This window comes from Cygnus olor, chromosome 32, assembly GCF_009769625.2.
Source record: "Cygnus olor isolate bCygOlo1 chromosome 32, bCygOlo1.pri.v2, whole genome shotgun sequence".
Classification (NCBI taxonomy): domain Eukaryota; kingdom Metazoa; phylum Chordata; class Aves; order Anseriformes; family Anatidae; genus Cygnus; species Cygnus olor.
The window spans coordinates 227877-370407 of NC_054089.1; the positions used below are offsets into that span (position 1 = coordinate 227877).

Consider the following 142531-nt stretch of genomic DNA (forward strand, 5'->3'; position numbering starts at 1 on the left):
GTGCTTAGGGACACATGTGCAAGGCGCAGATGTGCCTGGAGCACATGCGTGTGTGCCTCTGCAATTCCTGGTGCTCGGGGATTTCCAGGCAAGCCCATGTTCATTCCATGCGGAAGCTCTGTGAGCTGTTTTAATCCCCAGCGAGGCGCTTTACCCTCCTGTCATGGTCTCAAAAGCCAGCAAAACACATGGAAGACGGAGTAAAAAAATACAGAAGTGAGTGATTGCAGGGAGTGCGTGCCAGCTGCCTGGCGGCCAGCCTTGAAACCACAACAAATCGCCCCCAAATTCCTGCAACCCGCCCCCGCTGCAGCCCCGGCAGCAGCTCCCGGGGCAGCTGGGTGCTTAGTTTGTCGGCTGTGACTCACCGTCGGAAAAGCTGGTTTCAGATGTCACCAGGACAGAATTAACAGGAAAAAATATACATTGAAGAAAATTTATTTTCCCATTCTTCCCCCTCCTCCCCTCCTTTTTCTGAAGGTTGTGCCAAGCAAGATGTGTGCGCCGAGCTGAGGAGCCATGATCCCTGCAGGCTGAGAAGTGCCAGTGCACGTTATCAGGGGGGAATTCAGAACCGAAAAAAAAGCCATTGTTCTGCCTCAGTCTGGACAAGAGATTTTATTTCAGGAAATGGAAATTGTGACGGCTGAAAACTTGAGATGCTGGAGCCCTCACCACCTTCTTCCTTCTGCCTTGGTTATTATCACCCCCAAAAGCACGAAGGGCGGCTCTCAGAGAAATGCGTTGCTTTATTTTTCTGCAGTATTTCTTAATTTCTCAGCTTTGGAGGATGGAGATATTCTGTAAAACTTCAGAGTGAAATCTGAAAATGATTTGTTTCTCGGGTTTCTTGCCCAGTTTGGCAGCAGGCTTGGTGAAAAGGGTGTGAAATCGGAGGAAACACAAAATTAAAACCAAACCTGTATGCTTTGTGCAGAAACTGTTGGGTTTCCAGCGTGGGAACGAAATTCCAGGACATGGAGCTTTGTCACTATTTTGGCAAGTAGGAGAAAGCCTGCGGGTGCCTCTCCTTGGAGATGTCCTTGGGAAAGCAGCTGGCTGTGTACTTTGGTGGAGACCCCCGCGTCTCCTCCACCAGCATCTTCAGGACGGCTTTGCTGTGGTTGGACATGGTGGCTGAGATGCTGTAGGTCCCATCGGACACAACGATGGAGGAGGTTTTTTTGTCCAGCACCTCTTTCCGGTAGGTTTGGGACTGGGGTCGGTCCCCGCGCATGGACCAGTAGAGGCTCTCCAGGCTCCCGGAGATGGTTGACCCGGGGAAGATCTCCACTGCGTACTGGTGGGCAAACATCGTGTTGTTCCTGGGGTTGTAGAACATCACCGCGAAGGAGAAGGGCTCCGAGACATACAAGAGGGCTCCGGATACGCCCCAGGCGCTCAGGTTGCGTTTCACAAAGACGCACGTCTCCCTGGACTGGGGGCTGATGGATGGTGACGGGGGCGTGAAGATTTCACCGCTTTGGCAGAAATAGCTGTGGGGAGACCAGAAAGAGAGCCATAACATCAGGCTGGAAGGTTTCCACGTCACTCTCCATTTACCTGAAAGGAGGCTACAGCGGGGTGGGATCAGTCCCTTCTCCCAGGCACCAAGTGATAAAAGAGGAAATGGCCTCAAATTAAACCAGGGGAGGTTTAGGTTGGATATTAGGAAAAAATTATTCACTGAAAGGGTTGTGAGGCATTGGAACTGGCTGCCCGGGGAAGTGGTGGAGTCACCATCCCCAGAGGTCTTCAAATAACCTGTAGACATAGAACTTAATAGCAAGGTTTAGTGGTGGAGTTTAGTACTAGGTTAAGGGTTGGACTAGATAATCTTAGAGATATTTTCCAACCTGATTCCATGATTCTGTGTTTTATGATTCCCCATGCACAGGGCACTGCTGAGAAGCACCTCTGATATCTCCCAGGACAAGGGGATGAGGCTGCAGGCACAGACACAGGTTGCAGACACCCTTGTCCCCATCCCATCACCCCAGGCACTACAGCAGGGGCTCAGTGCTGGAGCAGGAAGGGGTGCAGGGCAGGAGGGAAGCCAAGGAGTGACATCCCATGGTGACCAGGCTCAAGGGGTGGTGATCGGTGGTTGCGAAGTCCAGCTGGAGGCCAGGAACTAGCAGCATACCCAAGGGGTCAGTACTGGGTCCGATCCAGATTAGCATCTTCATTAATGATCTGGATGATGGGGCAGATTATAGCAAGTTTGCTGATGACACAAAACCCCAGGGAGTGGTGGATACGCCAGAGGGTCACACTGTCATCCAGAGAGACTTGGGCAGGCTGGAGGCGTGGGTGACAGGAACCTCATGAAGTTCAACAAGGAGAAGTGCAAGGTCCTGAAGCTGGGGGAAACAACCCCAGGCACCAGGAGGCACCCAGCTGGGAAGCAGCTTGGCAGAAAGGGCTCTTTCCAGTGGCACCCAGTGACAGGACAAGAGACAAGGGGCACAAACTGAAACAGGAGAGGTTCCCTCTGAACATCTGAACATCTTTTATGGTGACAGAGCACTGGCATGGGTTGACCAGAGAGGTGGTGGAGGCTCCTTAGAGATATCCAAAAGCTGTCGGGACATGGTCCTGAGCAGCCTCCTGTAGGTGCCCCTGCTTGAGATGGACAAAACGACCTCCAGAGGTCCCTCCCAACCTCAGCCCTTCCTTCATTTTGTGATCCCAGACCCTGCAGCAAACGGAGGGGTGGGAGTTGATGGGGTGCCCTTTACCTCGGAGAAACAAGCCCCAAGAAACCCGGGCATTTGTCCAGCCCTGTGTTTTCTCAGGGCTGAGCATTTTCTTTCCAAGGTGTGTGCTACAAGGCTGTGGCACTCCCCTCGTCCCATTGGCACTAGCCCAGGCCCTGGGTGCCTCTACCTGCCGTCTGCTTCCTTGTTCCCCCTGCAGCTTTTATGCAGCACCTTGTGCACACCAAGTTTTGCTGCTCTCAGATTTGTGCCCAAGCTTCGGGGACCTTGTAAATCTAGGGGCTGGTGGGCACCGTACAAACCTGGGATTGCGGAGGGTCACGCTTGTCTTGTTGGTGATCTCAATTCCCACGCTCCGGGACTGGGGCGTGCTGAGGAGGATCTCCTCGAGGTCTCTGCGCTTCTCCATGGGGTCAGGCTGCTGGTGCACGGAGAAGGACAGCCTAGAGACATTGGAAATCCTGAGGGAGAAGTGCAGTGGGGACTGTGGGGCACAATCTGCCTTTGGGCAGGGTCCAGCCTGGAGCCAAGCCCCACTGAAGCAAGCTGACACATCTGTCTTCCAAAATAATGGCGGAGGGGAGAGGCTGGGGTGGGCAGCAGAAACAGGGAGCTTCTGATTTCTTTGCTCTGATTTCTCTTCTTTTTTGTGCTCTGATTTCTCATCTGAGCAATGGGAGCAGGAGATGAGAAGATCCAACCCTTTGGTGTGGGGATGAGGCAGCACGGAGGTGCCCTAGGGAGCTTGATCCTGTAAATCCACATCATGTCCCACTGATGTGCTGGGATATCCCGAGGGCATCTCAGAAGAAAAAAGGGGCTGGTGTGGGTTGGACGAATGAGGCAAAACAAAAAACCCTACCGAGACACCCCAGAATGAGATGTCTTGGACTGGAGCTGGGCTCTGACAGCAGAGGTGAGTGAGAGGGAGAAAAAGAAAGCACAGAAATCACTCTTGGACCCCAGACAGAGTGACCAAGAGGACCCTTACCTGGTGCTGCGCAAGTTGTAGAGATGGGGAGAAGAAACCCACTGTCTCTTGGGTTCCCGGGGCTGCGGATGGAGCCTTCTGGGCTGCTCTGCTCCTCCCTGAGAGCCCGATCACACCCAGGGCAGGGTGGCTGGAAGGAGGCAGGGTGAAGCGGGGGTGTTGCCCTGGGAGATGCACTCGTCTACTGGTTCTGGTGGGGGCAGAGTTAATTTCCTTCCTAGCACCTGGTAAGTTGCCATGTTTTGGATTTGTGATGAAAACAGCAATGACACACCAATGTTTTAGTTGTTATATAGAGTCAAGGACTTTTCTGCTTCTGATTCTGCCCTGCCTGCAAGGAGGCTGGGGGTGCACAAGGAGCTGGGAGGAGACAGAACCAGGACAGCTGTCCCCAAACAACCAAAGGGATGTCCCATGCCGTACGGTGTCATGCTCAGCAATATAAGGTCAAGGAAAGAAGGAGAAAACAGGGACATTTGGAGTGATGGAGCTGGTCTTCCCAAGTAATCCTTATACAGGATGGAGCCCTGCTTTCCTGGAAGCACCCAAACACCTGCCTGCTGGTGGGAAGGAGTAAATGAATTTGTGTTTTGCCTTGCTTGCAGATGCAGCTTTGGCTTTACCTATTAAACTCTCTTTACCTCAACCCATCCCATTCTAGGGGATTCTTTTTCTCTTCCCCATCCCATTCTGGGGATAGCGAGCAAGTAGCTGAGCCCGCTGGTGCTCACTTGTGGCAACCCACCCAAAACGCAGGGGCCACCTCTGCCCCCTCCCCATCACATTCATGCTTTCAGGTGGCAGGAACTGGGTGCATCCCTGGAGGGGCTCAGCCCTTCCCTTGCTCAAGGGTAAAAAAAAAACAAACAACAGGGGAACAGAGTGGCCACAGCTACCCAGGTGAGGAAGGATGGGTTTCAAAGTCCAGGGGCAGCGTTTCTGACCACTAGCCCACGAGGCTGCAGCACTGCTGGCACTTGTTTCCCTTGCAAGAAGTGGATGAGGAAACCAGCCCTTGTGTTTGCTTTCAAACAAGGAGCCAGTGTTTGCTTTCCAGATTGTGTGGCTCTGATGTAGCTGCTCAGGCAACTCTCAGCTGTCCTGAGGAAGGAAAGGTGGTGATTTGTAAGGACAGCTGAGAGCATTTTAGCTGTTCTTTGTATTTATGAACACCCATTTGCACTCCTTTTATTTGCCCTCCTTTATTTTATTTTTTATTTTTGCATTTCTTGAGTATTTTCCCTTTGCCTTCTTGCTTCCCTTCCCCCAAATTCAGGAGTCACTGCAGTTCTTGCTGCACTATAGGAAACAGGGGCTTCCCCATAGTTTTTTATTGACGTGGGGCACAAACCTGCTTCCAGCTGAAAACCTCCCACCTGGAGGTCAGATGATGCAAAGGGTTGGGGTGGAGGGGAAGGGACGGAGCCCTGCTGCTCCAGCCACTTGTTTTGCCCCTTTTCTGCTTGGTTTCTGCTGTTGGGAATCCAACACATTTCCTGTAATCGCACAGCTCCGTGCCTGAAGCATTCAACCGGGAACCCCAAGGTGATTTCTGCTGTGTGTGGGCTAGGATGGATCTTAAGCTGTACCAGGCAGCTTCCTAAAGCTGTCAGAGTCTTGGCTCAAGCCCTGGGTAAATGGTCACGTCTAAGGAGGCTTTATTAAGCCCGGGGCTTTGTCTCAGCACCCACCCCTTCCAGCTCAGATTCGTCCTTGAAGGTGAGCTGTTTTGGTTTTGCTGTTTGCTAATGTGACCCAGCAACATTTCCAACCCCTCCATCTCCTCTCTACAGAGCTGGGTAATCAGCTGAGGCTGCCTTCAGGGCATGGCTGTTTTGCTTCACATCCCTTGTACTCCCAGCACAGGGACAATGAAAGGAAAAATATTAACTCAGCAGCTCTCCCTGGAGGTGCAGGGGAGCTATTTTGATTTGGCAGCCTGTGGGCAGAAAGGTGTTGCTGGGGCACATTCCTCAGCAAGGCAGAGGGGTTGTGTCCGCAGGGGATGTGGCTTCATCTGAGCCTGAAGTTTGCTGGAGGCTACACCAGCAAATCCCACCTGTAGGATTTTCTGATGGGATTCCTCCTGCTGTGCACTACAGCCCTCGCTGCTGGAACCAAGATACATCAAGACAGCAAGGGAGGATGCTTGATGGCAGCGCAGCTATTGCACTTGCTGAGGGAGAGTTTCCTGAAGCCAGCACTTTGAGGAAAGGATAAATTTGAAACCTTTTGGAGGAGATGAAAAGTAAAAAAAAAAAAAAAATCAATGCAAGAAAAGTGCAGTGTTGCAGGTAAGTGTTGTACACGCTTGTTTTAGGATGCTTTTATTTAAACCGAAGGCTCTGTGCAGAGCTGGGGAGCTCATTCTTCCATAAGCACTGCTGTAAAGTTTGGAATTAATATAGAGCAGGGCAGCATGACCACTCTGTGTCTTATTGTGCCAGGTCAACGTGTGACCCCTTCTCTCGGCAAGCTGTGAATCTGTATGTAAAAACTTGCCAGTAAACGTCCTATTTCTGTGTGCGCCCCTGCTTTAGACCCTGGAGCCCAGATGGGCGTGGGTTTGGCGTGTACATATTCACGTGCATGAGGCATCCCAGGAGAAAACCCCGCTCTCTGTAGCCTTTTGCTGGGCAGGGCTTTGGTCCGAGGTCAGTGCCGGCCCATTTTCTCACCAAAACCGTTGTCCAGGGGTTGCAGAGCCGGTGCCACAGAGCCAGGGACAGCCCTTCCCAAACTGAGCTGCAGCAAGCCAGCAGCTGGGAGCACCAGGGGCCACGACCAGGGTCCCCTTCCAGGGCTGATGGTGCCATCCTGTGGCTACAGCTGCTTTCCCTGTGCCTCAACAGCCTGTGCAGCCCAACGCAGTGCTGGGACCAATCCTGCACTGGGCAGAAGCTCCAAATCCCCTTCCTGGTGGTTATTGCATGCCTGAGCATCCTCCAGATTGGTGTCTGCGTGCTGGGAACATGGTGATGCCAGCGGTGGCAGAGGGAAAGGGGTGAGGTGGTGCCAGCCCCCTTGTGTCCCTGTGGGAGGACTGGGATTTCAAGCAGTCCCTGTCTTCAGTCACATCCTGGTTGCCTCTAGACTTGTGTGAAATAGGGATATGACTCCTAACCAGATTTATCTTGAAAATAGAACACCCAAGCTTAAAAGAAAGGACCTACAGCAGACAAATTCGGTGCAATTCAAATGCTTAATGCAGCTGTTTACCCTTCTGCAATGGCAGCTGTTTCTTGAGCCAGCTGTGATGCATCCCCATTTTAGTTGTATCTCCCATCCCCAGGAGAAATGCTGTTTCAGCAAAGGCTCCTGCTCTGCTCCCCTGGAAAACTGGAGTGTGCTTTAGTTTTGCTGCTTCCCCTGGGAAACTGGAAGCTTTACTGCAGTGCCCCATTTCCCATTCTTATTTTCAGAAGGCAAAGGCATTGCTAAACAGGGGCTGACTGCAAAGCTTCTTGTTTTTAAAAACTAGTTTAAGCTGCAATATGCTTTTAAAACACAGTGAGGTGCACTTGGGAGGAAAAAAGATGTATCTGATGTATAGTCCTGGGTTCCTACTATTTTTCCCAGGCAGAGCAATAAGCATTTCGGAGGCACAAGGGTGACAGTATCAGGGGAGTGGCAGGCACAGGATGTTTCCATAGGATAGACTACAGGAATATGACAGCTGCTATGTTGCTGACTGGTCCCAGCATTTTATCTAAATTCTCTTTGCAGTCATCTGGGAAAAATGTACGCCTCCAGGACTCACTTCATCTCACCTTAAGGAGACATCAACATCAATTGTGTTGAGTCAGGTCTTCTGGTACATGTTTCTGCACAGTGACAACAAGGGTATCTTCTGTGGTTGGCTTGGCTGAGGCCGTCTGCACTCCAGCTATGTGAATTTGGGTAAATTAACCCTGTTCTGAGCTAAAGCTGGTTTTAGCTCTGCTGTGTTTGGTTCATTTACTGCCCCTGCTCCCCATGATGCTCTCCAGTTTTACAGGACATTGTCTCCTCGGCAAAATACAAATCTGTACAGATTTGTCTTTGGATCTGTAAGTTCTGCTAATTTAGATGATAAATAACAGCACCTATGTGGCTGACCTGGCCTCCCAGTGCCATGCAAAGCAGGTCTCTGCACCACTCTCTTTAAGTATGGAGATCTACTTCATATCAGCCTTTGTGTCACGTTTGTATGAGTTAAGAAGTAATCCATGTTGTGCCTAGGTCAAAAGTACTGATAATATCGTAAAGTTCTGTGCTTTTCTTATCTTGTAAGTCTGGTGTGGTTATTTACATGCTGGAGTACTTTCATCTATGTCTTATCTAATATACTAAAGTTGCTCAGAGATTACAAATTGTTTTCTAAAGAAACACCTCAGGCTGCATTATCATAGCTTTTTTAATGTTGTTAAATATACTTTGGCTTCTGGCTTTATGACAAAAAGGTCAAGAACAGGGAAAAAAATCCTTAACTTCCCCTTTTAGTAGCTTTTCTGCATGAAGGTGAACCTTGACATGCTGCAGGAATGAGTCACTAAACTTGCATGAGTTTATGGCACATTGCTTTTTCTTTAAAAGCCTTTTTTTCATAAATAAATAAATAAATAAAAATTGCAGCTGCAGCTAGATCCAAAAGTACCCTCTGAAAACAGACTGAAGAAGGGAAATAGAGCAAGCAGCCTTAAAATCCCTAAAAACGCGTGAAGCCAAAAAATCTACCCCGCTCTCATCCCTGAAAAGACAAACACCTGTGACCTGCTGGGAGCGGGGGGGCATCTTGTCTCAGCACAGCTCTTGCTCTTTCTCCACTGTTTATCCTCCAACCCTGAACTGATAAATGGGGAGAAATGAGCCCAGATCCTTGGGAATTTGGCCTTGGAGAACTGCCTGGGATCATCCTCTAAAGAGAAAAGACTCACTTCAGCCTTCAATACAGTTAACTGCTGGGATCCCCCTGTCACCCCATAAATACAGATGGGTTCTGCCCCTTTATAGCTTGATGGCATTACAGTACACTGTGTACCAGTGTCTACTAAAACCTTTTCCTTATGTGGCTCTGACGTGCCAGGCCATCGAATCCACACAGCCCAATAAACCCAATTGTACTTTTCTTCCCACTGGCCTCTAATCCTGGTCTTAATATTCGTCGCTGTGTCTGGGGGACAGAGAGGCTTTCTTCATAGTGCTGGAGTTGTTTAGCCAATTCATCCACTGTGGGTTCCTTTTGTTTTTCCAGGTCATTACTGCCAATGAGCTGGCACATGGTAATGATGTGCTCCACAAAAACTTCCACCACGTGGGTCATGTACGCTTGACTTCATCTGGATCTTTGGGTATCTGTTCATTGTTTAGGTCATCATAAATCACCTCTCATACAGCTAATTCCCTCAGGTACTGGATTCCCCTCTCCATGGTGGTCTATTTGCCTGGTTGACATACAAGATTTTCCTTGAAGGGATACCTTTCCTTCACACCTGACAGGAGACACCTCCAGAGGGTGAAGATTTGTGCTCCTCTTCCAATTGCTTTGTCAAAGCCCCCTTCCCTAGCGAGGGATCCCAGCTGCCTGGCTTCCCTGCCCTCTAATTCCAGACAATTGGCTCCACTGTCCCAGCACCAGAGCAGCCAGGTGACAAGGTGCTCACCTGGACAACGACCAAAATCTTTTTGCAAATCTCGTAGCCCAAGGATATTCAAAGTTTTGAAGAGCTATCATAACTCACCTGGAGGAGAAGGGGGAGGTGAAGGAGAAAGGGAGAGTGACCAAGTGGGAAAAATCCCTAGATTGGCTCCCTGAAGAGAAGGTAAAAGGTGTAATTATCAATAGTTTCTGAGACATGGTTTCTGAACTATGGAGTTGAGGGCAATGCTGAGTACAAATACCAGATTAGTCTCGTGACCAGTAATTTTATCATACCATAAGCCAGCGTTACACTGTACAGTTAAATAATAACCCTATACCAACCGCTGGAAAGGATAAGCAGCAAGACAGGGAACACATACAGTAAGTCGTGCTATATAACTCAGTTCAGAAAACAGGCACAGCAGACCTGAGATTAAAAAAAAAAAATCAACATTGTGATTAGCAACTATTAAATTGGTCTAATGTTTATAACAATTTCGCTCACTCTCCCTGCCCAGTGATATTCTTACATATCCCCAGGGATGGGGACTGCACTGCTTCCCTGGGCAGCTTGTCCCAAGGCTTGACCCTCCCCTCCATGAAGAAATTTGGGTCAGAACCTGGGAATGAAACAGAGAGGGATGAAGCACCAGACCCCTAGAAAGGGAAGCGCACAGCCTTGCTGCATCCAGCTCCAGGACCCAAAGGATTCAGGGTATCTCTTTGCTCATGCCTGTTACTGTTTTATGATGTGTTTATTCCATGTTTTATGAAGTATAGGTATACAATCCTTAGAAAACCATAAATTGTGTCCTCCAAAGTGTCAGGAGAGTTGCTGTCATCTTTACATTGATCCAAATGTCTCTCTTTCCTTTTTCTTTCCCAAAGTTCCAGTTGTTTTCTCAACACTGAATGCCACAGGGTGAGGAGTGCATGGGCTGTGCTGAAGAAACAAGCTCAGCTGCAGATAATGAAGCACATCTGTATGCAGGGGGCACAGCATGACATACAGAAATACTGACAGTAGGAAGAAATCGGGATTTTAAGGCACTTTCAGCTAGTGCAGGTAAGAAGTAATATCTCCTCAGTCTTTCATATGGGGAGAGGCTTTGCTGATATACCAGTTCAGATTTTTTTTTGTCAGCTGTAATAACGTTCAGCTGTGTTAAATGCATTATTTTTTCCCAATCCATGCTTATATTTTTGAAAGAAAAATACCTTATTAAGGCATGCTTAAATAAAACTGCTTTTATTTATTTATTTATTGATTTTTCTCCCTTCCTCTCTCTCCTGGCTTTCCCTTGCTGTACTTGACACATCCTGAATCCACCTGGGAGACCTTGGAGGCACCTTGTGGCTGGTCCCCCTTGCTGTATTTGCACCGGTCGCTGTCTGCAACCAAACCCTTCTGGCAGCACTACCAACCAGATGCCTTCTGCACCTAGCTCTGCCTCAATGCCTCCTTCCTAGACTGGATGCTGTACTGCAGATACCCAGCTTGGAAAGGAACAAGGGGAAGGAGCTACCTGTGTCAGACAAGAACAGGGGTGCAGCAAGCACTCCCCAAAGAAGGAAAACAAAACTCATTGGCATCTTATGTATGTTCTTTGGAGCTGCTTTCTGCTGCACCTGCTACCCACAAAGCATCAACCCCTTGGTAATCCCTGTCTGCAGCCACATTTATTCAGTAGCAGTGAAGGAGAAAGCCCAGGAGAGAGAAAAAAAATCTTTTTCCTGCCCCACATTTAGAAGTGAATTTGATTAATCTCCTTGTCCAACAGCTTTGGAGGAAATTAGAGCCAGGGAATCAAATGGAGAAGCAGGGGGAACCATAGCCTGGTTTGCATCAATCCATGAAGACTCCATGAAACAATTTTAAGTGAGGGAAACTGCAGAATGGGGGAGGCTGAGGCAGAGAGAGGTAGGGAGGAGTGGAGAGAGAGATGGACCTTGGGGAACTGTTGCAGACAGATGCAATAAGAAGACCAGGAATCATGGAAAGTGTTTTTGGAGGATATGGAAGATATGACAGTGTGTGACTGGAGGTACATGGGGTGGTGCTGGTGGAGAGTATGGGGGCTGTGATCACGAAAACCTTGCAGGTGCAGAAATTTTCACTTCAGCTACAGAGAAAAAAGTCAAAGGTGATATTGAGATGGATGCATGCATTGCCATCTCTGTTAGTCTTTAATACCTCCATTGCTACTTTTTCTCTTGTTGTACCACCTGTATAAGGTCTGGGTGATTCCAGAGGTTGTTAAAGAACATTAAGGGCAAATTAAAACTCCTGCATACAAGTCCCAAGACCTAAGTTACTGAAAGGGGCAAGACCCTTCACAGTGCTTATGACTCTGGGGGCCCTGAGCACTGGAAGCAGCATCTCAGCTCCACTGTAGGGTTATAAAGATGGTTTTCAATCAGCAAGACTGGCAGATGGCTCATCCTCTGTGAAGATGTGATTTGCGTAGTCAGTATGAATTTCCCATTCCAGCAGAGCAGCCAACAGTTTTTAGAAATTATGCTTAAATAAGCAAAATAGCTCAAAATAGGTGCAAAAGGTGTGTTTTAGGACAACTTCTTAGGATTATTCTCTGGGCAGTGTCACAGGAATAGCACCTGTGTGTTTTTTTTAAGGAGCAGCCAGCCCCTGTCCCTTGGAAGGACTGACCCTGTCACATGCCATCTGAAGTTCCTGAAGCCATTTTGTTGGGTCATGACTCTGCTAACCAAACCTGTCCTTTGGCATTTGCTTTGGCGAATCTCTGAGAGGCTTCTGCCACCTTTTATCCTCATGCCAAAGTTTCGGTACAAGAGGGCTTAGGATAAACCAATAGCATGGACAATCACCATCAGGATTTACGTAAACCTTTTCAAAGAGCTCAAATACAAAATCACCCGCATTGTGTAACATAACCTCTTAAACCAATCTCCCCAGTACAAGAACAAGGCAGGGAAATGTAAGCCTAATTGTTTGCAAGAGCTGCAAGTGATTCCAAGGACCCACGGATAATCCAGCTCTTTGAATTAAGTTTGCCAAGAGGCAGAGCAAACAAAGAGATACAGAGCTGCATGGAGCTGCTCCAGGCAGGGAATAAAAGAAATGCAGGAGCTGTTTGAAAAGCCACACCAAAACCAAACAGGTTTGCAAACCAGCACAGTCAGAGGAGGTGAAGGGGTCTTTGGAGGTGCTTCAAATGCTCAAAATGAGATTTTCCTTCATGTCTCCCCAAGCTGCTTGGACTCTGACAACACCTCGGTGCTGCAACGCACTTTGTTGCCTTCTTGGGAAGTGGGGAATGGCTTGGTTTGGGGCAACTGGTGTACATGGGGACACGATGACATGGTGACACGGACTTCCTTGTGGCTTATCCCAGTGGGGACCATCGTGCTCACCAGCCTGGAGGACTGCATTTATAAGCACCTGAGAATTAGACATGTCAATTTCTTTATGCATCCCTTTATGTTCAGTGGGGAAGGGCAGAGTATCAGGTCTCAAAGCAGCAGGCATTTGATGTTCCTCATAATCCCATCTGGATGTGTTGCTGCTCAGCATCACTTATCACAGGACCACCACTGGGTGCCTCCAGAGGAGACCCAGAAGCCTGCCTTATGCTGAGACAAATCACCCTTCTGCAGTCTACATCTAATTAACAACTCATTAGGTACCCAGAGAGGGTAGTGCATTACCACTATGTCACCTTTAGGTGAGATCTGTGAAAAAAAAAAAAAAAAAGTCTCTTTTCCTTTCAATTCCAAACCTGATATTGACATTTTGGTGCTTTATTTATTTTTAATTTCCACCCAGCTAGGGACTTGGTCTTTTTGGACTGGGAGCAACAAGGTAATTGCACAGGCTGCTCGGAAGTGTGGCGTGTTTGACTTCTGTTCCCCTTTGGCATGAATGTTTTTTCTTTAATGAGACTTCACTCTGCTGTCATAACCTTAATTAGGTTAATTTAAATTAAAGTAATAATTTCAGTTAATGACTTTAATTGATTTAAACTAATTCTATTTTCCCTTGAATTCAGGTTTCATTGGATATGTTTGGGGCTTCTTTCTTGGTGCTCAAAAATGAATTTATTATTCATACATCATAATTATATTTTAAAAGACAAGCATGCCTTAATTCTTTCTTAGCTTTTTGTCCTGGTTTTGGCTAGGATAGAGTTATTTTTTCCTCCTAGTAGCTGGTATGGCTCTGTGTTTTGGATTTCGGATGAGAATAGTCTCCATCCTAGCCAAAACCAGGACGCTTTTAAATACTTGCTTTGTATTAATTGTGCTGTAACAAGCATAATTTGAAATTGTTGCATATTAGTATTTTTACTTGACAATCTTGAAAATTACAGGTTTTTCCTTAAAGTTTAACTTAAAACACTTGGTTACATTTTAAAATCCTTGTCTTATCTCTCCCTCTTTTTTTTTTTTTTTTTTTTTTTCCAGTAGCATGGATGGTTCTGTTAAATAAAAATAATTCAACATATCTAAAACTTAGTATCATATTTTTCATTTTTGTCTCTATCTTAACTAACCAAACATTTTATAGTGTTTTACTGCCTTCTAAATGTGATGAGATATATATTTCTAGAATACAGATTATGACCTTATTTTTTAAATAACTATACATCTAAAATAGGGTGTTTACAAACATATTAATTGTCCATTTTTAAATGATCATTTAGGCTAGTATATTTACTTACTGGAGTCAGGCAAGTCTAGTTATTTATTAACTGCTGATTATAAAAAGACAGCTAGATTCTCTTTAGCTCTGTTCTGAAGAATGTAGATTCTCCCCTGGATTGCAAGGAAAAAATACAATTTTGTAATTTTGGGGGGGCTTTCCTTGAAGCTTTTAGTTTTGTTTAACTTGTTTCTTAGCTCAAAGCTAATTTAATTAATTGCGTTTCTTGCTTCTACTGTTAATTGATTGCCTGTGTTCAGTTAACATTCCTCTTTGAAGTGTTTAAACATTTCTTAATCCCCTTTTCTCTCCTGTTTGCTTTGAAAACAAGACATGATCAAAAGGGAAACTGCTGTTTTAGTTGTCTTAAAAACAACTGTCCTATGCACTCAAAGCCAATATTTACTACTACTCGAACACTTTTCACACACACCATGTACTTAACTTATTTTTTCAGTCTACTTAATCAGAACATTGTGTTACATTAAATTTTCAAAATACCTGTTTTTTTTTTTTTTTTTTTTTCAAAAAGCTTCAAGAAAAAGCTTATTGTATTCATCCTTAGTGTAGCATTTAGAAAATACCTTGAATTTCACATCTGGCTAAGTGGCTGCCTTATTTACTAAAAATATTGTTTGGGGTTTGCTTGCTTCTAATTAATGGCATTAAACATCCCTGTCCTTGGAGTGAAGCACCATACAATGCCTCAATGGAGGAAGAATTTCCCCTATTCCTCTCCCTGTAGTTCAGTTATGAAGGTTTTTCATGAAGAAGAGGAAGAGTAACCAAGAATTACCCTATTCCTTATTGCTGCAGAGGCATCTCTTCTTTTCGTGGCAGGTTATTTTTTAATGTCACAGGTGGATTTGCTAAATCGCTTTTATTTTTTCCCCCTTTTTCTTTTCCTGAGTAGCACTGAGGTCTGTTCCCCTTCTTTTGGAGGATACAGCACTTTTGAGATGCAATCTCAACATAGTTTGACATAAGGGAAACGACCTTCAGCTCATGGGAATAGAATGGGTTTTTCAAAGCAGCTGTGGGAAATGTAAATGGTAAGAAATGCAGGCACTGCAGGAGGACTCCTTGGGTCTTTCTGGAGGCTTTAAATAGTACATTTGGAGGAAAATGGAGCGTTACATGGGAAAACAAAGGGGCATGGGAGAAAAGTGGGACTCTTGCAGGGGGTCTGGGTTCAGGGCAGAGGACATGGGGGACCAGCTTTGATCCCTGCTGTGCTCCCAAAGCACCTGCCCCCTCTACCCGCCCCCTTCCCCCCTGCAAGAAAAGGAGGGCTGCTGGACTTTGGAGCTTGTTAATCATTGCTCCAGAATGGCAGCACAAGGGTAGGAAACCTTTTCCTCTGCTGTTTATTCTCTCTCCAGCTCCTGGAAGCCCTGAGGTCCTATAGCTCCTGCAGCAGAGTAAAGCTGTGTTTTAGGTACCGGACAGGGAATTTTTGGCTTCCAGCTGCCTCCTGTTTCCCTGGCTGGCCCAAGATCCTGCTAAGATAACTGCTACACACCCATCCAAGCTGTGAGGGCAGGTAAACACCTGGGGCAGCAAGGGAGGAAGAAGAGACATTGGTCCATTAACAGGAATTTAGCCCTAGGGTTTCTTAAATACCCTATAAGCCAGCAGTTCCCCATCTGGACAACCTGCTGTTGATGTACGATCCTCAAGAGGAAGGATCAGAGAGTATCTGTGTGTGTCACTGCATAATACACCCCTCCCGTGATGTTGGGAAATGGGATGGATGGGGTCCTCTTTGGGACCTGCTATGTGGGAAGATGTTTCCTGGCTGGGAGTCAGCACCCTGTCTCTCTCCCTCCCCAGTGCAGGGCTGCAGAGCTGCAGTGCCCCGTCCCTATCCGGGCACAATGTCGGTTCACTACGTGACGTACAAAGGCATTAAATTCCCCCCTGCCTACAACTCTGAGCACAGCTTGAGTTTTGCCCACAACGAGTTCTTGGTGCGGGATGATGATGTCTTCAACGTCACCTACCCCAAGTCTGGTACAGCAGGGGTGGCTGAGGTGGGGGGGGAGACTGGGGGAGTGCTCTGTAGGTATTGGGGGAAGGTCTGTGGCAGAAAATGGGTGGGATTGTGGAATCATCTCCAGGTGCTGTTTGGAGGGTGAGTCTTCTCTTGTGGTGGGGAACAAGAATGTTTTGGGTGAGATTCCTCTCCTCTCCTCTCCTCTCTCCTCTCCTCTCCTCTCCTCTCCTCTCCTCTCCTCTCCTCTCCTCTCCTCTCCTCTCCTCTCCTCTCCTCTCCTCTCCTCTCCTCTCCTCTCCTCTCCTCTCCTCTCCTCTCCTCTCCTCTCCTCTCCTCTCCTCTCCTCTCCTCTCCTCTCCTCTCCTCTCATTTTTCACTACAGTGGTTTTGCATGGGCAAGGGAGAGCCTTCTCTTGGAGGGCACAGCCTCGGTGGTGAGGGTGCTGGTGAGGTCCACCCATCCCAACCCCCTGGGCAAGTCCCTGCATCTCTGCTATTCCTGGCAGGCACTGTGTGGATGACTGAGATCTTGAGCCTCATTCGCAGCCGTGGCCACCCCAGCTGGAGCCAAACCGTCCTCAATTCTGACCGTATGCCTTGGTTCTCCACCCGTCTGGGCCTGGAGGCAGCCCTCAGCTACCCCTCACCTCGTCTGCTGACTTGCCACCTCCCCAGGCACATCTTCCCCAAGTCCTTCTCCCATTCCACTGCCAAGGTGGGACAGGCACCCACGCAGAGCTTGAAGGGGACTGGGAGGCTGGGTGGGCCACTGCCCATGATCTGGGAAATCTTAAGTATTAAGTGTTAAGAGTAAGGAGGCCTTGGTGAGTGAGGACTTTGGTGTTGGCCTAGGGTGGGAGTCCTTACACACCCCCCAGATGGAAATATGCAGCCCCCTATCTCACATCTTGCATCCTTGGATATTCTGGGGAAGCTCCAATGGCTCTATGGAACCTGTGTGTTCAGGAACCCCTGCCCAAGGTCTGTGTGATGGGGTCTAGCAGAGCGTTGATCCTTCTGTGCCAGACCCCTCAATTTACAGAGCCAGTGACAGTGCCAACAATTTGCCTTCCCTTGGCATGAGTGTCTCAATCCTATATGCACTCTACCCCAGGTTATTTACACCCTACGGGATCCTCGAGATGTCGTTGTCTCCTACTACTACTTCTCCAAGATGTGCAGCAGCTATGAGGACCCCATGTCCTTTGAGCAGTTCCTGAGGGACTTTCTCAGTGGAGAGTGTGAGTGTGGTTTGTGGCTTGCTCAGAGCATTTGTGGAGGAGGTCTCTCATCACCTCTGACTCAGGGCTTTTTTCCTATGGTCCACTGATGATGGCTGTGAAGCCAAGCTTCCCCCAGAAGAAGGGTGAATGGCTCAGGAAGAAAAAAAATAATACTTCTGGAGAGACACACACAGGCTTGCAAAGCCCTGCTGGGCTCAGAAGCAGATGGAAATTCCATTTCCCTGCCTTCTTCTATAGAGTTCAGATGTCTTCAGGAAGTCGTGGTCAGCAAACCCTATAAAACCCTGGCAGGATCTGACCCATGCCCCTGCTGCCTTTTGTCTCTCATCAGTGCCCCATGGCTCCTGGTTTGAACACGTCCAAGGCTGGATGGAGATGAAGGACCAGGAAAATTTCTTCTTCATCACCTATGAAGAGCTGAAACAGGTAGAGACCTTGGCAGACCCACCAGCTCCAGACGTGCTGATGTGTCACAAGCCCCCGAGTGCTAACAGGCTTCATCTGTTCCCCCAGGACCTGCAGGGCAGTGTGAGACGCATCTGCCAGTTCTTGGGACAGGATTTAGATGACGATGCTGTCTCCTCGGTAGTTCGAAATGCCTCCTTCTCAGCCATGAGGGAGAACCCCATGTGCAGCTCCGTCCTGCTCCCTGTGGACATCATGGACCAGACTAAGGGCCAGTTCCTGAGGAAGGGTGAGCGGGGGGGGGGGGGCATGGCGGGTGAAACAGTGGGGCTTTGGTGTCCCCAAGGGGACAGCCAGAGAGAGGGTGTCTGGAGGGCAGCAACATCTGCATTTGGGAGTGTAGAATGAGGTCCATGGGGAAGGTATCTCATTTTGGACAGCCCCTCAGGGTGGTAACTGTACCCAAGAGCTGAGCCTGTGCCTTTGAGCAGAAAGGGGGCTGTGCACTGGGGTGTGCTGAGGCAGAAATGTTCCTTCCTCAGGCATCTGCGGGGACTGGAAGAACCATTTCACAGTGGCACAGAGTGAGACCTTCGACAGGATCTATCAGGACAGGATGCAGGGCCTGAACATGGCCTTTCCTTGGGACAGACATTAGGATCCAGACCTAGCTGAAGCCAGCTGAGCACTGGGTATAAACCAGCTATTGGTACCAGGGGTACCTGTGTGCTTTTGTGCCACTCCCTTGGACCCAGGGATACAAATGTCTCAAAACCTCAGTGTGCAAGCAGTTAATTTGCACCCTTTCTGCTTGGGGATTGAACCTCCTGAGTTGTACATCTCTTGTCTGTTCCATCCCTCAACCCTTTTTGGCCTTGGGATAAGCTCTGGGCACCCTCCAGGGTAGGACACATCTCCCTGCCCTCCAACACATTACTCTCCTGCTGCTAGAGGAGGGTAGCACACCCGTGAGAGCACACAGGTGAAACATGTCCTATCCATAGGGCACAAACCAGGTCAGCTTGTTCAGTAGCTGCAGCCAGCTGAGATGTTTCCCTGGGACTTCTCACTGAACGCGCTGTGTTCACTTCCAGGGTCAGTTACTCAAACTCCTTTTCCAGCAGGAGAAGAGCCCAAAGAAAACAGAGCAAATAGAGCTGTTCTAGCAAAAAAGTTCAGTTCACGGTTACCCTTTCTCCCCCTAACTCATTCCTAAATGCAGGGCCCTCACTAACAGGTAGGAACTGAAATCTATGCTCAGGGCAAGTTCTAGGTGCTTTTATAGCCTCCAGAGGGAGAAAGCAAAGAGAGTACACTTCACTTGTCTTAGCATGCATCTCCTCAGACACACGGAGAGCATCCTTCATGTTTTTATACCCTTACATCTCACCTCAGATCAACCAGCTGCAGTTATTAATCCTACCTTGCAACGGGGCACAGATATCAGGTCCCAAATGAGATATCTCTTTTTACAGTTGTTTCAATTCTCGCCTGTTCCCTCTGTCTTAAAAATACATGCACACTAATCCTGTCCAACCCTCTCTGCTAGACTGACCCACTTATTTTCCCCAGGGAAAACCAGAGCACAGCTTTGCTCGCACCGGAGCCCGTCCCAGATGCGCTATGCAGAGTTGTAGCAAACTGCTTTTGCCTTTCAAAGATCTAGCACTATTCCAGCCAGCTGTGCCTCCCTGTGCACACACTTCCCTGTCGCTCCCCAGTACACCCAACACATCTAATCTTCTTCCGATATAAAATAACACTGTCGGGCTTCAAAAAAAAATCCCTTTATCTCAAATATTTTGATCTGAAAAACACAGCACATCTATCCTTACACCTAAAAAAGGCAAAGAGCATCTCCTGGTGAAGCACTGTGAAAAACATTCAACACAGTAGGTCTGATGACAAAAGGACAAATGGCTGAGTTCTTACTGTAAGAATGACAATGATACTGAAGCTTGATCCTGGCATGTCTGAGAAAGTGATGATATTGTTGAAAGATAGCATGAGCACTGATGATCAAGATGATCAAGTCAAACTGCCAAGGCACTTCATGGTAAACTAAATGTTAAAACATACTGTTAACAGCATTATCCAAACACCTCTTGCCATGGTTTTGGCTGACATAGAGATAATTTATTTACATAGAGACTTGTATGATACTGGGTTTTGGATTTTTGATGAAGATAGTGGTGATAACACACCAGTGTTTTAGTTGTCACAGAGCAGTGCTTGCATAGAGTCAAAGACATTTCAGCTTCTCATGCTGCCCTGCCAGCAAGGAGGCTGGGGGTGCACAAGGAGCTGGGAGAGGACAGAACCAGGACAGCTGACCCCAAATGGCCAAAGGGATATCCCATACCACGTTCAGCAGTAAAAGCTGGGGTAAAGAAGGGGGAGAAGGCGACACTTGGAGTGATGGTGTTTGTCTTCCCAAGTAAGTTACACACGATGAGCCCTGCTTTCTGTGAAGTGTCTGAACACTTGCCCACTGATAGGTAGGAGTAAATTAATTCCTTCTTTTGCTTTGCTTGCATGCAAAGCTTTTGCTTTATCTAGTCAACTGCCTTTTTCTCAACCTGTGAGCTCTTGCACTTTTACCTGTCCTGGTAAAAGACTCTCCTGGTAGAGAGTGAGCAAGCAGTTTTTTGGTGCTGAGCTGCCTGCTGGATTAAACCACAGCACTTGTGAACACTGACAGTCATGAGGCATCAACCACCCCTTTAGAAAGCCTATTCCAGTGTTGACCACCCTCATGGCAAAGAAATTTTTTCTAATATCTAGTCTGAACCTCCCCTGCTGAAGCTTTGAGCCATTCCCAAGAATCCCATCATCAGCTTCCAGGGAGAAGAGGCTGACACCTCACTCTGTGCTTCCCTTCCTCAGGAAGTTGCAGAGAGCAATGAGGTTGTCTCTTGGCCTTCTTGTCTCCAAACTAGACAACCCAAGTGTCCACAGTCTCTCCTGTGGGAGAATCACCTCCTTTTACCAGCTGGCTATGCTGCGTTTAATGCATCTCAAAATGTTTTGTTTTGTTTTGTTTTGTTTTTTGACAAGTGGGTGGCCTTGTCATAGAAGGAGATCAATTTACTAAAGCAGGACTTTCCCTTGATGACTCGTGTTGACTGTGCCTGATAATAGCTTTGTTCCTTAATGTCATTCAGTATCCCCCAGGACAATCTTCTGCATAACTTTTCCAGGACTGAGGTCAAACTAACAGGTCTGTAGTTTCCTGGGTCTTCTCTCATGCTCTTTTTATGGTTGGGTGTAACATTGCCTAGCTTCCAGTCAGCAGGGACCGCTCCACAATCCCAAGATTTTTGGTAAGTTGTAGAGAGGGGTCCAGCTACATCTTTCACCTGAAGAGCAGCACAGAGGAATTCCAGCCTCTCCAACCAGTAAGCCAGCTTCATCAGGGGTCTAACTCAAATGTCTCTATGCTAACTAAACTAGCATGGGGAATAAACAAGAGGAGTTAGAGATGTAGGGCTAGGCTGGGGGTGCAGCAGGAGCTGGGAGGGGACAGACCCAGGACAGCTGACCCGAACTGGCCAAGGGTGTATTCCATACCATATGGCGTCATGCTGAACAATTAATATGGGGGGCTGGCCAGGGTGGTGGGGGGCTGCTGCTCGGTGATAGGCTGATAGGAGTGATAGTGATGTAATGTTCGGTGAAAAATCATCCAGGAGGACAAAATCATACCAAATTACTAAGGAGAGAATATGACAGAATGGCTTATTGGGTCATAATTATAAAGTCAACGGTGCAAAATGAAATAAATAAATCAAAGGTTATAGCAGGTAACAAGAATCCATTGCGTAACCACATTTGCAGCAAGGGAAAGAGTAGGGAAAGAGTTTATCAGCAATGCAGAGGGGAAGACAAGCTAGTGAAAGTGTATGCAAACCATGCTGAAATGTTTATTTTTTTCCACTTTCTTCCATTCTTACTAAAATGTTTATTATTTTGACAGGGCTAAAGTAATTACCAGTAACAATAAAGATGGAAGTCAGGTTGAAATACTGAGTGTACACCTAGGAAAGTCAGATATTTTAATCTTAATTTGAAATCCCAATCCTTTCAAAAATCACCCTTTAATATTTTTGTGAAATGGCAATGATCATCGTCAACAATGCTTGTAAGATGGGGGAGATTCCAGGTAACTGGCTGGTTTGACCTGGTGTGTATGTTTAGGAAAGAATGAACGAATAAATGGATGAATGAGAGAAAAAGTATGATCATGATGGGAAAGAAGAAAGGGTGGAAGTAAGGGAGGGAGGGAAGAAAGGAAGGAAGCAACCCCAGTATATTTTAGAAGATTCAGTCTAAGTTCAGTTCCTGGAAAAGTATGGAGCAGAAAGACAATACTTCTGTTTGTAGTCACCTAGTAGATAACATGCTAAGAGTTATCAGTGAACACAGGTTTGTTGAGTTTAGCTATCAAGTGAGCAATCAACTGTACAAATACAAATCGGGAATTACTGGCCAACACAGACAGACAGAACCTAAGGATCAGTATCAAAGCACAACAGGCTGCAGATCAATAACATATGGGTGTTGCAAAAAAAAAGCAAACCTCATCTGAGACATCTATAACGGGGGTTCTCATTTATGAGTAATGTGTGTGACACTCTTATCTTCCCATAGGCTCTGGGGTCCCTGCCACACATCAGCGTCTGGGTGTGGGCATCAGCCTTTGATAAACGTGTTGGCCAGATGCTGGCCTGTTTGAGATAGACCACGAGTGAGGCAGCAACAGCTATCAGAACACAGAAAACAGGGCAAAGATGGAGAGGGTAAAAAGTCTGCTTGATGGACAAACCCTGAAAATAAGCAGATGGATGTGAACAGTCTTCAAACACTAGGACACGAAGCTCAACTGCTCTGAATTGGATGCAATGCTCTCCTTCACCACACACAGCTTTGATATTAAATTTAATAATAAAATCTGAATAAAATTTGTACTGATGCATGTCTGCAACTGAGAGAGCCATGACCTAGGTAGCTTGATATTTATACTAATTCAGGCCTGCTTGTCTGGCCTATTACCTTCACCTTTCATCCTCTGGACATGCTGTTGCAATGAAAGGATTTGCTAGCTCTACATTCATTTGCATTCCCTGTGAGTTGTCACCCATTCCTACACTCCGTCTCTGCCAGAGGTTTTCTCTCCTTGTCTGTCATCTCCAGAGACTATCTCAGCTTCACTCTCTTCCTTGGCTTGGGGAAGACAGAGGGGTGTTGCAAATAGTCCCTGGGTTGCACAGTCTAAGCAGAGGAATACATCAAAGATGCACAAAATCTGCATCTTTTTCACCAAGCTTTTTCACTGAGGTGAAAGACATCCCAATGTGTTTTCAGCAGTAATATTTTCTATGTGTTCAGCTGAGCTATTCTGTACCCACCTCTGGGCTTCCTAGGGATGATGCTGAGCAATGGTCATACTGGTCAACCACACACATGTTGCTAGTCTAAATGCAAGGAGTATTTTCTGAGCCCCTCTTGTACAGCAGTGGAGGGTGCAGTGTGATTCTCCTAGCATTATATCACTCTCCTTTTGGGATATCCACCTCCTCAGCCAGCCTGGTGGCATTTCCCTGCTTAGACATCTCCAGTACTGGTGTCTGAGTCCAAAAAATGAATGCAATCACCTCCTAGGAGTGCTTGATGAGCTCTGCTGAGCATGCAAGATATCTGAGTGCAAGAAGTTGGCATGAGGTAGATCCCACCCATGATAGCAGCACCATCATATCCCTGCAGCATCATTTCTGTGCTTGGGCATGTGACTATCTGGGTGATCCAGCCTCACAGGGGACCTGGGAGCTTGGCTTTCATTGCCAGCAACAGAGCATCCTGCTGCTTCTGTATCTGGCATTGTCAAGACTAGGAGAAGTAATCACACTGACAGAAAAATTAACTAAACTGTGAACACAGACAAATATCAAAACAATATTTCACAAAATTTTCCTTCCTCTTGGAACAAACATAGGAGAAAAAGGGAAAAAAAAAATCTCTTCTTAGGATAAAGCCACTGTTTTCAGCACTGGGAAATGGTTTTTTTTTGTTTGTTTGTTTGTTTGTTTGTTTTTTTCAGACTCCCTTGCTGAATTAGTGCCAAGGGATCAAATTAGTTTTCCCATATATTTCCCTATATATTTTCCCATATATATTCCCTATATTTCCATTAGTACCCTATTCCTGCCTGAAGCCAGTCCTGGAAGGTGATGAGTTGCAAAACACCAGGTGCCCACATCATTTCAAAAAATGGTCCAGAAAGATCTGAACTGAGAGGACTTTTTTTGCTCTGCAAATTCCTGAAACAGCCCAGTTTCACAATCCTATGGCTTACAGCTTACGTGACACTTATGGCACAAGGGTCACTTCCCAGCAGAGCCCCTTGGCTTCTCGCACTTTGCTGAACACCTGCCATGGGGCACAGACGGAGGTTTTGGGATGGAGGGGAGGAGCCAGGGCCATGGGGACTTCTCAAATACCCTGTCCCTTGGGTGCATGTCCTGCCTTTTCCCTGCCCTCCTCTCCCGTGGAGACAGAGCACACGTTGCTCCCTGCTACCAACATGAGGTTTGTCCTCCTGGCATGCCTCTGGGGTAAGTGAGGTGGGATTCTTTTCTCTTCGTTTTTGGCTTGGCATAACTTTACCAACAGTCCTTCCCTTACATCATTGCTTCTTCCATAGTCCATAGCACAAAACAGATGTGACATTGCAGGGAAGTGAAATGCAATTGGTGGTGTCTACTTTGCAGTGAGCTGAATCCCTCTCTAGACTACCAGGGCTGCAATTGGTGACTTGGATCCCCTCTGGCATCTCAGACAGCCACAGGTGGATGATACCCCACCTAACACCAATACCTAGACACCTTAAGAAGTGTCTCGTTCAGGAACCGAATCCCAAACCTTATAAGACAGCACTGCACAAAGTGGGTGCCCTTGTTTCTCCCCTGTGGGTCCCCAGGCTTTGTGGGTTTCCATGTGTCAGGGACGGGACCAGACCTGGTGGCAGTGGGCAGCGGATGCACTGTGGTTGCAGTACGTGGATAGGCACTGCAGATGATAAGCTATCTGAACATAACTGGAATTTACAGAGAGAAGGAGGTAATTATGAATTTTAAAAGTAGCTAAAAAGAAAGTGAGTGGTAAAAACACCTACGTGGGCAATAGTTCTAATGCCGCTTCTGGTGTCAGCAAGTCTGCCCTTGCCTGAAGTTGTTGGTCAGTGCTTGGGACCTTGCCAGACTGTTACATGTAGGAGCATAAACTGTTGTTTGTGTTGAGATCTTGTTTGCTTCTGACCTTCTACAGTGAGTACAAAGTCTTCTCCTGAGTTTCCAGGACAAACAGATCCTGGCAAGCTTTCCCTTCCCAGCTTTGCCTCAGCCTCTAATTAATCCCCAGAGGAAGCCTCTGGGCAGCAATACCACTCTTCACAGATTTCCACCTTGAAGACGCTTTTTTGCACAGCCCTATTATTTGGCCCATAACTGTCCCCATTGCATTTCATTCCTACCATTAATGTCTACAGGTCTGGCAGTAGCCCTGGAGTTAGTTTCATCCAGTGTCTACCTGAAGTTCAGAAGCAGCAATGCCTCTTCATTGGGTCTGGTCCTGACAAAAAAAGGAAACAATGCTGTGGCACTTGCAGCTTATCAGATTTTCAGCAGTTTCATCCAGATGTGCACCTCTTGCCCAGCTGTTGCTAAGATCTGCATGTCACATCCAGAGCCTCTAGGGAGAGACAAACAGATCCAGATGCAGTTCGACCCACTGCTCTGGACACCAGTCTTAGGATGGGCTGTCTGTGCTTCAGCCACAACTCAGATCTTTCTGCTGACTATTACAGGAGCCTAGGTAATTTAATCAGTCTGCACAAAGAATTTCAGATCACTGAGTATGGACAAGATGAGTCTCAACTGATCTCTTATGATATTTTCACATTATCTGCCCAAATAATTTTTTCCCAGTACACACACACACACATATATATATATATTTTTTTTTTCTCTCCACATTTTCTCTCCTTATCTGAACTCTATCACAAATGTCACATGCACTAAGATGGGAAAAACCCATTGACAGCAGGATTTGGGAAGCTGAGAACAATGATGGGCTTTAGCAGAGCTCACAGGGTCTTGCCTCCTGCCTGGTGTTTTGCTGTCCTGAATCTCTGCACTTTGCAGAGCTGATTCAGACTAACATCCCATATTTCTTCTATTTCAGCTTCCCTCACAGGAGTCCTGCTGGCAGGTCAGTATTTGTAGTAGAGTGGATCATGGGTCATAAATACCAGAGTCTGATCTCAATCACATGAATGCCTGGTGTCCCCTTGACCTATATGAGCCAATATGAAGGTGTTTCAGATTTTAGACCGTGGTACTTTCCAGTCACTGAATTATTCCCACTGGAGTTCCCCAGATCCATGCAAAGGGGTGATGGTGTCTAGAGATATTCAGTTCTTGATATAGGGGTGGCAGGTATTGTGATTAGAGGACTGGTAACTGGGGATGGGTTTTGAGACAGATTTTGTGGCCTTGTGAGTTTAATAACTGGACCAGGACTGAGTCACTGAGACAATCCTTTCCGGTCCTGAGAGCTTCCCTGGGGAAAGGGTGAAAACTTCTCAATTCTCTCTTCCCTTCTACTATCCCAGTGCCTTGTAGCAGTGTTTGTTGGGAGACATTGGCCTTAACCATGGGCAAACTCAGACAGAAAAAGAATGCTGGGGTAGTTTTGGGGTGGCTACACTTCTCCCATTATGGTTGAAAAATGAACCCTGCAATTTGTTTCTCAAAATGGACTTTTGGTCGCAAAGGCACCTGCAGCATTTGGCCATTCCCAACTGAAAACCAGGTTCCCAGACCACCAAAGATCTCGGATGCTAGGATACACCAGGCTTTTGTTCCTCCTGGTCTGGCAATAAGGACAGCCTCCTGGGGAGGAACAGCCCTCTTTCTCATTCCCTATCTTCACCCTGGGGTGTTTGTTCTTCCCTGAAGATGTAGACACAACCAAACTCGAGATCCGTCTGGTGGATGGCCCAAACCGCTGCACTGGGAGAGTCGAGGTGCTTCACAAGGATACCTGGGGGACTGTGTGTGATGATGGCTGGGATTTACGAGAGGCCAGGGTGGTGTGCAGGCATCTGGGCTGCGGAACAGCACTGTCAGCCCCCCACGAGTCAAAATATGGAGAAGGGAAGGGCCAGATCTGGCTGAGTGACATGAACTGCAAAGGGACAGAAGGGTCCCTTACTGAATGCAAGGCAAAACCATGGGGGGAGAACACCTGCAACCATGTGGAAGATGCCAGCGTGGAGTGCTCAGGTAAATTCCAGAAGTCTTCTACTTTGTGCCACGTTGTCCCTTCTGCCTCTTTTAAGCTATGGTGCAATTTCTGACTCGTCCAACCAGGAGGTTAGGGATGCAGAGTGACTTTGTTGAGCTCCATCTTCCTATCCACTTTGACCCAGAGAAGCTGCATCACAAGTCCAACAGAGCTGGGATTAAACACAGACAGTCTGCTTCCTCTCCTAACACCTTCCATGCTGTCTTTCCTTTCCTTTCCTTTCCTTTCCTTTCCTTTCCTTTCCTTTCCTTTCCTTCTTCCTTTCCTTTCCTTTCCTTTCCTTTCCTTTCCTTTCCTTTCCTTTCCTTTTCCTTTCCTTTCCTTCCTTCCTTTCCTTTCCTTCTTCCTTTCCTTTTCCTTTCCTTTCCTTTCCTTTCCTTTCCTTTCCTTTCCTTTCCTTTCCTTTCCTTTCCTTTCCTTTCCTCCTTTCCTTTTTTTTTTTTTTTTTCCTTCCATCAACCTCTCTTCCTAAGCCAGAAGGTAGGAAGGGAGCTGTTGATAGGTGTTAGGGATGAGTAGAGAATTTTGGTGTATCGTGGGAGATTCTGCTTTCTCCGGGTGATCAAGGACACAGACACTTCTCTAAAACTTCTCCCTGTTTTTTTTTTTTTTCTTTCTTTCTTTGTTGATTTTTAGGAACTGACATACCTGAGCCAGGGCCTGTTCGTCTGGTGGGAGGCCCAGACCGATGTGCTGGGAGAGTTGAGGTGCTTCATGAAGAGCAGTGGGGCAGCGTGTGCCATGATGACTGGGACATAAAAGATGCCCAAGTTGTGTGCAAACAGCTGGGTTGTGGGGATGCAGTGCTGGCCCCCATTGGAGCCAAATTTGGACGAGGCTTTGACACCATCTGGCTGGATGATGTGAACTGCACGGGGGTAGAAGCTGATCTCTCTGAATGTCAGGCGAGGCCATGGGGGGATCACAACTGTTACCACGGGGAAGATGCCAGTGCAATCTGTTCAGGTAATCCTTGTATCCTCCCCCTTTTGTCAGCTATGTGTTGGAGTGCACTCACAATAACTGTGGATACAATCATGGACAGGAACTAGGACTTAACAGAAAGCACTCACCTACTGTGTTGGTGTTGCTAGTGGCTTGGGGTCTTTACACCATAGAAGAGGGCTTCAGTCTGCAAGGTTTTGTCCTGTCTGCTCACTGGGGTGTCCTGTGGTCATTTTTCTCCAGTTCAGGCTTGAGGTTAAGACCATGAACAAGACCACGGACCATGTCCATGAGCATGGGAGGGAGAGGTTATGCGGGGGGGGCTACCAAGGTAAAAGTGCACAGCCTTCTGCCTTCCTGAGCATGCTCTCTCTGGATGTCTCTGCAGAATCAGGGATTACTATCTCCACCTCAGTCCGCCTGGTGGATGGCCCAAACCGCTGCACTGGGAGAGTCGAGGTTCTTCACAATGATGTCTGGGGGACTGTGTGTGACGACGGCTGGGATTTAAGGGAAGCAAAGGTTGTGTGCAAGCAGCTGGGCTGTGGGACAGCACTATCAGCCCTCCCAGAGTCAAAATATGGAGAAGGGAAGGGCCAAATATGGCTGAGTGATGTGAACTGCACAGGAACAGAAGGGTCTCTCACTGAATGTGAATCCAAACCATGGGGAGAGAACATCTGCAACCACGTGGAAGATGCCAGCGTGGTGTGCTCAGGTAACCACCTCTGAGCCCACCCCTGCATGTGCTGGGCAGTAGGATGAGCAGATCCCACCATACATAAACCTGAATCAGGTATCATCCCAAGCCCCTGTGAAAGGGGCAGTGCAGCTCTGTGTATGTTTTCTAGTGGAAACAGAGGGACACAGGTGAGGAACTCATCCTATCACTGGGTGCCAGCCCTGTGATGCAGAGCAGGGTTGACCCAGTGGTGACACATGGATGTAGCTGTGCCAGGGTAGCATTAAATTCTCTCCTACACTGTGGTCCCTTGTCCCACCTCTGTCCTGCAGGGTGGTTATGATCAACAGACTCCTTGAACCAGATACCCAGTAGAGCCTGAAGCTGTCCATAAAGACCAGGAAAACTTCCTCTTGCCCTTTTCCTACAGCCTCTTTTCTCTTTTTGTTGGTTGCCTTTTTTTTTCTTCTTTTTTCTTCTTTTTTTTTTTTTTTTTTTCTTTCCTTCCTTCCCACCCCAGAAAAGCCCAGGTGTCATTAGGAGGAAGCTGATGGCATATCTTCATTGTGCTCAGGGGCACCTGAGCCCCTGTTGAGCAGGCATGCTTTCCCCAGGTGATGGGGCACATAGGATGCTCCCTTAACATTTTTTTTTTTTTTTTGGCATTTGTGCAGAGGTAGATGTTCCTGAGACAGGGCCAATCCGGCTTGTGGATGGCCCAAACAAGTGTGCTGGAAGAGTTGAGGTACTCCATGAGAATCGGTGGGGCAGCGTGTGCGATGACTACTGGGACATGGAGGATGCCAAGGTGGTGTGCAAGCAGGTGGGCTGCGGGTCACCACTGTCAGCCCTGGGAGGTGCCCGCTACGGCCGAGGGCCGGATGTCATCTGGCTGGACGATGTGAACTGCACGGGGACAGAAGAAAGCATCTTTGACTGTCAGGCCAGGCCATGGGGTGAACATGACTGCTATCATGGAGAGGATGCTGATGTTGTCTGTGCAGGTAAGCCACCCACTGCTGTGACACCTGAACTGATGTGGGGACAGGGTCAAGCAGTTGTGGCAAAGCCAGCAGGCTGGACTGGATGGGACAAAAGGGAAATCACAAGGCAGGAAGGCTCTTGCTCTCAGGAAGATGCTGTTGGAGGCAGGGAAATGAGTGAAGCAGGGAGCCCTAAGGAATATGGAACATCTGATTAGGGTGGATGTGGTGGGTTAGATGTCATCAGCAGGGCACAGACAAACACACCAGTGACAGTCTGACTATGGGATGGGTTCTGATGGAGAGATGCTTACAAGGGAGTTTTCTATAGGGCAAGGTTCCTAATGGGCAGCAAAAGGGTAGGTAGAACAGTTTTTGGAATAGGAAGCAATGACAAACATCTGTGGAAGGCAGGAGGAGGACAGCTGGAACCATGTCTAGGGAGAGACACCTCTCTATCATCTGTACTCTAGAAATATCTAAGTTTAACTCTCTGAAACCTCTGTGAGCTTAACTCCTTACTTCTCATGCTCTGTTTCCTGGGAGAGAAGCTTGGACAGGCCCTGCATAAGTGAAGGAAGGAATCCTTGAGTGTCTTTGGTTGGTTTTGTTATGGAGGAAAAGGGCTGTAGGGTCTTGGCAGACCTGCAGGCTTTCACCTGGGGGCTGCACAAAGTTGTTCTATCAGGACTACATGCTGCAGTCCTCTGGATCAAGCAGTGCATTTTGCATCAGGGTGAGAGTCTGGTCTTCATGCAGCCATATCCTGGCTTCCAGAGGGACCTGTCCAATTCTCTGGTGTCCACAGTATTCTTCACCAATAGACCCAAATATATCAGTATAACCTAACATGCAGACCTTCTTCTAGAGCAGAATCCATGTCACTTCTGGGTGTAAATTCTGGTGCAGAAGAATTCCTGAGAGCAGATTTCATTTTACCTGTTCCCTTTCTTTGCAGTTAACAAGAATCTGGAGGAGCTGGAAACATCGTGAGTGCCGTGCTGGCCCCACCAGACCGTGCTCACCTTGCCACAGGAGAAGGGCCAGTAAGATTCAGCTGAGAAGGAGAATGGTAGGGATGCTAAAGAACCATCAGCGTGCCTTAACAGAATTCAGGGTTTGGCAAAACCGTTATCTCATCCGTTGAATGATTTACAAGTTTGTTTATAACTACATTGATAGAAAACACATCTCAACACATTTTCCCACTGAAAAGCAAACATCAAAAAGTATCAATAAATTTCCCCTAAAACTGATATTCTGTCTGTCTCATAAATTGCTTATGGACCTCTGCTGCCTGAGCATATATCTGTCAAGAAGCTGTTTGTCCTACATGATGAATATTTATTTTCCAAGTTTATGAAAGTATCTGTAATATTTCTGCTGACAAGCATTTGTTTTCACTGGAGTTCAGACTGGTAAGAAGACAACTATAAAAGCCTTGGAAAGGGTATTGGACATTGAACAGCACAAGTTTAGTTTTGTAGGTTTGTCTGCCCCTCCCTAGAGGGGACCAAGGGAACTGACCCCATAGAGGAGGACTCACCATTTTTCCTCTCTCGCTCTTCCTAAAGGCCAAAGCTAGCACATTCTGGGGATGTCCAATCAAGACTTAGGCTCTAACATATTACTGTGTGTGTGTCTGATTTGTCGCTTTCCAAAAAGCAATATGCTTTGTGCCCATCAGTACAACGTGAATGCTTTGTCCCAGCAAAGCAAAGCACTAAGGTCTTCATCTCAGTATTGACATTGGGTGTCTCCAAGTTGGTCAGCCAACTCAAGCTGTTTGTATGAGTGGGAGAGATGACTGTATATCCCAGTTTTGTTTGGGATAGTGTTAATTTCCTTCATAGTGGCTGGTATGGTGTTGTGTTTTGGATTTAAGATGAAAATAATGTTGATAACACACCAATGTTTTAGCTGGTGCTGAGCAGTGGTTGCACAGTCAAGGACTTTTCAGCTTCTCGTGGTGCCCTGCTGGTGAGGAGGCTGGGGGTGCACAAAGAGCTGTGAGGGAACAGAACCCCACCTGGCCAGAGGGATATTCTGTACGATATGACATCACGTTCAGCAATAAAACTGGGAAAAGTTGGCTGGAAAAGAAAAGAAAGCTCCTTTTTATTAAACTATACTTATCTCAACCCATGAGTTCTTGTACTTTTACCTTTTTCAATTCTCTCCCTCATCCCACTGTGGGGGAGTGAGTGAACGATTGCGTGATGCTGAGCCAGGTTACAACACAACACCGTCTCCATTCCCCCCTCCTCCTCATGGAACAGTTCATCTCCTCCCCAAGCAAGTCTAAAGGAGCTTGGATCATCTGCTTTTTGGGAAGTGCCTGGTTCAGTGTGGCTCCAAGGAGAGCAGAAATGAGGTGAAGCTGGTGGCGATCTCACTGTGACACAGAGCATCAGACAGACTCACAGAAACATGAAGTTCTCACATGCCTACATATACATATATTTTTTTTTAGATGAAAAGTGAGAAGCAGCACAGAAGTGGTTCAAGGCTTGGTGGAAATGTCGCAGAGACGGGCCACAAGGTACAATCTGTTTTACTTATCAGAGGGAATAGTGAATCAGAGGGAATAGCTCTGGTGAGGCCGCACCTTGAGTACTGTGTTCAGTTTTGGGCCCCTCGCTACAAGAAGGACATGGAGGTGCTCGAGAGAGTCCAGAGAAGGGCAACGAAGCTGGTGAGGGGTCTGGAGAACAAGTCTTACGAGGAGCGGCTGAGGGAGCTGGGGTTGTTTAGCCTGGAGAAGAGGAGGCTCAGGGGAGACCTCATCGCTCTCTATAGGTACCTTAAAGGAGGCTGTAGAGAGGTGGGGTTGGTCTATTCTCCCATGTGCCTGGTGACAGGACGAGGGGGAATGGGCTAAAGTTGCGCCAGGGGACATTTAGGTTGGATATTAGGAAGAACTTCTTTACGGAAAGGGTTGTTAGGCATTGGAATGGGCTGCCCAGGGAGGTGGTTGAGTCGCCATCCCTGGAGGTCTTTAAAAGACGTTTAGATGTAGCCCTTAGTGATATGGTTTAGTGGAGGACTTGTTAGTGTTAGGGCAGAGGTTGGACTAGATGATCTTGGAGGTCTCTTCCAACCTATACAATTCTGTGATTCTGTGATTCTGTGAAGGTTGCATGAGGATTTCATGACAGTAGCTAAACATCTTCTGGGGGTGGGTGATGGCTACCCAAGGGAACCTCAAGCTGTTCGAGCCAATACAGCAAAAGCTGGATGTTTATATAATGTATTCTACAATCAGCACAAGAAAGCTTTCGTGGATTAGAGGCATTATCAGCAGGAGAAGTTGAACTGGCATGGGAACTGTATGATCTCTTGGGCACAGAGGGCATGATAATGTGAGATGTTGCAAGGATTCAAGTTGACTTCAAATGCCCACTCGTGTTCTCCAGATAATCCCTCCCCCCTGAGAGAATATGCCTGGAAAATGATCTTGTGGCCAAGATAAGGAATTGTGGTCAGTGGGACCATGTCCACTCCAACCATCTGCAGACATCCACAAAGGTACCCAAATCAGACACAAAATCACCCAAGGCTCCTTCTACAGCCAGGGGAGGAAAAGGCTTCTGAAGTGACTCAGGAGACAGCTGGGCTGACTTGCCCCATGCAAGTGCCTATCTCTCTTCATTAGCTGAAGATTCCTGGGGCAAGCATGCCCCCGATTTGGGCACAGTGTTTTTATGTTCGCATTTCAGTGCGATAGATCTGAGCGTCAGGGATTTGCTTCTGTACTGCATGCTCTTTGGCCTTCAAGGATCACTTTGGTTTGGGTTGAATAAATGTCGTACACATGTCGGCTGGCACTATTGTCCGTCTTCTCCACTCTGGAAGATCTGTGAGGTTTAGATCCCACCTGGAAGGAAATGAATGCAATCCAGATATGTAAAAGTAGCTTGCTTTATCTTGCAAGGCCACTGAGTGTTAGTAGTATACATATAATATCCTAGTGATATTTCAAAGATGCAAATAGGAAAAATGAGCTGCTATGTGGAGAGATGGAAATCATCCTTCAAAATACCAAGCTCCAACTTCACACCTCCACCTCCCCCTACCCCATGGCACTTGTCTGTGCCATGTACTGAGACATGGAAAGAGACAGTGAAAGTGAGACAAGTGGCACTTGTCTGAGACTGAGAAGGGAGGAAGGGCCACCAGTGCCAAAACCCAGCTTAGAGGTTTAATAGCTACTAATGTCTAGCAGGATAGGACATGGATGAAGGTTACCTGAACATATGACGCCTGCATCTTCCCCGTGGTTGCAGTTATGGACTCCCCAAGGCCTTGCCACACACTTGGAGAGGGCTGATTCTCTGCCGGAGCATTTCACATCATCCAGCCAGATACGGCCATAACCTTGCCCAAAATAAGCGGATCCTGGGGCTGACATGGCCGTCCCACAGCCCAGCTGCTGGCACACCACTGCAGCATCGCTCAGGTCCCAGTTGTCATCGCACACTGTTCCCCACCGCTGGCTCTGAAGCACCTCAACTCTCCCAGCACAACGAGTAGGGCCGTTCACCAGCCGGAGAGGAGCTGTTTCTGCAATCCCTGCAGATAAAGTAACCCAAAAAGATAAATGCACACATAAATGCCCTGCACCTAAACCCTACTGACAGCAGGCACGTTGTGGTGTCCTAGTGCCAACCAAGCTGTCCCATGGATAAAGAGGACCTCCTGGGTGGACAGAGCTCCTCCCAGGGTTACCTCCATACTGTCATAGAATCATTGAATATCCCAAGCTGGAAGGGACCCACAAGGATCATTGAGTTCAGCTCCTGGATCCCCAAAGGATCACCCAAAAATTCAGACCATGTGTCTGAGAGCATTATTCAAATGCTTCTTGAACCAAAAACCGGCAGGCTTAGTGTCGTGACCAGTTCCCTGGGGAGCCTATTCCAGTGCCTGACCACCCTCTCAGTGAAGAACCTTTTCCTGATATCCAGCCTGAACTGCCCCTGTCACAGCTTCAAGCCATTCCCTCAGGTCCTATCCATGTTCCCTCTCTGTTTCCTCTGCCTGCAGACTTGCTGAAATGTCTTGGTAAGGACTGAGAGTGGTATTTCAGTCTCCCAGCCAGTAAGAAAAGTTAATTCATCCCTTCTGAGCAGGCATGTTTCAGATAGTTTATTTGAATCACTGTGTGACACAGGGCACCATACCTTCTCCGTATGAAGAGCAATATGCTCTGCAGAGCTCTGAAATAAAAATGCAATGTTGTCTACAGATATTACAGATGAAACCCATACAAAAGGAACAATTCAGGAGCCTTCAGTTAGGTGTCTTTTCCCATATGAGATGCCATGGAGCATCTTTGGCATTCTTCAGCTCTCATGTCAGAAGGGTGGAAGTTCCACATAGCTCCTGGGCTCATATTGGCCCTATGTAGATTTCTGCATCCTGTTAGGTGTCTTATATAGCATTAGACACCTATGTTCAGAAACGTGATGCGTTCCTAAATAAATGGGGTCACATGTGTGAGGCTTCATAATGTCCACCAGTGAATAGACCATGTTCCTGAAACCTTCTTTTGGCCTTACATTTTACTCCAGTTACTGAAATATTCATCATATGTGTTCTGGATAATTTGCTAGGAGAAACTATATTACAGTAGCGTATATTAATATACACTTATTCTTCCTTGAAACCTCTCGTGCCTGGTGAAGACAGAAGGACTGGAAAATAAGTGGTCTTAGGAAGTGTCAGCCTACTCTTTTCTGCACTGAAACCATGTGCCACAGAATCAGTCAAAAGGAGAGAGTAAAATAAATACTTTGGTTTACAAACGATCTGTTCTGTACTAGCATCAGATGACAGCATTTCAATCCATCATGACAATGAAGCCAAAGGAGGAGTAATGTCATCTACCACATCTGTAAGCCTTTGGATGTAAGCATTTCAGGAGAGCCAGCAGAACTGTTGCTCTTTGCAATGCTGCTGTTGCTCTGCTCCTGATGGAGGCAGTGAGCACCTCTGGGAGATACCCTATATCCCAAATATATAAAGCAGAAAGGGATTTTTCCCCACAAGCAGAGCTGTAGAACTGTACATCTACAACTCCCATCATCCAAGGTGATTCAGGTGAACTTGTGGAACCTTTCTCTTTCTGCTGACTTTGGAGGGGGAGGTGCACAGCCAGGTCATCCGGAGATGTGTACTTTTCTATGTTCAGGTCAGACTCCTTTTGAAAGACCTTTTGAAAGAACTTTGAGTTCTCCTGAAGTTTCCCAAAGCTTTTCATGGAAAGAAGGAGGGACTGCAGGACAGTTTTGATAATTTATCTCTCTGACATCCCCAAAAAGTAGAAAAGAAAGGCAAAAAGATGAGAAAATAGGCTACCAGATCTTTAAGAAAACCTTGTGATTCTTTAGGATTACCCTGAGGGATGATTATCCTGATGTTTTCAAGCCTGGATGAAGGCCTGCTGGTCTGCCCTCACAGCTGACCTTGCTTTGATCATGACTCTAGCATAGAGACCTCCTGAGGTCTGAATTGTCCTGTGATCCAAGGAACCTCTCAGCCGCTTTAACAAAGCAGGAGACTTCTTGCAGGTATGCAAGAGACACCAGAGAGAAAACTGAAAAAGCACTTAGATAAAAGTGCTGTAAAGACACATTCCACATTCTGTGGTTTCAGTTTTCCAAAACTCTCTATAAATCCTGAAATGTGACATTTTATTACTTCTCATGACAGAATGAAACAGACTTCCCACTCAGCCAGAGGCCGAGACTTGCTGAAAACACTGCTTAGTTTTACATGTGATATTTTTGTAAAACTATCAGTCTCAGAGATGACTCTGTTCATATGAGACTACAAACCTGAGCCTTGTAAATCAACCAGGAATGGGATATTTATGGTACCTATCCAGCCCTGGTAAAATTCTTGGAGCCTTCAGAAGCTGAATGATGGCATACTAATCAAACTATCAGATTGAGGCTTGCTGATGGCAACTCAGTAATTATGGATCATCTTCCAGTGTTGACTGTTGACCATGGCCAGGGCCATGAGAACTGTATACATCACAAAAGACTGGGTTTATACACCACAGTCATTAACAGCAGACATTAGGAGCAGCTTGAGCTCAGAAAAGTCCTTTTACTGAAGGTGAAAATCTTATTTCCATGTTTGTGGACACCATTGAGACTGAGACAGGAGTTACCTGAGCATACCACACCAGCATCTTCTCCGTGTCTGCAGTTATGGGATCCCCAAGGCTGGAACTGGCATTCAGAGAGGGCAGCCTCAGTTCCTATACAATTCACGTCATCCAGCCAGATGGGGTCAGAGCCTTCTCCAAAGCGAGCTGAGCCAGGGGCTGACAGTGCTGCTCCACAGCCCAGCTGCCTGCACACGACGCTGGCGTCAGCTGTGTCCCAGCCATCATCACACACGGTTCCCCACTGTTGGTCATGAAACACCTCAACTCTACCAGCACAAGGACTTGAGCCGTTCACAAGCCGGATGGGAGCTGCTTCTGCAACACCTGGAGCAAAACACAGAGCAATCACAGAAAAAGTTCAGGGTGCACTGTATGCCTCAGCGCTCTGTGGAAGTGGGAAAACATCTTTCCTCACAGGGGTCTTGTGCCAAAAAAAGTTGTTGAAAGATTTGCTCTGATAGTGCCTCAGAGCTCATTTGTACCTGTAGAAGATTGCTACTGGACAGAGCACCAAGAGCTGAGCTCTTGCTTTAGGGCCCCAGGGAAAGCAGCAGATGCTGCCAGTGTTATCATTGGTTACACAACATTCCCCTTTTCTAGGGATCTAGGGTCTAGGATGGCCAGGGTAGTCTGTGTCATCTGTTTCTGCTTCCCACATACACCAGTGACTGTGCTATGGGTCTCTGTCATGATGTTGTGCAGTCATGACTTAAAGAGTGCCATTTACCTCATTACTCAACACAACAGTCCTGCACATCACTGGCTGACTACACTCTGCAGCATGTTGGGATACCCTCTCCCCACTTGGCCCACACTTCCGATGTGATTTCAGCAACCAGAAAACATCCAATCAATGTCATCTGACTTCTAGCTGCAGCTCCGTAGGAACACTGGGCTTCTTCAAATACTATGTCATATCCTCCCACAATGTGCAGGTGTCTTGAATCCCCTAGGTAATCTAAAATAGCACTGAATTTAATCCTCTTGTAACCCATCCAAGAGAAACATTGATAAACATGTCCCCCAGGGCCACAGGTACCCCTCCCTGAAAGAGGTTCCATTGTACTCCATGTTACATGGTATGAATTAGCAGTACCTGAGCAGAACACACCAGCATCTTCTTTGTGGTTACAGTTGTGGTCTCCCCAGGACCGTGCCTTGCAATCAGAGAGGGCAGTTTCGGCTCCTGCACAGTTCACATCATCCAGCCAAATTTGGCTAGTTCCTTGCCCAAACCGAGCAGAGCCAGGGGCTGAGATCACTGCTCCACAGCCCAGCTGCCTGCACACCACTTGAGCATCTGCCAAATCCCAGCTGTCATCACAGACGGTCCCCCACTGCTGCTCATGAAACACCTCGACTCTCCCAGAGCAGAAGTTCGAACCATTCACCAGCCGGACTGGGACTGGTTCTGGAACACCTGAGCCACAAAGGTAAGACAAGTTAAGTTATTCTGGCAAAGACATTCCTGCTTGCCACATCAACAAGCATTGCATGCACTCATTGGCTTAGTCTGAATTCCAGGGGCAAGCACCATGGAGAAAAGAAGGAGGTTCAATGTGATTGCTTTCCCTGCTTGCCCCAAAGGTCAAGGAAAAGTGCTGCCTGAAACAAAGGAAAAGAGATGTATTGATGATTCAAACCCCCAAATCCGAGGTGCTTGAAACCCTTTTCTCCTTGTCTTTGACTAGAAAGATGTCCATGCCCAGACAGCAAATCCAAGTAACTCCGTGACTCAAGGGCAGGGACATTTGCCAGAGTGAGCTCTTTGGGAAACATGGTGGGAACACTGGGGTACGATTCACCTCAGCTAGATTAAGCTTCAAGAAGCTGATTTGCTTTCCTGATTATTGGTACCTAGTGCTATTTGAGATGCCCAGGGAATCCCAGACATCCCAGTGGGGCTGGCAGACTTGATACAGGATCAAGAGTAATTTGTGCCCTTCTGGATCTGCAATTAGAGACTGGGTGGGATATCACAGGATACCTCAGATGGCACAAGACAGGTATGTATTGGCAACTGAACCCCACTTTTACAACTCCCCTGAGGACCCTTCACAGTCACAGAAAGAAAATAAGCTCTGTTGGGTTGCAGTTTCTTTAATCTGCTTTGGGTGTCTGCATCCCAAATGCATCTGGGGCCAAATCCTGCCACAGACTGTGTTGTCTTAGTCTTTGCTGGCTGCAAAGGGACAACAGTACATTTAATTCAGACACAGGCATCTGTGCTTAGTCAGTGAATCCACAGGGTATTTTCAAGTTGTTGGCAAGTAGCCAGAGAGAAACAGGTTATCTCCAGTAAGGGCAATTCAAAAGTGTACCACTTTGGGGAGGTAACATGATTGCACATAGGACAAAGAGGAATTAATTACATGGCAATTCTTCACAAAGAGATAGAAAGGATTAAGAGTGGCACTCTAAAGTGTTGTGCTTTTCGAAGAAAGACATAGACCAGTATAAAAGGCAGTGCTAACTACAAGATATCCAAATCAAGCCTTCAGAGCTACTCAGGCCTTCCAAAGCCTTAGCTTGGTAACAGATTAGAAGAAATATGCCTAGTAGCTAAGGAGAAACCAGAGAAGAATGAGGGGAAGCGAGGAAGCTTAACATGTCTCAAGAGCGGGATATGAAGATGCTGAGAAAACTGAGAGGGGATGTAACACACTTAACAAAAGGTAGATGTAAAGAATAAATAGCAATCCACACTACAAAGAGATAAGAGACTGTACAATAAATTCCAGGTAAAGGTAGTCAGGTCAGAGTTTCCTTCTAGTGGCAAAGAAGTGCAGTGCAACAATTTTGAGGAAATTGTGTCAGCTGTAAAGGTTTCAGAGATGTTGGAAAAACATTGGTGAAAGCAGGTCTCTTGAAGATGGTTCTAGCAAGGAAAGGAGAAGGGAAGGTATATTAACCAGTTTCTGCAACACTTTTTCATGTTCTTGTCTTGAAGAGGAAAGAAAGAAAACAGCGTGTATCTTGATTTTTCAAGTGTGATATGTTCATTGGGGTTGTCACTGACAACAACAGAAGAACCCAAGTGACAGTGTGCTGTTTCTATACTACGATGAATCACACCAGTCCTGCAATGCCGTCAAGTTTACCAGTAGCTCATGTGGGAAAGAGTCCCAAATTTAAACTCTTGAGCACGGCAAGTGGCAGGCTGGACTGCAGCACCACAGTGTTATGGTTAGATTTTGAATGGGAAGGAGAGGGGAACACGAATGGATTTACAAACATCCCTGCTTGAAGCACTTTTTCTGTTTAGTACTGTGTTTTGAGATTTGTAGGATGGGAAGAGAGCACCTTATGGCATTTCAAGCATCCCTCTACATACCATAAATGTCAATCAAAAAGTGAAATAGAAGAGACTTACCCAAGCACACAACACCAGCATCATCTCCGTGACTACAGTTATGGGCTCCCCATAGACTGGTCTCACATTTGGAAAGGGCAGTTTCAGTTCCTGTGCAATTCACATCATCCAACCAGATAGGGCCAGACCCTTCTCCAAAATAAGCAGAGGCTGGAGTGGATAGCGCTTTCCCACAGCCCAGCTGCTGGCAAACGACTTCTGCATCTCTTATATCCCAGCTGTCACCACACACGGTTCCCCACTGCTGGCCATAAAAAACTTCAACTCTCCCACTGCAACGATTTGGCCCATCCATTAATCGGAGTGGAGCTACTCTTGGTATATCTGAAGAAAATACCAAGGGCAGGAATATACATTACTGAGTTGCCATTAGCTTGATTAGAAGCAAGATAAAATACATAATCACAGTGAGTATCTTGTGACATCCAGGATACAGTTATCCAGTTGCCTGAAGTTGGGATATCTTCCCCAGTTCAAAACTAAGTGGACAATTGTCTGTGTACCATATATTCTGCAGAATATAATTTAGATATAGTATAGTATAAGTCAGAATAATTTAATAAAGGTCTTAAGAGTGTGGAGAGGTCCCTGCTGACTGGAAGCTAGGCAATGTTACACCCACCCATAACAAGGGCATGAGAGAAGACCCAGGAAACTACAGACCCGTTACTTTGACTTCAGTCCCTGGAAAAGTTATGCAGAAGAATGTCCTGGGGGATATCGAATGACATTAAGGAACAAAGGTATTATCAGGCGGAGTCAACATGAGTTCATCAAGAGAAAGTCCTGCTTTAGTAAATTGATCTCCTTCTATGACAAAGCCGCCTGCTTGGTGGATGAAGGGAAGGCAGTGGATGCAGTCTTTTTGGATTTCATTGCGGTCTATGAAACTGCTCCTCACAGCATCCTTCTGGATGAATTGTCCAACTGTGAGATGAACAGGTTCACGCTACACCACGTGATGAACTGACTCGAAGGTAGAGCTCTAAAGGTTGTAGTGAATGGGGCTACATCTGCCTGGCAGACTATCCCCTGCACTGTCCCCCGGGGCTCGTTCTAGGGCCAGTCCTGTTCAACATTTTTATCCATGATCTGGATGCATGAGTGGAGCTCATCCTCAGCAAGTTTAGGATGACACTAAACTGGGAGGTGCTGCTGATTCCCTAGGGGGATGAAAGGCCTTGCAGAGGGATCTAGATAGATTGGAGCATTGAGCAATTAGTAAGAGCATGAAGTTCAACAGAGGAAAATACTGGGTTCTGCACCTGCAACGGAGCAATGCCAGACAGACACAGGCTGGAGATCAGCTCAGCAGAAAGGGACCTGGGGATGTTGGTTGACAGCATGCTCAAGGGCATGAGTCAGCTGTGTGCCTTGGCAGCCAAGAGGGCAAAACACATTTTGGGATGAATTAAAAGCAGCACAGCCAGCTGGTAAAAAGCGGTGGTTCTCCTGCTATATTTAGTGTTGGTGTGGCCTCACTTTGAATATTATGTGCAGTTTTGGTCTCCACAGTATAAAAAAGAAGTTAAATCCTTGAAAGCATGCAGAGGAAGGCAACAAATCTGATAAAAGGGCTGGATGGCATGTCCTGTGAAGAGAGACTGAGGGCACTTATTTTGGAGAAAAGGAGGCTAAGATGTGACCTCATTACTCTCTGTAACTTGCTGAGGAGGGGAAGCACAAAGGGAGCTGCTGGCCTCTTCTCCCTGGTAGCCAATAACAGGATGCACAGGAATGGCACAAAGCTGCACTAGGGGAGGTTCACACTGGGCATTAGGAAAAATTTCTTCACTATGAATTTGGTCAATACTGGAACGGGCTTCCTGGTGAGGTAGCTGATTCCCCGTGCCTGTCAGTGTTCAAGAGTCATTTGGATAATGCCCTCAATTGTATGCTCTAACTTCTGGTTAGCCCTGAAGTGATCAGGGAGTTGGACTATATGATCTTTGTAGGTCCTTTCCAACTGATCTATTCTTTCTATTCTATTCTATTCTATTCTATTCTATTCTATTCTATTCTATTCTATTCTGCTCTGCTCTGCTCTGCTCTGCTCTGCTCTGCTCTGTCCTTCTGCTCTGCTCTGCTCTGCTCTGCTCTATTCTGTTCTTCTAAGCCAAAGGAAACACAGAACTTCTGTGTACAAAGACACCTACATGCATGCCAAAAAAAGGAATTTGTAACGCGTCTCCAGTATGATGACAGAGAGCTCACAACACATTCAGGAACTGAGGGCACATCATCAAGACAGAGCCTTCAGGTAGGTTGGTACAGAAAACCTTCCCTATCATGCAGACAGAGACACAGGCAGGGGTTACCTGAGCATACCACACCAGCGTCTTCTCCGTGTCTGCAGTTATGGGATCCCCAAGGCTGGAACTGGCATTCAGAGAGGGCAGCCTCAGTTCCTATACAATTCACGTCATCCAGCCAGATGGGGTCAGAGCCTTCTCCAAAGCGAGCTGAGCCAGGGGCTGACAGTGCTGCTCCACAGCCCAGCTGCCTGCACACGACGTTGGCATCAGCTATGTCCCAGCCATCATCACACACGGTTCCCCACTGTTGGTCATGAAACACCTCAACTCTACCAGCACAATGACTGGGACCTTTCACAAGCCGGATGGGAGCTGCTTCTTCAACACCTGGACCAATACACAATTGCAAAATGTTCAGGAGCATTGTATGCCTCAGTGTGCTGTGGAGGGGCCAAAACAAAACACCATCACAATGGTCCAGTAGCCAACAGCACCTGACCCCCTGGTGTGTAAAGCTACAGTGGATGGCCTCAGAATTTGTTCCCACACCCTTGGCTGGTACTTTAGCAATGAATATTTTATCTGTAGAGTGTTCAGTTCTGAGCACCCAGATTTCTTCCCCCATAGCAGGGCATCAAAATGGGGTTGGGGAGTATTGACAGGACCAGAGTGCAGGGGGAAACTGTGCCTTTGGTACTGCAGAGTTCCTACTCGTGAGCCTCTATAAATCCAGCCATCAGGACTCACTGTCAAAGTCCATAGCACTCTAGTCCCCGTGAGAGCTCCAAACTGCTCCCTGGAGCACGGCTCCAGGTTCTGGGCACAACGGGTGACACAGTGCCCTAGGCCTCCTCCATGGCTCACATCCCCCAGGGATTATCCTGAGCAGTGGGATCAGTGCAGAAAGAAAAACAACCTTAGCATCCATGTATCACTCTCCTTATATCTCAGTCCACATATGCATGATCAGCACGCACTCTCCTGGCCCTGAGGGGACTCTAGAGCCACCAGCACCCTTCTCACAAATGCATTCCCTCCATTGTACTCCACATGTCATGGCATATGTTAGCAGTACCTGAACACTCCACAGCAGCATCTTCTTTGTGGTTACAGTTGTGGTCTCCCCAAGGCTTGGCCCGGCACTCTGTGAGGACAGTTTCAGCTCCTGCACAGTTCACATCATCCAGCCAAATTTGGCCAGTTCCTTGCCCAAACCGAGCAGAGCCAGGGGCCGAGATCGCCGCCCCACAGCCCAGCTGCCTGCACACCACTTGAGCATCTGCCAAATCCCAGCTGTCATCGCAGACGGTCCCCCACTGCTGCTCATGAAACACCTCGACTCTCCCAGAGCAGGAATTTGAACCATTCACCAGCCGGACTGGAAACAGCTCAGCAAATCCTGTATTGAGAAATAGTAAAGGCATCAATTTTTTGGGCTTTCAATAATGTGGACTGAGGACTTGTTAGTGTTAGTGTTAGGTCAGAGGTTGGACTAGGTGATCTTGGATCTTCCAACCTAGATGATTCTGTGATTCTATGTTTTTGTTCATACTGATTCTGTGCTGCCTGGATTGCGGCTGTGTGGCATGGGCAGATACCACTCTTTATTTATAACAGACTAGCAGATCCTTGCAGCAGTTCTTGTCTCCTAGAATGGTGGTCTCCAGTTGACCTCTCTTGTTGACTGGTCCTGACCAAAAATCAGCCAGCTCTGTTGAACCCTTATTTCATCAGAAGTTCAAGCTATGCCTGCACCATGTGATAGTGATGAGCCAGGCTAGGGGGAATAGTCTGGGCTGGTGAGCTGAGCTTGGAAGGGACAGAGACCTGTGGACTAACACTAGTCCAGGAGCACCAGGGGGCTTTACGGTCTAGGCTGTGTTAAGCACTCTTGGCAGCTCAGATCAGCAATTTCTGTAAGACACGAGGCATTGATTGAGGACTGACAATAACAGATGCTGAAGCTGTAATGCGTTCATGATGTTGAGCATCTAGTATTTGGTGCTGCGGGGACTTGCTTGGGTGAAGTTATGCAATAACATATCATTGAGGAATATTACTTGAACAGCAGCAAGCTTGAGGGATAGAATTAATGTGGCCTATTATAGGTGTTTAAACACTCAGCAGCATCTGTCTTGGGACAACTGTGAGGTAAGACAGACAAATTTCACCAGGGGTGTCCGTTTCCTTCACAGATGTGAGGCCAAACCACAGTTTTAGATTTAATATATGCACTTTTTATGTCTGAGGCTTGAAAGATGAACCTCTTCTCCTAAAACTCAGCAGCTGCAGATCGGAACTGCTCAGGATTAGCTGGGCAGAGCAGTGGAGAGGAAGACCTACAGCCATTCCTGACGGACACATTTTTTGAATGTGTGAAGGAAGAGGAACAGGAGAAAGAATGGTAGCACTTGAGACCCAGAGCTGTCAGCCCTGGATGGATGGGCTACAATCTGACTTATGCAGTAATACTCCCCATGCTTCACGTATTTTTCTCTGTTAGGCAATAAGAATTGCAAAATTATTGGGTTAAAGAGTAGCTGAGATGAGAAAACACCCCATAATGTGGGTTTCGCGCTCTGCTTTAATAAACTGGCCCCCAGAAGCAACCTATTAAAAATACTTATATGAGGAAAAACAGGTCATAATTGCCTATAGATTTAGGCACATCTTTCTCTGAAGCACTCTGTGTCACTTTCTTTGGAAGACCTATTTGTGGTGAAGGACCTGGACCCCAGGGTCACTCACAGACAACTTCCCCCATGATTTAAGGTGAATTAAGGGTACCTGCACAAACCACACCAGCATCTTCTCCATGCCCACAGTTATGGATTCCCCAGGGAGTGGCCATGCATTCGGAGAGAGCAGCTTCTGTCCCCGTGCAGTTGACATCATCAAGCCAGATGGGGTCAGATCCTTGTCCAAAGTAAGCCCCATGGGGAGCTGACAAGGCCTTCCCACAGCCTAGCTGCCTGCACACAACTTCTGCATCAATCAAGTCCCAGTCATCATCACACACTGTTCCCCAACGTTGGCCATAAAACACCTCAATTCTCCCAGAGCAGGGGGTCAAGCCATCCACTAATCGGAGCGGGGCAGGTTTTGCAAAGCCTACAAGAAAAAAAAAAAAAAAAAAAAGGGAGAAATATGTAGATTTTGTTTTATCTGTCTCCCACTTGTCAATGAATATAGTGACTCTCACTTATGGCTTTGCATTTTGTAGATTTTTGACACGGGAAAATATTACATAAAGAAGCAACACAAACTAATCCTCCACCATCACAGCATTATCTGTTCAGCAGTGTCACCAGTGGGGTTCCAAAGGCATCCATTTGGGGGCCAGTTCTCTCCAGTAGTTTATAAATATTCTGGATCCAGGACCCAAATGCAAACTAAGTTTGCAGATGATACTGAATTAGGAGGAGCTGTTGACTCCCTCAAGGGTGGAGAGGCCTTGCAGAGACGTCTTGACAAGTTGGAGAACTGGGCAATCACCAACAACGTGAAGTTTAACAAAAGTGAGTGCCAGATTCTGCACCCGGGAAGGGGCAACCCTTGATATGGACTGGGGGATGAGAGGCTGGAAAGCAGCCCCGTGGAAAAGGATCTGGGGGTCCTGGTCAATGGCAAGTTGAATATGAATCAACAATGTGTCTTGGCAGCCAAAAGGGCCAAGTGTATCCTGGCTGTATTAAGCTAGGTGAGCTTAGGTGGTGGTAGGGCTAGGTTAGGTAGTCCTAGGTTAGGTAGGGCTAGGTTAGAGCTAGGTGGTCTAGGGGAGTGTTTGTCTCACTGCCCTCTGCACTAGTGTGGCCGGCCCTCAGCTCAAGTCCTGTGTGCACCACAAGAGGAGAAGGACATCGACCTCTTAGAATGGTTCCAAAGGAGGGAAACAAAGATGGTGAAAGGTCTAGAGGACACGACCGGAGGAGTGGCTGAGGTCATTTGGTTTGTTCAGCTTAGAAGAGAAGGTTGAAGGTTTTCAGTAGACCTCATTGCAATATACAGCTTCTCTCTGAGGGGGAGCAGAGGGGCAGGTGCTCATCTCTTCTGTCTGATTACCAGTGATAGGATCTAATGGAAGAGCATGAAGCTCTGTCAGGGGAAGCATTAATCGGACTGGAAAAGTTTCTTCACTGAGAGGGTGGTTGGGCACTGGAAGATGCTCCCCAGGGAACTGGTCATGGCACCAAGCCTGCCAGAATTAAGAAACATTTGGACAAGACTCTCACACATATGTCTTATTTTGAGTGGTCCTGTGTGGAGCCAGGAGTTGGACTTGATGATTCTTGTGGATCCTTTCCAACTCAGGATATTCTATGATTCAATGTATTTCATAAACTAAAATATACTTGGGGTGCCAGAAGGCAATCTCCAGTCCTATTTAAATGTCGATGTCCAGTGCTATTTAAGATGCTCTAGCCTTTATCTGCCATTACAAGGGGACTTAGCTCTGCTGTACGTCTTGTAGCATGTTTGCCAGCCCCTGGTAGGTGTCCAAGGTACCATAATGTGTGTTAAAGAGTCTAGATAACTAGAGGTTCCAGAATCACTCTCATACTACTTCTCTCTCCAACTGCCCCTCAGTCTCATGTTAATACTCTTGTTATATACAGGTCAATGAAGAAAATGTTGATTTCTCAATATTTAAAGTTCTTACAAACTTTACAAAACCATATGTGGCTAGAAAGGAGATACTCTAATTAGTGCCTCCTTATAGGAAAGACAGTTGAGGATCAAATCTTCTCCTTCCAGTGTTGTCTAAGCAATCAGCATATTTGTAATAACTGGCCCACAAGCAAATGCCAAAGGGTAAACCAGCTGTGGCATATGCTGCCTCTGCTTTACTAGACAGCTGGTGAATTGGAAAGGATTGAGTGAATCTGGGAATCATGAAGGGAGACATGAAGGTGGAACCTTGGGTTTCTGGTTGCATTTGAAGACCTGATATTAATACATTTGGAGGGACAAAATGTGCCATGGGAAAAACCTTGCTTAATTCAACAGTTTTGGGGGTAGTTAGGAAGTTAGTAAGTCTACTGACATGGGTGAGATGAAGGGGTGGTTGAAGCCACTGCTTTCTGCAGTGAGAAAAGATTCGCTACCAAGTCATACACTGGCCATGTGCTATCACATGGGGAGCCTATAAATAATTCCTGCAGCAACACTGGTTTTACCCGTGACTCATGTGGTGGACAATTAGAGAGAAGAGGCAAGACCATTTTAGTATAAATATTTTTTTACCTTACAGTTCTCCTGGGCGTTTGGGTCAGCTCTACTCTAAAGGTAACAGGATCCCCTGTAACATCTCTAGCATATCTCCGCACCCCACAAAACCCACTTGTGTGAGAATTACCTGAGCACACAACACCAGCATCTTCTCCGTGCACACAGTCATGGAGTCCCCAAGGCTTTGCACTGCATTCAGACAGGGCAGCTTCAGTTCCTCTGCAGATAACCTCATCAAGCCAAATGGGTTCAGAGCCTCTCCCAAAATAAGCCGAGGAAGGAGCAGATAGGGCTGTCCCACAGCCCAGCTGCCGGCATACAACTTCAGCATCAACTATATCCCAGTTGTCATCACAGACAGTTCCCCATTGATGACCATAAAAGACCTCCACTCTCCCAGAACAGTGACTTGTACCATTCACTAATCGTAGCGGAACTGTTTTATTAAGTCCTGCATTAAAAAATAAAAACAAAAAACAAAAAACAATCAACCAACCATCACTAACAACAACAATCTAATAGGATCAGGGATTGCACGCGGAAAGATCCCCTAGAGACTGAAGCAAAGTTCTCCACCAGTACTGTCCAGGGCTTGAAAAGGCTGATGAGGATAAACTTCTGAACTTTTCTCTGTGGTTTCAGATTTCCTAATTAGAGAGATAAATAGAAAGGATTTGGATTTTCTTAGGAAGCAGGACTTCAACTGACGTCGTGAAACTGTTCCAGGGTGGCAACTGGCTGCATATCCAGACACTCATGTCTTATATACATGTTGGTATCTCCATGTGAGATGAATATTGAAATTCTAGTTAGTTGATGGTGTCTCAGCTCACCAAATATTGAGGTTTGATTCAATTGCCCAAAAAGGTGATCAACAGTGTTTGCAATGCTGCACATATTCCTCCCTCAGAGTCCAGCTGGTATCCTGTTGGGTCTGCCTTAGGGAATGTGTCTGATCTGCTAGTCCCATGCAGTTATGTGAGATGCCCCAGGGCATTTCGAGCTGTGTGGCAACTGTGTGGGGAATGGACTACACTGCTCCTAACAGAAAGACACTCGGCCCAAACCGTGACACCTGCATTTAGACTAGTCTAGGTCTTAATATGGAGTTGAATCCTATTCCTGATCCAACTAGGTGGATGTGCATTTGGAAACCTTGTTCATTGCTCAGTGCTGAGTGGAGCAGAGTCTTTGGGAAACACTGCCATAAAAAGGGGCAATGGGCAGCCCATTCACTTCCCAACACTCTCTCTACTGCCTGGGACCTATGGGCCACTTGATTATGCTTTAGTCTCCAGTTAACTGTGATGTAGAAGGGTAAGAAACACCCACAAGCCTTTGCCACCCAGTTCCAGGAGCTCAGCATTCATCAAGACCACAACATCCAGGTCAGAACTGGCTCATAGACAAATGACCCAATATTGGTCATCTCTCATCACAGTGCCAGTCTGGAGAATAAATGCATCCACCAGGAGTATTGTCACAAAATACAAATAGAACAAAAAAAATACAAATACAAAAATAGGAATGCTCAACTTCTAAGTCATATTTAAGCCATGCATGCATGGAAAGCATACGCATCCAGGTGGTGTTCCTTTCAGGTTTTTTGCCCATTAACTGTATGGTGATGGAGTGAAAAACAGAACAGCACAGACAGAACAAATCACTGCTCTACCATACACACTATTTAACTGAAAACAGAACTGAGCTTGTCCTTGGCATGGTACAGGACAGTTCTGAAGCATCCATCTCCAATCTGAGTCCTAAGGGTGGCACTGACTGAGAAATTAAATCTCGCAAACAGGCTTAAAAACAACCCTCTACACAGCACACCATCTTGGTGCCTCATGAGGAGTGGTGTAAACACAAGTTACCTGAGCACACAACGCCTGCGTCTTCTCCATGATTGCAGTTGTGCTCCCCCCAGGGTCTGGTCCTGCATGCAGAAAGGTCAACTTCTGTACCATTGCAATTCATGTCATCCAGCCAGATACGACCAGTTCCTTGGCCAAACTGAGCCAAGCCAGGAGCTGACAGTGCTTCCCCACACTCCAACTGCCTGCATACAACCGTGGCATCGGATAGATCCCAGCTGTCATCACACACCGTTCCCCACTGCTGATTCCAAAGCACCTCAAGCCGCCCCGTGCAGCGGTTGGGGCCATTCACGAGTCTGATTGGAGCTGAGTTGGCAACACCTGAATCACAAAAGAAGACAAGATGGGAAATAGGCATGAACCAGTTTTTGGCTGACAGTGGAGAATGTTAACATCTTGCTCTTGTAGGTGTGAGAAACAAAGTTTTGTTTTTGCAGTAGAGAATTACTTTTCTGTATTCCAAGGTAATTGTGTAGTCATAATAAGGAGAAATGCTAAGTAGATAAGTGGACAGTAGAAGGCCTCACTGTTCAAAATAAGGCAGAAGCTTGAGAAAAACAGGATGAGCAGTGTGAGAACAGTAAAACAAAGATCACAAGTTCTCAAAACATAAGAAAGGAGAAATTAAAGGGTTGAAAGAAAGAAAAATTGTACATATATGGTATAGAGGAGCGTCAAGTAGCTTGTGAACCTGTAGTACTCAGCCAATGAGGAAACAGAGGAGGTGATCAGGCGTTGGGTAATAGGGAATAAAAGGTTATGATTTGTTTACTAAAATGTGCTCCTGATTGACAGGACGCCCGCCATTGCAATTGCGAATAAAATAGCTTCACAGAAGATCCTGTCTGAAGAAAATTATTTGAGATTTTTCTCACATAGGAATAATGCCAGTTTGGGTTTGGCTGCAGGAGGATTGCTGAAATGCTAACCACTGGTGCTTTCAGCAAGAACATGGAAATAAAAGTTTGTTGGCTAGTTAGTGGTGCAAATGTGACATGATGTGACAGCTCCACACCACAGAAAAATTAAGCTGTACCATGTAGCTTCAGAGGAAAATCTCAGGTCATAAGGAGATGGAGGTGACAGTGTTTCCATGGGACTTGTGCTACTGCAGCATTGCAGGTCTCGTGTCATCCCTATCCACCCTCTTTGTGCAGCTTCCTCCACCGTGAATGGTTCTCCCAAGACCTGTCACTTTCCCTGTACAGTGCAAGTTGTTGAAGGACGTTTTTAGTTCACTACTCTGAGTGTAAATTAGGATTTCCATGTACTTGTCAAAAACATTTGTCAGATCTGTGCTATCCAGAGTTTGCTCACCTGGGGCCATGGGAAGAATACTTTATATGTCTAAATTGTGTTGCTGGTGTCATTTGTAGCGCTGCACCCTGTAGAGAAGTAGCTGGAGTCCTGAAAAGAGAGACTAGGGCAACTTAAATGGCTCTAGGCACCTATTTTTAGACAAATGCCTACAGTGGATAGGGTAGGCATGCTGACAGTTCCAGCATTGTCTGCGCTAAACAAATGGGCTCCCACACAGTGAAGAGAAAATGATATTTCCAATTAGCATCCATCTTATTACAAGGGAGGAGGACTTGAGGTACAGAAGGGCCTGTTTCTCTTCATTGTTGAAAGGAAAATTCAGGCTGCTATTGGGATCCAAACCTGTCAGAAGACACCATAGTTCCTTCCTTATTGAGAAAGACCTTGTCTGATGCCTAAATTGTATCTGTATCTTTGATCCTGGGTGCTGCTTCCCACGGCCTTTATGCATTATAACAGCGGGTTTATGGCAAGGGCTGCTGCATAAGGGCTTGCCAGGTCCACTTTTCTATGATAATAAGAAGCACAGATGTTGCCAAGATGGATCCTCATCAGGCCCTGGGCAACCTGATCTAGTGGGTGGCATCCCTGCCCATGGCAGGGAGGTTGAACTAGATGATCTTTAAGGTCCCTTTCAAACACAAGCCATTCTATCATTCTGTGATTTTCTTAACAAGCTTGAAACTGCCAAATCATGCTATTTGATTATTTACAATTCTGGCCCAGCCTTTACTTCACCCTAGTCCCCGAAGCAGCCTTAGCTTGTGTAAGGCTTGGTTAAAGAGTAACATTACTGTCTCCAGATAATCCCTATCCCGTTATTTTACTGTTTTATTTTTTGTTTAAGTTATCTGAAAATGCTGGTTTGTGGAATATAAATGCAACTCCACTAGGCAGTAGCTATTATAGAAAGGCAGGGAAGGTCTGCTATACTGATTCCTTCTTAGGTCCTGGTTCAAATCTAGTCTGTGAATGTAGAGGGGAGGGAAAAATAAAAGGATTAAGTTTTGGATTACAGAGATCAGTCAAGGAAAGATCTGTCTTTATGCTTGCATTGGTTTGTTTCCAGGGTTTGTATCTGTATGTTTGGATTCATAATAGCTCTAAATCTCCAGGTGAGCTTTGGAAGCCAAATGATGATCTCTGCTACTGTCTTCTCTTGCCTGAGAAAGGTCATGTCCTTTTCCAGTACCAGGAGTTTAATTTACCATAGAATCATAGAACGGTTTGGGTCAGAAGGGACCTAGTTCCAGCCTCTTTGCCATGGGCAAGGACATCTTCACGTTCCCCAAAGCCCCATCCAACCTGGCTTTCAAGAATTCCAGGGAGGGAACATCCACAACGTCTTTGGTCAACCAGTTCCAGTGCCTCACCACACTCAGAGTGAAGAATTTCTTCCTTATATCTAACCTAAATCGACCCTCTTTCAGTTTACAACCATTACCCTTTGTCCTATTACTATATGTCCTTATAAAAAGTCTCTTTTCATCTTTCTTGTAAGTTCCCTTTACTTAATGAAAGGTTGCAATAAGGTCTCCCCAGAGCCTTCTCTTCTCCAAGCTGAACAACCCCAGATCTCTCAGTTTGTCTTCAAACTATAAGTGCTCCAACACTCTGGTAATTTTTGTGGCCCTCTTCTGGACCTGCTGGAACAGGTCCACGTCTTCCTTTTGCTGTGGGACCCAGAGCTGAACACACTACTACAGGTGGGGTCTCACAAGAGCGGAGTAGAGGGGGAGAATCACCTCCGTCACCCTGCTGGCCACGCTTCTTTTGATGCAGCCCAGGTTATGGTTGGCTTTCTGCAAGTGCACACTACCAGCTAATGCAGAGTTTTTCTTTCACCAACACCCCCAAGTCCTTCTCCTCAGGGCTGCTCTCAATCCTTTTATCCCCCAGCCTGTATTCATGTTTGGGATTGCCCTGACCCAGGTGCAGATACTTGGCCTTGTTGAACTTCATGTTGTTCATATCGGCCCCCCTCTCATGCCTGTCCAGGTCCCCCGGATGGCATCCCTTCCTTAAGCTTACTGAATTTTCAGTCCTTTTTTTCCAGCCACGAAACCCACTTTCCTGCTGGAACCGGGGATATGAGAGGGGTCAATCCATCATCAGCACCATTTATCAGACCACATCTGGAAACCCATTCTCCAGGAGCAAAGGAGGAAACTTACCCCAAAGCCATGCCAGGAGGAAAAGCACAGTTTCCATCCTCATTCCACCAAAGGCAGACAGACCCCTGCTGTGGGAATCCTGGGATGGTAGAAGACTTCCTGGTGGTCCCATGGTAGGAGCAGAGACCTTGTACAATCCAGTCCTTGAAGGCCTGGACAAGGTAGAGCTGGAATAACGTCCCTTTTAGGAGTGACAAAGAGGTCAGAGTCAGTGACTGGCTGGGCAGGAAGGAGAGAAGACAGTAAGGACCAAGAGTTGAGGTAGATGACAAATATTCCTTACTCTGACTCCTCCCCTTAATTGGCCTCTCCCTCTTCACCCACCAGAGCTCTGGCCACCTCCCTCTGCTTCCCTGCATCTCCCTATTACTGTTTCCCTCCTCCCATGCTCTTCTGTTTGTCAACGTAATGAGGAAAAATAGCCCATGCTAGAAAGTAATCTTTTGTCCTCTGTTGTTTTAGCAAAAATCAAACTGTTTCTTCTACTTCTCTAAAAGTATCATTCTCCTAGCAGGACAAGGTTGTGAATAGGCAGTGCCCTTCTTGGAAAAGGCAGGAATGATGTCTGGGTCTGCATATTTGATCAGTTCTTAAATGCTGTCTAGGAATGGGGAGCATATGGAAAACAAGAAGACACTTTTTTACTGTGAGGGTGGCCAAATACAGGAACAGGCTGTTCACAGGTGTTGTAAAGTGTCCATCCTTGGATATCTCCAAAAACGACTTGACACAGCTTTTGACAACTGCTCTAGCTGACCGTGCTTGAGCAGGGGGTTGGTCTCGATGAGGAATAAGAGGCCTGTTCCCACCTCAGTGATGTTGTGGATTAACTCTTGCTTGAGCTGGGGGACAGTGAAACTCTCCAGGTAGTGGGGGTGAGGAGGAGTCACTTGGGAATTGGATGGGGCTGCACTGGTGAAGTCACTGTAAACCAATTGCAATAATGAGAACTTCAGGATCAAAGAGTTCAATATGAGATATTGTCCCATGAAAGGGACATTGCATGCACACATATGAGAGTAAATTAGGGTGCAAAAAATAAACATGGCCTGCAGAGGAGATATGGCTTGCAATGAGTTTGCTTAACATCAGCTGAAATAGCACTCAGTTGTACTACTGGTGATTAAAATAAACATTGTTTTCAGAAAACAAAACAAAACAGAACAAAACAAACAAACAAACAAAAAACACAAAAACCAACAATCTTCCAGCTACCCTGCAGTACATGATTTTTCAGGAAACAATTTTTCTTTAAAGAAATGTTCTTCATTGGTTCAATTCTTTAGAAGAGCGATCTCTGAGGCCTACAGGGCTAAACTTTGTTGTTGTTGTTGTTATAGATTTTTTTTTCTTTTTTGATTCACCTTGATGATGTTTTTGATGTTACAGCCCAGTTATTTTCTTGGACATAGATCATGGATGAAGTTTTGGGCAGGGATTTCTGCTCATCTGGAGGCATGAGGAGCAGTGGAAGCTGCAGGGGCTGCCTCATAGATAAAGACAAACATGGGCATTTTGAGTTCAAATAGCACAGCTAAAGGCTACAGGGATGCTTAATTTTGGATCTGGTTTAATAGCTTATGAGTCACAGAGGTGTTGTTGAGAAAGTGCTTTTGCTGATTTCTAGTCAAAACACTGATCAAAGCACTACTACTGCTTCCTCTAGGTCAAATTCACTGCAGCTTTGTCCAGCTACATCTTGAAAAACTCCACAGTCTCTCTGGCAACAGCCTGAGGACTGAACCACCATTCAGCATTTTTTTTCTTAAATTCCAACCTCCCAAGCTGCAATTCGTTGTTGCTCCTTGTTATATTTCCTGTCCTTGTCAAAAACCTTTTGACTCCATTCTTTGCTGCTGACTTGCAGGTGATTATAAGCTGCTATTTCATCAACATTTGCTTTCTCTTCTTCAGAAGAAACACACAGCTCTTTCAACCTCATCTTATTGAACATGCATTCTAGGTCCTTTTCTATCTTGGTAGATCCTTTGAGCTAAACCATGGCACAGACCAAGACTGAATGCAGAAACTCTTTGATTCATGCAGATAGTCAGGAGGTTCAATTTATTCAGTCCAGTGTTAGTTCCATATTTTTCCCCTCTCAGCATATGGGAGTATGAAAGACTCTTAAATGGAAAAGGAAGCATATATGCACAGAAAATTGTTAAGAGGTGGACCTTACTGAATCACATGCCACAAAGAAAATTGAACAGATGAGCTTGCTACTTGAAGGAAGGCTTGGAACAGAGTGGGCTGCAAGAGGGAAAGGGACAATATTGAAGAGACCATGAGCCAAGAGAGGAGATCCAATGAGATACCAAAACAACAATGAACAAGCCGTTTCTGCTGCAGACAAACTATCAGCAATGCCTTCTTTGTCTCTGAAGGGAGCCACAAAGTCCTCATGTGCAGAGTTTTGTCAGAGGTGCCAGTTGGACTCCCTGCTCTACCATATTAATTCAAATTTTCAATCAAGTTGTCTTTTTTCAAGTAGCCATTGTTCCTTCAGCTTGTGTTCTGAGCCTTCTATTTACTATTTCCTTCAACTTCAATTGATTTGGTAGTTCCTTGTTTACCCTTCAGTCCTATTCCTTTTGACCTTTAATATAACCTTATATATCTTCCTTGTCCTCACTTACTGAAAACAATAGGCCTTTGGCCAAGTAGTGGAGCAGCGCTGCATTCCCTTGTTCCTATATCTCCCTTTGGTTTTGGACTGGTCTTACCTCCCCTCCTCATATTTGAAGGAGGGGAGTCTGTTGCATTGTTCTTTCCTAAACTCTTCTCAGAAGCATACGACATAATCTGTTCAAAGTGCTGCAGCACTGATCTGTTTGCAGTATTAACAGGATGGGAAGGAGCATCGTGCTAGATGTGGGATCAGACACATTTGGCTTGAATGCAAGTGTTTAAACAAGGCATGCAAACATTTGGAACACAGCATACAAGTAAAGCCATTTGATTGTAGTATATAAGAACAGAATCATTCTCTAAATGAAGAAAAGCCAGGAGTTGAGGGCAGGCTCCACACAGGTGCTGATGCACCTCACCCACAGGGAATAGTCCCACAACACCAGAAGCAGGGAAGCAGAGCAAGGTGATGAAAGCCATGTGCCCCAACGACAACAAAATGAACATCAAATGAAGACAAAGACTAGGACTGAATAGACCAGGCAGTATCTTGTCAAGTTTGGAGCCCTGCCCTGCTGTCTGTAGCTGGATGTCCCAGGAAATAAAGCTGTGGTTTTTTTACAGGCTGTACTTTGGCAGCTGTGAAGAGATGGGTTTCCTCATAGGCTCTGTGGAGGCTTGGGGATACATAAATCATAGAACCATCTCTAAGCCAAGTTCCACAAAGAAGGACCTCCTTCCTTGATTCCCCAAAATCTTTCTGTGGGGTTTGACATAAGATGTCTATAAAAGTCTGACTACCTGCAAAGCTCTTGGCCAGGTTGGATGGGGCTTTAAGCAGCCTGGTCTAGTGGAAGGTGTCTCTGCCCATGGAACTAGATGATCCCTAATGTCCCTCCAAAAACCAAACCATTCAATGATTCTTAGGGAGTTCCTGTCCTGTAATATAATGTTTTCCCTGCACAAAGACTAGGCTATACTTCCAAATCCCCATGAAATAGTGTACAACTGGTCTTGCTTTATTAAAACCCGTCACCTGGTTTAGTCTCTATTAGGCTGGATCAACAGAGGTGCTATGTCTTGTCTGAACACCTTTTCCTAAACTCTTGTAAAGCACCCTTGGCTCCGGACCTGATAGTGCATGCTGTACTTGGACAAGTCTTCTGTGTTTGAAATTTCCTTTTTTTGGCTGGGAAAGTGGAACGGATATTCTAGCAGCACACCGTCATACCAGTGGGTATTTGTATTTTGCAGTGTAGTCAGTTTTTTTGTAGCTTTGTAACTGCAAGAGGCTTTTCTAACCATGTCTCTCTTTTATACTAACCTTCATAGTCAAAAGAAAGTACATCTCTTTCTTATAAAAACCTAGACACTTGAAATTGGGGTGATATTACACCACTGAATTTTATTGTCTGAGCTATCCTCTATACAAAATTTTATTTTGTGGAATCTGTAAGGAGTTTCTCTGACACCTGTTCTCTCCTGATGTACTTGTAGGTCTGTGATCTCTTCTGCTTGTGCTGATGTCTGGGCTCCCTTTCTCCTCCACCTAGGGGCGCTGTCAAGGCTGCTCAATATCTCCCTTACTTCTCCTCTAAACCCTTTAAGACTGAGAAGCACCTCCTAGGTTGACCCCCATAGATGACTATTTGTGGCATTGTTCATGGTGACCTGAACATTCAGAAACCCTAGAGCCAATGCAGGCAACTCCAAACTTTAGAGCTGCATTCTTCAGCATTGCTGGTACCAGTTTGCTGGCAGGCAGCTAAGGACACTGCTGCTGAAACAGAAATTGCTCATTCTGGGTTTGCTGGAGCCTGATCTCACAGAGGAAAACTATATTGGAGATGTGGGACAAACACGCCATACAAATTCCATTGCTGGTTCACCATAATTTCTGTGGATAGGTTGCATATAAGTGGGATTGTCCTTCAGGTATTTCCAGTCTCTCCCTGCTGCAGATGCTGAGGTTCTTGCAGAGCCCTCTGACACTCATGTGAGCTTAGCGAGCAGATATGCTGGGGCCTGCATGCCATATCGTCCTACTGACAAACATCCCTGCCACTGTGTGACCCTAAAGCTGTGCATTAAATCAGCAAACACCACAAAGAGGCTGAATTCATGCAAACAAAAAGTATTTCAGTGAAAGGTCAGGGTGGCCTCATCACAAGAAAGGTAGTTGAAGCCAAGCTCCAGCAGCCACCTCAAATTTGGCTTAAAAGGTGGGAAGCAAAGGCATGAGTAATAATAACCTTAATAATATATTTGTAGTTTATTATTATTATTATTATTATTATTATTATTATTAGGCTCATATCTGGGATGCAGGATGGAAGGAAGACATCAGATTAAATGTAGGATTACTATTAACTAATATATTTATGACCTTATCAGAGACAGCTTCACCACCAAATATGAGTGTGGGGAAAGAGCAGGAAGATTTCAAGACACAGGAACAACTTTTTATTGTCTCTCCTATGATCTCAATTCAATGTCAGCCTTTATAAGGCATAATTAAAACACGCGAAGGTCCCAGAGGACATATTCTCTTGCTGGGACTTAACAAGTCTTAGATTAGTGGAGTAGTGGAGTATGCCACTTAACTCTTAGTCAGCTGTGGTATTTTAAGAAGGCATTAAAGTCAGCAATACAGATAAAGCATCAACAAATGTGGACAGAACAAGCCTGGCTCGACTTTTATCCTATAAGCAGGAAATCAAATGGAAATGAAAATTATGGAACTAGGGAGAAATAAGACAGGTTTTCAGAAACAAAGCTCAGACACTTACTAGAGTTCTGTTCTTCTCTTGCATAGAATGAGATAATGTTAGCAACGGATGCATTCATTTCTCTTATAAAATACATTACATAATACTACAGTATGGTGGTATATCCACTTGCCTATAGGCAATTGTCTTACCTTCTCCCCTTGTCCTCCCTGTGTTGAGGAGAGAGAGTGAGAGTGTGATTTGGAGAGTGCCTGGCAGTCTGCTGAGGTTAACCCACCACAGATATCAACAAAGGATGAGGATGCTTTGCTTCTCTGGAGTTCTCAGTGACAGATGTTTCTAAGCCTCCTTGGGAGCTTTGTCACTGTGACTACATGAGTTTAGATGATTTTATTCCTAGCAGTTAACACACCTCTAGTTATTTTAAAGATAGGATTGGAGTTTGGGGTATATTCTTTATTTCTTCCCATTGAGTGCATAAGATTTTTAGCATTACTTAGAATTTCCAATGCTATTCTCTGTGGTATGTTGCTTTCTATTCTCATGATTTTCCTAATTTCATTCTTTCCTAATTTCATCCTTTTCTTCATTCTTCTCTTCCATGGAGGGTGAGTGCAGGCAGATGACTGCATGCTGAGAATTTCACACCAGGGGTATGTGTGTGTGCACATCTACATTCACATATATATATATATAAACACACTATATATATGTGCACATATATATACATGCACACAGAGCATATGTCCAAGGCTGTGAAACTTGAACTCTTTCTGTACACACAAAAAAGGGGGAAAGTGCAGTGTGTGTGCCTTTCCACTGTGGTGAAGCCTGGATTTTCCTTTGCTATGGTCATACTCACGATCTGGTGCTACCTTAGATGAAAAGAGGCAATGCAACTCCTCTAGGACAATCAGAGCTTGAAAGTTTGGAGGGATAAGTGGAGTTTGGGTCAGTTCCATCCAACTCTAGCAGGCAAAACAAAAAAATCCAAACTGTTTGCAGAACCCCATAGCCTTCTGGTGTCCTTACAGATTATCAGCAGCAGTGTAGATACTTATTCTTCACTTGCTTTCTTCAGCCCTGGTTGTGCTCTTCTCCCTTACCTTTGGGGCCAGAACATTTACTGCAGATGTATTACGTAGGGTTGCCTTTCAACAGTGCTCTTACTCTATTCTGGAGTCAGTCCTGCCAAATCACAATGAAAGCCTGATGTTACTGGAATGAGATGGAGATGAAGCAGCAACAAACAGCTTGCATTGCACGTCTTCTTCCAGCAAGCTTTGCAAACACTGACCTGGGGAAAGGGGTAAATGCAAGTAGGGGACTGCAAATTCATAAAGGTCTGCAAGCATCCGCAGTTCCATTTAGGTAGGTATTCTCTTTCACCTTGTGGTTGTTTTTTGTGTGTTAAAACCACCTTTTGCGTATTGAAACCACCGAATCACATTTGTGGGCAGGGAAATCTAGCTATGCAGGCCCCAAGACTGTTTGTTTATTTCTTCCAGGTTCCAAGGATGGTACTCAAGTAGCGACTGCTTCAAATTCAAACCTGGCTCTTACTGGTGGCAATGAAGATCTGGCTGAAGAGTGACACCAACAGAAAAACATGATGCAAAATTAATTAGGATTAAAGAAAAAGAAAAAAAAAAAAAAAAAAGGAGAGGTGGGGGGAAGCCTAAATTATATATAAAAGCACAAAGTTTTCTACATTGTCTCTGTGGCAAAGTCAGTTAAGGTATTAAGGAAGCTTGGTTCACTGATTTGACACAACGAAAATTTCTGGTTCTCTTGGAGTCAGTAACTTACTCCAGTCACAAATTTCTGATTTTTTGTTTCCTTAAATAAATCAACTGATGGTTACATGTTTTATAGATTATGTCTATTCAATTTATCCAGCTGTGACATTTGCATACTATAGCTTTGTAGTTCCACTAGGTACAGCCTTTTTATTACTAGTAAAGTCATAGGTTTGTGAGGCTAGAGGCTAGAGAATTTGTTTTGATCTAAGCAGGCTAGAGGATTGCATTGATCTAAGCAGATGTAGTGGGTTTATGTAGCAAGATTTTAGTAGCAGGGGGGCCATAGGAATGGATTCTATGAGAAGAATCCAGAAGCTGCCCCATGTTAGATAAGGGCCTTGCCGTTGGCCAGAGCCAAGCCAATAAGCGATGTTGTTTGCGCCTCTGTGAGAGTGTATTTAAGAAAGGGAAAAAAATAACTGCTGGGGAACAGCAGCTGGGAGAGAGAGAGGAGTGAGAAACAGCCCTGCAGACACCAAGGTCAGTGAAGCAGGAGGGGGAGAGGTGCTCCAGGAGCCGGAGCTGAAGTCCCCTGTGGCCTGTGGAGAGGCCCCTGGTGGAGCAGGCTGTCCCCCTGTACCCATGGCTCCCATGGCAGAGCAGATCTTCACACTGCAGCCTGTGGAGGAGCCCCCGCTGGAGCAGGTGGCTGTGGCCTGGAGGAGGCTGCAGCCCATGGCAAGCCCCTGCAGGAGCAGGCCCCGGGCCGGAGCTGCAGCCCATGGAGAGGAGCCCATGCAGGAGCAGGGGGTCTGGGGGGAGCTGCTGCTCGTGGGGGACCCGTGATGGAGCAGATCTTGAAGAGCTGCTGCCTGTGGGAAGCCCACGCAGGATCAACTTGGAAGGACGGCATCCTGTGGGAGGAACCCCACGTGGAGCAGGGGCAGAGAGTGACCACGAAGGAGCGGCAGAGACATAGCATTATGGACTGACCGCAGCCTCCGTTCCCCTGTGCCACCTGGGGGGAGGAGGGAGAAGAGGGTGGATGGGGGCAAGGTGTTTTTGGTTTCTTTCCTTTATTTCTCACTTCTCTAGCTTGTTAGTAATAGGCAATAAATCTTACTATCTCCCTACTCTGAGTCTCTTTTGCCTGTCACGGTAATTGCTGAGTGATCTCCCCATCCTTATCTCAACCCTTGAGACCTCTGCATAGTATTTTCTCCCCCTTTCCCTTTGAGGAGGGGGAGTGAGAGAGTGGCCTGGTGGAGCTCAGCTGCCCACCCGAATAAAACCACCGCAGCAGATTTTAGCTTTTTTAGCTGTTACAATAATCTTCTAAAGCTCATGTGACTCTTCCTTAGTGAAATTCAATCAAATGAGCTATAAACAAATATGAAAAGCGTAAGAAAACCTATGGAGCTTCTGAGAAATATTAACATTGTATTTTCATTGAGGTTGAGGGGTGACGGTATAATTTTAACTGTAGTGATGCTGAACATACACGAGACCCTGAGAGATAAAAAAAAAAAAAAAAAAAAGAGCATTACCCCAGAGAAAAAAAGGTGGATTCTAGGATGTTTATGTATATATACCACTTGCAGGTTTTGTTTTTTCTTGTAGTAATTGGATAATTATGGCTACAAGTGTTAACATTATTATGATTACAGCAATATTTTTATTTTCATTGAACGGTTATAGCATGAATTAATCTACCAGTAAATTTCGGGCTCCATGTATAAAGTGTGTTCCCCTTGTTTGCCTGTAATAAAGAAGGCAATTAAATGCAATAATAGTTCACAAAACTCTTGCAGATTGTGTTCATATGTGTCTGTATTACAGAGTAACTAAAATTATCTGTTTTTATTTGTTTGTTTTAGGCCTGAGAATTGTGCATAGTGTAATACAGGACCAAATCCTCCTGAAATATAATTCCTTTAAACACCTGCAAAGAACATATTTGAAAGTGAGTTATTGAGCTACCGAGATAGTTACACCACTCTCTTCACCTTGCCACAGCCCTGCTGCAGATATGTGCATGTTGAACCAACTCTGCTATAATTTTTCAGCTTCCGCATCAGTAATTCTCATCTCAACAATTTTACACCTGTCTTTCACCTTTCTTCCCTTGCTCAGTGTTAGCTTGTTAGCTGTCTGGCAGCTTGGCAATGTTCTCATGCAAAGGGAAGCAGGAGCACTGCTGTGTTGTACCAAACTGCTGGTGTGCATCAAGGGCTTCAAGCTGTAGTATTTTTCTGTGTTGTGTTGTAGAAAGAATGATACAAGTAGAAAGGTAAATGATATAACCATTAGCAATTGTGATGTTTGACCTGCTTCAAACTGGAGCGCTGCTTGGAAAATCATAATAGCTCCTGGGCCTGTTTAAATTTTTTGTTTGTTTGTTTGTTTTCGTTAGTAACCAGTGGTCTTGTTACAATTTGTTGAAGGCTTTGCCTACCTTAAACCAGGCATGCTGCATGAGATTTGAGACTTGTTCTGCAACTCTGACAGTATGATCCATTAAACAGTGCATGAAGGAGTTCAAGAGCTATGCTGTAATTGCAAAAACAACTGTAGAGGTTAATTTACTTAAAAAAAAACTTTGCATACAGAAAGTTGTCTGATTTAGCTTGAACGTTCATATTAAAACATAGTGTTCTAATGCATATACATTTTTGTTTGACATCAGTCACTGCAGACATTATAGCCCTCAGGCAAAGTATCTTAGGAAACCATGATCTCTACAAACATCAGCAGTCTGTAGGGGTGATGAAAGGCATAGGAATTAATCATTAAAAGTTTTGACATATGATGTCTGTTAATGACTAGATTTTGATGAGCCTGCTTAGTCTGTGACTGAAATAATGCACTAGTACAACTTTGCCAAGGGCTAACAATGGCTCAGCTTTTATGACATATAAAGTTTGCATTAATAATTACAACTTTCTTTTGTTACTTTTTCGGACTGTACAGGTCATTTGTCTTTTCAGTTGTAAACATTTTTTGATCAATATTTTCAGCCAGGTTTTGATAACTGACATCTTTCTTCTAAGGTAACGTGCCACCATCTTCAACTGGGGATGAAGTAAAAACTGAAAAAAAAAATACTTGTTTTTCTCTTCCATTTGAGGAATTTACCCGTTGGACATATTGCTCATTATAAAAAATAAAATAAAATAAAATAAAATAAAATAAAATAAATCTCCAGTGTAAGTTATTCTAATTGACACATGTATTTCCTGCTTCAAATATATAACCTGTGATTTTTTTAAGTTAACTCTAGTTCCTGAAGCACTGATACTTCTAAGTGTTTTTCTACTTGAAACATTTTCCCACTATTGCTACTGAATTTGCTTCAAATGTATACACTCCACCTACATTACCTTTAAAGAAAGACACATTTTCTCAAAAGCCTTTTTTTTTTTTTTTTTTTTTTTTTTTCCGACTGGATGGTTTCTCCTCCTCTTGATTTGATTGAGGTATCTTCCTACTGCCTTAAGTTTCTGAGAGCAGAACAGAATTGGACAGGGTTATTTCAGGTGCTCAAATAAGTAAACGTTTTTCATGGTGAATAGTGTGTGAATTCCTCCCTTCTCCCAGCACCCACCTGATGGTGTCTCTAGCTGTTGAGGTGCCTCAGACTTTCTCTGTTGCAGAACAGACCTGCCATTATTTATGACAGGTCTTGGAAAGTTTCCAGCTATTTAAGGCAAAACAAATCTTTGCCATGTACAGAACAACTCTGCAGAAACAGAGTGTGCTCCTCATTCTTGAAACATATCTTAGGGGAAATCAAGTGTCACATCCTTCCCATGCATACCTTTCTTTGGGTGAGGCTTTGTGGCTTGTGCCATGCAAGAACACAGAAGCAACTTTGCTTAGGCTTCTAGCTCCTCACAGTGACATCAAAATCTTTCTTTCTCCTCCTGCTCAGAGAGCTTTCATCCTCAAAAGAATACACTGTGCATTTATAGTCAATATCTTCCTGGTGGTATATTTGGATGATAGCTAAGAGGAACCAAAGCTGATATCAGGGCATGAAGCAGAAAGTTGCTAGTAAGGAGAGCTGTTCAGAGACATAACTGTGGCAAAACAAGTGATTTTTTTTTTTTTCTCTGCAGGGACATCCTGACTGGCATGGTGTCACTCCCATTTCCATTGTCCTGCACTAAACCAGCAATGAGATGTTCTGTGCTGTAGCTGTTATGCTAGAAGTCTCATGGATGACATCTTTGTGTAAATGGAGACAGTGAGGACTCACCTGTGACAAGGACTAGGACAAGGACAAGACCGGTGAGATCTGCTAAACTCCTGAAAATCCTGGAGGTAGATGGACGTCTGTGATGAGGACGATACCAGAAAGGAACTCTGGTTCTGAGATATGGCCAAACTAAGGCACAAAAATAAGATGCATATGCAGTGGAGGCAGGGATATTCTTCCTGTGAATATTATAGGCCTGGGAGTACAGGAAGGTGATCAGGAAAGTCACAGCACAGCTGTAGCTGAGCTTGGCTAGAGATGTAAAAAAATAACAAGAAAGGTTTCTTCAAATACATATGTCAGCAAAGGAAGTTAAAAGAAACTGTACTCCCTGTGATGAGTGAAGAGGCAGACCTGAAACTGACATGGAGAAGGGTGAGGTACTCAATGACTATTTTGCCTCAGTCCTCACTGGCAAGAGCTCGAGCCACGTAGCCTTGGCCCCAGAAGAAAAAGACAGGGACTGGGAGAATGAAGCACCATCCACTGCAGGAGAAGATCAGGTTTGAGACCTTCTAAGGAATATGAAGATGCACAAGTCCATGGTATCTGAGGAGAGGCATTCATGGGTCCTGAGGGAACTGGTGGATGTAGTTGCTAAGCCACTGTCCCTCATATTTGAGAAGTCGTGGCAGTCTGGTGAAGTTCTCACTGACTGGAAGAGGGGAAACATAACCCCCATTTTTAAAAAGGGAAAAAAGGAAAACCTGGGGAACTAGAGGCCAGTCAGTCTCACCTCTGTTCCTGGAAAGATGAAGGAGCAGATCCTCCTGGAAACTATGCTAAGATTCATGGAAAACAAGGTAGTGATTGGTGACAGCCAACAGGGCTACACTAATCATAGAATCATAGAATGGCGTGGGTTGGAAGGGACGTCAAAGATCATTTAGTTCCACCCCCCCTGCCATAGGCAGGGATGCCACCCACCAGATCAGGTTGCTCAGGGCCTCATCTAACACCTTGAACACCTCCAGGGATGTGTCCAACTTCTGTGGGCAACCTGTTCCAGTGCCTCACCACCCTCTGAGTGAAAAAATTTCCTCCTAACCTCTAATCTAAATCTCCCCTCTTTTAGTTTAAAACCATTCCCCCTCATCCTGTCAATATCTGACTGAGCAAAGAATTGCTTTCCATGTTTTTTATAAGCCCCCTTCAAGTCCTGAAAGGCTGCAATGAGGTCGCCCCTGAGGCTTCTCTTCTGAATGCTGAACAGCTCCAGCTCTCTTAGCCTATCTTCGTAGGAGAGGTGCTGCAGCCCCTTGATCATCTTTGTGGCCCTACTCCGGACTCGCTCTAACAGCTCCACATCCTTCTTGTGCTGGGGGCTCCAGACCTGGACACAGTACTCCAGGTGGGGCCTCACAAGGGCTGAGTAGAGGGGGACAATCATCTCCCTTGACCTGCTGGCCACTCCTCTTTTAATGCAGCCCAGGATGCAGTTGGCTTTCTGGGTGGCAAGCGCATGCGCTGCCAACTCATGTCGAGCTTTTCATCCATCACAACCCCCAAGTCCTTCTCTGCAGAGCTGCTCTCAATGAGTTCTTCTCCTAATCTGTAGTCATGTCCAGGATTGCCCCAGCCCAGGTGCAGCACCCTGAATTTAGACTTAGTGAACCTCATTAGGTTCACGTGGGCCCAGTTCTCCAGCCTGTCCAGGTCCCTTTGGATGACATCCCTTCCTTCTATCGTATCCACTGCACCACTCAGCTTGGTGTCATCTGCAAATTTGCTGAGGGTGCACTCAATCCCACCGTCTGTGTCACTGATGAAGATATTAAACAGTACTGGTCCGAGGACACTCCTGAGGGACACCACTCATCACCGGCCTCCACTTGGACATAGAGCCATTGACCACTACTCCCTGGGTGTAACCTTCAAGCCAAATCCTTATCCACTGAATGCCTCACCATTCAAATCCATATCTCTCCAATTTTGAGACTAGGATGTCATGTAGGACCATGTCAAAGGCCTTGCAGAAGTCCAGGTAGATGACATCGATCGGTCTTCACTTGTCAACTGATGCAGTCACTCCATCATAGAAAACCACCAGATTGGTCAGGCACTAATTGCCCTTGGTGAGGCCATGCTGGCTGTTTCGGATTACCTCTTTGTCTTGCATGTGCATTAAGATTTCTTCGAGGAGGTTCATTTCCATAATCTTCACAGGCACAGAGGTGAGGCTCACCGGTCTGTAGTTCCCTGGCTCCTCCTTTCTACCCTTCTTAAAAATGGGAGTGATGTTTCCCTTTTTCCAGTCACCAGGGACTTCGTCTTACTGCCAGGACTTTTCAAATATGATGGAGAGAGGCTTGGTGACTACATCAGCCAATTCCTTCAGGACTCTAGACTTATACTCATCAGGCTCCATAGACTTACACTTGTTTAGTTTCATCAGAAGGTCTTGAACCTGGTCTTCATTTACAGTGGGTGGGACTTTGCCCCTCCAGCCTCCATCTATGGGTTCAGGGAAATGAAAGACTCAGAAAGCCTGACTACCAGAAGACTCAGGCAAAGAAGTTGTTGAGTGTCTCAGCATTCTCCATGTCTATCATTACCAGTTCACCATTCTCATCCACCAGAGGGGGGACACTCTCCTTGGCCCTTCTTTTCTGGCCAATGTACCTATAGAAACCCTTCCTGTTATTCTTTCCATTCCTTTGCCAGTCTCAGTTCCATCCGTGCACATCTGGACAGCATCCCCATACTCTCCCCAGGCCAGGTCTCCCTGCTTCCACTGCCTATGCATTTCCTTCTTGCACCTCACTTTGACCAGCAGGTCCTTGCTCAGCCATTCCAGTTGCCTGCCCTCCCTGCCTTCTTTTTTACACAGGGTGATGGAGAGTTCTTGACCTCCAAGGAAAACGTCTCCAGCTCTGCTCAGCTCCTTTGTCCTTAAGGACAGTGTTCCAGAGGATCTCAGCTACTGGGTCTTTAAGTAGCTTGAAGTTTCCTCTTCAGAAGTTCAGGGTCCTGACTTTGCTCTTTGTCCGTATTCTTCAAGATCACAAACTCAACCAGGGCTTGGTAACTGCAGCCCAGACTGCCTCCAGTCTTGACCTCTTTGATGAGCTCTTCCACGCTGATGAGCACCAGGTCTGGTAACGCTTCTCCTCTGGTTGGTTTGTCTAGTACCTGGACCAGGAAGTTATCCTCAATACACTCTAGGAATCTTATGGATTGCTTACAGCCTGCTGTGTAGTTGTCCCAGCAGACATCTGGGTGGTCGAAATCCTCCCTCAGGATGAGGGTGTGTGAGCGTGATCCTTCTTGTAGTTCATAGAATCATAGAACCATTAAGGTTGGAAAAGACCTCCAAGATCATCTGGTCCAACCATCACCCTAATACCAATGTCGCCCACTAGACCATGTCCCTAAGCACCACATCCAACCTCTCCTTAAATACCCCCAGGGACGGTGACTCCACTACCTCCCTGGACAACCCATTCCAATGCCTGACTGCTCTTTCTGAGAAGAAATGTCTCCTAATTTCCAACCTGAACCTCCCCTGGTGCAAATTGAGGCCATTCCCCCTAGTCCTATCACTAGTTATCTGCAAGAAGAGGCTGACCTTTCAGGTAGTTGTTGAGAGCAATAAGGTCTCCTCTGAACCTCCCCTTCTCCAGACTAAACAACCCCAGTTCCCTCACCCGCTCCTCACAGGACTTGTGTTCCAGGCCCTTCACCAGCTTCATAGCCCTTCTCTGGACATGCTCCAGGGCATCTATGTCCTCGATGCTGTCCTTCCTCATCCTGCTGGCCATACTATTCCTGATACAAGCCAGGATGCTGTTGGCCTTCTTGGCCACCTGAGCACAGCTGAAGCAAGAAGGCCTCATCCACAGGCTCCCCTTGATCAGGCAGCCTGTATTAGACCCCAACCACAAGCTGTCATTTGTTGATGCAGTCTTTGACTTTCACCCACAAGCTCTCAACCTGTCTGGGGCTGTTTCTCAAAGGCAACAGTTCACAGTCAATTCCTTCCTAATGTAGAGGGCAACACCCCCTCTCTTCCTTCCCTATCTATCCCTTTTGAAGAGCTTGTAGTCCTCTGTTCCAGTGTTCCAGTTATGTGATTCATCCCACAACATTTCTGTGATAGCAATCAGGTTGTATTTGTCTAATTGCACCATGGTTTCCAACGCTTCTTGCTTATTTCCTATGCTGTTTGCATTGGTGTAGAAGCACTTCAAGTGGGCAATCGGTTGTATTGCTTTTCTAGAATCCTCTTGATTGCATTGGGACAGTTCACAAGTATTTCCCTGTTGTTAGTTAGAGTGACAGTGTTGTCAGGTATGCTTTCTTCACTCAAAGGTTCATCCCCTTCCCCTACTGCATCTAGTTTAAAGCCCTCCTGATAAGCCCAACCAGCTTACTTCCCTCAACACTCTTGCCCCACCTGAACAGCTGTGCCCCATCTGGCATCAGCATGCCTGGTCCCTCAAAAGTGTGTCCAAGGTCATAGAACCAAAAACATTAGGCACAGCACCAGCCTCTCAGCCAGTCATTCACCTGGCTGCTCTTTCAGTTCTCAGGAGGTCTGTTTGAGTGGAGGCATCTGCCAGGGAGGCTGTGGCCCCACCGTCTGGGTTTCAGCTGCAGACCGGCAGGCTTGCCAGACAGACACCATTTCTTCAGTAGAAGGTCCTTCCCAGAACACAGATATGACTGACCCTGCTCGCCCTGCCTACTTGAACTGTTGTGCCACGTCCTGACTACCTGCCCTGTTTGCCATGCTCCTGGCTGCTCGTGTTCTCGACGCTGCAGAACACATCTGCCCTGGAGCTGATCTTGCATGCAAAATTAATGGAGTACGTCACATAAAAGTTTTGCACTGGAAAGAAGCTAAAGAACTCCTACCAGCTGAAAAGCCAGAAGCTCCTAGGTTACTCATTCAAGCTCCATTTCCCGTGCAAGGGCTGTCTGCCTTGTCGCACAAACCAGATCTTCTTGCAGACATTTTGCTTGTGAATAGCCCAGCACAGCCTGGAATTACCAAGGCAGAAACCCATGGACAAGGGGCTACAGACCCAAGTTCCCAAATCCTGTCAGAGTGTTTTTCTTCTGAGCAGCCTCTTGGCAGAGACGTGGAGGTGTTTGAGCTTGTCTTTTGGCAGATGTCCAGATACAACTAATTTTTCCAAATTCCCTTTTCAGCACATTTACACATGTATATGTATTGTAGCATTAAAAAAGAATTAATGGTAAGAGATGTAATGACATTGTAATTTTGACACATTGTCATAATTTTTGGTACTAAGGGTTTTTGGAGGCAGCCAGTAATATAATTCCAAATGCACTTTTGATCAAAACCAAAAGAACACTATAAAAATTCATGCTTAATAGACAACAGCATTTATTATCTTGGTCGTCAGGAATGTCCAGTTGGTAGTGGCTGAGACAGGAAAGAGTATTCTTAATTTCTACATCCAGACAGAAGGGAACCGAGTATCTCTGGGGAAGATGTACTTTCTAGCGTGGTTTGTTTGTTTGTTGTTGTTGTTTTTTGGTCAGATAATCCAAATGCTTCCAGTGGTCTGTAGGAGGAAAAGGAGGCTCTTGGTTTCCATATCCACAAAAAGGAGAAGTATTGGTAGAAGGAATATAACTTGCCTTTTGGTTCACAGCAAACTCAGAGTAGCTCAACTGAGGTTTCAACTCCCTCTTGTGGGATAACACTGTCGTTTCATGAAGTGTTTTGTCAGACACAACAGAATGAGTTTATTCTGTTTGAGTTTCTATCACCATGTCTTTTTACTTGCTAAAAATCCTACTCTGCATATTTTCATTGAAGGGATTTTTTTAGTGCATAAAAATAACGAAATAATATTTTAAACAGGACCTCGCGCGGATCGGCTGCAGCGAGGGCTCCTGGCAGGGAGACGAAGGGAGTCAACCCCTAACCCCCGCCACCCCCCGATAACACGGCGCAGAGCCGTTTGGTCCGAGCCGCAACTCCGACCCCACCTCCCCTCCCCGAGCTGTGCTTGTGCCGCCGCCGGCACTGACGTGCTGAGGGCAAAGCCAGGGGTGAGAGCAGCCAACCAACACCCTGACGGTGTAAAAGCAGTCCCGAGGGAGCGCCGCGACCCAGGAGCACCGCCAACAGGACGCACTAACAGGACGGACTTTGGCAGTTAGCGCAGGCAGCTTGCACGGGGCAGGGAGGAGTGCGGGGAGGATCCTCTCCTCCCTTTCGCAAACCCCTTTCTCTTCCTCTCCTCTCGTCTGGGAACTCTACCTTTTATAACTTATAATTCACCATGGTGGGCACCTGTCGCAGCAGCCAGGCTGATGCGGCAACCCAAACTGAGAGGACACGGCCTCTCTGGGCTCATGTGGGCACCCAGGTGGATCCTCTGAGGGGTGATGTGGCAGTCCAGGCTGGAGACCGTGGGGAGCTCCGGAATCTGAAGGCCCCTCTGGGCCCTGAGGGAAGAGAGGACTGTCATTGGTGCACGTGTGCACTGCTCAAGGAACTGCTTGAGAAGATGGCCAGGCTGAAGCGAGAAATTGGCAGCCTGAGAGGCTCCTGGGAGACTCTGAGGGAGATGGATAGTCTTTTGAGGAGGTGTAAGCCTGCCCATACTGAGACCCGGCAGCTCCCTCCAAAGTCCCTGCAAGGAGCAGTAGCTGATCCAGCTGCTCACCTGCAGGACAGAGGGCTTGACTGCCCACGAGAGGAAAGGGGCTGGAACCTTGTCTCTGCTCAAAGTAGAAGGAGGCATCTGCCCCCAACACCCACTGAGCCACCAACCTCCACGGAGTCCCTGGGTAATAGATTCAAGGCTCACGGGCAAGAAAAGGAAAAGGATGAGGGTCTGGACAGTAGTCAGAAACCCGGACTCCGAGAAGCATGATAAGAATGAGGGGAGTACCAAGCATAGGGAGTGGGGCCAGACGGCACTGCATCAAAAACAGTGCCACAAAAAAAGGGCGAAGAGTCTTCGTGACTGGAGACTCCTTGCTGGGGAGCACTGAGGCTCCCATTTGCCGCCCGGATAACCTCTCCAGAGATGTGTGTTCTCTTCCTGGAGCACGTGTCAGAGATGTAAGAAAGGCTCTGCCACAGCTCATTAAACCAGAAGACTACTATCCTCTTGTTGTCATTCATGTTGGGTCCTGGGAAGCTGCAACAAGAAAAATGAGTAATATTAAACAGGACTTTGCAGCCTTGGGAAGGATGTTGAAGGGATTGGGGGTGCAGGTAGTGTTCTCCTCTGTCTTCCCAATGGGTGACTGGGACCCAGAAAGAAGGAGGAGAACAGGACAGGTAAGTGACTAGCTGAGGGGATGGTGTCTGGATCAAGGCATTGGGTATTTTGATCTTGGGCAGGCCTTTGAGAAGTTGGGTTTGTGGTCTGCTGACGGACTCCAACTCAGCAAGTGGGGCACAAGTGTATTGGGGAGCAAGCTCTCTGGACTTATTACCAGGGCTTTAAACTAGGTTTGACGGGGGAAGGGAGGGCAGTTAGAAGTGACAGAGAAGGGCTGGAGGATGTTGTCACTGCTGACCCTGATGAAGATAGTAGGGAAAAAGCTCTGAGTTGTCCCATAGGATCATCCAAGGGCTCCTCAGGGAAAGTAATATTCCTGATACCCCATCCGGAATCTTCTTCGTGTGTCCCTCTAGGGGTAACTGAGCCTGCTGCTTCCCTAAAATGCCTATATACCAATGCACGAAGCATGGAAAATAAACAGGATGCGCTCAAGATCTGTGTACGGTCGCAGGGCCACAATCTCGTTGCAATCACGGCTATGTGGTGGGACAGCTCACATGACTGGAACACTGTCATGGAGGGCTATGTTCTTTCTAGGAAAGACAGGCTGGGGAAGCGTGAGGGAGGAGTTGCCCTTTATGTGAGGGAGCAATTAGAGTGTGCCTGGCTCCACCTGGGGGAGGGTGAAGGACAAGTGGAGAACTTGTGGGTGAGAATTAAGGGGCCGGCTGGTATGGGTGACACTGTTGTGCAGGTGTACTCTGGGTCACGATGACGCCTCCTACAAGCAGCTGGAAGTAGCCTCGTGATCCTGGGCACTGGTTCTCATGGGGGACTTCAATTATCCAGATATCTGTTGAGAAAGTAACTCAGCCAGGCATGTGCAGTCCAAACGGTTCCTTCAATGTGTTGAAGATAATTTTCTGATGCAGGTGGTGGAGGAACCAGTGGGGTGGGAGTGGGGCTTCTGGACCTTGTTCTTACCAACAGGGATGGGCTTGTTAGGGATGTGAAGGTTGGGGGCATCTTGGGATGGAGCGACCATGAGACGGTGGAGTTCAAGATGGAACTTGGTGGAAGAAGTAAGGCAAAAAGTAGGATTGCTACCCTGGGTTTTCGAAGAGCCAACTTCAACCTATTCTGGGACCTACTTGTGGGTATCTCATGGGCTAGATTGCTAGAAGGCAAGGGTGCTTGTGAGAGCTGGGCAACATTTAAACAGCACTTCTTCCAAGCTCAGGATCTGTGCATCCCTAAGAATAGGAAATCGGGGAAGGGGGGCAGGAGACCTGCGTGGATGAGCAAGGAGCTCATCAACAATGTCAAAAGGAAGAGGAAGGTCTATGAAATGTGGAAAAAGGGCCTGTCCTTTTGGGAGCAGTATAGGAGTGTTGTCAGGGCCTGCAGGGACACGACGAGGAAGGCTAAAGCCCACCTGGAGGTGAAGCTTGCGAAAGAGATAAAGGATAAGAAGGTTTTTTTTTTTTAAGTATGTAAACAGTAAAAGGAAGACTAGAGATAATGTGGGTCCCCTGCTGAACGAGGCGGGTGTCCTGGTAACGGGGGATGCTGAGAAGGCGGAGACACTGAATGCCTTCTTTGCTTCGGTCTTTCTTTCAAAGACTCGCCCCCTGGGACTCCTGGACCCTGGAGGGAGGAGAAAGAGTCTGGGAAGTGGACATCTCCCCCCTGTTTGATGCGGGAATGGTTCCCAAGAGTCTGAGTGGGCTCAACGCACACAAATCTGTGGGTCCGGATGGGATGCATCCACATGTGCTGAGGGAGTTAGCGGAGGTGATCGCTGAACTGCTCTCTATCATCTTTGAAAGGTCCTGGAGAACAGGAGAGGTGCCTGAAGATTGGAGGATAGCCAATGTCACCCCGGTCTTCAAGAAGGGCAAGAAGGAGGATCCGGGAAACTACAGGCCAGTCAGTCTCACCTCTGTCCCTGGAAAGGTGTTGGAACAGCTTGTTCTGGATGCCATCTCCAAGCAATTGGAAGAGAAGGAGGTTATGAGGAGTAGTCAGCATTGATTCACCAAGGGGAAATTGTGCTCGACCAACCTCCTTGCCTTCTATGATGGCATCACCAGCTGGGTAGATGGAGGGAGAGCAGTGGATGTCATCTACCTTGACTTTAGCAAGGCTTTTGATACTGTATCCCATGACATCCTGCTAGCAAAGCTGAGAAAGTGTGGGATAGATGAGAGGACAGTAAGGTGGGTTGAGAACTGGCTGACTGGCTGAGCTCAGAGGGTGGTGATCGGCGGCGCAGAGTCTGTCTGGAGACCTGTGACTAGCGGTGTTCCCCAGGGGTCGGTGCTGGGTCCGGTCTTGTTCAACATCGTCATCGATGACCTTGATGAGGGAATAGTGTCCACCCTCAGCAAGTATGCCGATGATACAAAGCTGTGAGGAGTGGCCAACATGCCAGAAGGCTGTGCTGCCATTCAGCGAGACCTGGACAGGCTGGAGAGCTGGGCAGGAAGTAACCAAATGAGGTTTAACAAGAGCAAGTGTAGAGTCCTGCGCCTGGGAAGGAACAACCGCATGTATTAGTAGTGGCTGGGGGATGACCTGCTGGAGAGGAGCTCTGTGGAGAAGGACCTGAGAGTCCTGGTGGACAACAGGGTGACCATGAGCCAGCAGTGTGCCTTGGTGGCCAAGAAGGCCAGTGGGATCCTGGCATGCATTAAAAGGAGTGTGGCCAGCACGTCAAGGGAGGTGGCTCTCCTCCTCTACTGTGCCCTTGCCAGGCCTCACCTGCAGTACTGTGTCCAGTTGTGAGCTCCCTGGTACAAAAAAGACAGGGATCTCCTGGAAAGAGTCCAGCAGAAGGCCACAAAGATGATACGGGGCCTGGAGCATCTTCCCTATGAGGAAAGGCTGAGAGACCTGGATCTGTTCAGCCTTGAGAAGAGAAGACAGAGGGGATCTTATCAATGTTTACAAGTATCTTAAGTGTGGGAGACAGTGGTATTTGGCCAACCTCTTTTCAGTGTTTTCTGGGAACAGGACAAGGGGCAACGGCCACAAAATTGATCACAGGAAGTTTTGCACCAACATGCGAAAGAACTTCTTCACTGTGAGGGTAATGGAGCACTGGAACAGGCTGCCCAGGGAGGTTGTGGAGTCTCCTTCTCTGGAGATATTCAAGGCCCATCTGGACGCCTACCTGGGCAACCTGCTCTAAGGAACCTGCTTTGGCAGGGGGTTGGACCCGATGATCTTTCGAGGTCCCTTCCAACCCCTACAATTTTGTGATTCTGTGAAATAGTCTTAGAAGGATGCAACACTTCCTGAGGAGGGAGGTTTTATGCAAAATATTTAACATTCATTTGTACACAAAAAGTGAAGACACAGATGCCAAATTTTAAGTAGAAATGCTCTTCTTGTCTTGAAAAACCTCCTCCAATACATCCAACAGTAAACTCACATTTTTAGATTAGCACCAGTATAAACTGGCCAATAATGGCCAGCCCTAGCAGTTTCTTGGATTCATTTTCCACAACAGTATTGAAAGCTTCCATTGTCTGAAGTTTTCTGAGAGCACTTTACACTTCTTTTTACCTACCGTAGAGTATTTGACCCCAAATAACAGTATAAATCCCCAAACCCACCCACAACCCTTTTTTTTTTTTTTTTCCTTTTTCATCCCCTCCCTTATTTTACTGTTGCATTGCAAAGGTTAATGGGTAACTTATGGAAATGAATGAATTAGTTTTATGGTCAGGAGCTGTTGCTGTCAGGGTCCAAAGGTACCAGCAACCTTCTGAGTATTGCCAACAAATGTAAGCACCTGCATGCAGATTTCTTTAGGGTACAGCTGCATTTGTGGAAATGCAGGTTTGTATTTCTCATTAACAAATACGGTGGTTTCTTTAGCTGCTTATGTAGGGAAGACTTCTGAATATTTTCTTAGCTCTCTGTTTCTTGCAGTTGTTGTGTTGTGTTGCATTGAGTTGTGTTGATTGGTAGATATGTCAGGTATTGTCTTGAAAGATTTCTTGGGATTATGTCTGGGAACTGCTGAACTCTGTTTTGTATGTATTTCTGAATGGTGAGCTGCTACTTGCAAGAGACGGTAAAAACTTCAAACATACTGTCATATCTACGTGTCTTGAAGCCATACTTTCTTTTAGATTTGGCTTCAGGCTCAAATAAGATCAGATTTAGCAGAGGGAAATCCACACTCTTGAAGTGAGATGTGGATGTACAATCCTTTTGGTAAGACCCAGATGAGATTATGCATTAATAGCATGAAATGGGAGCAGATCCCTTAACTCACTCCGCCATTTTGTCTTCTTTCTTAGGTATAAGGCATTACTTTCATTTTTGATGTTCATAATACTCCTTGCCCTTTGCTCCTGCTTGTAGCTGGTGCACTCAGTGTGCAGTGTTTTTCTTCATTTTCAGAGTGTTCATTGCTGTCTTTACAATGACAATGGCACAACAAATGCAGTCAGACTGCAGACACTTTAATTTTTTGATCCCATTTGTTTGTTTTCATTTTTTTCTTTCCTTTCAATATATTATGCTTTTTCCTTTCCTGTTTCCTCAAATCCCAGGCATCTCAGTTCTTGTATTTCCATCAGAATCTTAGCTATGATAAAAAAAAGTGAAAACTTTTCTCTAGGTACCTTGCCAGGAAAGGAAGACCTTAAAATGTGTAAAGGGTCAAAAAATAAATAAAAAATAAGTAATTTTTTTAAAAGTTAAAAAAAAAAGTTGATAAAGCCAATCATAAATTTGTCAGTGTCCCACATTCTTAATGGCTTTAGGAATAGACTACAATGCTCCTCAAAAAGTATAAAAAGTAGAACTTATACTATATATTATATTATATTAAATTTAGTTTCCTGCTCTCTTTTTACAGTCAGTGAAGAAAAATAGGCATCTCCCAGTCATGGTATATGGATTTTTTCTCCTGTGAAAGTGACCTTACTGTGTCTTAAGTGATTAGTTGTCTTAGTCATTATAACCAGAGGAAATGCTGAAAAATGCTCAGAGAAGTATGGATGGGCCAAAAGTATGAGAAGTTCCATTTTACATTGCAATCAAACAAGCAAACAAAAACAAAACAAAGAACAAAATATATATAGATAGTGCATGTGGTGGGGAAGGGAGAAGAAAACACATAACCTACCAAGAAATATGGTGGTCTTCAAAGGAGAGCATTGTTTGTTTTACTAGGTTAAAGGAAGATCTATCTTTTCCCTCCCTCCATCCCTCCCTTCATCCCTTCCTCCCTTCTCTCTTTTTTTAAATTATGATTTTTTAAAAGTTAATTTTTACTGTTTCCAAAGTGAAACATTCTTATTTGACTATATATACAGAGTTACAGTTATTCTAATTATATTTATTTATAGTTTTATATCTATCTATACATACAGAAAGCAAGAGAGGGTTTGGTTATATAAATATTGGAAAATTCTGCTTTAAATTCATAGTTAATTTACTTAAAAAATATTTATTTAAACAGTTTCATTTAAAATATCTAAGGAAAATATGGTTATATTGTTTCCAAAGTGAAATATTTAATTTAGAAAATACCAATCCCAATATGCCTTTTTATTTAAAGAGTGTATTTATTTATGTGTTTTAGATTATACTTTGTCAGGGATATTTATGGAAATCTGTAGTAAGGGATGGCCCCTCAAAACAAAAAAAAAAGATGCTGGGCTTGAAATTTGAATGTCTTGAAAAACTGTTGACTTCATTTTCAAGTTTTAGTTTCAACAGCAACCACAAGAATCACAAGAGGGAGCCACAGATCAACAGCACTGCATCAAACTCAATTTGGGATTGCAGAGATTAGTTGGCATGAAAAAAAAAAGACTTTTCAGTGTCCATAACATAGCTTTACATACCCAAATATGGCAGATTTTGTGTTCTGTTTTGTACCAATATTGTCTTCGCCCTTAACTCAAAAGAGTCATCCCAAGTCCTTTTACTAGTATGACTAATGAGACACATGTCTACCTGGCTCAGGAACTGCTCAGTTCATAATCATCAACTGCTATCAGCATTGGAGCATCTCCATGCAGCTCACAGGAGCAGTCATAGGACTGCTCTGGCCACTGCTTCACTTGGGTTGCAGTTAAGCATGTAGGTAGTGTACATGAGCAGTCGACAAGATCTTAGAGTGAAAGAGTGAATTTGGGGATGATGTAATTCAACTATGCAGACCCCCACATCCTTTATTTTACCTTCAAACAGATTTTTTTTTTCTACCATATAGGCATGGGGCTTTCAGTCCAGCTGACAGCAGTCATCTTCATCTTGGTGTTGGTATCTACACACCAGCCCATTGAAGGTAATTGAGCTCTGTAATAATTTCACTCTGTACTAAATTTGTTTAAGAGACTATGAATACATTTGAATGGATGCCTCCTATGACTGTCTTCTCCTCTCCAGGAGGTCCAGATTTAGATGATTTCTTTGGATTTCAGGGAGCACAGGTGCGAATTCTAGAATTCAGTGTGCTCAAGTGCAGGCATTAAAACTGAGCGTCTGAGAGCTCAGTTTTATCTAAGATACCTGTACAGTGAATAGGAGAAGACAGGAGCTCAAAAAGTATAACAGATCTTATGTTACCATCTTCCAAAGGAATGAAACACTGTGTAGTAAGTTCTGTTTCTCCACATTTTCTCTATAATTGCGTCCATGAGGTACTTACCTTTTAGATGGCTAAGATTTGATGAGATGAACATACTCAGATAACCTAGTGTTGTCAGTACTGGGAATGGAGGTGTCAAGGTAATTTTGACTGGCAGTTGCATGGCTGTGCTTGTTGCTGGTCATTTAAAATAGGGACAGCTTTTAATGACTTGTGCTTCAAAGGCATCCATGATCTTTTTATTTTATTTTATTTTTTTTAATCCTCAGACTTGTGCTTTACAATCTGTCTGCTGCTTCTGATGAGAGCTGTGGGAGTACATGCTGATGTTATCTGATAAAGGCTGCATCTTCAGTGGAGAAAGTGCTGTTAGGGCATTATAAATGCAAAACTTCTCACAGTCTTCTTCCCCTTACCCTGTAGAACCACTGAGATTGCTGTGTGTGGCTCACCTGTTCATCTATCTCTTCTGTAGGTGCTGGCCACGATCCCTTGCTTGTTGTGGATGATTACGAGGATGATGGTATTCGACTCAAATGTTTCTCTGAAAGGTTGTTTTCTCAAGTTCAGATGTTGTGGACAGACAGTAGAGGAGATAATATCACTGGAACTCCTCTCACTACTGGTACCAGCACTGCTAATGTCAGCAGCTCCATCATTTTGAAACCAGGATCTGGAAACTCTGTGTCCTGCAAAATAATAGATAAACTGCTGAAAACATCAACAGAATCTTCAGTTGTCATTGCAGGTGAGAATGAGCTTCTGGTTTGGGAGGGAAAATAGTGAACTAATGCGTATAGACCAGATTGCTCCAGGAAAACAAATTTCCAGTGGAACAGAATTATCAGTTTCACGGAAGTTTTCTTCTGTAATATATGTATAAATATATATTTAACAAAACTGAACAGCTATAAGCTTCTGTAGGTCAGTGGAAAACTTTGTAAAAATATTAATGAAAATACCCTTCCATGGGTGTGATCATGCCTGGTGGAAATGAACTCTTGTGATCAGGTGATACCTAGTCTCACTCACAGGGATGGAGGAGGATACAGTTCCCTTCCTCTCCCTCTCTATTTTCTTCCCTTTATTATTCTATTAATATAATACCTAATGCAGTGGTTTGGTCAAATCTTTGCTAACACAATAAAATAACCCAGGGATAAAAAAGTCCTGGTGAACTGCTCCTACAGGTGTCTAGGAATGAAGCATAGATCCAAATTCATTTTGTTTCACTTTAGGCATACAATCAGAGTATAAAGTTACTTTTTTACATTCAGTGGAGTAAATAGGCTACTCCAAAAATTATTCAGACTGTAGTATGTGAAGTTCCAATAGTAAATTGCCAGTTGTTGACAGATGGATGACTAGTTTCTTTGGAAGAAGGCTAATCCTAGTAATTTTTCTTCTGTGCTTTCCAGTAAAGTGAAAATGTGGTCACAACACACAGCTGTACATTTATAGCACAAGTAACTATCAACTATATCTTTAGCATCGTTCATTTGAGCCTAAGGATACAACTTTTGAAAGGTGTTGAGATTCACAGAGATTTGCTTTTGAACCTTTATTTTGATAAGACAGGAGGCAAAGTCATAAACATTTATTGTTCTGGATTCTGATACACTTGAGGTTGTTTCCAGGCTCATGCTGATGTTCTGCCTAGTTGAAACTGGTCACTAGCCTATTGAAACCAGGCATCAAAGATGAACAGAGATAGCTACTGCTCTTCCTAGTGGTTTACAGACAATGTTCCTTACCCATATGAATCTGATAGAATGCTAATAGTCAGTTATGCGAATAAAATGATAACTGATCACCTTAAATAATTTGCAGATGTCTTCTTTCCTGCCACCTCCCCTTGGCTGGCAGCTTTTGTTGTGATCCTACTCCTGAGTGTATTCCTCGTTATTGCTGCATTTTATAAACTCAGAGGTAAGTTCTACTCTTAAAGTGATGAATGCTTAGTACAATCTGGTTGAAAGACTGTCACCATGTCCAGAGTTATCTGGGGAGTAAACAGCATTATGAGCAATCACACTTGTGATTTTTCAGCCATGACTTTTTAATGTGTTTTTGATTACCTTACATATTCATTTTTAAGCAACTGTTAACTACTCCAACATCTTGGGCTATAAATCTATACAATTACATTTGACAATATGAATCAACACATTACTGTAGTGAAATCATTGTTTCAACTTAATCTCATTACTGAAATAAAGGAACACTCACAAAAATATATTACTCTACCCAAATGTGTCCACTGGCTTCATTTATTTGCAAGTCATTTTATTGCTTTATATGCTGTTTCTAGGACAGTTCTACAACATAAATCTGTTGCCAAGGAAGTTTGCTAAGTCTGATATTTTTCTTTCAATATCACTAGTTTTATTCATTAAATTATGTGTGATTTCTCATGATTGTAGTGGAAAATATATGTAAATCAAGATATTTTGAAGATAATTTGTGTATTTACCAAACAGTACCCATGACAACTACAGAATATGAAAAGTTTCATTTGAAAACATAGAAGTAAGCAAGGAAGAAAGCTAGATAACATTTTCTTTCTCCCTCCCTCCCCCTTCTCTCTCTCTCAGTGAACAATAAGGCTACAACTCGTGCATGTAAGTAATGTTAATGCTGCATTTCATCATGAACACCTTGATACATACAGCAGTATAGAGTTGGCCAGTGGTATAAACAATAGGGCTAATTACCTGTATTCCTAAAGCTGTTTTTGTTTTTTAATACTTCTGAGTTACAGAAGAGAATAAGAATAAATCCAGTGGCTGTTTTATATTAATCATAACTCCAGAGAAAAGAAAATACTTCTCTGCCATACTTAAGGGAATGGACTGCTACCCAGAAACTAAACTTAGAAAACTACATACAAACAAAAATGTTTTGGATGTTTAAAATTGGGAATATGTCTACAGCAACTTTTAATAAAATTTGTATTTAGTCCTTGCTGAAATATTTTTAATCCATTTTGCCAGTTTTCAGATGGTAAGTTAGTATGGCTTGTGAAATAAAACTCAGTATATACTGACATCAGAGAACAACCAAAAAAAGCCTTTTTATTGTGATGGTGTATGAATACTGGAACCCATAGAGGTTGTGGAATCTCCTTCCTTGGAAACATTCAAAATCCAGTTGGACACAGCCCTGGGCCAAATTTGTTTGAACAGATTGGGTGGACTAGGTGGCCTCCAGAGGTCCCCTTCCAAGCTCAACTCTTTTGTGACTGCAAAAAGTGTCATTAGCTGCTGGTCCCTGAATTGACATGAGTTTGAAACAGCAGAGAAAACAAGAGATGTCAAAATCTGTTTTGCCCTTGATCTCTACTATTTTTGTTTCAAATATTGCAGGAAACAGGCTTAACTTGAGGAAACAAGGTTATTATTTTTGTTCCAGTCAATGACACTACTGAAGTTGTTTAAATGTGTCTATGAAAAATAATTTATTTTTCAAGGCTATTCCCTAGCATTCAGATACAACCAACAATTTATGTATATGTACAAATATGCATGCAAATACATACATACAAATATACATGCAAATTGTTGTGGTTTAATCACTTCTGTGTAGTCTTTAAAACTGAATGTTTAGTGCTTGAATTATTTTTAGGATTCATTTTTCTCTCTGTTCACAGTAAATGCACAAAAGGACATTCAACAAGGTAAGTGTAACAGCTTTTTTATCTGTGATTTGTACCTATAAATCTCTCTGATCCTTTATAAACAGATAAAGGCTGAGCTCAGGAAACATTAGTAGCTGTATTGCTTTTGCAAAGTAAAATTTAGAAATCATTAAATTAGCTTTCATATTGTACATTTAAAGATAGTTGATGCCTACTGCAAGGACAATGATTAATTCGTTGAAGTTTGATCTGATAAGTATTTTCGGTCAGTCTTTGAGCTTGCAAATTATTTGGTCAGTTAATTCAGACAAATCGATTTGGGATTATGTTTCATGGTGAATTTCAACTAGTAAGGAAAGGTTTAAGCTTTAGAGTCTCAAAAATAAATTCCTTTTCAGATCTCTTTATGAAAAACCTACCAGCTTTGTTACTAGGACTTCATTGTACAAATGTAGAGCAAGAAGATTGTTTTTACTCTTAAGAGCAAGTGTGGTGGGCATGCAAATTGTGCCAGAGATGTAGTAAAGTCAGCAAATTTTTGAGACTGTTTTAGTACTCCTTAAGGTACCGTGGAGAAGCATCAGTTATACCTTTTATAAAACCATATTTAACGTTATCTGAACATGGTTCAATTGTTTCAGTATAAGTACTAAGAAACATCCCTTAGATGCCTGTGGTAAGGCTGTTCAATCACATGGTCATCAAAGGATGTTTTATTTATTTTATCCCTCCTCTTCTCCCCTAGTTAAGTCATCTTAAAAACTTAATTTTACTTTGGTGATTTTCTTGAACAGTCTTTTTGCTCCCGCCTGAACATAATGCAGCCAAAATCTCTGGCTGTCTTGTAGCAGTTGAACATCTGGTGTTTTTACAAAGATCAGATCACTTCATTTTGTCTGTTGCCATGGAGAACACAGTGAAACAGTGTCCTGGTTTCGGCTGGGATGGAGTTATTTTTCCTCATAGTGGCTGATATGGATGGTGCTCTATTTTGGATTTTTGATGAAAATGGTGGTAATAATATACTGATGTTTTAGTTGTTGCTGAGCAGTGCTTGCACAGAGTCAAGGACCTTTCAGCTTCTATACTGCCCTGCCAGCGAGGAGGCTGGGGGTGCACAAGTTGTTGGGAGGGAACACAGCCAGGACAGCTGACCCAAAGTGGCCAAATTCCATACCATATGATGTCAAGCTGAACATGGGGAAACTCGGGGGAAACATGGGGAAACTGGGGGGAGCTGGCTGGGAAAGTGGGCTGCCATTGCTCAGGGACTGGCTGGGCCTCAGTTGGTGGGTGGTGAGCAATTGCATTTTGCATCACTTTTTTTTTTTCCTCTCTCCTTTTTTTTTTTCCTTTCTTTCTTACTAAATTGTAATTATCTCAACCCACAAGTTATTACACTTTTCCCATTTTCAGTTCTCTCCCCCATCCCACTCTGAGGAGTGAACAAAAGGTTGTGTGGTGCTTAGCCGGTGTTTAAAATAAAATGGAAAGAAATTAGTGTTTTAATACTTAAACATTTTTTTTCCAGATATAAATGTTCTCAATCATCAACTGGGTAAGAGCATATTTTGATTTCTCTTTGTTATGCTACCTGTCTCTCTGTTTCCTTATTTTGTCAGCTAAAAGACTACACAAACTACAGAAAGACTGCACAAGCTACAGGCCTCTCTATTTTCTTCAAGGTTTCCTTGTTTATTCCCATGCTGTTTTTGAATTTTGGTTTTGAGTATTCCTTGGTTAGAAGAATCCTCTATATTTCAAAGAAATCTAGTATCATGAGAGAGGGCCCATATGGAAAATGTCCTTCTATTTGAAACCCAGTGTTTTCAATTAAGTTGAAGATAATAATACCAGATATCATTAATTCCATCTGGTTTTAGCCAATGGATTTTACATATCTAGACTAAGCTAATCATCTAGACTCCTTCTGCAGTATACAGAGGAAGATGGGTGTCTCCAGAGGACAATTTATCCCATCTCCTTTGAAAACCTACTTGTGTACCTTAAATTTTATTCTTAACTTAATGTTAAGCCCCACTTCCCTAAATGAACAAATTATTTAACATCAAAATTCTCAGTGAGATTTTGTGAGTTTTCCTCTTGAGAAATGTATAGTTTACTGCTATTTCTGCTTTGTTTTCTTTTCAGATGAGGAGCAGAAGAATTTTCAGAAGGGTAAAATAACTTTTTTTTTCTAGTCTACATTTACTACGACACATTATTCTGTTAACCATATCCTGAAAGATGCATTGCAGATGACCTCTCTAATAAAATAGTGGTGTTTTATGCAATTTTGAATTGGGAAATGCTCTTAGAAGTTATTATTTGCAAAGATTAACTCCCCTACTGCAACCAAAATATAATTTAAAAGTTGTGTTATGTTCGTATGTGTACTTACAGTCCCTCTTTTTATCTATAGGTATATAACTCTATATCTGTATATAGAGTTAGAGAGTATATGTAAATATCTACCTAGAAAGAGACAGAAAGTGTTTTTTCCATTGCTAGAAAATACTTGGGTAGAACTTTTTTTTTTTTTATTATTACAACTCAAAGCAAAATAATGACTAAACCATCTGATCAAAGCCTTAAAAAGAACATAATAAGAAAAATCTGATGTAAGGAAAAAAGAGTTCTCAAAAAGTAGCTGTGATAAGGTGTGTCCCCAGGTGAAGCTAAGAGCCATAAAAAGGATAGCATTGTGTGATAACATTGTGTACATGAATGAATATCATCTCAGGCTTGGTGTTATTGAGAGAGGCTTCACTCTACTTCTCTTCAGATGCTCTCTGAACCCTAAATGTCCTTGTTAGCTATTTGTTCTAAATCAGTCCCTGATGGTTTCTACTTTTTCTTTTTTTTTTTTTTTCCTTTTTTTTTTTTTTTCCTGATGTTCATTTTGTCATGTTTTGAGTTTAGGAATATTTATCCAGCACATTATTTAATCCTAGAGAAAACTTATATATGCAGAATAATAGAAGCATTATATGAACAGATTAATCCTATATATAAAGTATTCTATAATGTATGATAGTAGCATAATTCACCTGTTTTAGTCTTCCTAGCTTTTCATGGACTTTTAATTTTGTTTCTTTATAGAAACTGATGATGCAGTGGACAAAATTGGTAAGGATAATAAGTTAACTTTGAAATATCCTTAAAAATCATTTAAGTTATTTATGTTCAGAAATATTATTTTAGATCCAAACTGTGCAAATTTCTGAGCTCTTCCCCAGGTTTGAGATCTGTCACAGCACTGCACTCTCTCTTTCACACTCTGAGGCATAGTTGTCCCTAAAAAAGTGTTTATCTGGCACAATCTTGGACTCTGGAATGTCTGTTTCCACACCATGGGAATTTCATTTCAGTCAATTAAGGGTACAGTTTTTGCTGTTGCTGAACAGAAAACAGATCTTCCTTCCTAACGCATACTTTTGAAAACAGGAATAAAACATATATACGTATTTATATACAATTTGACTCTTGGACATGTAAAGCTCCTGTTTGTCATCTGACAGGATGTGGAAGTAGTATGCCCACAGCTCCTAACAAACAATTCAGCCCACCTAGCTAGTTATTTAAATTCTGGACATCAAGACTGAATAAGTGTTCTTGGCTTTCTTACTGAGAGATGAAGATAGAGATACCACCAAGAGATAGGTGGTTGAAACAGCAAAGAAGAAACACTTTCTGATGTACCAGTCTGTTTCTCCTTACTTTACACGGACTGCAGGTGACTAGCATGGATTTAGATAACCTCTACACACACAAAGTTACCCTAGCATCCCTTTCTGAGTCCTAAGCCATGTCATACTTTAGCAATGTTGTATTGGAAATACTCATATTAGCAGATACCCTACAGAAGAGCTCTGCCTTTCGTAGGGATAATATAAATTTCTCTATTTTTCAGAGAAAACACGGAATGAACTGGGTGAGTTGAAATCTGAAAATTAATTATTAATTAATTATTAATCAAATTTTAATTTATTATTTTATTTTATTGATCAAATATTTTTTATCAAAGTGGAGCACTGGAACAGGTTGCTCAGAGAGGTTGTGGAGTCTCCCACCTTGGAAATATTCAAAAGCCCTCTAAACATAGCTCTGGGTAGCTCTTTTTGAGCAGGGGGGGTTGAGACCAGATGGTCTCCAGAGTTCTCTTGCAACCTCAACCACCACACGGCTCCACAATCTGGCATATTAACACTCTGCAGTAATTTAAATTAACCACTCTTTTCTTTTCTTACAGAGTTCTGGAAAGCTCGTAGCAATGCAGGTAAGCTAAGTCTTGCCTGCTATTAACCTCATGTTCTTTCATGCACATACAAGAGTCTATCATTTGTGTTACGAAAAATTCACAGGCTATCATAATTTAGAGAAAATTTTAAGCTTGTTGGTCAAAATGAGCACATAGGCTTTTGTAGGCATCCCCATTTACACAGTTCTCAGTGTCATGAGTTGGGATAAATAATTTCTGTGCTAACTAGGACCTTTTAAAATGTTATGTAGCTTCAAGAGGTTCAGTTTTGCATTCTATTCAAAAAGCCATTTGCCAGAAATCTGACCAAAGGACCTTGAGCCCCTTACTCTGAGTGCAGATGGTTTCACTAAGTCACAGTAAAACCAGAGAAAAGGTGTGCCCTGCTGGATGTTATTTTTCCCATTGAGTTTTTGTGTCACAAAACCACACTGTATATTCCTAGGTGTATATATATATTTAATTATTTTACAGTTTCTTTTCTGTATTCATTTCCTTTGAGATTATTGTTTGCTTTTGTGAAAATCAGAAATAACTTAGTTGTTTTTGTTTGTTTGTTTTTTCTTTCTTTTTTTTTTCTTTTCCTTTCTCAAGTTAATATCACTCTGGATCAGAAATACAAGCACCCCAGCCTCTGCATTAATGAGGAGAAAAATAGGGTGAAGTCCTCCATCCAGAAGGAGAATGCCCTCAAAATGATGGTGGCAGCTACTGAGGGTTTTTCAGAAAATGAACATTACTGGGAAGTGGAGGTGGGAGACCAATCAGAGTGGGAGCTGGGAGTGGTGAGTGAGGAGATTAGGAATGCACTTATGAGCAGCACAGTGAATTCTCTCCCAGGGGAGAACTTACTTAGTCTACAGTTTTCTCAGGGGAAATACATCTTAACTGATGAGGAGGATGTAAGAAATTGCAAGCAGTGCAGTGTGGTGGGTGTTTTCCTGGACCAAAAACGTAAAAAACTTTCATTCTATGATGTTGAAGAAAAGAGCTCTCTTGGATCCATCTATTACAACTTATCTGGGAAGCTGTACCCATTCTTCAGTCCAGGCTTTGACGGCAAATGGTTGGGAATACGTCCTGTAAAGACTTTAAACCTATTACCTTCTCTTTGATGCTCTTCCACAGGGCCAGGAGATTAATAAATTAATAATGTGGTGAGTAAGAGAGGATGAAAAAGAATAAAGGAAGAAAAAAATAATTTTCAGCTTTTAAAAACCTGGCCAAGAAATAAATAGTCCTTGAAGTACTTCCTAGTGAGACATCTTGCAGTAAGAATGAATTTTGTAAAAACCCAAGCCTATCAAATGTTGCAATTACTGCCGGAATAAAATATAATATATATATATAAACAAAACAAACCATTATGGATTTATTGCAGGATTTATTGTAAATTCATTTTTAACTAATAAACCCATTTGTTCAGTTTACCAGGAAGGGTATTAATACAAATTTCAAATTTTATACAGAACCAGAAAAGTACAAATATAAAACAAATTGTGAACTATGAAATGCAAGACCCCATTTTGGAATTCTGCTTAGAAGTAATATTAAGTGATGAAGGTGAAATCCACAGATTACATACTGGATGTGATAAAACTACTGGTAATGATGAAACTCAGAAGCAATTGCTTGTATGTAAACAATTGGTTAAGATAGTTTGACCTAAGGAACAGCAGACAACAGTTAGATTCAGCTGTCTGAATGTGGAAGCCTAATGCAATCTGATTTCCCATGGGGCTGTCTGAACATAAGATTTATGGGAATCTCTCTCCTGGAGTAGCAGCTGAAGATGAGGGAAGATAGAACATGGCTTGTAAATGGCAATAGATGTCTGTCTTCAGGCAAGTGAATGACATCGCATTCCAGTCACAATCAGTAGAGAATGTAGGCACCTAGAATTAAATGACCAAATTTGCAAGCTCAATATCATCTCTAATTCAAAGTGGGGCTACGTCAACATTAAAAAAGAGGGTAGCTCACTCCTAATACTTAGTTCAGTTTAAAACTCTCATGAATAACATTTGTGTGAATAACTGAAAGGTCAATCAGCGTATTGCGTCAGTGTCGTGAGATGTGTCCAGGTAAAACAACATGGCCTTATTACTCAAAGTCACCAGTGCCTAGAAAAATGACCAACTGAGAAATGAGAAATATACATTAAAACAGAGGAAAAGAACCACAGAATCACAGAATTGAAGGGGTTGGAAGGGACCTCAAGAGATCATCGGGTCCAACACCCCTGACAAAGCAGGTTCCCTAGAGCAGGTTGCCCAGGTAGGCGTCCAGACGGGCCTTGAATATCTCCAGAGAAGGAGACTCCACAACCTCCCTGGGCAGCCTGTTCCAGTGCTCCGTCACCCTCACCGTGAAGAAGTTCTTTCGCATGTTGGTGGGAAAATTCCTGTGCTCTGTCTTGTGGCCATTACCCCTTGTCCTATCCCCACAAACCACTGAAAAGAGGTTGGCCAAATCCCTCTGTCTCCCACACCTCAAGTATTTATACACATTGGTGAGATCCCCTCTCAGTCTTCTTTTCTCCAGGCTGAACAGATCCAGGTCTCTCAGCCTTTCTTCATAGGGAAGATGCTCCAGGCCCCGTATCATCTTTGTGGCCCTCTGCTGGACTCTTTCCAGGAGATCCCTGTCTTTTTTGTACCGGGGAGCCCAGAACTGGACACAGTACTCCAGGTGATGCCTGACCAGGGCAGAGTAGAGGGGGAGGATCACCTCCCTTGACCTGCTGGCCACGTTCCTTTTAATGCACGCCAGGATCCCATTGGCCCTCTTGGCCACGAGGGCACACTGCTGGCTCATGGTCAACCTGTTGTCCAAAAAAAGGACCAACCTGTGAATGGGTTGTTATCCTCCAAACTGTCTTTGAGTAATGTTGCATACCTCATGTATTTTATACATTTAAAATAAATACTGGATTCTTTCAAGTCATGGCATAATCCATAATTGCTCATTTAAAGTACTCATAGCCCTTCTGTTAATGCAGATGACCCGAGGTATTCTGCATTTCATAGGTAACTGCAATAAAAGTGTGTTGATTAAGAGAGGATTAAAGGACAAGATTGTTGGAGATAAGGTAGATTGCAAGTGCAAGATAATAATTAGCCTGGCTGTGAGAGGTGCTAGAACAGAGGGAAGCAGATTTAAAAGATTATTTAACATCCGCTTGATAGCCCTGTGATCTCATCCCTTTGGAGGCCACAGTTTCCTGAGATCAGCTCTTTATTCTGACTGCAGCTGAAAAAATCAGCTCTTTTCTCATTGTACCCTTGTTATGGCATGTTTCCATGCTTCCTACATCCCAAAGGATGAAGGTTGGGAATGAGAAAGAACTTCCATATTTATTGGCAGCTAAGTTTGTTTAAACAACTTAGATGAGTAGTTTTAGAGAGAAAGGAAGCTTGCTCTTTACTTTTAGTCAAAGTGAAGTCTTACCCACTCCCTTGGTTGTAGGTTCCCATGCATTACTAAGTTGGAAGTCAGAAATAGAAACTGCTGCAGAATAATAAACAACCTACAAATGCTGAACTTCACCTCAATGTGCTAAGCTGTCTTAGTTGCAGTGGTTGGTTGAACCTGGCTGGCAGCTGAGCATCAAGCAGCTGCTCACTTGCTCGCAGGAGAGAGAATAGGAAGAACAAAAGCTGGTGAAGGGTCTGGAATGCAAATCCTATGAGGAACTGCTGAGGAACTGGGGTTATTTAGTCTGGAGAATCATAGAATATCCCGAGTTGGAAGGGACCCACAAGGATCATTGAGTCCAACTCCTGGCAACACACAGGTCTACCCAAAAATTCAGACCATATGACTAAGTGTACAGTCTAAACGCTTCTTGAACTCCAACAGGCTTGGTGCTGTGACTATGTCCCTGGGGACGTAGTGATAGAAAAGGTTTTAAAATAGAAGTGAAGGTGTCGTCTTATAGATGGCAAGATCACCACCATGGATCCAGTGGCATCCTGTTGGTCCGTTGTCTTCAAAGATGTGGTGGAGAGGGTCCCTTGTGTTTTGAAAAGGCACTGTCTTCTTATAGTGTCCCCTCATGGTCTTTTTACCTGGTTTCTAAGGTAACTGCACGTAGCCAGTTCATCACTACGCATGTTCTTATTTCCGATTGGTTGAGACCACTGTCACTGGGCAGGGAGACCTCCAGTATCACGTGCCCAGCACATCTCATACTGGCATTTTTCTCCTGCCCATGCATTCCAGTCTGCTCAGGTACCAGCCAATCAAGAAGAGATGCGCTAGCCATATGGATACATTGCTAGGCAGAAAACTCTGCAAACAATGAGGCTGAGCATAAATGCCATCTTCCACAGATATTGTGTGGGACCGTGTCAAAAGACTTACAGGAGTCTAGGTTGATGACATTGGTTGGTTTTACGTTGTTGACTGATGCACTCACTCCATCATAGAAAGCCACCAGATTGGTCAGGCCTGATTTTCCCTTGGTGAAGCTATGCTGGCTGTCTCAGATCACCTCCTTGTCTTACATGTGCATTAACATTGCCTCCAGGAGGATCTTTTCCATGATCTTCACAGGCACAGAGGTGAGGCTGACCAGTCTGAAGTTCCCTGGGTCTTGCTTTCTACCCTTTTTAAAAATGGGAGTGATGTTTCCCTTTTTCCAGTCACCATGGACTTTGCCTGACTGCCAGGACTTTTCATATATGATGGAGAGAGGCTTGGCAACTCCATCAGCCAATTCTCTCATGATCCTGGGATGCATGTCATCAGTCCCATTGACTTGTACTTTAGTTTCATCAGGTGGTCCTGAACTTGCTCTTTGCTTACAGTGGGAGGGAATTTGCTCCCACAGACCCTGCCTAGAGGTTTGGGGACTTGATAGATGTGGGAAGCCTGACTGGCAGTGAAGGCTGAGGCAAAAAAATTAAGTACCTCTGCCTTCTCCATGTCTGTTGTTACTGGTTCTCTGTCATTTGTCAGAGGTGGTATGCTCTCCCTAGTTTTTCTTTTGTGGCCAATGCACCTGTACAGGCTCTTCTTGTTATTCTTTGTGTCCCTTGCCATGTTTCATTCCATTTGTGCCTTGGCTTTCCTGATCCCATCCCTGCACATCTGGACAGTGTTTCTGTACTCTTCCCAGGGAACACTGCCCTGTTTCCACTGTCTGTGCATTTTCTCCTCTTGCCTAAGTTTGACCAGCAGGTCCTTGCTCAGCCATATCGGTTTCCTACCTTCCCTGTTTGATTTATTACATATGGGAACAGAGAGCTCTTGCACTCCAAGGTAAATATCCTTAAAGAGTTGCCAGCTCTGATCAGACCCTCTATCCCTAAGGACTGTGTCCCATGGGATCTCATCCACTAATTCTTTGAACAGCTTGAAGTTCGCTCTTCTGAAGTTCAGGGTCCAGACTTTGCTCTTAGCCAGGCCCATATCCCTTGAGATCACAAACTCAACTAGTACATGGTCACTGCAACCCAGGCTTCCTCCAGTCTTAACCTCTTTAATGAGCTCTTCCACATTGGTGAGCACCAGGTCCAGCAATGCTTCTCCTCTGGTTGGTTTGTCTAATACCCGAACAAGGAAATTGTCCTTAAAGCCTCCTGGATTGCCTACTTCCTGCCACGTGGCTTTCCCAGCAGACATCTGGGTGGTTGAAATACCCCAGGAGGATGAGAGCCTGAGAGCACAATGCTTCTTGTAGTTGGAAAAGAATGCCTTATCCACAGGCTGATTGGGCAACCTGTAGTAGACTGCAACCACAAGGTGTCCTTTGTTGGTCCAGTCCTTAGTTATTACCCACATGCTCTCAATCTGCTCGTGGCTGTTTCTCAGAGGGAACTCCTCACAATCTATCCATTTCTTAACATAGAGTGCAACACCCCCACCCTTCCTTCCCTGTCTATCTCTCCTGTAAAGCTTGTAGCCCTGCATTCCAATGTTTCAGCTTTGTGATTCATCCCTCCACTTTTCTGTGATAGCAATCAGATCATAGACCCCTAAACCCCAATAACACAGTGCAGAGCTGTTTTGTCAGAGCTGAAGCCCCCTGCCCCGAGCAGGTGGGAGCTGTGCTTGTGCTGCTGAGACTGCTGACGGGGGTGAGGGCGGAGCCAGGGGTGACAGCAGCCACCCCCTGATGGTATAAAAGCGCCATGACCCAGGAGCGTTGCAAACAGGACAGGTGACAGGCAGGCAGCTTGCGCGGGGCAGGGAGGAGTGCAGGGAGAATCCTCTCCTCCCTTTCCCACCCTCCTTTCTCTTCCTCTCCTCTCCTCTGGGAACTCTGCCTCTTACAACTTATAATTCACCATGGTGGGCACCCGTCACAGTGGCTGGGCCAAGGTGGCAACCCAAACTGAGGGGACACAGCCTCTCTGGGCTCATGTGGGCACCCAGGTGGATCCCCTCTGAGGGGTGAAGTGGCAGCACAGACTGGAGACTGTGGGGAGCTCTGGAATCTGGAGGCCCCCCTGGGTCCTGAGGGAAGAGAGGACTGTTGTCAGTACAGGTGTGCCCTGATCAAGGCACTGCTTGAGCAGGTGGCTGGGCTGCAGCGAGAAATCAGCAGCCTGAGGGGCTCATGGGATTCTGAGGGAGACAGATGGGAGGTGTCAACCTGCCCCTGCTGAGGCCCAGCAACCCCCTCCTACGTCCCTGCAAGGGGTAGTAGCCAATCCAGCTGCTCACCTGCAGGACAGAGGGCTTGACAGCCCATGAGAGGAAAGGGGCTGAACCCTTGTCTCTGCTCAAAGCAGAAGGAGGCATCTGCCCCCGAAACCCACGGTGCCACCAACCCCCACGGTGTCCCTGGGTAATAGAATCGAGGCTCTCAGGCAGGAAAAGGATGAGGGTCTGGACAGTAGTCGGAACCCGTGCCCCGAGAAGCATGTTAAGAATGAGGGGAGTACCAAGCATAGGGAGCGGGTCCAGACAGGGCACTGCATCAAAACCAGTGCCACAAAAACGGGCAGAGAGTCTTAGTGACTGGAGACTCCTTGCTGGGGGGCACTGAGGCTCCCGTTTGCCACCCGCATAACCTCTCCAGAGAGGTGTGTTCTCTTCCTGGAGCATGTGTCAGAGACATTAGGAAGGCTCTGCCACAGCTCATTAAACTGGAGGACTACTATCCTCTTATTGTCATTCAGGCTGGGTCCCGGGAAGCTGCAACAAGAAAAATGAGTGATATTAAACAGGACTTTGCACCCTTGGGAAGGATGCTGAAGGGATCGGGGGTGCAGGTAGTTTTCTCCTCTGTCCTGCCGATGGGTGACTAGGACCCAGAAAGAAGGAGGAGAACAGGTCAGGTAAATGACTGGCTGAGGAGGTGGTGTCTGGATCAAGGCATTGGGTATTTTGATCTTGGGCAGACCTTTGAGAAGCTGGGTTTGTGGGCTGCTGACTGACCCCAACTCAGCAAGTGGGGCACAAGTATATTGGGGAGCAAGCTCTCTGGACTGATTACCAGGGCTTTAAACTAGGTTTGACGGGGGAAGGGAGGGCAGTTAGATGTGACAGAGAAGGGCTGGAGGATGTTGTCACAGCTGACTCTGATGAAGATAATAGGTTAAAACCTCTGAGTTGTCCCATAGGATTGTCTGAGGGCTCCTCAGAGAAGGCAATATTCCCGATACCCCATCCGGAATCATCTTGCATCCCTCTAGGGGTAACTGCACCTGCTGCTTCCCTAAAGTGCCTGTATACCAATACATGAAGCATGGGAAATAAACAGGATGAGCTCGAGATATGTGTACGGTCACAGGACCATGATCTCGTTGCAATCACGGCTATGTGGTGGGACAGCTCACATGACTGGAACGCTGTCATGGAAGGCTATGTCCTTGTTATGAAAGGCTGGGGAAGCGTGAGGGAGGAGTTGCCCTTTATGTGAGGGAGCAATTAGAGTGTGCCTGGCTCCACCTGGGGGAGAGTGAAGGACAAGTGGAGAACTTGTGGGTGAGAATTAAGGAGTGGGCTGGTATGGGTGACACTGTTGTGGGGGTGTACTACAGCTCACCAGATCAGGAGGAGGAGGTCGACGAGGCCTTCTACAAGAAGCTGGAAGTAGCCTTGTGATCCCAGGTGCTGGTTCTCATGGGGGACTTCAATTATCCAGATATCTCTTGGGAAAGCATCTCGGCCAGGCATGTGCAGTCCAAACGGTTCCTACAATGTGTTGAAGATAATTTTATGACGCAGGTGGTGGAAGAGCCGATGAGGCAGGTTGTGCTTCTGGACCTTGTTCTTACCAAAAGGGATGGGCTTGTTAGGGATGTGAAGGTTGGGGGCAGCTTGAGATGCAGCGACCATGAGACGGTGGAGTTCAAGATGGAACTTGGTGGAAGAAGTAAGGCTAAAAGTAGGATTGCCACCCTGGGTTTTTGGAGAGCCAACTTCGACCTCTTCCGGGACCTACTTGTGGGTATCTCATGGGCTAGATTGCTAGAAGGCAAGGGTGCTTGTGAGAGCTGGGCAACATTTAAACAGCACTTCTTCCAAGCTCAGGATTGGTGCATCCCTAAGAATAGGAAATCGGGGAAGGGGGGCAGGAGACCTGCGTGGATGAGCAAGGAGCTCATCAACAATGTCAAAAGGAAGAGGAAGGTCTATGAAATGTGGAGAAAGGGCCTGTCCTCTTGGGAGGAGTATAGGAGTGTTGTCAGGGCCTGCAGGGACGCGACGAGGAAGGCTAAAGCCCACCTGGAGGTGAAGCTTGCAAAAGAGATAAAGGATAATATGAAGGTTTTTTTTTTTTTTTTTTTTTTAAGTATGTAAACAGTAAAACGAAGACTAGGGGTAATGTGAGTCCCCTGCTGAACGAGGGGGGTGACCTGGTAACAGGGGATGCTGAGAAGGCGGAGACACTGAATGCCTTCTTTGCTTCAGTCTTTGCTTCAAAGACTCCCCGCCAGGCCTCCTGGACCCTGGAGGGAGGAGAAAGAGTCTGGGAAGCGATCTCCTGCCTGTTTGACGAGGGAATTGTTCCCGAGAGTCTGAGTGGGCTAAATGCACACAAATCCTTGGGTTCTGATGGGATGCATCCACATGTGCTGAGGGAGTTAGCGGAGGTGATCACTGAACTGCTCTCTATCATCTTTGAAAGGTCTTGGAGAACAGGAGAGGTGCCTGAAGACTGGAGGATAGCCAATGTCACTCTGGTCTTCTAGAAGGGCAAGAAGGAGGATCCAGGAAACTACAGGCCAGTCAGTCTCACCTCTGTCCCTGGAAAGGTGTTGGAACAGCTTGTTCTGGATGCCATCTCCAAGCAATTGGAAGAGAAGAATGTTATGAGGAGTAGTCAGCATGGATTCACCAAGGGGAAGTTTTGCGCGACCAACCTTGTTGCCTTCTATGCTGGCATCACCAGCTGGGTAGATGAGGGGAGAGCAGTGGATGTCATCTACCTTGACTTTAGCAAGGCTTTTGATACTGTCTCCCATGACATCCTGCTAGCAAAGCTGAGAAAGTGTGGGGTAGATGAGTGGACAGTAAGGTGGGTTGAGAACTGGCTGACTGGCCGAGCTCAGAGGGTGGTGATCGGCGGCGCAGAGTCTGTCTGGAGACCTGTGACTAGCGGTGTTCCCCAGGGGTCGGTGCTGGGTCCGGTCTTGTTCAACATCATCATCGATGACCTTGATGAGGGAATAGTGTCCACCCTCAGCAAGTATGCCGATGATACAAAGCTGTGAGGAGTGGCCAACATGCCAGAAGGCTGTGCTGCCATTCAGCAAGACCTGGACAGGCTGGAGAGCTGGGCAGGAAGAAATCAAATCAGGTTTAAGAAGAGCAAGTGTAGAGTCCTGCACCTGGGAAGGAACAACCGCATGTATTAGTAGTGGCTGGGGGATGACCTGCTGGAGAGGAGCTCTGTGGAGAAGGACCTGGGGGTCCTGGTGGACAACAGGTTGACCATGAGCCAGCAGTGTGCCCTGGTGGCCAAGAAGGGCAGTGGGATCCTGGCGTGCATTAAAAGGAACGTGGCCAGCAGGTCAAGGGAGGTGATCCTCCCCCTCTACTCTGCCCTGCTCAGGCATCACCTGGAGTACTGTGTCCAGTTCTGGGCTCCCCGGTACAAAAAAGACAGGGATCTCCTGGAAAGAATCCAGCGGAGGGCCACAAAGATGATACAGGGCCTGGAGCATCTTCCCTATGAAGAAAGGCTGAGAGACCTGGATCTGTTCAGCCTGGAGAAGAGAAGACTGAGAGGGGATCTTATCAATGTTTGCAAATACTTAAGTGTGGGAGACAGAGGGATATTAGCAAACTCTTTTCAGTGTTTTCTGGGGACAGGACAAGGGGCAACGGCCAAAAAATGGAGCACAGGGAGTTCCACACCAATGTGCGAAAGAACTTCTTCACAGTGAGGATGACGGAGCACTGGAACAGGCTGCCCAGGGAGCTTGTGGAGTCTCCTTCTCTGGAGATATTCAAGGCCTGTCTGGATGCCTACCTGTGCAACCTGCTCTAAGGAACCTGCTTTGTCAGGGGTGTTGGACCCGATGATCTCCTGAGTTCCCTTCCAACCCCTACAATTCTGCGATTCTGTGATTCTGTTAGGAGCCAGCCTCTTCTCCCTGCAGTGTGTAGGAAAGATGGGTGCACACACAGGATTGTGAATTCCTCACAGCCCTGTGAAGCTGAGTGTGGACACATTCCACTGTCCCTTAATAATAACTTTCATTGCAGCCCTGCCTGAAGCTTCATTGGACCAATCCAACCACAGAAAGTGGTAACTAGCGTCAGTGAGATGGGGAAGATGCTAGAACTTATCCGAATTAATATTTAGCTATATATATGGTAAAATATCCTAATTATCGGGGATGTAGATGAGAACCTAAAAATATCCTAATTTTGGGGGATATAGATGAGAACCTTATGAGAAGCAAATATAAAAAGGAAGATATCGCTCAAGGCCAATGGATGAGGGAAGGACAAACAATTCGTTAGGGAAGGATAAACAACTTGTTGGCAGGTAACAAGGCAAAGATAAGCAAAAAAGGCCTCAATACTGTCCAACAGAAGGTCAAAGTCTAGAAAGGTAAAATGTTTAACCTCCTCTTCCTTGTTGCCTTCATCCTGAAAGACCCCTGCCCATGACCACCAGGCTACATTGCGCAGGCGCAACTGGGAGGAGCTAAGGGGGGGGAGTATGGAAATGAGTACTTGGAAGAGGTCCGCCTTTTCGGGGAAAATAATGAATATGTATTAGAGCTCATGTATCACAGAATCACAGAATCGTCTAGCTTGGAAGAGACCTCCAAGATCATCGAGTCCAACCTCTGTCCTAACACTAACAAGACCTCCACTAAACCATATCACTAAGGACTACATCTAAATGTCTTTTAAAGACCTCCAGGGATGGCGACTCAACCACTTCCCTGGGCAGCCCATTCCAATGCCTAACAACCCTTTCAGTAAAGAAGTTCTTCCTAATATCCAACCTAAACCTCCCCTGGCGCAACTTTCGCCCATTCCCCCTCGTCCTGTCACCAGGCACATGGGAGAATAGACCAACCCCACCTCTCTACAGCCTCCTTTAAGGTACCTATAGAGAGCGATGAGGTCTCCCCTGAGCCTCCTCTTTTCCAGGCTAAACAACCCCAGTTCCCTCAGCCACTCCTCGTAAGACTTGTTCTCCAGACCCCTCACCAGCTTCGTTGCCCTTCTCTGGACTCTCTCGAGCACCTCCATGTCCTTGTAGCGAGGGGCCCAAAACTGAACACAGTACTCGAGGTGCGGCCTCACCAGATCTGAGTACAGGGGGACAATCACCTCCCTAGACCTGCTGGCCACACTGCTTCTTATACAAGCCAGGATGCTGTTGGCCTTCTTGGCCACCTGAGCACACTGCTGGCTCATATTCAGCTGCCTATCAACCAGTATTCCCAGGTCCTTCTCGGCCAGGCAGCTTTCCAACCACTGATCTCCCAGCCTGTAGCACTGCTTGGGGTTGTTGCACCCCACGTGCAGGACCCGGCACTTGGCCTTGTTGAACTTCATACACTTTACCTCAGCCCATCGGTCCAGCCTATCCAGATCCTCCTGCAGAGCCTTCCTTCCCTCGAGCAGATCGACACACGCACCTAACTTGGTGTCATCTGCAAACTTACTGAGGGTGCACTCGATCCCCTCGTCCAGGTCATCGATAAAGATATTAAAGAGGACCGGCCCCAGCACTGAGCCCTGGGGGACTCCACTAGTAACCGGCCTCCAACTGGATTTGACTCCATCCACCGCAACTCTTTGGGCCCGGCCTTCCAGCCAGTTTTTAACCCAACGAAGCGTACGCCAGTCCAAGCCACGAGCAGCCAGTTTCTTGAGGAGAATGTTGTGGGAAACAGTGTCAAAAGCCTTACTGAAGTCAAGGTAGATCACATCCACAGCCTTCCCCTCATCCACCAAGCGCGTCACTTGGTCATAGAAGGAGATCAGGTTCGTCAAGCAGGACCTACCTTTCATAAACCCATGCTGACTGGGCCTGATCGCCTGGTTGCCCATGTAATATGTAACAGTATTCATGTATAAAACTGTGAAAGACGACCGGGTGCCAGGGTGCACTTTTTTTGAGGGAAGCTATTCCCAGTGTGCCCAGTGCACCGCAATAACGTATACCTACTTTACAACCCTATGGTTGTGGAGTCTCTTCCGCGCATCACCAGCAACCATTAAGAATCATACATTCAATCTGTAAGCTGTTTTAGGGAGCCAATCTGGCTGAGATGAAGCAGTTCCAGATAGGGTTAATTGTCAGTTGTATCCAGGTACCTAAAATGGGTGCCTGCAATGTCCCATGAGTACCTGTGAGGGACAAAGGAGAGGGGTGGAGACAGAAGGCTGCACCATTGACCTGCTCTGTTGCTCTGAAACTTCAGTCCAGGTGCCTCTTGTGGAGGTGTCCATGAAGGACTGGAAAGATAAGTGCCAACACCAATTGAATACCCCTTCCCTCTGGGGCTGATTTAATAGTGAGAAAGCACTGGACAGTCAAGGAAGGGCAATTGTTCTGGTGTGTCAGTGAACCAGACAGGAAAAGAAAAACTCTTTTCCAGTCTAATTTTTCTATTCAGTATTACCAAAAGTACGTTTACTCTTACGGTGTGGAGTGGTTTGAACTTACTGCAAAACACTAATACAGTCTCTTCCCTACTTGGATTTTTTTTTTTTTTAAATTTTATTTGTTTATTTATTTATTTCATGGTTCATGCAGTATTTTAAATTGGCTGTGATTACAGGTATCTGGTCTTCAGCTCTATTGCAGAGCTGCTGGGGTTGGTTAGTCAAATGCGCTAGAAGATCTGTATACCTCGGCATTGCCTGGTAAGTGTTGTGCTCTCCAAAGGGTAGCATGGGGTCCTTTCAAGCTGTTAACAAACTGTGAGATCACTTAAGCTTCCTTTCTAAAACACTTCCTGAGCATGATAGGATGAATAGCTTGGTAAGAACAAAGTCCATCAAAAAGAAAAAGGAGTGATAAATGGAAAGGGTGAGCATATCTTAACATTTCTACATTGGATTACGTTTTCATCTTTCCATGACTTCACTAAATTGGATCAGAATTTTTAGGAATAAGGGAATATAGGGGCTGTCAAAGACAACAATAAGGGCTTCTCTAAGTACACTGGACAAAATGAACACAAGGGAGAATGTGGGCCTATTGCCAAATGAGACAGGGGACCTGTTTACATGGGACAGGGAAAAGGCTGAGGTACTAGATTTCTTCTTTGCTCTTGCTGCTCCACTAGCAAGACTGGCTCTTGGGATCCCCAGATCCCAGAGACCAGGGGGAGAATCTGGAACAAGGAAAGTGTACCCTTGATGGAGAAGATCGGGTCAGGGAATACTTAAGCAAACTGGACGGAAAAGTCCATGGACCCATACAGAATGCATGACAGATGTCATTACAAGACCATGCTTGATAATCCTTAATCAATCATGGTAACTGGAGGAAGTGCCTTAGAAATGGGGGAACGCTAATGTCATTCCTTCTGGTCAGCCTCACTTTGATCCCTGGGAAGGTGATGGAGCAGTGAATACTGGCAACCATTGCCAGGACCATGAAGGATGATAAAAAGAGGAACAGTCAGCACAGATTCACCAAGGGGAGGTCCTGCTTGACCAACATGATAAGCTTCTGTGATGAAATGATTGGCCTGGTATGTGAGGGGAGAGCAGTGGACGTTGCCTACCTGGACTTAGGAAGGCCTTTGATGCTGTCTCCCTTAAGATCCTCAAAAGAAAGCTGTTATGTATAGGCAGGGGGAGTAGACAGCGAGGTGGGTTGAAAACTGGTTGAATGGCCATACCCAGAGGGTAATGATCAGTGACACAAAGTCTAGTTGGAGGTGAATAACTAGTGGAGTACCCCAGGGGTCAATACTGGGTTCAGTCTTGTTTAAAATCTTCATTAATGATCTAGTGAGGGGCAGAGTGTTCCCTCAGCAAGCCTACTGATGACACAAAATTGCAAGGAGTGGCTGATACACCAAGAGGGTCACACTGCCATCCAGGAATGGTAGAATGGTTAGAAATGGAAGGGACCTTAAAGATCATCTAATTCCAACCCCTTTGCCATGGGCAGGGACACCTCCCACCAGACCAGGTTGCTCAAAGCCTCATCCAACCTGGACTTAAACATTTTCAGGAATGGGGCATCCACAACTTCTGTGGGCAACCTCTTCCAGTGCCTTACCACCCTCAAAGGAAATTTCTTCCTAATATCTAATCTAAATCTACCGGTTTTTGTTTAAAATCATTACTCCTTGGCCTATCACTACGCTCCCTGAAAAAGAGTTACTCTCCAGCTTTCTTGTAGACCTGCTTTAGGTACTGGAAGGGTGCTTTAAGGTCTCTACGGAGCCTTGTCTTCCCTAGGCTGAACAACATCAACTCCCTCAGCCTGTCTTTGTAGGAGAGGTGCTCCAGCTATCTGATGATCTTCATGGCCCTCCTCTGGATTCACGCCAATATGTCCATGTTCATCTTGTGCCGAGGGCCCCAGAGCTGACTGCAGTATACTCTAGGTTGGGATCCCATGAGAAACCACCAAGAAGCTGGAGAAATGGGCAGGCAAGAACCTCATGCAGTTCAAGAAGGAGAAGTGCAAAGTTCTTCACATGCGGAGTAACCAACTCATGCAACAATATATGCTAGTGGCCACCCCTCTGGAAAGCATCTTGGAAGAAAATGACCTGGGGATCCTCATGGGTACCAAGGCGCCCATTGAACAGCAAAATGCACTTGTGGCAAAAAAGGCAACAAGATATCCTTGGTTTCATTAGACAAAGTATTGCTATCAGGTCAAGGGAGGTGATGCTTCCCCACTAATCACCACTGGTGAGGCCACTCCTGGAGTGCTGGGTGTAGTTCTGGCCTCCCAGTACGAAAGAGACATGGACAGACTGGAGAGAGTCCAATGAAAGACCATGAAGATGATAAAGGGACTTGATCAGCTCTCCTATGAGGAAAGGCTGAGAGGACTGGGGGCTTTTAGCCTAGAGAAGAGGAAGTTCAGGGGGAATCTCATCAGTGTCTATAAATACCTGAAGTGAGACTGCTGATGTTTTCCCTGTAGAAACATCAAAGCCAAATACTGGATTAACATTGGCCAGATTATAAACCTGTGTTTGGTGTGGAAGTTAGGTCTACCAGGAGCTGTGCATTATCCAGGTAATGGTAGGTAGTTGTGGGAGTGTGGCCATGGGGGTCATGAAGAATATAAAGAGTTTAGAAGGAACAAAGAAGGGTGATTCAGGAGACACCTTGCTGTCTCGGACTGCTTGTTCTCTAGCCATTAAGACATGGAAGTTGCTGGGTGTTTGCTGTTGCTGGGCAAAGCTGTTGACCAATGAAGAGTTAGTGGAAAAGTACTGCTGTAGAGCTAATGGTATAAGAAGGGAGCCCGTCCTCAGTAAAGTTGGAGTTGAAGTTATGCCCTCAATAAAGTAGTAGAAGCTACGGATCCTTAAAGAACCCTGGCCTCCGTGTGGTCTTTACGCCACAGGTTATTATCTAAATAGCAAAGAGCCAGTTCCGACATTCTGAATCATTACCAGTGCCACGGTTAATTTTATCAATCCAGCTAGAAATAATAACATTCAGGATTTCAACAGTAATCTTATTAAGAATATTTATTAATGAATATTAATATTTACTAGTATTTCTGGGCTGAGAATTCATTTGTTTCTGTAGCTTCTTAGAATACTTAAAGGTTGCCTCTACCCCAGTGGCTTAGTGGCCTAAAGTCCACTTGGTCCAGGTCTTCCCACAGAAATGGCTCACAAAAGCATTAGCAACCAGTGTTGAAAGCATCCTTAATGTTCAGTTTTCATTTGGTGGCATATACAGTGTAGTTGGACTTCAGGCTCTGTATTTCAGTCATACATTAACCGTGCATTCTCACTCTATCCCTTCACTTCTCATCATCATCAAACCCTTATGCTATTCGTAGAGGCTCAGTGTCACCCTTTATTGCAGTGGAACCTGTAGAGAAGAATGGAATGAGCTTCACTTTCTGTCTGTGGTCACTTTCAAAGGTTAAAGTGTACAAAGCTTTTTTCTGGTGGACATTGTAAAAGGACAAATTCTTGGCAGAGATGTCCAGGAAGATCCCAATCTTTTGTGGTCTACCACTCACAGTCAAATGGGTCCAAGGATCCGTGTAAACCCAATAATCTTGCTCATCTGTCAACCCTATGACCCAGAAGCCATTCTGAGGAGACGGATCCACTGTCCCTTTGCGTGTCACAGTCTTCTGGGCAACACCCAAGATCCAGTTTCTTCTCCTTCCAACATCCACTTCCCAGTAGAGTCTCCCAGATTTGTATCCTTCCTTTGCCAACACAAAAGCTTGACAATCAAATCTCTCCTCCTTGACAGGCACTTTTCTGATGGCACCAGTATCAGTCACACTCTTCCCATCTTCTGACACTTTCAGCCTCGGATGAGCCGTATCAGCATCAAGGGTGACATCAACTGCAATAATCAAGTCATTTGTTAAGTAGTGAAGAGAAAGAAGGCTACTGCTGTGAAACTTTCTGTTTGTTGACCCTATGTATTTATTCCCCTACCATGCCTTAAATTCCACTTTGATGGGCCCTAGGAAGTTTCTTTGACCAGGATCCCTCCATCTTCTGCCATCCCAAACCTCCCATGTCCCTTGTCTCTTGTCTACGGCAAACTGAGAAAGAGGCCAATATTCAGCAAATGCAAAGCAATTTGCAGAGGCACTTCCTTAAAAATGGCATGTAACTTCAAAGAGGAATGTAAGGAAACTACAAGCCTTAGCTTTAATCACTGGAACTGTATAGAGGTGACAAGAGGATAAGAGCCATGCTTTGGCACAGAACTTGTCTTTGAGTAAAACTAGAATCATAAAAACCTCTTGCATGAGAATGGGGAGAAATTCCATGGGTGCAAACTCTTTGGCAAATACATTTGGTAGAATACACTTGGCAGTAGAAATGCTTGAGCTAAACACCCTGAAATGAGCTTCTCCTTCTTTCAAATTCTCACCCTTTTCTTCTGGAGAAGAAATAATGTTGTTTCATATTCCAGAAGCAGTAAACAAAGGCCTCGTGAAGTTTTCAGGATAGCAAACGAATACAAGAAATTTAGATTTTTTTTTTTTTTGGTGTTGTGTTGTTAGTTTCAGAAATGCTAGTGGAGAAGGGTAAAATTTTTAAAGAACTGCATTGAAGCTCCAAGTGTTCAGCATGTTTTCTTTTCTTTTCTTACCTTTGTATTGTTGCACATGAAACAGTTCTGTGGAAAAAAAAAAAAAAGGCAAAAAGTATGTAATGAGTGTTTTTTGGGAGATCAAGTGTACGGTGACCTAACTAACAGTCCATGCTGTTGGTAGACGAGCATGCTCCTCTGCAGTAGCATGTCTCTTCTACAGGTCAGAAAGCTAATCAGAAGGCCATATGACCTTCCACAGTAAAGAAGAAAAAATCAAGCCAGGAAAAACACCAACTGTTTAGATGTAATTTAGCCATAGTTAAGCAGTAAGTCCACAGTTTCTCTTGTGAGCTCTGCAGAACCAAAAGGAAAAGGTAAAAGACAGTTTAGAAGTGGCTAAAAAGGCACTGCTTTGACAAAGCCAAAGATAAAGACCACCAGCTGGAACAGTGAAACTGGGGCACTGGCAGGCTCAATCAGCCTGCTTCCTGTGAGGAACTTGGCATTCCTGGAATAGCCCTCCTCATGATCTCCAAAACATATCATCACACAGAAAGCTTGTGGGCAATCAGAAAGACACTCCATATTCCCTGGGCTCTGGGCAGTACAGCATCAAGACCTAATACCAGGAGAGCCCCACTGCACTCCCACCTACTCTCCAAAACTCTAGGCCATGGCTGTGATGTGTCAGACTCCATGGGCATGACAGCCACGTGCCATTTTTGGCAACTGAGGTACTGAAGGACACAGCACCTCTCCTTGGCCAGACCCTTGAACACCAGAATCTGCAGTACTGCAGAATCTGCAGATACTACACGATACTACAGCTCCCATAGACCTTGCTGCCTCATGCTGGGAATTTACCCTGGCCACACCCTACATCCCAGTGCATGGCATTCCCTTTCCTTGGGGCTACTTCCTCTCCTGAGACGCTGCTTTAAGCATTGACTCATCATCAAGTCCTTTAAGCAGTTACAAGGGAGCAAACTCTGCAATGGTGCCCAAATGCTATGAGTCCATCCCTGCAGTTATTCTGATTGAATGCTCATGCAGACCAGGACTGCCCCATCCCTGATACACTCCTTCCTCCACTTAACTTTAGTGACTATTTTTTCACATTTGCATATACAGGGTCTCATTGACAATAAAAAAAAATAAAAATAAGAAACAGATGAATTCAAAAATGAAATGTTAAGATTATGGGAGCAAAGTGCTTGCTCTGAGCAAGTGTCTCCCACCTGCAAGTGCTCCCTAACACTATGCCACTGTCATGGTTTTGGCTGGGACAGAGTTAATGTTCTTCACAGAGGCTCACACAACACTGTGTTTGGGATTTTTGCTTAAAATAGTACTGATAATACACTGATGTTTTAGTTATTGCAGAGCGGTGCTTACACAGAGCCAAGGACTTTTCTCCTTCTCCTTTTTTGCCCTGCCAGCAAGGTCGGAGGGGGTGCACCAGAAGTTGGGAGGGGGCACAGCCAGGATAGGTGACCTTACTGTACTTTACAATTCCCTTAAAGGAGGTTGTAGTGAGGTGGGGATTGGGCTGTTCTCTCGAGCACCAAGTAATAAGACAATGAGAAATGGTCTCAAGTTGCACCAGGAGAGGTTTAGGTTGGATATTGGGAAAATAAATTTCTTTAGGAAAAGGGTTGTGCAGCATTGGAACGGGCTGCCAAGTAAATGGTTGAGTCACCATCCCAAGAGGTCTTCAAGAAATGTGAAGATGTAGAACTTAGTCACATGGTGGTAGACTTGTCAGTACTAGGTTAAAGGTTGGACTAGATAATCTTAGAGGTCTTTTCCAACCTGAATGATTCTATGATTCTACCTACATTGGTCTGTGGTGTCACACTCATCAGGACCATTCCTAGCCAAGGACAGGACATCTTCTGCAAGAGGGGAATGTCTGTGGGCAACTGCAAACTTGTCTTGCTTATAGTACCACTGCTGTTACACTGCCATTGCAGTGGTGCACTGTTCAGGACAAGATGGCGTAGAGAGGACAGAGTTCACACAAGGACTGATGGGGCACTCCTCATCCAATGGAAGAGAAGCAGAGGTTGCCAAAGGCCTGAGCCCAGGCTCTGTCCCTTTAGCTCTTTCATTGAGGCTTTCAGCCTCCTGTGGTAATTCCCTCTGTGAAGTCTCTACTTCTCCATGGTCCAAGGAGACAGAAAGGACAGAAGTTAGAACAACATTCAATTTCTCTTGCGTTGTCCTGTAGGAATTGAGTGCCAGAGGAATGTGGAAAGCACAGACACCCTATGATACTGCCTGATAGGTGTTCTGGGCAAAACAGAGAGCAGGAGCTGCCCTACTCCATATCTCCAGGCAGGTTTTGTGGGCTGTGAGAGAGAAGGTTGTTTGTTGATGAGGAAGATGAGTAAGTGAAAGGGAGAAATAGTGCTGGGATGGTGGGGTGTTGAGGTCAGTGTTCCTAGAACACCAGCAGGGACCTTCACCACTTTTATAAGTGGTATGGGGGAACAATGATTACATCACTGAGAGCTCATCAAACATACTCCTTCAAAGAGGAGGGAGAGAAGAAAGACCTTTATAACCTGCAGCCAATATGTCAGCAGGGAAATGTCTCAATGGCGTGGGACAGTTGGGAAAATTCTCTCCCCAGGAAAAGACTGTACTTCTCTAGCCCCTCCTAAGACACCCAGAGGACCTACTAAATGGATGGTATCTCTACAACATAATTTTTGCTTTCAGTGAGACAAAGGCCTTCATGTGAATTGCAGTGCTCACCTAGTCTAGTTTCCATCTCCGTGGTCCAGGATTTCTTTGCTTCCTCCAAATCTTTGGTTATTCTGCCTTCCACCTCTTCTCTGATGATCTCCATGGTCCTTCCTGCAAAGAAAGAGAGGAGCCAGTGGGAAACTTACATTGCTTCCTGGGAAGTGGCACTTTTTCTTTCTAATGAGGGAGAGCACTTGCTCTTAGAAGAGACAGAGAAAATGCTCTTCTGATTTCAGTAGCAAGGTGGGCATATCTCCAGAGTACATTGTAGCTCCAAAGGTACCGTTCCTGAGAGTTTTTTTTTTTCCAGGAGAGTATCACTGTTGATGGCTAGATTGTGATGGGAGGAGAGAATCCACAGAAGGTCTGAGTGGGAACTACTTAGCCAGTGGAAGTGAAGTAGGGCTTACCAAAGGCCTGGACCCTACTTCCTTCCACTAAAATCTCTTTCCAGGGTTTTCAGTCTCTCATGGCAATTCACCCCTGTTAACTGACTCCTTTCCCATCGTCCATGATAAGTATGCTCTGGATGGAGGAGGGCAGAAATGAGATGAGCCTTCCACCTTCCTTGCCTTGGTTTGCATAGATTGAATTCCAGAGGGATGGAGAAGGAGAAGATCCTGCCTGAAAACTTCTGAAAGTCCTGCTGTGTGGGATGGAGGGCAGGAATTGCTCCACTCCATCTTTCCAGTCAGTATTTGTGGTCCGTAGGAGAGATGACTCATTGAGGATGATCAATGTGAGTGACAAAAGACAGAGACGGTATCGGAACCTGGGGGTGGATGTTCCTAGAGCCCCATCTGAAACCTTAACCACATGCAGGCATCACAGAGAAACTTTCAAGCCAAATCCATTCCAAGAGGAGGGAGAGAAGAAAAACCCTTACCACCTGCAGACACTACCCCATCATGGGGCTGTCTCAATGGAGTGGGAAACAAGACCCTCTCCCATGAAAGGGCTGTCCTCCGCTACTAGCATGGAGGAAATGCCAGAGACTATCTTACAAGATGATATCACTCTATAGCACCGTTTGCTTTCAAGGAACTGTCCTGCTTTTGGCTAGGATGGAGTTAAATTTTTCATTGGAACTGGTACGATGCTGTGTTTTGGATTTGTGACAAAAATCATGTTGATAACCTGTGGTTGTTTTGGTTGTTCCAGGCAGTGCTTCCACACAGTCAAGGGCCCCTCTGCTTGTCATCATGCTGTGCCAGTGAGGAGGTAGGGGATGCCCACAATGTTGGAAGGGGAAACAGCTGTGAAGCCAACCCCAGCTGGCCAAGGGGATACTCCATACATTATAACACCATGCTCAGCAATAAAAGCTGAGATAAAGAAGGAGGAAAGGGAGACATAGGTATGGCATTGGTCTTCCCCAGGAAATGTTACATGTGACGGATCTCTGCTTTTCCAGAAACGGCTGAACCTCTGCTTGCTGATCAGAAGCAGAGAATAACTCCCATATTTTGCTTTGCTTGGGCTTGCTTGGGCTTGCAGCTTTTACCTCTTAAAATCTCCTTATGTCAGTCCACGACTTCTCTCACTTTGACCTTTCCACTTCTCTCCCCCATCCAACTGGAGGAAAGTGATTTGCAGTATTTAGCTTCCCACTGGGGTTTAAGAACAGCAGGGTTGAAGGTTTATTTAGGAATTGCACTACTCACCTAGTTTGTTTTCCACCTCCATCAGTCTCTCCTCAGTCCTTTGGAGGGACTTCTTTGCTGCCTCCAAATTTTTGGTTATTCTGCATTCCATCTCTTCTCTGAGGATCTGAAGGTCTTGTTCTCTGGATGCCTCCAGGTTCTGCAAAGATACCTGCAGAGTATGTAGCTTTTCAGAGATTGTCTGGAGGGAAGTCTGGATGTTGGTCTGTTCCTCCAGAGGTGGGGCTGCATTCTGTGAAACTTGCAGTTGGCTCTGCAACACAGCCGGCTTCGCACTCAGGATCCTCTCCTCCTCTTCCTGCAAGGATTCGAGGGCCCTCGTGGTGTTTCTCTCCATGGTCCTTCCTGCAAAGAAAGAGAGGAGCCAGTGGGAAACTGATGTTGCTTCCTGGGAAGTGGGTCCTTGTCTTTTTAACGGGGAGGGTGTTTCCTCCTAGAAAGGTCAGAGAGCATGCTCTTCTGATTTCAGTGCCAAGGTGGACTTATCTCCAAAATACATTGTAGCTCAAAAGGTGCCATTCCTTAAAATTTTTTTTTTTTTTTTTTTTTTTCCCCAGGAAAGGGATGCTGTGGATGGCAAGATGGTGATGGGAAGAGGGAATCCACACATGGTCAGAGTGGGCACTCCTTTGCCACTCGAAGTGAAGAAGGGCTTCCCAAAGGCCTGGACCCCAGTTCCCTCCCCTTAGATCTCCATCTAGGGCTTGGAGTCCCTCATGGTAAATCCCCCCTGTAAGTGACTCCTTCCGCAGGGTGCATGGTATGGGGGCTCTGGATGGAAGAGGAAGGAACCAAGAAGATCCTTCCACCTTCCTTGCATTGGCTTAGATAGATTGAATTCCAGAGGGATGAAGAAGGACAATAGGCTCCATGAACTGGTACGATGTCGCATTTATCTCCACAGTCTTTACTGCAAGTGAAAAGAGGGGTGAATAGGAATCTGACTTTGCCTCCTGTTATGTTAGCCCTTGTCTCACTAATGTGGATGGATGTGTGTTTTCTATCAGAAAAGACAGGAATGTTCTTTTGTTTTTGATGGTCCAATATGGACTGAGATCTACATAATTCTTTTGCAATAATAGTCATTTTCTTTCAATTTTCTCCAGAAAATTCACACTTTTGAGGGCAAGATTTTGTGGAGAGAACAGAATACATAGAAAGACTAATTGGATCCTACCTATCCAATGGAAGAGAAGCAGACCTTGCCAAAGGCCTTGTTCCAAGTTCCCTCCTTGTAGGTATCTCTTTGGGGCTTTTAGTTTCTTATAATTTCATCCCTGAAGTGTCCACCTCCTTGTGGTCCAAGGCCATATGGGCTTTGGATAGAAATTTACAGAACTGAGAAGATCCTTCCAGCTCCCTTGCATTGGTTTTAAAGGACTGACACCAGAGCAATGGGGAAAGAACTCAGGCCCTATGATCCTGCCTGGAGGCTTGTCAAAGACTTCAGGGCAGAACAGAGGGTAGGAATTACCCTACTCCTTCTCTCCCAACAGTAATTTTGGGCCATAAGAGAGAAGAATTTTTCTTTGAGCAAGGTAAATGGGTGAACATTTCTGAAGCCCCAGCAGAAACCTTAACCACTCTTAGGTGTAACTGATAGCTCATCAAACACACTGCTTTCAAAGTGGGGGAAGAGAAGAGGGCCCTTTACCACCTGTAGCCTCAAATCTTATCATGGAGATGTTTTAATGGAAGACACAAGACTCCCTTCCCAAGACCAGATTGTACTTCTCTACTTGCTTTGAGGACATGCTGAGAAGTTCACAGGACAGTTTCTCTGTGGACCAGCTTTTGCTTTCAGGGAGATGAAGGCCTGCTTAGGTATGGCTCTGCTCACCTGGTTTCTTCTCCATCTGTTCCACTGTCTTCACAGAAGAGGGTCTCTCCACATCCTTTTGCATTGATTCAGGGTCTCTTCTAGTGTTTAACTCCACTGTCCTTTCTGTGAAGAAAGAATGCTCAATGAGACACTGATGTTACATCCTGGAAGTAGAGACCCCCTATTTGCAATGAGGATATCCAAAACCTCTGAATTAATATCCCTTTCATAAGATTCCCACTTAGGTCTCGCTTGTGGGTGTTTTGTTGTCATATGTTCACTTGCTTCAACTAAAGCAACATTATGAGCTATGGGTAATGAATGCCCATCCTTGTCCTTAGCTTTTGCTCACCTCTGTGTGATAGGCTATTACCATATAAATATTATACCCAAATTAGAAAAATTCTGTGTGATCTGTGTGTTACCCAAGCACACGTGTATTTGTGTGCCACCTGACTCCTTCCTCTTCCCAACACCAGCTCTTTGCAACAGAGGTGCTCATATCAGTAACCTATGCTCAAAGACAGGTCTAGTCTCTGTTCTGATGGAACCTGACCTCTTCTTATTTTATGATCAACTGAATGAAATGGTTGACATCACAGCTGAGCTCCACTCTCACATTTTACTACTTATACTACTACTAATGAAATTACTTTGGTAAATTCCTTTCCTTGTGTTGCCAGTTTACTAACTGACATGCTCCAGAATGGACTTCTCTTTCCTCAGAGAATGCTTTATAATTCATTGGCTTTGGAAAAGACCTCACTCGTCCCTGAAAAACAGAAACACGAAATTAGCATTCTGACACACCTCTAGTCAGCATTAGTTACCTCTTCCCTGGCTTTCAAGTCCTCTTTCCCCGTTAACGTATACAGGGCAGGAGACATAGCGTCTCCCACGTACTTCCAGTCTTCCTCTTTTCAAAGCTGAGTCCTGTCTCTTGAAGGTGCTGCCTGTTAAAGAAGTCATATAACATTGTAAGCCCATATCCACAAGGGCTTGGTTCTCCTCTGCAGCTGAGGACACTCAGAAAAATTCAAATGAAGCAAATTCCCCACAGACGAAAGCAACAGGCATAGAGGGGGGCCCAAGGTATGCCTTCCCAAGCCTTCCTCCAGGGAAGAACTTCCTTTTCAAGCATCCCCCAAGGATGATGAAGAAGAAAAAGAAGATCTTGCCATACAACCAAGGGAAGAGGGGATTCCAGACAGTTCAGGCTGTCCCGCTTTGCGCTGTGAAATAGGGCTGCCTGGGACACTCTGCACACTGGTAGCCTAGGGTCCAGGTGTTCCTCCAGACACCCTTCTTCAAGAAATATTTGCAATGGACAGGGGAAATGTAACCTCTCCCACAGTGTGACCAGAAAGGTGGAAATCTCTGGAGGAGCCCTTGTGAAGATGCTGCTTCTAAGAAAGCTGGCCATGCATGACATCTTCCCAGCCCTGAAGATTAATCTGTTGAGCCTGCTGCGGGGCTCTGAGGTATGATGAGGTCCCAGGATGCAGAAGAAGGGACCCAGCAGTGCCCTTCCAATTCATCCCAAGACAAGTGCACTGCTCCCAGCCTCTCTGCCTCCCTTTGACTCCCCACAGCATGTAGGAAGGCAGGCTGCCACGTGCATGGGGAGTAATCTTCCTTCTGCCTGGGACTGCCAGCTGAGGTGCTGCAGAGCTGATACCCACAAGAAAGTTTGGGGTGATGAATATCCATTGCTTACCATACGAGAGTGTATGTATGAATGTCCATGCATACCATACTGCCGTGGAGGGAAATCTCCCAATTACCTCTTCACCCCCTCCACCCCAGCCCCAACCAGCAGCATCTTCCTATGAGCACACTGTTTGAAAGCCTTCTGCTCCCAACAACACCAATACACTCTGCTGGAGAAGAATGTGCCTGATATTAAAGAGGTGTGCCCCTAGGACTGAATCCATCTTTCCTGAAGGCCATGCCTTCTGGTCTGCTCTGGAAGGGTTCTGCAGAAGCTTGCTCAGTGGAGTAGACCTCCACAGAGGGTCACTTCTCTCCAGTCCGAATTTGTCCCAAGGAAAAGCATGAGCAAGAGGAATGGGATCCAGCATACTTACTTGAAGGCTCAAGATTCATCCTAAGGTCTTGGACACTCTGAGACATTTTCTTGCCTCCTGGACAGAATATTTAAATGAAAAGACAGAAAAGAGGAAATTTAGCAAAGACCTTTCCCTAAGGAAACACAAGAAATGATATGCACAGCTTTTGGGGAAAAATCTACCCCTTCCCAAAGTCTAAGCCTTCTGCTGTGGACTGGAAGAGTTTCTGTGGGTAACTTGCTCAGAAGAGTAAAGCCCACATGGTGAGGATGGCTAAGAGGCTGGTGCCATCTCAGGAATTTTTTTTTTTATTGATCAAGGGGAAGTTTACTTGGCATCTCGCCTGATGGCTACAGAAGGGTCCCACCTTTCTCAAAGGGGGAAAGCTATCCTAGCCCAGGAGCTGTCAGGGCTTGTTGAAAGGGGGATATGGATGAAATGAGGCTCAACAGAGATGAGCCTGGGGGAGCAATGCCAGGGTTGGGGGTGAGGGCAGTGGCCCAACTGATGTGCATCTACACCAATGCACACAGCGTGGGCAACAAATGGGAGGAGCTGGAAGCCACTGTGCGGCGGGTGAACTATGACCTAGTTGTCATCACGGAAATGTGGTGGGACCACTCCCATGACTGGAGTGCTGCAATGGATGGCAATAAGCTCTTCAGAAAGGACAAGAAACAAAGGATGGGCGGTGGCGTGGCTCCCTATATTAGAGTGTTTTGATGTTGTTGACCTAGGGGTTAGGAATGATAAGGCAAAATCCCTGTGGGTAAGGATCAGGGGGATGACCAACAAGGCGGACATCTTGGTGGGGGTCTGCTATAGACTGCCAAACCAGGATGAAGAGAGGGATGAAGCATTCTATAAGCAGCTGGTGGAAGTTGTGCAATCACCAGTGCTTGTTCCCATGAGGGACTTCAACTTCCCAGACATATGTTGGAAATACAATACAGCCATGAGGAAGCAGTCTAGCAGGTTCCTGGAGCATGTGGAAGACAGCTTCCTGACTCAGCTGGATAGTAAGCCTACCAGAGGGGGTGCCCCACTAGACCTGCTGTTCACGAACAGAGAAGGACTGGTGGGAGATATGGTGGTTGGGAGCTGTCTTGGGCAGAGTGGCCATGAAATGGTAGAATATTCTTGGTAAAGTCAGGAGGGGCATCAGTAGAATTGCTACTGTGGACTTCCAGAGTGCTGGGTTTGAACAGTTCAGGACAGTGGCAGGGAGGGTCCCTTGGGAGTCAGTCCTGAAGGGCAGAGGGGTCCAGGAAGGCTGGACGCTCCTCAAGAAGGAAGTCTTAAAGGCACAGGAGCAGGCTGTCCCTGTGTGCCGTAGTATGAGCCAGTGGGGAATAAGATCGGTGTGGCTGAACAGGGAACATTTGCTGAGTGTCTGGGAGAAAAAGAGAGTTTATGTCTGGTGGAAGAAGAGACTGGCAACTCAGAGAGAATACTAGGAAGTTGCCAGCTCTTTCCAAGAGCAATGGTTTCATGATACCAGGGTGAGTCCTTACTCATGACAGACCTCCACAGGTAACTTATCTGGATGTGTTCCACAACACCTACCTGTCCTGAGGGAGCAGCAAGTGCAAAAACACAGCCAGGAGGGGGTTGAGGAAGCCCGAGCTCTTGCTTCCCACAGAGCTAGAACTATTTGCATTGTACAGGGAAGATGTGACCTCTCTCAGAGTGTGGCCAAAGAGGTGGAAATCTGTGGAGAAGCCCTTAAGAAGATGCTACTTCTGAGAAAGATGGCTGTGCTGGACACCTTCCCAGCTCTGAAGAATAAGCTGTTGAGCCCCACATGGGACTCTGAGAAAGGATGGGGCTCTGGAATGCCGAAGAAGGGACGCAGCAGTGCCCTTCCAGTTCATCCCAAGAAAAGAGCACTGCTCCCAGCCTCTCTGCTTCCCTTTGCCTCCCCACAGCATGCATGAAGCCAGGCTCTCACCTGCATGGGGAGTCATCTTCCTTCCGCCCGGAACTGCCAGCTGAGAAGCTACAGAGCTAGCACCTGAAGGAGAGTTTAGTGTGAAGCATGTCCTTTTATTCCCTTGGCAGAGGAAGACCTGGCCTGGTCTCTTGCCCTGCTCATCAGAGGGAAATTCCGTATAGGGGTGTGACACTCTTCCTTACCATATAGCAGTGGAGGGAAAGCACACACCTGTTAACACACAGACATATAGACACACACACACATGTGCACACACACACACACACAGAGCAGCTTGTTCCTCTGAGCCAATCATTTGAAAACCTTCCGCTCCCTACAACAACAATACACTCTGCTGGAGACGGATGTGTCTGATGTTAAAGAGCTGTGCCCCTAGGATCAAATCCATCCCTTCCCAAAGTCTAAGCCTTCTGCTGTGGACGGGAAGAGCTTCTGTGGGAAAGTTGCTCAGAGGAGTAGACCCCACATGGTCACAGTTCTCTCTGCAGTGATCCATCCCACCCTAGATGTTCCCAAGGAAAACGGTTGGCAAGAGGAATGGGGTCCTGCATACTTACTTGAAGACTCAAAATTCTTCCTAAGGTCTTGGACACTCCAAAATATTTCCTTGTGTCCTGGGCATTGTATTCATATGAAAAGACACAAAAGAGGAAATTTAGCAAAAACCTTGTCCCTAAGGAAGCACAAGAAATGATATGCACAGCTTTTGGGAGAGAACAAGTCATGTAGGCTGCCCTAGAATCACGGTGTTCTATGAGCCAAGGGCCTGATAGCAGCATTGTGGGTTTGGACCAATGTATCCTACCATGGAGCCCCACTCATGCTCTCAGGGCCATGAGGCTGTCTAAACTGCCCCAGAGCCCAAGTGCAGCATCTTTGCTGGGAAGGTTTCAGGGGGCACACTCTGACACTTCCACTCCTCCCAACCTGCACAGGGATTGCTCTGCTTTCTCCCGTCTCCTCTCAGCAGGTAAAAGGCAACTCGACTTCATGCCCTGGAAGGTTCTGGAGGAGTAAGTTGCATTTGTCCAGCCTTGGCTTGGGACTTTGTTTTTTTTTGCCTTTTTTTCTACCAAGTGACATAGGTGTTCAGAGTGGAAAGGACCTTGGAAGGTCTTTAGCAGTGTCTGCTGCTGAATCCGGGTTCTACCCTGAGGTCAGATCAGACATCTCAGGGCTTCTGTTGAGTGGGTTCTGAACTCTTCCAAGACAGGAGAGGTCAGGTGTGCATCTTCAGCCCTGCTGCAATGGGGTAGGCCCACAGGCATCTGAGAGCTGGGCCAGTGTTAATCCCAATTGCAAATGAAAGGAAACTGAGGAACTCTCCAACACAGGACAATTTTTTGTGTCTGTGGGCTTGTGCTTGTGTGTGTGATGAGGGTGGTAGAAATGAGAAGAGAGGGAAACGGAACTTGCAGACCTGGTCCCCCTCGGCAGACTGCAAAGAAATCTCTGTGGAGATGGCATGTAGCCCTGACAGAAGGAGCAGGGCTACTGTCGGGATTAGGACCCAGTGTTGCAGAGATCTGTCACTCCTAGTTACCTCTTTCCAGATTTTCTGGATCTTCTTCCCCCTTGGTCAGCTTGGAGTAGTGCTCCTGGTCTCCCTCATGGGAATGGACTTGTCTTCCTTGGCGGAAGAATTGTTCTCCTTTAAGGGTGAAGCCTGAAAAAAAGAAACCATAGCACCAAGGTAAACACTTCTCCACAACCATAAGTGTCTCCTGTCCATGGTGTGAAACTCTGAGGAATGAAAACAAACAAATAAACAAACAAACACACACACACACAAAAAAAAACCCACACAAAAAAACAAGTATTTTCAAGCAAAAGAAATGACCATGCCTGAGGACGCAGGTCTCGGTAATCCTAGGTCTTCCTTGAGCTAAGAGCGTGTCTTTGCAGGCAGGCCTCCTGGAGAGGACAAAGGCAGGAAAAAACTTGCCCTCCATGCCAGTGTGGATGGAATTCAGTGCAGACCAGGCTGCCCTGGTGTGACCTACTGCTGGCCTAACCTTGCATAGTGTTATTATAGACACCCTTCTGCTAGGCACCCTGTGCTGCCCAAGACAGCTGCATGGGTTTGCAGCGTACGATAAAGAAATTCTTCCAGGCCTTTGGGAGGGGCATTATGTGGGATGGTGAAAGGGACAGACAAAGAGAATAGGTCAAATTCACCAGGCTTCTCTGCCGAGGCTACCTAATAATTCACCCATTGTTAGGCAGATTCTACTGATGTCCAGAGATATCTGACACTTGTCTTTCATCTGATATGCCTTAGGAGCTAGAGCTCTTCCTTGCCTTTGGTGTTCTTTTTTGGCAGGTGGTCCTTCTCTGAGGGTCTGTCGTCCTCCCATGTGTGTTCTCCAGGTGCATGGTCATTCCTGACTCATGCCCAGAGGAAGCTGAACACCGAGGGGGGATGTGGTTGTGTCCTTAGAACAGCTGATACGGAAGGCTTACTGTGCTCTTTCCAAGAGCAACGGTTTCACAAGGCTGGGGGTCGGCCTTTAGCATGACAGACTTTCACAGGCTCCACGTATCTGGCAGTGCTTCACACCAGCTGCCAGGCCAGAAGGAGCAGCAAATGCAAAAATACAGCCAGGAGGGGGCTGAGAATGCCCAAGCCCTCTGTGCCCACAGAGCTAGTACTATTTGCATTGGACAGGGGAGACGTGACCTCTCCCAGAGTGTGGCCAAAGAGGTGGAAATGTCTGGAGAAGCCCTTATGAAGATGTTCTTTCTGAGAAAGGTCAATGTGCTGGACACCTTCCCAGCTCTGAAGAATAAGCTGTGGAGCCCCACGAGGTAAGATGGAACACTAGAAGGCAGAGGAACGGACCCATCACTGCCTTTCTAATTAATCCCCAGACAAAAGTGCTTGTACCAGCCCCTCCACTTCCCTTTGCCTCCAGCCAGCATGCATGAAGCCACACTCCTATGTGCATGGGGAGTTGTCTTTTTTCCACTTGGGACTGCCAGCTGAGGAGCTGCAGAGCTGCCACCCTCAAGAGAGTTAGGGGTGAAGAATATGCATTGCTTACCATACGAGAGTGTATGTATGAATGTCCACCCTTACCGTACAGCAGCGGAGGGAAATCTAACAATGACCTGTTCACCCCTTTACCTCCTCCCCCAGTCTGCAGCATCTTCCTTTGAGCACATTGTTTGAAAACCTTCTGCTCCCAACAACAGCAAGGCTCTCTGATGGAGAAGGACATGCCTGATGTTAAATAGGCGTGCCCCTGGGACCAAATCCATCTTTCCTGAAGGCCATGCCTTCTGGTCTGATCTGGAAGGGTACTGCGGAAGCTTGCTCAGTGGAGTAGACCTCCACAGGGGGTCACTTCTCTCCAATCTGAGATTCTCCCAAGGAAGACCGTGGGCAAGAGGAATGGGATCCAGCATACTTACTTGAAGGCTCAAAATTCATCCTAAGGTCTTGGACACTCTGAGACATTTTCTTGCCTCCTGGACAGAATATTTAAATGAAAAGACAGAAAAGAGGAAATTTAGCAAAGACCTTTCCCTAAGGAAGCACAAGAAATGATATGCACAGCTTTTGGGGAAAAAATCCATCCCTTCCCAAAGTCTAAGCCTTCCGCTGTGGACTGCAAGAGTTTCTGTGGGAAAGTTGCTAACAGAAGTAGAGCCCACATGGGTGCAGTTCTCTCTGCAGTGATCCATCCCACCCTAGATATTCCCAAGGAAAATGGTGGGAAAGAGGAATGGGGTCCTGCATACTTACTTGAAGACTCAAAATCCATTCTAAGGTCTTGGACACTCCAAGATATTTCCTTGTGTCCTGGGCATTGTATTCATATGAAAAGACACAAAAGAGGAAATTTAGCAAAGACCTTGTCCCTAAGGAAGCACAAGAAATGATATGCACAGCTTTTGGGAGAGAACAAGTCATGTAGGCTGCCCTAGAATCACGGTGTTCTATGAGCCAAGGGCCTGATAGCAGCATTGTGGGTTTGGACCAATGTATCCTACCATGGAGCCCCACTCATGCTCTCAGGGCCATGAGGCTGTCTAAACTGCCCCAGAGCCCAAGTGCAGCATCTTTGCTGGGAAGGTTTCAGGGGGCACACTCTGACACTTCCACTCCTCCCAACCTGCACAGGGATTGCTCTGCTTTCTCCCGTCTCCTCTCAGCAGGTAAAAGGCAACTCGACTTCATGCCCTGGAAGGTTCTGGAGGAGTAAGTTGCATTTGTCCAGCCTTGGCTTGGGACTTTGTTTTTTTTTTTGCCTTTTTTTCTACCAAGTGACATAGGTGTTCAGAGTGGGAAGGACCTTGGAAGGTCTTTAGCAGTGTCTGCTGCTGAATCCGGGTTCTACCCTGAGGTCAGATCAGACATCTCAGGGCTTCTGTTGAGTGGGTTCTGAACTCTTCCAAGACAGGAGAGGTCAGGTGTGCATCTTCAGCCCTGCTGCAATGGGGTAGGCCCACAGGCATCTGAGAGCTGGGCCAGTGTTAATCCCAATTGCAAATGAAAGGAAACTGAGGAACTCTCCAACACAGGACAATTTTTTGTGTCTGTGCGCTTGTGCTTGTGTTTGTGCTTGGCTGTGTGTGGCGGAGGTGGTAGCACATTGTTCCAGCTACCCTTAGTTCTGATAAGAGGGGAAAATGTGACCTGCAGAACTTTGGGGAGGGGACATCACCTCCCTCTGTAGACTTCAAAAAAATCTCTACAGAAATGTCACATAGCTCTGACATAAGGCGTGGGGCTAACCTTGGGATGAGTTCTGAGGATTGCAGAGACGTGTACTCTGTCACTCCTAGTTACCTCTTTGCAGACTTTCTGGATCTTCTTCCCCCTTGGTCAGCTTGGAGTAGTGCTCCTGGTCTCCCTCATGGGAGTGGACTTACCTTCCTTGGCGGACGGATTGTTCTCCTTTAAGAGCGAAGCCTGAAAAAAAGAAACCACCACACCATGGTAACCCATTATCCACAAGCACTAGCATCTTCTCACTACTTAGTGAATCTCAGTGGAATGGCAACAAACCCCCACACGTCCTCTCTTCAAACAAAAGCCATGGACATGTGAGATAGCGCAGATATTGCCATCAGTCCTTCCCTGAGGAAAGGGAGTCCCTCAAAAAAGCTCTCCTGGAAAGAACAGAGTTTGGAAAAGAACTTTCCCTCCATACCAGGGTCAATGTTATGTTGATGTGTGCACAGCCCAAGCTGCCCTGCTCTGTCTTGCTGTGACCTACTACTGGCCTAGCCTTGCATTCTGATCCACTAGACACCCTTCTGCTGGTCACCATGAGCTGTCCAGGACAGCTGTATGGGTTTGCAGGGTATGATAAAGAAATTCCTCCAGGCCTTTGGAAAGGGCAGTGTGTGAGATGGTGAAAGGGACAGACAAAGAGGTCAAATTCACCAGGCTTCTCTGCCAAGGCTACTAAATAATTCACCCTTTGTTAGGCAGATTCTACTGGTGTCCAGAAATATCTGACACTTGTCTTTCACCTGCTATGCCTTCAGAAGCTAGAGCTCTTCCTTGCCTTTGGTGTTCTTTTTTGGCAGGTGGTCCTTCCCTGAGGGTTTGTCAACCCCTCATGGGATCTCTTCAGGTCATTCCTGACTTGTGCCCAGGGGAGGCTGAACACAGAGGGGTATGTGGTGTGTACTCAGGACAGCCGATAGGGAAGCCTTACTGTGCTCTTTCCAAATGTCATGTTTTCACAAGGCTGGGGTGGCCTTTAGCGTGACAGACATCCACAGGTTTCTCGTATTTTGACATGTCCTACCTGTCTGGAAGGAGCAGCACATGCAAAAACACAGTCCACAACGGAGCAGGTGGATGTGGCAGACAACCAGGGTGGCTGAGCAAGGACCTGCTGGTCAAACTGAGGTTCAGGAAGGAAATTTACATGCAGTGGAAGCAGGGACATGCAGCCTGGGAAGAGTACAGGGATGCGGTCCGGATGTGCAGGGATGGGGTAAGGAAAGCCAAGGCACAGATGGAACTGAGATTGGCAAGGGATGCGAAGAATAACAGGAAAGGATTCTAGAAGTACATTGCTCAGAGAAGAAAGGCCAAGGAGATTGTACCCCCTCTGATGAAGGGTGAACTGGTAATGACAGACATGGAGAAGGCTGAGGTACTCAACAACTTCTTTGCCTCAGTTCTCACTGATAGTCAGGCTTTGCACATCTCTTGTTTCCCTGAACCCACAGATGGAGGCTGAGGAAGCAAAGTCCCACCCACTGTAAGTGAAGAGCAGGTTTGAGACCACTTGATGAAACTAAACAAGTACAAGACTATGGGGCCTGATGACATGCATCCCAGGGTCCTGAGGGAACTGGCTGATGTAGTTGCCAAGCCTCTCTCCATCATATTTGAAGTCCTGGCAGCCAGGCAAGGTCCACAGTGACTGGAAAAGGTGAAACATTACTCCCATTTTTAAAAGGGTAGAAAGGAGGACCCAGGGAACTACAGACCCATGAGCCTCACCTCTGTGCCTGTGAAGATCATGGAAAAGATCCTCCTGGAAGGAATGTCAAGGCACATGAAAGACAAAGATGTGATCTGAGACAGCCAGCATGGCTTCACCAAGGGCAAATTGTGTATGAGCAATCTGGTGGCCTTATATGATGGAGTGACTCCATCAGTTGACAAGGGAAGACTGATGCCATCTACCTGGACATCTGTAAGGACTTTGGCGTGGTCCCACATGACTTCCTTGTCTCCAAATTGGAGAGATATGGATGGTGGACCATTCAGTGGATAAGGGACTGGCTTGAAGGTCACAGGCAGAGAATGGTGGTCAATGGCTCAATGTCCACATGGAGGCCAGTGATAAGTGGTGTCCCTCAGGGGTCTGTCCTGGTTACTGGTACTGTTTAATATCTTTATCAACAGACATGAGGACAGACTTGGAGCAGAACACATTGGGAGCAGACCTATGTCCTTTTTTGTGAGGTGACCTTCCCCATCAAGTAGTGGACCTATGTTTTCTCTGGTCCTCTTTTTCTGTTCACATATTCAAAAAAGCCCTATTTATTGTCTCCCACAGTCCTGGCCAGCTTCAACTCTAATTGGGCTTTGGCCACACAAGTTTTCTCCCTGCAAAGGTGAACAGTGTCCCTGTAGTCCTTCCATGTTGCCTGACCCTGCTTCCACCAGCTATACACTTTCTTTTTGTGCCTGAGCTCCAGAAGAAGATCCCTGGTCAGCCAAGCCAGCCTTCTGCCCCGCCTGCTTGACTTTCAATATTTTGGAATTGCCTGATCCTGTGCTTTTAGGAGACAGTGCTTAAAGACTGACCAGCACTGATGGACACCGACACCTTCAAAAGCAGTTTCCCAGGGGACCTTACTAACGAGTTCCCTGAGCAGCCAGAAGTCTACTCTCCCCATATCCAGGATTGAAGTTTTGGTGGCAGTTTTCCTCCTGTCACCAAAAAATTTAAACTCAACCACTTCATGGTCACTATGACCAAGATGGCCGACAATTGCCACATCACCCACAAGACCCTCTCTGTTCTCAAGCAACAGATCTAGGAGGGCACCATTCCTAGTTGGCTCCCCTTAGTACCTGCACCAAGAAGTTATCATTGAGGTGCTTTAAGAACCTCCTGGACCTGCTCATGTTGGCCGTGTGATATTCCCAGGTAATGTCTGGCAAGTTGAAGTCCCCCATAAGGACAAGGGCAGTTGATCTTGAGGTATCTCTTAGTTCCTCAGAGAATAATTCATTGGTGTCATCATCCTGTCTGGGTGGTCTGTAACAGACTCCCACGACAACATCCCCTTTATTTGTTTGTCCCTTAATCCTTACCCAGAGGCACTCAACTTTGTCATCGCCAACTGCAAGCTTCACCCAGTGCATCCCCTCCTTTATATACAGTGCCACCCCTCCCAACTCACCTGTCCTGCCCGTTCCTCCTAAAGTGCCTGTAACTGTCTATTGTAACACACCAGCCACAGGACTCATCCCACCAGGTTTCGCTTATGCTGATAATATCGTAGCTCTGGGAGTGGGCCAAGACTTCTAGCTTCTCTGGTTTGTTCCTCATACTGCGTGCATTGGTGTAGAAGCACTTCAAAAACTTTCCATCATCTATCCATGGTCATGGTCATCTGGAGAGGTCCTGGGTGATCGGAAACTTGCTAATGCAATGCCCATCTATAAGAAGGGTCGTAAAGAGGACCTGGGGAACTACAGGTCTGCCAGTCTGACCGTGGTGCCAGGAAAGGTGATGGAACAGGTCCTCTTGAATGCAGTCGTGCAGCATATGCAGGAAAAATGGGGGATTATGCCCAATCAGCATGGGTTAATGAAAGTCAAATCCTGCCTCATCTCCTTCTATGACCAGGTGACCCACGTGGTAGATGAGGGAAAGGCTGCTGACATAATCTCTGTAGACTTCAGCAAAGCCATGAATACATGGTCTCCCACAGTATTCTCCCTGGAGAAGCTGGCAGCCCATGGCTTGGACAGGTACACTCTTTTCTGGGTTTAAAACTGGCTGGACAGCTGGGCCCAGAGAGTAGTGGTGAATGAAGTGAAATCCAGCTGCCAACCAGTCACCAGTGGTGTTCCCCAGGGGTCAGTGTTGGGGCCCATCTGCTTTAATATCTTTATTGATGACTTGGATGAGAGAATTGAGTGCACCTTCAGTAAGTTTGCAGATGACACCAAGTTGGGGGGAATTGTTAGTATGCAAGAGGGTAGGAAGACCCTGTGGAGGGACCCGGACAGGTTGGATTGATGTGCAGAGGCCAATGGCATGAGGTCCAACATGGCTAAGTGCTGGGTCCTACACTTTGGCCACAACAACCCCATGCAAAGCTACATGCTTGGGGCAGAGTAGCTGGAAAGTTGTGCAGGGGAAAAAGATCTGGGGGTGTTGGTCTATGCTCACCTGAAAATGATCTGGCAGTGTGCCCAGGTGGCCAAGAAGGCCAATGGCATCCTGGCTTGTATAGAATCATAGAATCATAGAATATCCCAAGAAGAAGGGACCCATAAGGATCATTGAGTCCAAGTCCTGGCTTCACATAGGTCTATCCAAAACTTCAGATCATATGACTGAGAGCATAGTCCAAATACTTCTTCAACTCCAACAGGCTTGGTGCCATGACTACGTCCCTGGGGAGCCTGTTCCAGCGTGAAACCACCCTCTCAGTGAAGAACCTCTTCCTGATATCCAAACAGGAATAGTGTAGCCAGCAGGATCTGGGAGGTGATCGTCTCTGTGTATTCATAGAATCATAGAATCATTAGGGTTGGAAAAGACCTCCAGGATCACCTGGTCCAACCATCACCCTACTACCAATGTCACCCACTAAACCATGTCCCTAAGAATCAAGCCCAATCTTTCCTTAAAACACCGATGGTGACAGATGGCGACTCTACCATCTCCCTGGGCAACCCAATCCAATGCCTGACTACTCTTTCTAAGAAATTTCTCTGAATTTCCAATTTAAACCTCCCCTGGAGCAACTTGAGGTCATTTCCTTTAGTCCTATCATTAGTCACCTGTCAGAAGAGGCCGACCCCCGGCTCCCCACACCTTCCTTTCAGGTAGTTGCAGAGAGCAATAAGGTCTCCCCTGAGCCTTCTCTTCTCCAGACTAAACAACCCCAGTTCCCTCAGCCACTCCTTATAGGACTGTTGTTCCAGGCCTTTCACCAGCTTTGTAGCCCTTCTCTGGACACATTCCAGGGCCTCGATGTCCTTCTTGTAGTGAGGGGCCCAAAACTGAACACAGTACTTGAGGTGCGGCCTCACCAGAGCTGAGTACAGGGGAGCGATCACCTCCCTGGTCCTGCTGGCGATACAGTTCCTGGTACAAGCCAGGATGCTGTTGGCCTTCTTGGTCACCTGGGCACACTGACAGCTCATGTTCTGGTGAGGCTGTACCTTGGGCTACAAAGCTGGTGAACGGTCTGGAACACAAGTCCTGTGAGGAGAAGCTCAGGGAACTGGGGGTATTTGGTCTGGAGAAGAGGAGGCTCAGGGGAGACCTTATTGCTCTCTCTGACTACCTGAAAGGAAGGTGTGGGGAGCTGGAGGTCGGCCTCTTATCGTACATTACCAATGACAGGACAAGAGGGAATGGCCTCAGGTTGTACCAGGGGAAATTTAGATTGGAAATTAGGAGAAATTTCTTCTCAGAAAGAGTAGTCAGGCATTAGAATGGGTTGCCCAGGGAGGTGGTAGAGTCACCATCCCTGGGGGTGTTTAAGGAAAGGTTGGTTGTGGTGCTTAGGGACATGGTTTAGTGGGTGATATTGGTGGTATCAGCATGGTTGGACCAGATGATCTTGAAGGTCTTTTCCAACCTTAATGATTTTACGATTCTATGATTTTGTATGTACCTTCAGATTAGACTCCAATCCTGGAGGTGATCCTGACCAATCTATAGGCAGATAACTAGCCAATCTAGGCTGTGTTGGGTTGACATTTACTGGCCATTATGCCACTCTCATTTTCTCTCCTCAGCTTGTTGGGTGAGAAAATATCTCATGGATGAGATGAAGTCATAAAGATTGCTTATCAATTGACATCGTGGGCAGAACAGATGACTTCAAGATGATTCATTTAAGTCAGTGCCAGTAAAAATATAGTGGTGTATAGATAAACACACAAAACTAAAACTACCTTCCCCACTTTCCCTCCTTCCCAGGCTCAACTTCATTCTTTTGCTCATGACTCGTCTACCTCCCCTACCTTGGGGAACAGGAATGGGGAATGGGGGGGTTGGTCAGTTCATAGACTTTATTTCCATTGATCATTTTCCCGCACACTGTTCCCCTCCAGTGTGGGGTCCCTTGCAAACAACGCAGTCCTTCCAAAACTGCTCCACCATGAATCCTCTCCATGGCCTTCAGCTTCCATCATCTGGAGCTTGCTGGAACCGTCTCTATCTGACAAAAGGCAGAGACACTGGTCTCATTCCTCAGAGGCCACCCCTTCATCCCCTGCCACCCCCCAGCCCCACCAAAGCCTTCCCAAATAAAGCCAATACATTATCCTACACAGTCAAATGAGAAAGGTATCTCCCATTGGAGACTCAGAGCAGCAAGCTAAGGAGGTGCTCTGAAGATCATTCTGACCAAGCTGAAGGGAGAAATAATGGTGGATCTGCTTGTTATAGTGGAGGACTTCTGCTCATGGCACACCTGATTGCTGTGCTCTGCTCTTCGTCTCCCTCCCAGTCATCTTTCCTGTTGCTGTCTGCTTGTCATTTCTTTAGCTTTCTTTGGAAAGTGCAATGATGAAAAAGGGAAGGATTTTGTTAGAGTTGGTGAATTACAGGAAGGACCATTAGGTGTCAGCAGAGTCGCTGTCTTGAACGTGCCAAAAGTATTGAGAAAGCGAAGGTGCTAACAGTGAGAAAAGATCCATGCATGTGTTTGTGAAAGTAAATGTATTTGTGTGTGCCTTCTCAGTGTCATGTCTGAGCTCTGAATTCCTGATGCGTACTTTGTGGTATCCATGCAACCTGCAGGGGAGGCAGGAACTGTAGATTCCATGAGATATTTCCTAAAATACACCACTTATTTGTCATAACATCCATTTGCTACACAGTAAAGGTAGCATGGTACTCCACCCAGTTACAGCATCAAATGGGAAGGCAAATTTTAAAGAAATCCGGTCCCAGAGGACGCAAATTCAGAAACTTCCTTGATCTAAAAAACAAGTGATAGAAATGTACAATGTGTGCATATGAGCAAACACATAAGACACAAGGCAGCAGCTCACAAGTGTGGTTTTACTGAAGGGAGGAAAAGGAGCCCTGAAGAGGAGCCTCCAGAGTCCTACTGTGACTACTTCAAGGTGATCTACATCCCTCACCACACACCTTTGGCTGAGCTGACTAGCTCCTCTAGAATGCAAGCTAAACTGAATAGCACACATTTAGATCACCCCAGCCTTGGGTACTGAAATGTTTGTCTACAGTTTATGCCAGCATTGGCGTTTGAAGTGGGAACTCCACCGCAACGCCTTCCTTGGAAGGGAATCCTGTTCTGGGTTGTTTAATGCCACTAGATTAACTACCTGCATTTCTGGTGTCTGGGAGGTGTTGGTGATGCCCTTCATCATCTGTCCCTCCTCTTCTCCAGCAGCTGCCACAGGAGGGCCTGGGTCTCACCGAGTACTGACTCAGAACTGCCTGGCCCGTAAGGAAGTCTCCAGTAACCAAGGGCCTCCCAAAAGATGCCAGACCCCCATGGTAGAAATATGAACTGCACCCCTGCAGGTGAGGTAGTGGCTCTGCTTGCTCAAGCGTGTAAACCTCTGCACATTGTCCCAGGAAGGATAACCCTGTGCAACATGTTCTCTTCATGCCTGTGCAACTATGAACTCTGAGTGACTCAAGCCCTGTGGAAGGACCCTCAGCCCTAGCAGTGGATCTTTAAGTCCCAGGCCTGGAGACATAAGGCCCCCTCTCTCAGGGCAATAAATGCCCAGAGTTACCATGCTAGGAAAGAGCACCACAGAGATAAGATACTTCCCATCTCAGTACTTCTGAGAGCAACAGAAATTGCCACAAACAGCTGAGAAAAAGACCTGAAAGAAACTTTATGGAAACACAGTTTCAAGCTCAGTATTCCTTCTTCAGCAACCAGAGCACCCAACCTGAGCAAGTGCAACTTTTCTACTAGTTGAACTGGCACTTGGAGAGAGAAATCTCTTGAGAGAAATGGAGCAAAGAATTGTTCCCTTCATTGATTTTGCAGACAAGACTTGCCATATCTTACTTTTTCTCATGGCTAAACAACTCACGATAGCAACTCTTTGTACTTCTGGTTGTCTTTCTTTTCACCCCAGAACAATACATTTCTCAAACCTGAATTTCAAAATGTCTTGAAATCCTATTAGTTGAAATATGTATGTATATAATTACATATATAAAAATGTATATACTATATATTATATATTAAATATATCATGTTTTTCTATGATCAACAAAAACTCTATCCCTTTAAGCTACTAACTTATTTGCTTATTTTCCCATAGCAACAATGAAGGTAACCTAGAACACTCTACATTTCCATGGATTTTTTCCTGCCAACAGTACAATAGAGTGATACATTCTTAAAGAATAACTGTGGATATATACAAAAATGCAATAACATACCTTCAGAAAATCCTCATCTCATCTGTGTCTCTCCTGAGCTGACTGTCTTTCACTTGCTGTATGATGGTGCAGATATGCGCAGCCTTCAGTGTCGTTGGACTTTACACCATTACAGGGAAGAGGGCTCTAAAAAAATACTGAGACCTTCACACTAGGCCTTTCACTGACTGGCAGAAGAGATTTTATTACCCTTGGAAATCTCACCCTTGGATAAGATTTGGTGTTGTGGCTCTCTTTAAGGAATGCCTGCAGGTAATCTGAGGAAGAAAGTTTGCAGGACATACATGATGTGTGTGCTTGGAGTTATCTTTAATATGCCTCTGGTACAGATAATGTACGAATGGCTCCTACACAGTGAAGGTTGGTCACTAAGAGAAAGACAGCTGTACTTTCAGGAATGGGTTACCCCACTGATTTCACAGTAGGAGACAATTTACTTTCTTGAAAAGGAAGACTTTTATTGTGCATTGTTAGGGATGCTTCTGTTGGCCAGATCGAGCCATATCTGCCTTTTTGTATTGTTCCCTTTACAGAACATTGTAGGACATTCAGTGGTGAAAGGGACCTTTTAGATTCAGAATAAGTTGGGAATCAGGTCTAAGAAGCTTTGTCTTGCCTATGCAAGCAGTGATTTCCAGTAGTAGCATGTCAGCAGACATCTTCTAGATGTCTACTCTAAATAACAGAATCAAAGAATCATAGAATCATTAAGGCTGAAAGCGACTTCCAAGATCTTGTGGTCCAACCATCCCCCTATCACCAATGTCACCCACTAAACCATGTCCCTAAGCATCATGTCCAATCTTTCCTTAAATACCCCCAAGGACAGTGACTCCACCACATCTCTGGGCAACCTGTTCCAATGCCTAGCTATTCTTTCTGAGAAGTGTCTCCTAATTTCCAACTTGAAACTCCTTTGGTACTACTTGAGGCCATTCCCTCTTGTCCTATCACTAGGACTCCAAGAAGATTGTCCTCCTCTGAAACGGACAAGAGTTCCCACTTGTAAGATTTTATAGCCCTATCTGAAACCTATTTTATTGCCATATCATACCTCCTCTTCATAAGCTAAAGTACAAAAGTCATTTGTAAGTCTTATCACAATTTCTTGGATCATTTTTTATGGACTTTTGATGTGAACTTTTAACTTGTGTTGTGGTTTAACCCAGCAGAGAGCTAAGTACCACACAGCTGTTTGCTCACTGCCCCCCTGTGGTGAAATAGGGGACAGAATCTGGAAAAAGAAATGTGAAACTCATGATCTGAGATAAAGTTTATTAGGAAACAATTCGGAGGAAAAAAGAATGAAAGAAAATAATACAGAAAACAAACACTCAACTGGTCCCTAAGCATCAGTAACCCCCTTGGAAAGCTCCCTTAAGATTTTATTGTTCACCATGATGTCATGGAAAATTCTTTTGGTTAGTTTGGATCAGCTGTCTTGATTCTGTCCCCTTCCATCTTCTTGTGCACCCCCAGCCTCCTCATGGGCAGGGCAGTATGAAAATCCAAGAATTCCTTGATTTGGTCTTAGCACTGCTCAACAACAACTAAAACATTGGTGTTTTATCACCATTATTTTCATCCTAAATCCAAAACAGCACCATACCAGCTACAAGGAAAAAAATTAACTCTACCTAGGCAGATTTAGTTTCAAGAGTTCTACTTAGTGTCTCATTACTTCTGCATTCCTGGCTGTCATCTGTACCCTATTGGAGCACTTCCTTCACTAGACCACTCTGCATGAGGCAAATAGCAGAATAATAGTAAAGGGATTCTGATTACATGCTGCTTCATAGAACAGAATTTACAGGCAGCTATTCTTTCAGGCCTTTCACAGGCTGATGGGAGAGAGGAACATAGATGCATGGTGAGGGAAACACACTTCTGTGTGTGTGCAGTTTTATGAGGGTTAGTGCTAGTAGCAAAAGGAAATTTATCTAAATGCTCCTGAAGAATTGTCTTGTTTTAGGTGAGACTGGATTGCTTATTTGTTATTTTCTTCTAGTTTGTGTTTCTAGGTGATATTTTGTGTGAGTCAGCTAGTCTCTATTCATTTGCTGCTTGCCTACTAGAAGTTGTCGTATTTCAAAACCATGGCCAAGGTTTTCCCTTAAGGGATGTCAAACTGCTGGCAATTGCCTTGATTTGAGTTTTCAACACTGAAAGAGGACCATGAAATTGTGTTTTGAGATGTTGGTGGATACTTACAAATTTAGGATCCAGTAAATTCTTCATTTCCTCTTGACTGGATCTAATCTCAGCCATCATGTGTTCTTTGACTTTCTTTCCTAAGAGTAAATAACAAACCACAATTAACAATTGGTAACCTTGTGGTTATTGAAAGTTATTAGAAACATGTATTGAAGATAAGAGGTAGAAAGATAATATCTGGGACTAGGATTTCATGCATATCATTCTGAAAAGACTACAGATGTGGTATGAGGGGCTGATTTCCCTGTTTTTTCCCAGCCCAATGAACACAGAAAATGGAATTACTAGAGCTCAGAATGACAGGAATTACTAGAATGTTTAACATTTCAGCTAGTCACAGAGAATATAACAAGTTCTCCATTTTCATCATAACGGAGTTGAATGCATGACTAGATTTCTCCAAAAATACTATTTATGTGAAGATTCCCTTAATCTAGATAAGAAGGCAAGTTCACAAATTCAGGTTTATTCTTGAATAAAACTCTGGATACTAGACAAGACCCAACAGCTGAAGTGACATGACATTCAAATGGTGTGTTTCCTCCCTTACTTGCCCCTATCTGCCATCCTGTTCAGGGTCTCTCTTTCATCATCTCCCTGTAGCTGAATAGCTGTCCAAAATCAAGTCTGGATTTCTCTTGGTAAGTTCAGAGTTGGTTTCCTCCCTTATAAATATCTTTATAACAGGAAGTGATCCACCTGGTCGGTTCACTTGAGAAGAAACAGAGGAAGCTCTTCACTGTGGTTTTCTTTTCCCATTCTTCTCCAGAATAAGTAGTGTTCACATGAACTCAGTAACCAGAGAGTGCTTCCCTTCCCCGTAAGTGTACAAAAGCCCGTGAAAAAAAAAAAAAAAAGAAAAAAAAAAAAAAAAGAACTGAAATGTCCTCTTTACCTTGATTGGCCAGAAGACTAGTACTGACTAGTATAGGTGTCCTCCTAGATCTGTTGCTCCTTTTCTCATGGGTAAAGTGGAAATTGGTGGGCATCTTGGCCATAGTGACCGTGAAGCAGCTGAGTTTAAAATCTTTGGTGATAGGAGGAAATTGCCACCAAAACTTCAATGGGTTTGGGGAGAGCAGACTTCAGGCTGCTCAGGGAACTGGTTAGTAACATTCCCTGTGAAACTGCTTTTGATGACATCGAGGTCCAACAGTGCTGGTCACTTTTGAAGGACCACCTTTTAAAAGCATAGGAACAGAGAATTCCAAAATCTCAAAACTCAATCATGCAGGGCAGAAAGTCATCTTGTCAGGGAAGGTATCTTCTAGATCTTAGGTAGAAAAAGAAAGTGCATGGCCACTGGAAGCATGGACAGGTGACATGGAAGGACTACAGAGATGCTGTTTGCTGTTCTAAGGAGAAAATTAATGCACCCAAAGATTGGTTAGAGTTGAAGCTGGCCAGCACCGTGGGGGATAAGAAAAGGTTATTTAAAATACATATATTAACAGCAAAAGGAGGACCAGGGAAAACATCTGTCCGTTACCTATGAGGATGTTCACCTCACAAACAGGGACATAGAGAAAGCAGACATTTAATGCCTTCTTCATGTCTGTCTTCAACATTGACGATGAGCACTGGTACCCCAGGTGCCTTGAATTGGAGGACCATGACTGTGAAAATGATAAACTTCCAGCCAACACTAAACTTCTGTGGGATTTTCTGCTCTAGATGAATGTGCATAAGTCTATGGGTCCTGATGGGATTCATCCTAGGGTATTCAAAGAGCTTGCTGATGTCATTACAAAACCTCTCTCAATTATTTTTCAATGGTCTTGTGAATCTGGAGAGGTCCCAGTTGACTAGCAGCTGGAAAACATTGTTCAAATTTTCAAGAAGGACAAGATAGAAGATCCTGGCAATTACAGGCCCGTCAGTCTCACTTCAGTGCCTATTAAAATTATAGAGAAGATTATTCTGGGAGTTACTGAAAAAAACTCGAATGACGACACAATCATTGGTCATAGCCAACACAGATTCATGAGGGGAGAGACCTATTTAATGAATTTAATTTTATTTTATGACAAGGTTACCCATATAGCTGACCAAGGGATGCCAGTTCATGTAATTTTTTGAACTTCAGTAAAGCTTTAGATATTATCTCTCAAAGTATCCTTCTGGACAAAATGTCCAGGTGGATGAACAATTGGCTGATGGGTTGGGCTCAAAGCATTATAGTAAATAGGGTAACATCAAACTGGTGGACAGCTACTAGTGGGGTTCCACAGGGCTCCATTTTAGGGCCAGTTGTCTTAAACGTTTTCATAAATGATCTAGATATCTGCCCCCTTCAGTGTGGATATCCATTCCGGTGTGGTCAGCCACAGGCTGCAGGGACACCTGCTCCACCATGGTCCTCTTCACAAGCTGCAGTGTGGATACCTGCTCCACTGTAGTCCTCCCTGTGGGCTGCAGTGGAAATCTCTGCTCTGGGACGTGGAACACCTCCTCCCCCTCCTTCTTTGACGACCTTGCTGTCTACAGAGCTGTTTCTGTCATTTATTTTCTTCATTCCTACCTGCCATACAGCATTTTGACCTTTCTTAAATATGTTTTCCCAGAGATGCCACCACCTTGACTGATTGATTCATCTTTGTCCAGCAGTGGATTCATTTTGAAGACTGCTATATCCAGCTGTGCTCAACATGGGGGCAGCCCTTCACCTTTTCCTAAAAAGGTCACCGCTGCAGCCCGCCAGCTACCAAATCCTTTCCACAGACACCCAATACACCCAGAAAGGAAGAGTTTTTTTTTTTTTTTTTTTTCTATAATTACCTGTCATGTTGTACTAGTCTTCTCGACTTTACTTTCTAGCAGCAAGTGAGAGGCATTTCTTGTCCTTTTCCTATTAGTGCAGAATTGCTCCTCCTACTTCAACCTGGAACATGAGTCATCTTTTTTCTTCCTGCAGCTTTTAGTAACAGGCGGTCAAGAGGTTTCTGCTGATAGGTAAGAGCACAAGACTTTTAAAGGCTAAAAAGGAAGCGCAATGAAAACAGCAAAATAATATATTCTAGATGCTGTTTTGTCCAAGTATATTCTCTTTACTACTTCACAAGATATATCTTGGGATTGCTATAAGAATAAGAAATATAGTAGAAGAGATCTTAGTTTTATGAAGGAAAAAGTGTTTTGATAACTAAACCTCTGAGTATTTATATAAGTTAATCAGGTATTGTTTTGAGATTTATATTGTAGTTTATTTTATTTCATTGAACTACTTCATAAACATATGTAGTGTTCTGATGTGAATGATTGAAAATGTAACACTCTCTGCTTTGGAATGGTAAAAATCTGTTAAAATGACCATAATACAAGTGTAAACATTTATCTTAGCAAGGAATTAAGGATTGCAGGAGAAATGTGCAAAGATACGGAATGACAAATACATATTTTGCTGTTTTCATACTTTTTTATTCTTGAATGGTTTAGACATAAATGTTAATACTCTGTCCTTCAAATGGGGTATTATGGAAAGAGCTTGTAAGTGCAAATTTGCAATCAGAATGTGGATTAATGTGCATTTTCACATGCAGTTTATCTTTTGTAACACGCAGCTTGTCACAACTTTGTTGTTTGGAAAAGCAAAGGGAGGTGACTTATGTGTGGGCTCATTATTCTCTAACCTCACTTTTAAGTGATTAGAACAATATCTTGGGTTTTCCTGCACTGTGGTTGAATTGCCTCCCTCTTATACTCTGTGTATTTAGAGTAAATGCCGGACTCTTGAAGCCATGATATATTCCCCAGGTGCTTCCTTACAACACCCAGTTTCATTGCCCTACAGAACAACTCTTTTACTACACTTCAGTGGTTCACAGTGATCAAGGTCAAGAGTACAAGCCTGTTGGAATTAAGATGGCTTGCAGGTGCAAGGTAACACCCACAGAGATAAGGAATGGGGCATGCTGGGAGACACAGGCTGATTGATTTAAAAAGGCTCTGAGAGGAAGTGAAGAAAAAAAAAAAGGGAGTGCTTGGTGGTAGTTAAGTCACAACAGACTAGGACTGTATGCACAGGTGAGGTCCTGTATTGCAACTCTGTGGAATGCATTGCTAGTCTGAAGTCTTCTGAGATGGGACCCCGGAGAAGTTTCTAAGGAGGTTATGGGAGAACCAGACCAGGCTGTCATTCCCTCTCTCAGTTATGCATAGACTACACATGCTAGTCTGTTACAAAGTGAAAGCAGGATTTTCTATGTCACGTCCACTTCCAGGATGTGTTCTTACATTTAGTGCCTCTTGCACCAGGATGTGACACACCATTGTACAAACAAAGTAGGTGGGGAAGTATTGAAGTACAGCCCAGTTTCCTAAAAAGAACACAACAAGAACAGGTGCTCTTGCATACATTGCATGAGAGCCCAGCAATGTAAGTAGAGGGCTGACAGAGGGCATCCTCTACTCCTGGCCTGACATCAAAATCAGTTTTAAGTTGAAAGTTACTATGCCCCATAAAAGGGATGGTTAGGAAACAGTGATGGACAGCAGTTCCCTCAGATACAGTGAGCTATGAGCTGTGGAAGCATAATTCCCCCTTTGGCCAAATGACCCAGCAATGCCACAGGGTCTGAAGACAGCAGGCAGAGCCAGGTGCTGCTGATGGAGTCCATCAGCAGCCCTACACAAGGCAAAGCGACGAATCAGTTGTAGGATCCATCTAAGGGGTCCAGTCAGGAGCAAAATGGAGACAGGGCTAGAGACAAGCTCCAACATGAGACCAAAATCTCTTCAGGACACAAGGTCCAAAGTCTGTCAAGGAGGGAGATGTAGGCACAGGCCTGCGGTCCGTGACACAAACTTAAATGAATTTCCAAGAGCAATAAGCAGAGTGTGGTTGGAAGTGAGGTTGGTCAGGGTTGTTAAGGCTCCTTAGTGCACTTTAGGCACTGACAATGACAAAACTGAGAATGCCATGTGATGAGATCAGTTCTTCATGCCAAGAGAGCAGGCAAGAAGGACCCCAGCGGTTACACAGTATGATGCTGGCTGGAGAGAAACGAGGGTCTGTCTGTGCTCCCCCTGTTGCTCATGGATTTTACCCTAGGCTAGTACAGATCTGCAACAATCAATACAACAGAGACAAGATATATCTGCATTTTATAACAAAATAAAATAATACTCAGTTACAATGAGGGCAAAACTAGATCAGTTCTAAGAGCTGTATATTTTGTTTGCTCTGTTTAGAAGTAAAGAAATATTTCCTAAACATTTCCTTAGAAATTACTAAACCTTCAGGAAATGTAGTTGTTCTATAGAGCAGTTCTATGGTTGTCAAGTCCATCAAACCAAAGTCCATCCACAAAGCAAAAAATGCTTCCATGTGGTGGCCTAAATGCTCTTCCCAGCCCAAGAGGGAAAATATGACAGCATTTTATCACAATTTAAATCTACTTAAATATTTCATGAGTCCCATGTTGTGGTTTAAGACCAAGTCAGAACTATGTCAGGCAGTAATAATCAACATGGCTAGAAATATGAGTTTAGCTAGGAGGGAAAGATTTTTCCAACCTGCATGTGATTCTTTAACTGCTGTTTCTTTATCGTCTGTTGGAAAATGCTTGAATAGATGAGGGGGAAAAGGCCCATATTAGATCCTTAAGGAATTTTCTTTATGTGGCCTCTGTTCAAGCCACACATTTTTCACTTAGGATAAATATCATCAGGAAGTGTGCTGGATATTTCCCACTTATGGTATTCACAGCATCCTCTGGGTGGTCACCTCCACTTATCACCCTACCCCCTCTAATGGTGACCTGCTAAATAACTTCCACCCAGGATGCCAAACATCTGTGCTAACTGGTCCATCTCTTCTTCCCAGGACTCACCTCCCCAAAAGTTACCCAGTCAAGCGGAGCCTTTACATGCTAAAGAAAACTGAGGATTTCTATGCCTTGCTTGCGAAAATGTTTCTGTTTTAGTGAGATTATGTTTCATTATGTTTTATTCCTTTCAGGAATTCTTCCTCTTTCTCATGGTACATCAGTCATTTCCAGGAGGATTATTAGCAACTTAACTTGATCGACATTATATTTTTGGAAGTTTTTCAGAACGTGTGCTCAGAAATGAATCTCAGAGCAATCCTGTTCTTAGCTCTTCCAAAATGTTTTTTAATTTCAAAGTGGTTTACAGGTAAGAAACTCCTTACTATATGCAGCAATTCACTTTAGCTATAGAATAGAAATAAATATGATGAATTCTATGAAAGATCAGTGCATGTAATGAAATGAAGAAAGCAGGATCCATGGAGGAAGCTGGAACAGACAAGAAAAAACCTTTCCTTTCCCCTTTTTCCTGTATTGGTAGAAAAAAGAAAGTACCACCAAGTTAAGCGTATCTTTTGTGGACTATTTTAGTTGCTGATTACCAAGGGGTTGTTGTTCAGGGTGAAAAGCCCCTCAGAGAGAAACAATTATTGAAATCTAGCTTTGGTGTAGATGGACACTCCTGAATGAGATTACTCTGGACTGAGATGCCAGTCCCTGCCTGAGTCACCTTTAGGATACTTGTTTTAATCCCATGCCTGGCACTTCATGATCAGGAGTTGGCTCCAAGTAGTTCTGCTCATGTCTTAAGCATGACTTAGTATTCAGTTCAGCTAGCCAATTTCCTAAGATATCACACTTGCACTTCTGTTCATATTCCCATTCCCTGAAGGAATAAAGGTACTGTAGATCCTGTGTAATGTCTGACAACTCCCAAGTGTGGGATAACATCGGCCATCTCAGATGAGGTGAGACACGACAGTCCTGATCTGGAGGGTTGGCTATCTCAGGGACTAAACATAGGTGTATTATCTTACCACACAGATGAAAGAGGCCTGGTCAGTCTTTCACAGGTAGTACAGCCAGGGTCAGTGGAGAGCAAGAACCTATGCAGATTGCTTTCAGGCTGATCAGATTGTCAGCTCCTTGCAGCTCATTAATGGTAACTTGCTCCTAGCTCAGTGAGCTTTTGTTTGCAATCCTCCCACCAGTGTACCTATGGTCTTCTTGAATAAATTGCTGACCCCAATACCCCTCTTCTCCATGAACATATAACATGACTGCCATGTATATGAAACCTGGAAATGTGGAAATCCATGCATGTATGTGCCTGAAGGAGGTGGTAGCATTGACTGAAGACCCTGTCCTCATTTTTGCAGGGGACTAGACAACTCTAGCCTAAACCTCAGATTTCTGTTTTGCATTAAAGTAATGCATAACTTTCTGCCTAATTGCTTTCTCAATAGAAAGAGTATATTTGCAGAAAAAAAAATAATAATGCATTTGGTCCCACCTCTTCCTTGCAGGTGAAGTTCCTATCACCATCAGCATTGATCCTTCAGTTGTCTGTGTTGGTGAGCAAGTGACTCTGTCCTGCCAGCTGACACACAGTGTCCCCTCCAACACATGCTTGCTTTGGTACAAAAAGGAAAAGGAAAGGGATACTCCACTGTGCTTTTCCTCCAGCCTGGGTGGTGTGGTGGAGCAGTGCCATGATGAAGAATGGTGCAGGATTAAGGGGCGCTGGGAAAGAAGATCACTTCTCCTGATTATTCAGCAAGTGCAAGTAGCTGATGAGGGGGAGTATGTTTGTGTGGTGAGTGGCAGTGCTGGCTCACAGGAGGCTGTTACTCACCTTGATGTTACAGGTAAGCAGAGAGATTGTCACAGTGAAACGTGACCTGCTATTACCATGCTGAGTTCAATTCCCATCAGGGCTCTCAGGCTCTGCCTATTCCTTGCTCAACAGTTCAGACCTTCTCCTGGGGAAATATGCAGAGACCCAGGAAATAGCTGGGAAGTCTTGCTTCAGTTCTGAGTATCTGAAGACAGGGTACTGAAGGGCATGGGGCCTGTGGCTTGTCATGTGGGAAAATAGTGCAATGGGGAACGGCTGATTATCCTTGTATGAGTACCTTCAGTGTTTTTCTACTATGGAATTATTGATATTCAGCTTCTCCAGTTAGCTTTGTAAACTTAAACTTTGTTTGTTTTTGTAAAATGAAAAAAAAAAAAAAAAAAGGACTCAGATCTACTAGGGATTTACCTATGTGTAGTGAGCACGATGATATGTTAAGGACCCCTTTTCTCTCCTCATTTGAAATTTCCCATCATGGAAGACCTGTCCTAAATGTAAACCTGGAAATGCTGCCAGAAATCACTTTATCAAGTCCGACCTTCTGTTGGACAAGTCTGATTTGATGTCTCGTATTTTGGTATTGGATAAGATGGAAGAATTCCTTGCTCTTTGTCTCCAGAGCATTCCTTTTTATGGTCCTGTATCATATTCCCCCTCAGTCATGTGGAGACTGCTCACTCTTGTTTTGCAAGCTCCCAGATAGTTTTTCTTGACTTAATCATCATCCAGGCTCACTGGGGTTCGCTGTCTCTGTGTGATAAGATGCCCTAGTATGTTTCCTTGTGGGAGTCGAATTAAATGGCCCTTTTGATCTGACTGAGTATGACCAATTTCTATGTACTATGAATATTTAGAGCTGTGTATTAACAAACAAATTGAAACAAGCCAAAACAGAAAAAATCTGAAAGCACCATCTTTCTGTAGTTATTTTTTTATTTACCTATATGTTTGTCTTTATTTTTATATAACTCTCATGTTTCATCCTTATTGCAATAACTCCATTACAGCACTCGGAAATAAGCCAACTTTGGAAAGGGATCAGCAGGAGGAGGGCATGTGTCGCTACACATGTAAGTCAAAAGGATGGAACCCAAAACCTGAAGTCCTTTGGACAAAATATGGAGGAGGCAATAAAAATGTGGAGGCCAAGACCTATGTAACCTGGAATAAGAGAGACCTTTTTGCATTGCAAAGCATCATGACAGTGCCTTGTGATGATGTAGATGTCCAATGTGTAGTCACACTCGTCAAAGAAAAGATAAGCCGAACTGGTAGGTAACATTTTAACACTTGCATCTGCATTGCTGAGGGAATCAGACCCCTTCTGGGCAGGAAGTTACACATTTGTGAGTGGAAAACAAAGAGAAGTGTTCCTGCTGTTTCTGAAATTTTTAAAATGAAATGCTCAAAAGCCATATGGTTTTAACTGTCGATGAAGTAGCAACAAAAGTGCAGGTGTTTTGTGAGATCTCTCCCATGGCATAGTTTGCATTTCTTTGTTGTGCCCAATACAGTGGTGGTAAGTTGCCTCTGTTGCAGGTTCCCTGAATGGAATGATTCTGCAAAAGCCGAACACTTGTATGTACAAAAGCCGAATACGAGGTTCCTTTGTAAAGCCCAAAGCCACGTGGGTTAATCCCCAAGGAGAAGATCTATCTTCACTGGCCCAGACAAGCATTCTACAGGAGAAGGACAGTGTTTTTGCAACAGAAAGTTCCACTGAGATACCCTGTGGAGAACCATCTCCTTCTTTCTTGACCACTAATGTGGAATCCAGTCTACCCTTTGCTCAACAGTCAGGTATGCAGCAATTAAGACCCATTTATTGCATTTTGACATTCTCTGAGGAAGTGAATGTACCTGCTTTTAACATCAACCTGCACTAATAAACAGGATGGGCCTAATGCTGTGAATTATTTCACTCGGTTTCCAACAATGCTCCATAGTTAACTTTGTTCAGGAGCATGTTGCTCAAAACTTTGATGAAGTCAACGTCTCTGCAGTCATGGCATCCCATCCTCCAGGCTGTGGCTGAAAACTGGATGCACAGGGGAACATGACTACTGAAGATAAGGAAAAGACTGAGGTTCTTAATGCCTTCTTTATATCAGACTAGACTTCTTTACTAGCCACCACTTATCCTTGGGGTACTCAGCCTCCCAACTTGGAAGTCTGGGACAGGGAGCGGAAGAAACCCCCCACAGTTCAGCTGGAAACAGTTAGAGACCTGCTGCTCCACCTGAACTGTCACAGGTCCATGGGGCCAAATGGGATCCACTTGAGGGTGCTGAGGTAGTTGGCAGTTGTGATTGCTGGGCCGCTCTCCATCATCTCTCAGCAGTCATGGTAATCTGGAGAGGTCCAGTTGACTTTAGACTTGCTAATGTGACGCCCATCTATAAGAAGGGTTGTAAGGAGGACCCGGGGAACTACAGGCCTCTCAGCCTGACCTCGGTGCCAGGAAAGGTGATGGAACAGGTCATCTGAACGCAATCACACTGCATATGTGGGACTACCAGGGGATCAGGCCCAGTCATCATGGGTTCATGAAAGGCAAGTCCTGCCTGACCAACCTCATCTCCTTCTATCGGGTGACCCTCCTGGTGGATGAGGGAATGGCTGTTGATGTAGTCTACCTAGACTTCAGCAAGGCCTTTGACACAGTATTCTCCTGGAGAAGCTGGAAGCCCATGGCTTGGACAGGTACACTTTTTGCTTGGTTAAAAACTGGCTGGATGGCCGGGCAAAGAGAGTAGTGGTGAATGGAGTGAAATCCAGCTGGCAACTGGTCACCAGTAGTGTTTCCCAGGGGTCGGTGTTGGGACCCTTCCTCTTTAATATCTTTATTGACGATTTGGATGGGGGAATTGAGTGCACCCTCAGTAAGTTTGAAGACAACACCAAGCTGGGGGGAAGTGTAGGTCTGCCGGAGGGTCCCTGCAGAGTGATCTGGACAGGTTGTGTCTATGGGCAGAGGCCAATGGGATAAGGTCCAACATGGCTAAGTGCCAGGTCCTGCACTTTGGTTACAACAACTCCATGCAGCCATACAGGCTTGGGACAGAGTGGCTGGAAAGCTGTGCAGAGGAAAAGGATCTGGGGGTGCTGGTCAATGCTCACTGAACATGAGCCAGCACTGTGCCCAGGTGGCCAGGAAGGTCAACAGCATCCTGGCTTGTATCAGGACTAGCGTAGCCAGCAGGACCAAGGAGGTGATCATCCCCTTGTACTCTGCACTGGTGAGGCCGCACCTCGAATACTGTGTTCAGTTTTGGGTCCCTCACTACAACAAGTTCATCGAGGCCCTGGAGCGTGTCCAGAGAAAGTCTACAAAGCTGGTGAAAGGTCTGGAACACAAGTCCTATTAGGAGCAGCTAAAGGAACTGGGGGTGTTTAGTCTGGAGAAGAGGAGGCTCAGGGGAGACCTTATTGCTCTCTACCACTACCTTAAAGGAAGTTGTGGGGAGCTGGGGTTCAGCCTCTTCTCACAGGTAACTGTTGATAGGACTAGAGGGAATGGCCTCAAGATGTTCCAGGGGAGGCTCAGGTTGGAAATTAGGAGACATTTCTTCTCAGAATTAGTCAGGGTTTGCCCAGAGAGGTGGTGGAGTCACCGTCCAGGGGATGTTTAAGGAAAGGTTGGACATGATGTCTAGGTACATGGTTGAATGCGTCACATTGGTAGCAGGGTGATGGTTGGACCAGATGATCTTGAAGGTCTTTTACAACCCTAATGATTTTATGATTTTATGAAAAGGGAAGAACATCTGGTGATGCCAGGAAAGCCAGGAAGACAGTGGGCTCCTGAGGTCAGTGCTTCTAGCCTTTTTACTAGCATGGGTCTCTACGTTTTGATTTCGGCAGAGAGGTTTCTCTCACAGATCTTTAGACTGTCAGATGCTGAGATTTGCACCAGCAATGAAATACTTTAGTGTTAGGCTCTTAAAGAATTATTCTGGCTGAAAGGTGTTTTCAAGCAGCAAGGCTAGGGCTGAGCTTTCCTCTGTAATTCTTACTTGTTTAAAGCTTTGAAAATCAACTTAACTTAAGCTAAAGTATTTTTATGATATCACTTAGAGCAATATCACTCCATTCAGCGATCGTGTAGGACATAGGTATGCTCTTGAATAAAAATAGAGGCATAATATCAAGATCAAGTATAATTTAAAAATTCCCCAGGGGAAAAAAATACTTCCCAGTTTATCTCCAGTTTGTTTGAGCAGTGATATAAAATGCAAACATCAAGACTGTGTCTAGACTTTCTTTAAAACTTTTAGTGTTCCTCACCACTCTTCCATATGAATAATTATTTTTTAAAATGTTCTTCTGCTAACCATGTCCAAATGGGACAGACTGTATGACCCCACTGCCACTCTATGCCTGTGTTATATTGCAATGAATTTGATGTCATTTTTTAAGTTTGCTTTTTCTCCATTTTTCAGAAAACTGTGACTGGTTCTGGATTCTTTACCTCTTTTGCCTCCTCCTCCTTATTTTAATAGGTAAGCTATTCCCGTGTTCTACAGTCCCCATTTTCCAGTTCTTCTTTGCAGTGAACTTCCAAAAATATTGTAACCCACATTTTCCAATCATTTATTGTCCCTCCAAAGTGGTATAGACATCCCATGACATAGATAAATCATTCTTCCCAAGAAACTAGCAGCTCTGGATGCCTTCAGAAGAATCCTTTTGTAGGTAAATTCACTTAAGAACTACTCTAGCCTTCCAAATGTACCCCAAAGCTCTTCAACTCCACAAATCAACTTCTTGCATCATAGCCCCATAAAAATATCCTTCTTTGCCTTTCCAGATCCTCTGTGTTTCTAGCACCCAGACTTACTGAAGTTGGTTTTCTTCCACACAAACACTTGTTTTTTTCATCACCTCATCATTTCTGTTCATATTACCTTTTTATTTATGTAGTTAGTTAGTTAGCTTGTGAGTGTGTGGCTTAGTATATGAACTACAATAAATATTCTTTATTAACTGGACATCAATCAGTAAAGATGTTAGGAATCTGGTGTCCACATTTTTATTTTTCTTTCCCAATGTGTAGAATTCACCAAATCAACCTGCATTTGCTATTACTTCAATGCAATTGAGATTACATATTTTGGAAAAATTTAATATTACTTGGGGAAAAAAGAAAAATAACTTCCTGTGAGCATCAGAAGTGAGAACATGTTTTTTGTATATTAAACATGCCAATGTCTCAAAGCCTCTGGGGCATTTCTCTATGAAACAAAATCCTCAGCATTTGTAGAAAACAAATGTGAATACTTCAGATTGTGAAAAAAATGAATAACAATCTGTCCTCTCTGGGGTGATGGCATTCCAAATTTAACTGTTCATGCTTTATGTTCTGTCGTGATGATAATAATGTTGTCCTGTTTTTAGCATTTGTACTACAGATTTTCAAGTATATCATCTGGCATCCATCCATTGATACAAGTGAGTTTTCTTGATTTTTATTTATTTCTTCTAAGTATGAATATGTAATTCACATGTAGGTGTTATGTCTTTTGGCTG

The 142531-nt window shown here is 45.3% G+C and overlaps 5 protein-coding genes across 5 annotated transcripts; 3 read left to right on the forward strand and 2 right to left on the reverse strand.

Moving 5' to 3' along the window:
* Positions 1-305: 305 nt before the first annotated feature.
* LOC121062584 lies at positions 306-3784 on the reverse strand. Its single transcript, XM_040542629.1, has 3 exons — positions 3712-3784; positions 3023-3163; positions 306-1496 (listed from the first exon to the last, which is right to left on the reverse strand). Exons 2-3 carry the CDS (start codon positions 3127-3129, stop codon positions 992-994), a joined length of 612 nt encoding a protein of 203 aa, XP_040398563.1. The 5' UTR covers positions 3130-3163; positions 3712-3784; the 3' UTR covers positions 306-991.
* Positions 3785-15889: 12105 nt separating this feature from the next.
* On the forward strand, positions 15890-18801 carry LOC121062582 (sulfotransferase 2B1-like). Its single transcript, XM_040542627.1, has 6 exons — positions 15890-16025; positions 16515-16723; positions 17123-17249; positions 17584-17678; positions 17766-17946; positions 18200-18801. Exons 1-6 carry the CDS (start codon positions 15890-15892, stop codon positions 18313-18315), a joined length of 864 nt encoding a protein of 287 aa, XP_040398561.1. The 3' UTR covers positions 18316-18801.
* A 5272-nt stretch (positions 18802-24073) lies between these two features.
* On the forward strand, positions 24074-30921 carry LOC121062581 (soluble scavenger receptor cysteine-rich domain-containing protein SSC5D-like). Its single transcript, XM_040542626.1, has 7 exons — positions 24074-24268; positions 25896-25922; positions 26672-26998; positions 27657-27986; positions 28354-28683; positions 29322-29651; positions 30589-30921. Exons 1-7 carry the CDS (start codon positions 24136-24138, stop codon positions 30621-30623), a joined length of 1512 nt encoding a protein of 503 aa, XP_040398560.1. The 5' UTR covers positions 24074-24135; the 3' UTR covers positions 30624-30921.
* Positions 30922-33366: 2445 nt separating this feature from the next.
* Positions 33367-55840, reverse strand: LOC121062557 (deleted in malignant brain tumors 1 protein-like). The gene is made up of 11 exons (XM_040542598.1): positions 55765-55840; positions 49542-49865; positions 47795-48118; positions 45226-45549; positions 43514-43843; positions 42499-42816; positions 40184-40510; positions 37907-38230; positions 36907-37134; positions 33940-34202; positions 33367-33507 (listed from the first exon to the last, which is right to left on the reverse strand). The coding sequence occupies exons 1-11, from the start codon at positions 55838-55840 to the stop codon at positions 33367-33369; spliced, it is 2979 nt and encodes a 992-aa protein (XP_040398532.1).
* A 22018-nt stretch (positions 55841-77858) lies between these two features.
* Positions 77859-87442, forward strand: LOC121062558 (butyrophilin subfamily 3 member A3-like). Its single transcript, XM_040542599.1, has 11 exons — positions 77859-77931; positions 78710-78982; positions 80065-80163; positions 80829-80855; positions 81884-81910; positions 83403-83429; positions 84023-84049; positions 84974-85000; positions 85785-85805; positions 86124-86150; positions 86727-87442. Exons 1-11 carry the CDS (start codon positions 77859-77861, stop codon positions 87245-87247), a joined length of 1149 nt encoding a protein of 382 aa, XP_040398533.1. The 3' UTR covers positions 87248-87442.
* The last annotated feature ends 55089 nt before the right edge of the window (positions 87443-142531 follow it).

Bases quoted from the DNA above. Each gene is read 5' to 3' on its own strand.
- LOC121062584 (XM_040542629.1), bottom strand. From the start codon at position 3,129: ATGGAGAAGCGCAGAGACCTCGAGGAGATCCTCCTCAGCACGCCCCAG. The intron at 1,497-3,022 runs GTTTGTACGGTG...GTCTCCCCACAG, and splicing joins GTGACCCTCCGCAATCCCAG to CTATTTCTGCCAAAGCGGTG.
- LOC121062581 (XM_040542626.1), top strand. From the start codon at position 24,136: ATGGGGACTTCTCAAATACCCTGTCCCTTGGGTGCATGTCCTGCCTTT. The intron at 25,923-26,671 runs GTCAGTATTTGT...TCTTCCCTGAAG, and splicing joins CACAGGAGTCCTGCTGGCAG to ATGTAGACACAACCAAACTC. The intron at 26,999-27,656 runs GTAAATTCCAGA...GTTGATTTTTAG, and splicing joins TGCCAGCGTGGAGTGCTCAG to GAACTGACATACCTGAGCCA.
- LOC121062582 (XM_040542627.1), top strand. From the start codon at position 15,890: ATGTCGGTTCACTACGTGACGTACAAAGGCATTAAATTCCCCCCTGCC. The intron at 16,026-16,514 runs GTACAGCAGGGG...TATTCCTGGCAG, and splicing joins CGTCACCTACCCCAAGTCTG to GCACTGTGTGGATGACTGAG. The intron at 16,724-17,122 runs GTGGGACAGGCA...ACTCTACCCCAG, and splicing joins TCTCCCATTCCACTGCCAAG to GTTATTTACACCCTACGGGA.
- LOC121062558 (XM_040542599.1), top strand. From the start codon at position 77,859: ATGGGGCTTTCAGTCCAGCTGACAGCAGTCATCTTCATCTTGGTGTTG. The intron at 78,983-80,064 runs GTGAGAATGAGC...AATAATTTGCAG, and splicing joins ATCTTCAGTTGTCATTGCAG to ATGTCTTCTTTCCTGCCACC. The intron at 80,164-80,828 runs GTAAGTTCTACT...TCTCTCTCTCAG, and splicing joins TGCATTTTATAAACTCAGAG to TGAACAATAAGGCTACAACT.
- LOC121062557 (XM_040542598.1), bottom strand. From the start codon at position 55,840: ATGTCGTATGCTTCTGAGAAGAGTTTAGGAAAGAACAATGCAACAGAC. The intron at 48,119-49,541 runs GTAACTTGTGTT...TTTTTAATGCAG, and splicing joins CGCAGGCGTTGTGTGCTCAG to GACTTAATAAAACAGTTCCG. The intron at 42,817-43,513 runs GTACTGCTAACA...CAGGTGTTGAAG, and splicing joins TGCTGCTGTGGAGTGTTCAG to AAGCAGCTCCCATCCGGCTT.